The sequence below is a fragment of the Cantharellus anzutake genome, assembly GCF_015039405.1.
Source record: "Cantharellus anzutake strain C23 chromosome Unknown EI90scaffold_61, whole genome shotgun sequence".
Lineage (NCBI taxonomy): Eukaryota > Fungi > Basidiomycota > Agaricomycetes > Cantharellales > Hydnaceae > Cantharellus > Cantharellus anzutake.
In genome coordinates this window covers 350258-477925 of record NW_024067011.1, presented here as the reverse complement: position 1 = coordinate 477925, position 127668 = coordinate 350258, and the positions used below count along the sequence as shown (strand labels likewise).

The 127668-nt window shown below is 49.1% G+C and overlaps 36 protein-coding genes across 36 annotated transcripts in view; 17 read left to right on the top strand and 19 right to left on the bottom strand.

Annotated features, from left to right (window-relative positions):
• Positions 1–395, top strand: part of EI90DRAFT_3157384 (OSCP, subunit 5 of the stator stalk of mitochondrial F1F0 ATP synthase) — a gene marked incomplete at its 3' end in the record, with an annotated part of 892 nt that extends 497 nt beyond the window's left edge. Inside the window, exons 1-3 of the mRNA XM_039066113.1 lie at positions 1–145; positions 200–319; positions 387–395. The exon at positions 1–145 is cut by the window's left edge and continues 497 nt beyond it. Coding sequence (XP_038911595.1) covers positions 1–145; positions 200–319; positions 387–395 — 274 coding nt within the window. The remainder of the gene's footprint in view (positions 146–199; positions 320–386) is intronic.
• A 732-nt stretch (positions 396–1127) lies between these two features.
• Positions 1128–3960, top strand: EI90DRAFT_2934549 (peptidase M24, structural domain-containing protein; the record flags this gene model as incomplete). Its single annotated transcript, XM_039055111.1, has 14 exons — positions 1128–1234; positions 1294–1368; positions 1431–1642; positions 1720–1867; positions 1933–2068; positions 2147–2551; positions 2607–2827; positions 2879–2990; positions 3043–3132; positions 3263–3377; positions 3433–3491; positions 3544–3597; positions 3667–3732; positions 3826–3960. 14 exons carry the CDS (start codon positions 1128–1130, stop codon positions 3958–3960), a joined length of 1935 nt encoding a protein of 644 aa, XP_038911594.1.
• A 555-nt stretch (positions 3961–4515) lies between these two features.
• EI90DRAFT_3157382 (uncharacterized protein) lies at positions 4516–7194 on the bottom strand. Its single transcript, XM_039066112.1, has 9 exons — positions 7038–7194; positions 6852–6974; positions 6606–6793; positions 6161–6557; positions 5663–6110; positions 5435–5604; positions 4956–5381; positions 4771–4869; positions 4516–4693 (listed from the first exon to the last, which is right to left on the bottom strand). The coding sequence occupies exons 1-9, from the start codon at positions 7131–7133 to the stop codon at positions 4640–4642; spliced, it is 2001 nt and encodes a 666-aa protein (XP_038911593.1). The 5' UTR covers positions 7134–7194; the 3' UTR covers positions 4516–4639.
• A 121-nt stretch (positions 7195–7315) lies between these two features.
• Positions 7316–8817, top strand: EI90DRAFT_3129938 (arginine methyl transferase; the record flags this gene model as incomplete). Its single annotated transcript, XM_039064256.1, has 8 exons — positions 7316–7541; positions 7601–7654; positions 7686–7952; positions 8012–8085; positions 8135–8146; positions 8202–8427; positions 8487–8573; positions 8627–8817. 8 exons carry the CDS (start codon positions 7316–7318, stop codon positions 8815–8817), a joined length of 1137 nt encoding a protein of 378 aa, XP_038911592.1.
• Positions 8818–11827: 3010 nt separating this feature from the next.
• On the top strand, positions 11828–14052 carry EI90DRAFT_2337341 (uncharacterized protein). The gene is made up of 11 exons (XM_039052901.1): positions 11828–12126; positions 12310–12388; positions 12525–12538; positions 12687–12707; positions 12766–12843; positions 12994–13037; positions 13088–13119; positions 13201–13237; positions 13291–13306; positions 13426–13620; positions 13925–14052. The coding sequence occupies exons 1-11, from the start codon at positions 11993–11995 to the stop codon at positions 13983–13985; spliced, it is 711 nt and encodes a 236-aa protein (XP_038911591.1). The 5' UTR covers positions 11828–11992; the 3' UTR covers positions 13986–14052.
• A 1236-nt stretch (positions 14053–15288) lies between these two features.
• On the bottom strand, positions 15289–22505 carry EI90DRAFT_3075493 (transcription factor/nuclear export subunit protein 2-domain-containing protein). The gene is made up of 20 exons (XM_039061577.1): positions 22153–22505; positions 21971–22098; positions 21430–21913; positions 21281–21379; positions 20542–21228; positions 19970–20486; positions 19703–19915; positions 19489–19649; positions 19276–19437; positions 18913–19224; positions 18778–18860; positions 18477–18730; positions 18263–18429; positions 18155–18218; positions 17891–18099; positions 17656–17834; positions 17553–17601; positions 16292–17494; positions 15996–16229; positions 15289–15929 (listed from the first exon to the last, which is right to left on the bottom strand). The coding sequence occupies exons 2-20, from the start codon at positions 22036–22038 to the stop codon at positions 15435–15437; spliced, it is 5640 nt and encodes a 1879-aa protein (XP_038911590.1). The 5' UTR covers positions 22039–22098; positions 22153–22505; the 3' UTR covers positions 15289–15434.
• Positions 22506–27224: 4719 nt separating this feature from the next.
• Positions 27225–28279, top strand: EI90DRAFT_3129935 (uncharacterized protein; the record flags this gene model as incomplete). The annotated part of the gene is made up of 4 exons (XM_039064255.1): positions 27225–27411; positions 27478–27630; positions 27684–27949; positions 28007–28279. 4 exons carry the CDS (start codon positions 27225–27227, stop codon positions 28277–28279), a joined length of 879 nt encoding a protein of 292 aa, XP_038911589.1.
• A 90-nt stretch (positions 28280–28369) lies between these two features.
• Positions 28370–29785, bottom strand: EI90DRAFT_3292150 (uncharacterized protein; the record flags this gene model as incomplete). The annotated part of the gene is made up of 4 exons (XM_039067317.1): positions 29336–29785; positions 28766–29287; positions 28624–28711; positions 28370–28559 (listed from the first exon to the last, which is right to left on the bottom strand). The coding sequence occupies exons 1-4, from the start codon at positions 29742–29744 to the stop codon at positions 28370–28372; spliced, it is 1209 nt and encodes a 402-aa protein (XP_038911588.1). The 5' UTR covers positions 29745–29785.
• Positions 29786–29845: 60 nt separating this feature from the next.
• On the top strand, positions 29846–34115 carry EI90DRAFT_3157376 (uncharacterized protein; the record flags this gene model as incomplete). The annotated part of the gene is made up of 8 exons (XM_039066111.1): positions 29846–29924; positions 30006–30127; positions 30185–30548; positions 30605–30736; positions 30785–30922; positions 30980–32785; positions 33016–33284; positions 33337–34115. The coding sequence occupies 8 exons, from the start codon at positions 29846–29848 to the stop codon at positions 33859–33861; spliced, it is 3435 nt and encodes a 1144-aa protein (XP_038911587.1). The 3' UTR covers positions 33862–34115.
• Positions 34116–36289: 2174 nt separating this feature from the next.
• On the bottom strand, positions 36290–38336 carry EI90DRAFT_3129932 (uncharacterized protein; the record flags this gene model as incomplete). The annotated part of the gene is made up of 10 exons (XM_039064254.1): positions 36290–36626; positions 36676–36822; positions 36888–36984; positions 37037–37102; positions 37160–37525; positions 37573–37596; positions 37642–37666; positions 37723–37821; positions 37892–37978; positions 38031–38336. The coding sequence occupies 10 exons, from the start codon at positions 38334–38336 to the stop codon at positions 36290–36292; spliced, it is 1554 nt and encodes a 517-aa protein (XP_038911586.1).
• A 65-nt stretch (positions 38337–38401) lies between these two features.
• EI90DRAFT_3075474 (uncharacterized protein) lies at positions 38402–40700 on the top strand. Its single transcript, XM_039061576.1, has 3 exons — positions 38402–39170; positions 39206–39685; positions 39736–40700. Exons 1-3 carry the CDS (start codon positions 38718–38720, stop codon positions 40321–40323), a joined length of 1521 nt encoding a protein of 506 aa, XP_038911585.1. The 5' UTR covers positions 38402–38717; the 3' UTR covers positions 40324–40700.
• On the bottom strand, positions 40611–43825 carry EI90DRAFT_3282019 (Not1 N-terminal domain, CCR4-Not complex component-domain-containing protein). The gene is made up of 13 exons (XM_039066870.1): positions 43754–43825; positions 43460–43692; positions 43014–43400; positions 42848–42959; positions 42704–42792; positions 42611–42650; positions 42067–42558; positions 41962–42014; positions 41409–41910; positions 41315–41352; positions 41266–41282; positions 41058–41210; positions 40611–41002 (listed from the first exon to the last, which is right to left on the bottom strand). The coding sequence occupies exons 1-13, from the start codon at positions 43773–43775 to the stop codon at positions 40798–40800; spliced, it is 2343 nt and encodes a 780-aa protein (XP_038911584.1). The 5' UTR covers positions 43776–43825; the 3' UTR covers positions 40611–40797.
• A 54-nt stretch (positions 43826–43879) lies between these two features.
• Positions 43880–46382, top strand: EI90DRAFT_3244019 (endoplasmic reticulum protein; the record flags this gene model as incomplete). The annotated part of the gene is made up of 9 exons (XM_039066545.1): positions 43880–44090; positions 44143–44478; positions 44535–44594; positions 44650–45063; positions 45112–45216; positions 45289–45469; positions 45526–45597; positions 45649–45766; positions 45818–46382. The coding sequence occupies 9 exons, from the start codon at positions 43880–43882 to the stop codon at positions 45962–45964; spliced, it is 1644 nt and encodes a 547-aa protein (XP_038911583.1). The 3' UTR covers positions 45965–46382.
• EI90DRAFT_3129928 (uncharacterized protein) lies at positions 46280–48357 on the bottom strand (the record flags this gene model as incomplete). The annotated part of the gene is made up of 4 exons (XM_039064253.1): positions 46280–46681; positions 46734–47925; positions 47986–48081; positions 48137–48357. The coding sequence occupies 4 exons, from the start codon at positions 48355–48357 to the stop codon at positions 46280–46282; spliced, it is 1911 nt and encodes a 636-aa protein (XP_038911582.1).
• Positions 48358–48604: 247 nt separating this feature from the next.
• Positions 48605–50470, bottom strand: EI90DRAFT_3075466 (cyclin-domain-containing protein). Its single transcript, XM_039061575.1, has 3 exons — positions 50331–50470; positions 49408–50269; positions 48605–49343 (listed from the first exon to the last, which is right to left on the bottom strand). The coding sequence occupies exons 2-3, from the start codon at positions 50230–50232 to the stop codon at positions 48675–48677; spliced, it is 1494 nt and encodes a 497-aa protein (XP_038911581.1). The 5' UTR covers positions 50233–50269; positions 50331–50470; the 3' UTR covers positions 48605–48674.
• Positions 50471–50599: 129 nt separating this feature from the next.
• EI90DRAFT_3129926 (uncharacterized protein) lies at positions 50600–58083 on the top strand (the record flags this gene model as incomplete). Its single annotated transcript, XM_039064252.1, has 46 exons — positions 50600–51293; positions 51350–51506; positions 51560–51674; positions 51734–52831; positions 52890–53002; positions 53053–53132; positions 53188–53390; positions 53445–53495; positions 53552–53757; positions 53808–53932; positions 53991–54001; positions 54068–54082; positions 54140–54153; positions 54211–54302; positions 54352–54458; positions 54508–54672; positions 54734–54759; positions 54812–54838; positions 54905–54915; positions 54968–55014; positions 55067–55162; positions 55230–55268; positions 55318–55363; positions 55422–55754; positions 55814–55859; positions 55915–55921; positions 55977–56000; positions 56051–56133; positions 56180–56255; positions 56322–56337; positions 56389–56420; positions 56472–56624; positions 56675–56700; positions 56752–56797; positions 56850–56862; positions 56922–56937; positions 56984–57024; positions 57080–57109; positions 57165–57291; positions 57346–57370; positions 57424–57443; positions 57496–57626; positions 57680–57698; positions 57747–57832; positions 57882–57940; positions 57997–58083. 46 exons carry the CDS (start codon positions 50600–50602, stop codon positions 58081–58083), a joined length of 5034 nt encoding a protein of 1677 aa, XP_038911580.1.
• Positions 58027–59053, bottom strand: EI90DRAFT_2977101 (40S ribosomal protein S7). The gene is made up of 3 exons (XM_039055904.1): positions 58767–59053; positions 58485–58697; positions 58027–58423 (listed from the first exon to the last, which is right to left on the bottom strand). The coding sequence occupies exons 1-3, from the start codon at positions 59030–59032 to the stop codon at positions 58300–58302; spliced, it is 603 nt and encodes a 200-aa protein (XP_038911579.1). The 5' UTR covers positions 59033–59053; the 3' UTR covers positions 58027–58299.
• A 294-nt stretch (positions 59054–59347) lies between these two features.
• Positions 59348–59869, top strand: EI90DRAFT_3075455 (uncharacterized protein; the record flags this gene model as incomplete). Its single annotated transcript, XM_039061574.1, has 1 exon — positions 59348–59869. A coding segment is annotated over exon 1 (245 nt), but the record flags the coding sequence as incomplete, so codon positions are not given.
• Positions 59870–60271: 402 nt separating this feature from the next.
• EI90DRAFT_3146863 (uncharacterized protein) lies at positions 60272–61758 on the top strand (the record flags this gene model as incomplete). The annotated part of the gene is made up of 9 exons (XM_039065465.1): positions 60272–60393; positions 60485–60572; positions 60636–60852; positions 60917–60961; positions 61017–61130; positions 61195–61262; positions 61331–61442; positions 61495–61672; positions 61725–61758. The coding sequence occupies 9 exons, from the start codon at positions 60272–60274 to the stop codon at positions 61756–61758; spliced, it is 978 nt and encodes a 325-aa protein (XP_038911577.1).
• A 3317-nt stretch (positions 61759–65075) lies between these two features.
• Positions 65076–67834, bottom strand: EI90DRAFT_3075440 (MFS general substrate transporter). The gene is made up of 13 exons (XM_039061573.1): positions 67699–67834; positions 67590–67610; positions 67429–67524; positions 67249–67359; positions 67068–67173; positions 66888–66930; positions 66748–66832; positions 66607–66684; positions 66166–66516; positions 65995–66096; positions 65766–65920; positions 65554–65670; positions 65076–65462 (listed from the first exon to the last, which is right to left on the bottom strand). The coding sequence occupies exons 1-13, from the start codon at positions 67783–67785 to the stop codon at positions 65270–65272; spliced, it is 1545 nt and encodes a 514-aa protein (XP_038911576.1). The 5' UTR covers positions 67786–67834; the 3' UTR covers positions 65076–65269.
• Positions 67835–68494: 660 nt separating this feature from the next.
• EI90DRAFT_2977099 (major facilitator superfamily domain-containing protein) lies at positions 68495–70611 on the bottom strand (the record flags this gene model as incomplete). The annotated part of the gene is made up of 11 exons (XM_039055903.1): positions 68495–68651; positions 68707–68823; positions 68897–69051; positions 69118–69219; positions 69280–69654; positions 69710–69787; positions 69840–69924; positions 70005–70047; positions 70188–70293; positions 70350–70460; positions 70513–70611. The coding sequence occupies 11 exons, from the start codon at positions 70609–70611 to the stop codon at positions 68495–68497; spliced, it is 1428 nt and encodes a 475-aa protein (XP_038911575.1).
• A 480-nt stretch (positions 70612–71091) lies between these two features.
• EI90DRAFT_3157365 (immunoglobulin E-set) lies at positions 71092–72532 on the bottom strand. The gene is made up of 8 exons (XM_039066110.1): positions 72494–72532; positions 72370–72438; positions 72148–72258; positions 71952–72088; positions 71811–71893; positions 71734–71750; positions 71515–71662; positions 71092–71460 (listed from the first exon to the last, which is right to left on the bottom strand). The coding sequence occupies exons 1-8, from the start codon at positions 72497–72499 to the stop codon at positions 71420–71422; spliced, it is 612 nt and encodes a 203-aa protein (XP_038911574.1). The 5' UTR covers positions 72500–72532; the 3' UTR covers positions 71092–71419.
• A 577-nt stretch (positions 72533–73109) lies between these two features.
• EI90DRAFT_3157364 (uncharacterized protein) lies at positions 73110–75349 on the top strand. The gene is made up of 3 exons (XM_039066109.1): positions 73110–73569; positions 73629–73772; positions 73845–75349. Exons 1-3 carry the CDS (start codon positions 73285–73287, stop codon positions 75129–75131), a joined length of 1716 nt encoding a protein of 571 aa, XP_038911573.1. The 5' UTR covers positions 73110–73284; the 3' UTR covers positions 75132–75349.
• A 1697-nt stretch (positions 75350–77046) lies between these two features.
• Positions 77047–77331, top strand: EI90DRAFT_2934658 (ribosomal protein S25; the record flags this gene model as incomplete). The annotated part of the gene is made up of 1 exon (XM_039055116.1): positions 77047–77331. A coding segment is annotated over one exon (285 nt), but the record flags the coding sequence as incomplete, so codon positions are not given.
• Positions 77332–77536: 205 nt separating this feature from the next.
• On the bottom strand, positions 77537–81978 carry EI90DRAFT_2977087 (uncharacterized protein). Its single transcript, XM_039055902.1, has 11 exons — positions 81110–81978; positions 79776–81051; positions 79248–79721; positions 79021–79191; positions 78777–78964; positions 78616–78724; positions 78417–78566; positions 78298–78366; positions 78182–78238; positions 77825–78126; positions 77537–77770 (listed from the first exon to the last, which is right to left on the bottom strand). Exons 1-11 carry the CDS (start codon positions 81814–81816, stop codon positions 77728–77730), a joined length of 3546 nt encoding a protein of 1181 aa, XP_038911571.1. The 5' UTR covers positions 81817–81978; the 3' UTR covers positions 77537–77727.
• EI90DRAFT_3157362 (uncharacterized protein) lies at positions 81974–83350 on the bottom strand (the record flags this gene model as incomplete). The annotated part of the gene is made up of 7 exons (XM_039066108.1): positions 81974–82245; positions 82299–82442; positions 82495–82746; positions 82802–82907; positions 82960–82976; positions 83035–83227; positions 83331–83350. 7 exons carry the CDS (start codon positions 83348–83350, stop codon positions 82213–82215), a joined length of 765 nt encoding a protein of 254 aa, XP_038911570.1. The 3' UTR covers positions 81974–82212.
• Positions 83351–83560: 210 nt separating this feature from the next.
• EI90DRAFT_3157361 (CCAAT-binding transcription factor (CBF-B/NF-YA) subunit B-domain-containing protein) lies at positions 83561–84535 on the top strand. The gene is made up of 3 exons (XM_039066107.1): positions 83561–83866; positions 83938–84293; positions 84364–84535. Exons 1-2 carry the CDS (start codon positions 83714–83716, stop codon positions 84253–84255), a joined length of 471 nt encoding a protein of 156 aa, XP_038911569.1. The 5' UTR covers positions 83561–83713; the 3' UTR covers positions 84256–84293; positions 84364–84535.
• Positions 84326–85303, bottom strand: EI90DRAFT_3075427 (uncharacterized protein). The gene is made up of 2 exons (XM_039061572.1): positions 84911–85303; positions 84326–84843 (listed from the first exon to the last, which is right to left on the bottom strand). Exons 1-2 carry the CDS (start codon positions 85242–85244, stop codon positions 84530–84532), a joined length of 648 nt encoding a protein of 215 aa, XP_038911568.1. The 5' UTR covers positions 85245–85303; the 3' UTR covers positions 84326–84529.
• Positions 85304–85698: 395 nt separating this feature from the next.
• On the top strand, positions 85699–87816 carry EI90DRAFT_3075426 (pyridoxal phosphate-dependent transferase). The gene is made up of 5 exons (XM_039061571.1): positions 85699–85722; positions 85798–86088; positions 86154–86754; positions 86810–86880; positions 86934–87816. The coding sequence occupies exons 2-5, from the start codon at positions 85799–85801 to the stop codon at positions 87694–87696; spliced, it is 1725 nt and encodes a 574-aa protein (XP_038911567.1). The 5' UTR covers positions 85699–85722; position 85798; the 3' UTR covers positions 87697–87816.
• Positions 87817–87845: 29 nt separating this feature from the next.
• Positions 87846–88952, bottom strand: EI90DRAFT_2335968 (uncharacterized protein). The gene is made up of 4 exons (XM_039052900.1): positions 88374–88952; positions 88332–88337; positions 88236–88277; positions 87846–88129 (listed from the first exon to the last, which is right to left on the bottom strand). Exons 1-4 carry the CDS (start codon positions 88599–88601, stop codon positions 87911–87913), a joined length of 495 nt encoding a protein of 164 aa, XP_038911566.1. The 5' UTR covers positions 88602–88952; the 3' UTR covers positions 87846–87910.
• A 995-nt stretch (positions 88953–89947) lies between these two features.
• EI90DRAFT_2977081 (uncharacterized protein) lies at positions 89948–91014 on the bottom strand. The gene is made up of 4 exons (XM_039055901.1): positions 90871–91014; positions 90681–90806; positions 90557–90619; positions 89948–90457 (listed from the first exon to the last, which is right to left on the bottom strand). The coding sequence occupies exons 1-4, from the start codon at positions 90981–90983 to the stop codon at positions 90058–90060; spliced, it is 702 nt and encodes a 233-aa protein (XP_038911565.1). The 5' UTR covers positions 90984–91014; the 3' UTR covers positions 89948–90057.
• Positions 91015–91212: 198 nt separating this feature from the next.
• Positions 91213–93642, bottom strand: EI90DRAFT_2934654 (uncharacterized protein; the record flags this gene model as incomplete). The annotated part of the gene is made up of 12 exons (XM_039055115.1): positions 91213–91523; positions 91575–91961; positions 92018–92083; positions 92143–92184; positions 92241–92287; positions 92395–92494; positions 92550–92654; positions 92714–92938; positions 92986–93021; positions 93080–93427; positions 93482–93499; positions 93567–93642. 12 exons carry the CDS (start codon positions 93640–93642, stop codon positions 91213–91215), a joined length of 1761 nt encoding a protein of 586 aa, XP_038911564.1.
• A 1506-nt stretch (positions 93643–95148) lies between these two features.
• EI90DRAFT_3019579 (uncharacterized protein) lies at positions 95149–96221 on the bottom strand (the record flags this gene model as incomplete). The annotated part of the gene is made up of 4 exons (XM_039057383.1): positions 95149–95459; positions 95621–95945; positions 96023–96092; positions 96169–96221. 4 exons carry the CDS (start codon positions 96219–96221, stop codon positions 95149–95151), a joined length of 759 nt encoding a protein of 252 aa, XP_038911563.1.
• An 835-nt stretch (positions 96222–97056) lies between these two features.
• EI90DRAFT_2934751 (ribosomal protein L7/L12 C-terminal domain-containing protein) lies at positions 97057–97680 on the bottom strand (the record flags this gene model as incomplete). The annotated part of the gene is made up of 4 exons (XM_039055119.1): positions 97057–97173; positions 97231–97347; positions 97403–97492; positions 97546–97680. Coding segments are annotated over 4 exons (459 nt in total), but the record flags the coding sequence as incomplete, so codon positions are not given.
• A 218-nt stretch (positions 97681–97898) lies between these two features.
• Positions 97899–99972, top strand: EI90DRAFT_3157355 (uncharacterized protein; the record flags this gene model as incomplete). Its single annotated transcript, XM_039066106.1, has 3 exons — positions 97899–98099; positions 98160–99824; positions 99921–99972. The coding sequence occupies exons 1-3, from the start codon at positions 98008–98010 to the stop codon at positions 99970–99972; spliced, it is 1809 nt and encodes a 602-aa protein (XP_038911561.1). The 5' UTR covers positions 97899–98007.
• A 26564-nt stretch (positions 99973–126536) lies between these two features.
• The window catches only part of EI90DRAFT_3075387 (uncharacterized protein), a gene marked incomplete at its 5' end in the record, with an annotated part of 2856 nt that continues 1724 nt past the window's right edge, over positions 126537–127668 (top strand). Inside the window, one exon of the mRNA XM_039061570.1 lies at positions 126537–127668. This exon is cut by the window's right edge and continues 612 nt beyond it. Within this exon, the coding sequence (XP_038911560.1) occupies positions 126537–127668 (1132 nt within the window).

The following is a 127668-nucleotide window of genomic DNA, read 5'->3' as shown; positions in this document are numbered from 1 at the left end:
GTTGGTGGGGAAGTACAAGGGTGAACTTGAAGTTGTGGTCACATCCGCCGCTCCGCTGCCCAGAGATGTTCTTACGCGCTTAGAGACTGCGTTGAAGTCTTCTGTCACGGCCCAGCAGGCCAAATCGGTCAAGATCACGAACAAGGTATGTGGTGCTAGCTGGAAATGTTCCGATTTACACATCTCATGTCTGCTCCAGGTCAAGCCGTCACTCATTGGTGGATTAGTTGTTGATTTTGGCGACAAGTCTGTTGACCTTAGCGTTTCCTCCCGAGTCAATAAAATAAACAACTTGCTTCAAGGCAAGTTCCTCCTTAGAGTTCTTGCGATTAACCGGAAGCTGATGACCCTCCAGAGTCGGTTTAGAAACTATGTTTGCTTTTTAGGTCGGTTAGCCCCAATTAGAAATGCATTACTGTTTCTTAAACCAGGCATGAACTATTATATCCGAGTAACCCTACACGTTGTGTGAATGCTGCGCGGCGTGGCATCTGAGGACGGAAGCCGCGTGGTGTGTGTATGCATACAGCTAGATATGCCGGATTAAGCTGCCTCTCAATTTCTAGCGTGATCGGCCTTCAATGCTCCGTTGTGATCACTCTCTCAGCCAGAGTAGATAATGAGCGAAGACCTGGGGACTAGGTGTCTTTTTCCCCTCAAAGAATCTTGAAGATTTCAATTGGCCGGCTAGATCCGCCAGACATTCAGTAGTCCGTGACTTTTCTTCATCCCCATCCGCAAGCCCGACCGTCGCTACCATGTCTCCCCCTCCCCCTCCCCCTCCTCCTCCCCCGCCCTTCTCCATCCCCAGACCGGCGTTCGTTAGAAAGAATTCATTCTCATCTAAGAAGGGACGCCCGGATTTCCCTGCGCACAACAAGTCTGGAAGTTCACTAAGCGTCGAGAAGATCACTCCTTATGGGTCGGCAGACACATTGGGATCGCCCACGTCCGGGGATGAGAAAAGGAAGAATTCCATCGACACCGTTGCTGACAGTCCTACCAAGTCTGCCGTTACACTCACTCCTGGCTCCGGACTGGGCTGGGGCAAGATCATTAGAGAGGGGAAGCTTTTTTCTATCTCGACGTTTGGCACGTCGAAGCCTACGACGCCTGTGACTCCCATCATGAGCCCGCTCACTGCCGGCAGTAAAAGGCGCTTGGACTCTACGGCCCGTTTGTTGGACCTTCGGGAACTGATGAAGGCGGAGCCCGACGGTGGATTAGACTACTAGTATGTGGCCGTTATGCGTGTTTGGGGGTTTCTACAGAACTTATTTGGGCTTTCTGTAGCATTGTTCCTAGTGAAGATGCTCATCAATCTGAGTATACCGCACCATCTGATCGTCGGAGGGAGTGGATCTCAGGGTATGCGGTGGCCCGAAGTTTTCCGCATTCCGCTTACGCGTCTTCCTTTTTTCCTATTCTAGGTTCACCGGGTCTGCTGGTACCTGTATCGTCTCTCGCAGCGAAGCTCATGCCTTCACGGACTCTCGTTATTTCATCCAAGCATCTCAAGAGCTCGACAAGAACTGGACTCTTCACAAAGTTGGACTCCCTGGTGTTAAGCCGTGGCAAGAATGGATCAAAGACCGTCCTCGAGGCAGTCGCATCGGCATCGATTCGCGGCTTATCTCTCACGGTCAGTAGATCCCGTTGGTTCTATAGTCCTTGAATGCGAGAAACTAAACATCCATCTTCTGTCCCTGTTCCGATTAGAGGCGGCCACCGCTTTGGCCAGCGCGTTGAATGCCCGGTATTCTAAGCTAGTTTTTCCTCGCGTCAACTTAGTGGACAAGTTATGGAAGACGAGACCACCCAAGCCACAAGGTCAGGTGTTCACCCTTGACCGAAAATTCGCAGGCAAGTCATAGCTGCACACTGCCAAATTTTACGTAAAGGCGATATTAATGCGATGCGCTACCTAGGTAGAACCGCTAGCGAAAAGATTGATGAAGTGCGGACATGGATCAAATCGCAGCGGCCACCGCAGCCGCCAGTTATCGCCAAAAGCGCTGCGCCAACAACACCTAATGCGAAATCACCTCCGAAGCAACCGATGAACCCTGTAAGTTCCGCTCTTTGTTTTTTCCATTTTGCCGATTGGGGCTTCATTTATTGAAATTCATTCGGCAATACTGATCAGGTGGCTGCGTTCCTGTCCAATCTCTCGTGCATTGCATGGCTGCTGAACATCCGCGGCCACGATATCGAGTTCAATCCTGTCGTGATGTCCTATCTTTTCATCACTACCAAGCAGTCCTTCCTCTTTGTTGACAAGGCAAAGCTTTCCTCCGAAGTTCAGGCCTATCTCAAAGAGCAGGGTGTATCCGTTCGTGAATACGCCGACGTTTGGTCCTTCTTACGTCGCGCGGAATGGGGTGATGGGAAAGTTCTTATCGATCCTAAGACGCCATATGCCGTATCGTTGATGCTTACGTCGGCGCGGTACAAGATCACTCCTTCATTCGTGGAGGAACGGAAAGCTATCAAGAACAAAACCGAGCTTCAAGGTATGAGAAATGCCTATATCCGTGACGGCGCCGCGATGGTAAACTCAGGGCTCGTACATTCATTGTACCCTCTTGCTAACCGTTTTGTCTCAGGTTCGCTGGTTCGCATGGCTTGATGAACAGATCAAAGGCGGTGCAAAGCTCACCGAGTGGGAGGCTGCCGAGGAACTTACCAAGTTCCGCCAAGAAAGTGCCAACTACTGGGGTCTTGCATATGAGAATATCTCTGCTTCTGGACCCAACGCAGCACTGCCTCATTACCGCACCACTGAGGAGGACGCTGCGTTCATTGACCCTACCCTGCCCTACCTCAAGTGCGTCACATCTTGCTGGGAGCTGTCAAGAATACTAACTTTACCTCCTAGTGATTCTGGTGGCCAGTATTTCGACGGAACGTGCGACACTACACGAACTGTTCACTTCGGGTTCCCTACGAGTGAGCAGATGGAAGCGTACACGCGAGTTCTTCAGGGCCATGTAAGCTGATTCCTGTTACCTCACTCGGACGACGTTTGACTTCTTCATTCAGATTGCAATCAATCAGGCAATCTTTCCTGAAGGGACCACTGGTGCACAGTTGGATGTCCTTGCTCGAAAGGCGTTGTGGAAGGATGGGTTAGTGCCATCTTTTACACTGTTACGAATCCGTCTCTGAGATGCCAACTTTGCATTTGACAGGCTCAACTATCTTGTACGTTTGAAAGTTACTCTGCTCACCTATAACACACTTACGCGCATGTTCTTTTCAGCACGGTACCGGACATGGCATTGGTTCGTTTTTGAATGTCCACGAGGGTCCCATTGGGTTCAGCAGCCAGATACCGCTCGTCCCTGGACATGTGATTTCCAATGAGCCCGGCTTCTGTGAGTGCATCCCTGTCCTCTGTTGCTCTATCTATTCTTACTCTTGTTGATCTAGACAAAGAAGGCGAGTTTGGTATCAGAATTGAGTCGGCCTTAACGGTTACCAAAGTCACGGTGCGTGCCGAATTAATTATCGTTGATATCCGAATGTTCAATTGCTCTGCAGACCAAGGGGCAATTCGGCGGAGACGTCTGGCTCGGGTTTGAGAGGCTGACTCATGTAAGCTTTCCTCTAGTTCCTATGGCAACCGGCAATGCATCCAGCTGACCTCCTGACTTTGCATCACAGGTCCCAATACAGACTAAAATGGTAAAAATGGACCTTTTGACGAAAGAGGAAAAAGCGTGGTTGAAGGTATGCAATCGTCATTCTGACCCTGTCTCATCCTTTGCCTCGCGGACAACTCGTTGCTAACACTCGCTATCTCCACTCATTCAATGTCCACAGGATCACAACGCACAGTGCAGGGCGAGATTAGCCCCTCTGCTCGGAGATGATAAGCGTGCACTGCGGTGGATCCGGCGGGAGTGCACCAAGTCCGGTCCATCATCGGCAGGAGGCATGACGCTCGATTGGGATTAAAGTACCCCCTCATGTCCACCCTCAAAACATAGCAACCTCCTCTCTATTCTATCGCCATCAATGATGGGCCTCGCCGTTGCTATTTCTTCTTTCCTGCGCCACCCCCATGCCATACCTCAAGCCCACGTTAACCCACTAAGGGTCCCATCCCCCACGCCGTGTTACGATCATAGACATGCTTCCCCCCTTTACAGCTCTTCTCCTATTCGCAACGCTGGACGTATATCGTTATTGAACGCGCGATCCTCACTTGCGTTTACTTCTCCCTTTTGCCACCACTGGCGTCTGGACACGTTTACTCCGTAGCCCCTCTCCCATAATAGGGGTCTATGTCTTAGAAAACTTAGTACTGGTTCTCCTTTTGCGCCACCCCACTTCCCATCTCCTAACCGACACCTGTTATTTGCCATTTTTTGTTTGGAGTCGCAGTATGCGTCTATGTGTACATGTATGTACTCTACAGTTTGTCTTGTTCAGTGTATGCGAGACACGAACCGTTGTGTATATGCTTGGCAAGGATGGAATCGCAACGGTCTCCCAGGCCTTTTCTTATTTCAGGCAACAAGCATAACAGGCATAGGATAAAACTGCAGCATTAAATTGTCATAAGTACATGGGACACGATGGCAGGCGGAGCAATGATAATAGACAGAAAACGCATGCAAGGGGGCTGAAGAGCTCAACGACGGTTTGCTTTGCCAATCCCCCGCTTGCCAGAAAACAAGTGCCTTGGCTGAAAAAAGTCACAACACATTCATCAGCATCATCGAGTGAATGGGGCATTATGAGGAAGGTGGCTGATACACTAACCATCTTGGTTCCGATGTGGCGATCTCCCTCCCCCTTCTTCCCCTGTCTGTTTCTTTCTGTTAGTGAGACTTGCTGCAACTTCATGGCCCGCTGGAATTGCTGTACGATCCAACACAAACAAACGTGAGCAGAGGACCTAAGAAGCAACTACGAGAGACATGACGGAGTTGATATGATGCACGAACCTCGGCATTCTTGAGGCCAGATAGTTGACGATTCGTCTTGGGAAGCCGGCTGGTTTTGGCAACGATGCTGCCACTATTTGTCTTTGTACGTTTCCGCGAAACTTCCTCTCCATCGACATCCATGAATGCGATCTGTTGCACATCCTGCTCGTCAGCCCCATCCACATCCATGGCATCATCCTCATCCGATCGTTTTCGTTTTTGCGCCCCTTTGCTTCGAGCCTTCGCTATAAGAGCATGGGCTTCCAGCCGGGATGTGTCATAGCCTGCTTTCGTGAGTTTCGAAGTCATGTCGCTCAGATTTCGGCTCCATGTTGTACGCGGCATAACGAAACCGTGCTTCAAACCCTTGTTTCCTCGTGATTCATATATCGCTTGCTTCTTTTCTGCCTCTCCAATGGCGATCTCCTCATCTTCCGAATCGTACTGTATCGTGTTGTGTCAAAACTGTAATAAGGGAGCCGGAGATCTGTACGCACGATGTCATCGAAATCGTAGAAACCCTCAGCTATGAGTTTTTCCTCCTCCCTTTCCAAGGCTGCGAGTTTCTCCTCGATGTCCGGATCAATGAAATCAGCAATGTTCTTGCCGTCCATGATCTCGGAGATGATGTCATCTTTCCATGAAGGATCGGCGAGCATCCAGTTCTCTGAGACACAAGTCATGAGACGACCGAAAACTGGAGCAGGAAGAGAAACGCCACATACTTTGCAGGTTAATGTTGTAAACTCCCGCTCCGCCATTCTCCGCCTCAATCTCCCTCTCCAACCTAGGTCTCATCGGATCAGTCGGGTCGAACTTTCGTCGCTCTTTGACGGCGTCCGGGATGTATGGCGCTCTGACGACATCATCACGAGGTTTGGGTTGTGCCACATGGATGCGATTGATGACAGAATTTATCTTAGTACCCCTGAGCTTTGTCTCCACGCGGTGTGCAAGAAGCGCGTCACATGCGGTAGTCTTCACCTCTGTTACACCTTCATCGGCATAACAAGATACTTGGACCATTGTGACGCCCTCCTGAGTCACGATCTCGTTGATGAGAGTCTTGTTTTCAGGGGTAGTATCCTCGAGCCGCACAACATCAATTTTGTTAATGACTAGAATCACCGGTTTATTCGCGAACAATGGCTTTATGGAATGGAAGAGCTTGCACTGCAACGGAGAATAAGCAAAACTGGGTTGCACAGGAGATGAATACACACTTGAGCCTCTACCGAGTACCCGCACTGCTCGCTAAGGTCCATGAAATAAAGGATTGCACACCGTAAATGAGCCATTGCAGTGATACTTTGCATTTCGATTGTATTCATCTCCTCCAACGGATGATCAAGGATACCCGGAGTATCAATGACTTGCCATCGCAAGTATTTATAATCAAGGTGGCCGACGAAGAGAGATTTGGTCGTGAATGCATATGGCTGGACATCGACATCTGCGCGGGTGACTTTGTTAATGAAAGAGGACTTCCCAACATTGGGGTATCCACAAATGAGAAGTGTCCGGGTATTGGGGTCGATGGTAGGGAGACGGGAAATGTGCTGGCGAACCTCCTCTAGATAAGCAAGAGGATCCTTTTGACGACGCAAGATTGTGGCCATGCTAGAAAATAGTAGCATCATGACGAACCCCAAATAATTATTCACTAACCGACCAAGAGCAGCATGTTTTAGCTGCTTGCATCTGTACAGACTGTCACCGAATTTCAATAATCTGGAATAATCTTTGCCGACTTGGTCGATAAGATGGCGCGCAGTGTTAAGTTGGCCCAATGCAAGCTTGTAATGATTTTTATCATAAAGGACGTTAAGTAGCGATGACAAGAAAGGATGCAGATTCTATCGGAATAACAGGATAAACGAGCCTAACGAGACTGTGCAAACGTCCATGACTCACATCAAGGATAGGGAATTCACTGAGAATTGCGCCAAGCTTCTCATCAAACGAATCCTGAGTAAATTTAACTTTGCGCATATAGAAGGCCCTTATGCGGCCAATTTTAAAGTTTCTGTGAATGACCTGGGATCGCCGGATGAGTTACACTTGGGGGCCACAACGAGTTAACGAGTAAATAGTACATACGGTCGGTGTCTTCCTCTGCGTCTTGGACAATATTATGTCCAAGAAGTCGGAAGCAGAGGGCACCGGGGCAATACCCTTCAGACCTTTCGTGGCCATGATTGCTTCAACTTGCAAGATTGAATGCAAAAAGTTGACGAGGAAGTGAATGCGGCAGTGCCCGCCTCTGCAATCACGTGTCTCATCGTCAACCTTAGACTGCTCAGACGATTACACACAAATAATAATATTGCTAGTGGTACTATCGGTATCCACCTACAGTCTAATCCGCCATAAAACTTATGGATGATAGAGAGATTTCCCAAATTATTGAGATGGGTTCTCACCTCTTCGCCGCTGTAGAGCGGCAAGATCAGGAGGCTGTCAGGTACTTGCTCACTGTCGAGAACGCACCTACATGGTATCAAGAACCAGAATCCGGATGGACGGCTCTTCATCTCGCTGCATCGCTAGAGAACTCGGAATTGATTTCCATTTTACTTGATAATTCTGCCTTGTGGAATGCAGGTGAATATATCAAATCCGCAATCGTTCACCCTCACCTTCATTGCCCGTATCGGTGCTAGTGGATGCTTGCGGATATAACGCTGGAGATGTCGCATTGTCCCTTAACAATGAAAGTACGTACACTATCCCCCATCTCTTTCGCAGAGTTCCCGAATGCACCAAGCGATATACAGGCAGATCCGAGATGCAGGCATTCGGACAGAATTCCTCCTGCGACGCTTGGATCGAAAAGCAGAGGGCCTTCAGAGTCACAATTAATCCTCAAATCTTCCGAGGATAGTTCTGCAGGATCCCCCTCCAAGTTCTTGGCATCGAGGCTTCGGTTCACAAAAGATAATAACGGGCAGGAAATTTGCCTTGCATCGCTCAACGGTTCGGAGGAGGTTGGCGTTATGATGGGCTGGGAGTCTGGTATAAGTAAATAGCCACCATATGATCCCGGAGCCGAGCGCTGCTTGACTGCCCCTCAGTGCTGGAAACAGTCAAAGAACTTTACCGAGGTCTTGAAACTGATGGTAGCATCCACGTATTGAATATTGGTTTCGTGAGTCCAACTAATTGGCATTTTTGGGTGACGCTTAACACGAATCCAGGGATTGGGTATTGTTGGTTGCAACTCTGCTTAACGCTGTCTGCTGCTGATCCAGACGAATTTCCAAGATTGACACTATTTTTCAAACTTATAATTCCTCGCCGCCAACCAAACATTTCATTATTGAGCCCCATCCTGATGTACTCGCGCACATGCGGGAAAATGGGTGGTACGAGAAGCCTGGTGTGAAGATACTTGAAGGGAAGTGGCAGGACTTCACCGAAAGTGAGGAATTGTACGCTGTCGGTGGCTTCGATATTATCTATACCGACACCTTCTCGGAAGACTACAGTGGTGGGTTCCTCTCGATCCTAAAGCTCATCAATGCAAGACTAACTACGTTCCTTCCGAAGACCTGTTGGAGTTTTTCGAACACGCCACAGGTCTCTTACGGGATCAAAATTCGCGCTTCTCTTTCTTTAACGGCCTGGGGGCGACAAGTAAGTCCGCTTCCCACCTAATTCCACATCAATGCCGAATTAAAACCCTCCAGACGCTACGTTTTATGACGTTTATACAAATCTGGCAGAGATGCATCTTTCTGAAATTGGGTTATTAACACGGTGGACAGACGTTGATCTGACTGACTCCAATGAAAACGGAGAAACAGACGTTTGGGGAAAAACACGCGTATACTTTAATTTGCCTATCTATCGGATGCCGATTTGCCAGATGATGCAGTAACGAATCTCAGAACTCTACATTACTTACGATATATTGTTGCGAAGTCATAGAGGCTGGAGTCCTGCCTACACAGTTCCTTACTGCACGCCACAAGCTAAAGTGAAATGCTTCATCACGCTTTTTTTGTTCCCTGTTCCTGCTTTCACGCTAGTTTCAGATACGCCTTGTTGGGCCACGCGCCTTACAATTGGTGATCGACAAACTACCATCACTCGCGATCCGATGTTCTTGCTCCTGTAACGAGTAAAAGCAGGGTTTGCGTCGAGGCTCCCAATCCGAGGCCCGAGCTGAAGCTTCTATGAAGGGATTGAACACAACATCTGTATTACCTTAAGCAGTCGTGTTGTGTTGATGCGATGTACATTCAGATCAAAATAGCCCTTTACCACTCCACGACTCAGGTCGCCCGCTGTGACATTCAGTCCTGAATGCCACCGACATCAACATGTGAAAGATTAGCAACTCCTGTTCATGGGGTGGTCTGCTACGCCAGTAGAACGATTGCTAATCCACGCACCGCTCAACCGGCAAATTCCTTGGACTGTGTTCCTTGAACTGATAAGCATCAATCACCTCAGATCCTTGGGAGTTAGTCTGCTCTAATGGTACTGCTTAGATAATTGCGGATTCATCGGAGCAAAGGTTGGTCTTGGGGATCACTTGATAGAACTGAATCGCGTCGTTCAAGACCGGCATCATTAGAGCTCAGGGTGCTTACAAATGCGTTGGATACACTGCCACAACCACTGATGGCGACGAAATTAGAGCGCTGGCTCGGGTGATCGCAGCAAAATCCCGTTGCCAGGCGATCGGGATTGTAATTACGGATCGGGAGAAAGTGGAACTGCATTGATTGAGAAACCTGACCGATATTGAATACAGTAATCAGCGCTTCGGAACTGAGGATGACATTCCAGTAGCGCTGCGCCCGCGTTGATCGGCCATCAGGCTAGGCACAAATGGCACAGAAGAGGACCGAGCATCACAATCGTATACAGTACCGTGTGGGTATGTGGAACGTCAAGGACATCCTCCATGATGTCAGAGCCATCAAATGACGGTAAAATGGCCATTTCAAGCCTTACAACGACAGGAGAAGATGCAGCTCGCGAAAACCGGTCAACTTCAAGCCAGCTATCACTGACGGCTCATAGCACGCGCAATATATACACCATGCAGGCACGAGATACGCGTAGCAGCTGTGTGTAAGAGGACGATCAAGCAAGACGTGAATCCATTGATCCTTGGAGCCGGCGAAAGACGCTCAACAGTTAGGATTTGATCGAAGGTGATGTTTGAAGTTGTGGGGCCCTTGATATGTTAAGAGTTGAATGATGAGATGCTCTCACAAAATGAGTGGAAGAAGATAGAAGGCTGGAAAGAACAGAAGGAGCAAGGAATAAGGGTTGAGCGAAATATTGATCTCAACGTTCTCAGGCATCCCGGCGCGGCGTCAGTCAAGTATTTGAGTCACCCGGCCGACTGCGGTGGAATATCAATCTTGAATGCAAGTAGTCGAGTGCAAACGAGAGACACGGCTTACAAATCATTCTGAGCGCAGCCTCAAGCGCTATACGAATGTGCGCGCGGCGCGCAGCTGCTTGGCATCAAGGATCCGCCGCACAAGAACACTGGGCCATGGCGCATCGGTAGAATGGCCCTAAGACATGTGCGAAGGCCCGGCGGTGATGATTGCATGAACCATGCATTCAATGCAGATTGACACCTTGTCGAGGGCGACATGCAGATTAACCATCTGATTTATCGTGAACCAGAGTGCGTTATAGAACCGTGCAGTCCGCAATGGTGGAATTTTGCCTGCTTTTGCGACCATCGATGAGAAGTGGTCAAAGGATGAGAATAAAGCATGAATCAAGCTAGGAGCCTTGATCACTAACTCTCCTGAATCCGGCGCATCTCACATGAGCGAGGGTCGGGGAAAGGCCCCAGCGGCCCTTTTGGTGTCATTCAGCGGGGGCATTATGTAAGCCATCCTCTCACAAACGCTGGTCCTTAGTAATAGACGAAGTTGAGGATCGCAAGACCACCTCGTGTGATCACCGACTGGAGACTGTAAACGCATAAATCTTGTCGTTCGACCATTCGGTCGGATTTAACTGCTCACCGTCCTTGATCCGCAGAATGTGCAGGATAATCTTGTTGGCGTTCAGTGCTGTTCGGTAATGTGCATAGATTTATATGGAAAGGTGTTGATGGGGAAGCAGTTTCATTACTATGAATTGAATTGGGACTTGTGTCGATTTCGTTTTGCTCTCCTCTGATGGGTTCCTGCTACCTCCAGTGAATGCTCACTACCTTCCGTGTATGCCAACTGTACCCCATCTAGGGGTGCTTGTTGTCTCGCGGTCCGGGAGTCCTCTTCTTTTCCTCCCACGTCTGCAGTCATGGGTATTTCTGTTCCGCCCGGACCCTCTTCCCCTCTGGAACTCTCATGTGTGATCTCCGGGACAGTTATTCCTCTTCTTTCTCCTGTAGACTCACTTCATCTTTTCTCCTCCGTCAGCTCTGTTTTTCCCATTGTCACTTCCCTACGTGCTCGAACCCCACTGACTAGTACTAGCTACTGGTCTAACCCGAAATCTGGGGTCTCGGGCATCTCGTGTAGGACGCTCTCAGTCCCGTTTGCATTCTACCAGAGTTGCTTGTTTGTTCCGTGTAAGAGGGATAGTGGCGAGGAATGTGGGTGGGAAATCCGTTTGGGCTTTGGGTATCTAGCTGAGGCCATTGGAGCACAGAACCAGTCTTATTGTGCACACCCCACTACGGTGAGCACGCCAGACTTCAAGGTAGAGTCGATTTTACACTTACAAATTCATTCCGCTAAACTCCACCTGTCATATGGGCCGTTGTTTGCGCGCGGACGTGACTGCAGCGCATCATCAATTGCTAATCAATACGCACCACTTAGCCGCTGGCCCGCCAGATCTGATCACTCCCAGCGGGATCGCCCACTTCGCCTACTCATAGCACTTCAAATACGCTCATCCAGGATAGTTTTTCTGTCTTATCGACGGAGCGTCTGGGGAAAGATCGAGGACCGGTCTTGTCAATATAGAACCACGGAAATCCACAAGTCCCACTATATTCGTGCCAGTTTGGCTACCTGATATCGTGTTGGGATTTCACGTAGTCGATCGCCACATCCGCCATTATCATGACGTCTGCTTATATGCATGCAGTCTTCTTTACCCCAACTTTACATCCCAGGGATGACCAACACTCCAATCTCTATCTTCCAATGCTGGAGGTGATGTCATGGGTTGTCTTAGGATTAGTAATTGCGTCCATGTGAGTTGTGAATTTTTTAGCCCCGTCCCTCCCAGTTTTTCTTTTCAATATTTCATCCCTTGCCCATTGTGTTCAGTCCACATCAAGCCTGGCTGTGGATATCTGACCTTCTTTCAAAATATATTCGGGCCCGCACGCGAGGATTTTACATTGATGGTTCCTCCATTAATTGCTTTGCCTTAGAATCTTGGGTGTGACATCCGTGCAAATGGTACGGTATTATAGGAAATTTCCGAACGATGCGCCACTGTATCGGTCAAGCGTAAGTCCTTCCAAGTCCTTCTCCCTTCCTGCTTTCGCTGTCCCGATCTCGAGGTGGAGGATGAGTTCACTAACCTCTCGTGTTCCTTACACTCTGACTATGTTCGTTTCCCAATGGCTCGCTTCCCACTTCCTAGGTTGCTGTTTTATGGTGCGTAAATAATCGCCTTTCCCATGGGGAGGAATTAATTTTTGTTTTTTTTTTTGCCATCTTTGGTTGCCAACGAATGGATGCATGACCTATAAATAACACTCGTGCTGTCAATGCATACGTCGTTAAAACCCGCCACCCAACGTAGCACACTTCAAGTTGGGCATATGTGCGACCTTTGTCTATTCTTTGCGGTTCCTAGTACTAATCCATCTTCCCTGCATCAGAATCATCGCGGCAATGCAAGTGCATCATTCTCTTGTCGACGAGTATGGGGATTCGAGTATGATGAGTACGCCTGAATGGTGGGTCTCTGGCTTCTCTTAATGGGATCCTGAGCGCATACTTGCGACTTGGACCTAGGATGTCGAACGTTCCACCAATAATAACCGTGGGTAATTTTCCCGCCATGCTTTGTAAAGCTGAACTTTGATATATTTCCTCGTAGCTGATAGTGACTGGCTTGGTCAAGTGAACTTCGCGAGATGTATCACCCAACGTGAGCTGTCACCTTCATGTTTTTACAATGCTGATTGTCGAAATTGATAGTGAGCGCAACATTCGTGGTTCCGTGTCTCGTGGTGGGTGTTTGATGTCTCTGACTTTAGTTCGGTCGGCGCTAACAGTATATGCATGTACTCTCGCTCCTCTCCGTTCATTAGATATTGTTGGTAGCAGTGCAATCCGCGTTTGGCATTGGTCCGTAAAAGTTCAATTCCCCCGTTTCCGTATCTGATGGCGATGAACAACAGCTGCCATACAGGTCAAGTGCGTATACAAACTCGACCCTTTCGTATTGCGCATTGTCTAAATGTTTCTCGTCCCAACTAATTTATCACTCAATCCTCGTGTCACATTTTCCTATCACTTTGCAATCCGATACAAAGCTTCCGAAACCTTGACGATCTCCAACTTCATTCGTGGATCTTTATCTCATGGTCTACTGCAACAACTCTAACCGAGGTTGTATCGGCTTTTGCTTTGCTTCTGTTGCTCTCCAAGCGATGGACTGGTGTGAAGAGTACGGATAAGGCTTTGAATAAGTTGATTTGTCTGGCGGCTGGGAATGGTGCTATTACTGCGTACGTGATTAATTGTTTGGCGCCACTTCATTCTTTTTCACTCGGTTCAACTCATGCCTCGTCCACCGCTATACCTTTGCCTCAGCCTTATATCAGTACTGATAACGGTCGTGAGTCACCAGTGCCCCAAGTCGTGTCCAGGTTGGGGCTGACTATCATATCGTCATCAGTTTATATTTATCAAAAATCTCAACCTAATCGTATTTTCTATTATATTTTTCCCCAGCTGTGGGTCTCTCAGTTTCACTCATGGTCCCTTCTGCTTACCGCCTCACCTCACCCAACTTTGTTACTAATTCACAAGTGTGCACATGTGGTTTGCTGGCGAACCTGCACGGCAGGTCCTGCTTGAGCAGGACACATGATGAATCTCCTATTTTAATACCCACCCAGGATTCCAAACGTATACGATCAGATCACCAGCAGCGCACTCACAACAGTGAAAAACATTCACACACTTGTGAACACCCCAGCCACAGTGAAGGTATTACCCACTTTTCATCCTATTTCGGAGATGGGGTGCCGTATTCCCCTTCTTTCCCCGCAGAAATGCACAAGCGAGTATCGTCGCCTGCAGATACCCACGCTTGCTATACTCGATCCTCGCAGACAAGGACGTTTGATGAGAAGAGACAGATGCAAACACAAAAAGGTCATTCTCGTCGTCGTTGTCGGTCGTGTAGTTCCGTGATGGAGGCGAGCGGTTCGGGTGGGGGTGGAAGAAAGAAAGCCCAAACGAAGTATGGGGATATGAATGTTAGCATTGTGAAAGAGATAAGGATGGAGAGCGCGGAAGAGGGTCCACTGGAAGTCGCACTCTGGAACAGAATGCATGTCAGTTTTTAACATCCGGTTCCTTTCCCCATCGTTGCTGTTGTTGACTGATTGACGTGCCACAGTCGCGGTTTCCCGAACCCCGGATAGAAAGTCGAATCTATTTAGACAATCCAGCTTTTGAGGCGGGTGGTGCTCCACCAGTCACGAAGAAGGATTTGGAGATGCAAGGGCAGGATTACCCAGATTCGAACGAGCCAAGCCACTGATTCTCAACTCGATTGGTAATTAACGAAATTTTAATCGTTTGGGTTTGGGTGAATTGCTGGACTTCGTTACTCGGGGAATATTGCAAGTGTATGCTCACACCACTCGCGTCTGAGTTGGATTCTCTTGGCGCTTTTGTTTCTGGTGGTGGCTTTATAGCTTGTTCGCTATTTCCTCCGATGCCCTTCCTGACTCGTGCTATAAATCAGGCTCGAATCGTGTATTTACGGTTGCAGAGTATACAATCAGGCAATCTGCCCCCCAAACGTCCTTGATCGCATATCAATAATGAAATGACCCGATTATGAACCCACATCAAGTCGTGGCATCTACCTAGGCAGGACTCCTGGTATATATTGATGAGTTGAATCGCAAATGACGGCCCGGTCAACGGGGGAACTCTAAGGACCACGTCGAGCCTGTGCGTGGTGGCATTGTGGCTCCAGAGTTCGGAGAAACAGCTTTTGCTCAGTGTCGGGATTCAAAACTTTCACGCGAGAAATCGATTCATTTGCCTTGTTAGATGAAGGTCTGCTGAAGCGGCACCAAGAACATGAGACATAATGTGGAAGATAACAACAGTCCTGGGGATGTCAAAATCCGCGCCACGAAGTCATTCGTGCACAAGGCCTTCATTCTTTCCCAGGACTCATACTTGTAGCGCTGGGTCGCGCCCAAACGAGAACGGGAGCATGAATTGTCCAGGGAGTTGCACCCAGCGTCATCTACACAATACACTAGAACAAAGATACAACGTCATTAACTATTTGATCCTAATCCATCTTCGGACCACTTCTTCGAGTCCTGTCAATCTTTACTCTTTTCGTAGCCCCCCCACCATTGCTTCCACTGCCAGAACCTGCGGCAGCATTGGCAGCCGCAAACAATTTCGCCCCCGCCGTTGCTTCGTGCGCTGCAGAAATGTGAGACGACGTGCGTTTCTTATTGTTTGAAGGGCCTGCAGAATCTCCGCGGGGTACAGGGGATCGGGAAGAGGGCGTGTAATCAGGAGGCTGCGCAACATCTTTCGCAGCTTCGGCACCGTTTGCCGCAGAATTACCTTCAGCTGGAGATTTTCCCTTTCCATCATCCTTAGGTGCCGAGGAATCGTTTGGGGCAACTGACAACCGATCGGCCAGGCGAGAGGAGGTCGCAAGCTGACGCGTTCCAGACGAGCTTGGGGCTCGAGTGGTATCACCGATATCGCGTGGAGAATCTCGTGTGCGATTCGCGCGGGGGGCAGTTGGCGGAGGACCAGAGGTCATATTCTACGGCGTGAAACATTAGGTACACTGTAGCGACATCATTCCGGATAAGTGCGGGATATCACCTACATCTTCGGAGATTTTCTTTGGAGGTGTGGAACCGCCTTCCTCACGATCCTTCCGCGAGCGGCGAGTACTGTCACGCCTGTTATCGTCCCGCGTGTCACGAGTATCGCGGTCGCGTCGGCTGCGGTCATCGCGGTAACGATCCCGCCCATTCTCGCGATCGCGATCGCGATCTTTTTCTGAGGCGGCATAGCGAGAGCCATCGCTTCCACGAATGCGCTTCGCAGACTGGGAGTCCTAGGGCGGGAGGCAACATCCATGAGTTAGTTTCAGTTGTGAAATATAAAATCTCGTCTTACGTCTTCGTCCCCGCGGCGGCGTTTGTGGGACGAATCATCACCTCTTCGCTCTCTGTCAGTGAGGTCTTCATTTTTGGAGTCACGTCTTGAAGATCTTGATAGAATAGCTCCACCGGCGCCATTAGCGTCCATCATTCTCCGGGGGCCGGGTTCGGGAGCGCCATCCCTTCTGGAAGAGCGATCCTTGTCTCGAGGGCGGTCCCATTCTCTGTCCGAATCCTTATTGTCCCGGTCGCGTTCTCTGTCACGGTCTCTTTTTCCATCCTCTTTCTCCCTTCCGCGCCTATCTCGATCCCTTGCATCTCTGATATCTTTCTCCCTGGTTCCACGGTCACGACCAGAGTCACGGTCTCTGTGAGCATCTCTATCTCTGTCTCGGTCGCGCCCACTTCGATCTCGTGACCTATCATCATCTTCGAGGCGACCAACCCTAGGCCGGTCCTTGATCTCGTCTTTGGAGCCTCCGCGATCTCTATCACTCCGTTCCCGGTCACGATCACGATCAGCCTTGGGGCGATCATCTCGTGCACTCGAGTGACTTTCAACACTCGGAGCGCGCGAGCGGGAATTGCTTGAAGGACTCTGCCTTCGGTCCTTGCTGGGCTCAGTTGGCGTACGTGGCCGGGGAGTGGAAAGCTCCTTGTCCTTCACCAAGTCGGATGTCAGTGGACGTGGAGGTGCAGTATCAAGGATGGGGTCAGCGGGGTGGCCAGTATTGACGCGGATGTTTTGCGCAGCAGATGTTGAGCTGGGGGCCACGGGTGGTGGCATATCTTGCTTTCTTGCGTTTACATCTTCTTGGGATTGAGGACGAGGTGGGAGGCCTGGTATTGGATTTGCCGAATCGGGTCTGCGACGAGCAGGGGGGGATACCACGACCTGTGGTGTTTTTGGGAGCGAAGCAGATGGAGCAGGTTTTAGTCCCTCCTGAAGCATTGCAGAAGGCTTAGCGGGGAGACTCTCGGGGGTGCCGGCCCGCGAAATTTCCGAAGACGCCGCCTCACCTCGTACCCGCCTAACGACTGCTGGACGAGGAATGCTTGCGATGGGATCCTTGGGGTCAGTAGCTTGAGCGACTAGAGCATTTGACAGCGATGGGGGCTCCAACATGATCACATCTGCAGGTCGCGAAGGAAGGTTTGCGGTGACAGGAGAGGCTGAACGCGGTGGTGGAGGCTCTGCATTGCTATTGCCGTTCCCGGCCTGAGAAAGGGTTCGCTGAGTCAGATGCGTTTGACTCCGTACGGACTTGTCAACTTACAACGTCCGAGATCCAACTTGATTTCCGCGTTTGAAGCAGAGTATTATACCTGTTGTATGGTTTAGCATCAGCAGCGAACAGACACCCAGTTGTGATAGCATACGATTTGAGCAAAACTTGCAAATCTGGTCGTTTTTCGCTGCCAACTAGAGGCTCAATAACTGCTTTGATAGCGTTACCCTGGCTTGTCGTTTTAGGAAAGACAGACGAAATCCCATTAAGGAAGATGACAGCATTTCGTACTCCAACGTAGGTGTCAGAGGAGAGGAGCTGAATGATGGACTGGAGAGGTTCGAGGTCAAATTACACCTCCCGAACGAAAACGCGAAAAATCTAACCTTCCTGAGTCTCATGATAAATTTTCCGACGAGTCCGGTGAATTCTGCAATTGTTATCAATTCAGCGTAGGTCACCTCCTCCGCGGGGGAAAACTTCTTTGCAAAACCGGGTAGTGCGCGAGCTTGGAGATTCTTCCCCCCTCCTTTGAAGGATTTTTCATCCGTGCTAAACGCATCAAGGTCTTCGAGCACAATTCTGTAGAAACGGCCTAACGTTTGCTGAATACGCAAAAAATCGATGGGTCAGAGGAACGGCAAACATACTGAAGTTATAGATCTCATGTTCTGAGAGGCAAAATATCTGATTGGCGAGATGCTGGCCGAATAGCTGCAGAGACCATCAGAACATTTCACATGGCAAGTGAGAGACACATCACTCGCATTATTATAAGCACTCAGTGATGAGAATCGCGGTGTCCCAATCAAATGGAGCTGTTTTAGAAATCTTGCTGAAAACTCTGCGTCCGTAGGTGAAAGCAGACTTCGCGGATGTAAACAATGCTGAGTGAAATGCCTGACAGCTTCCTGGGCAGTTGCATCTAATCGGAGTCAGAGCCAACTTACACCACATTCAAGTCACACGTGCCTGGGTTGAACCAATGATTCTTCTCCCTATTAAGTCGCTCCTGTGTAGCTTGTCTGTTGTCGATCTGCTCTGTGAACTCCTCAAGTAAAGCCTTCCGGGTAGCTTGCATGTGTTCCTCGGTGCGTCTATCCCGATCTCTTGACGGCATACTCTTAAGATAACTGTTGATTTTGCTAACTTCTCTTTCCGTCGGTTTTTGGAGAGGCACCAAGTCGTACATGCTCATCTGCCAGAACGTGACATATAGGCCGGGACTAGGTAAGGAGTTAGGCAATGTTCGAGATCAGCAAGGCAGATATACCTGAATACTCGAAGTGCACTAGCAGGCAGCACCCTTTCCGCCGACTCCATGATAGGAACAAGCTGAGGCAGCCAAGTGGGGACCTTGAAGGGCAATAAGAAACAATCCCACAAGAGGCTAGGAACAAGAACCCACTTCGTCCACGTTGCCATTGTTGCTTAGCCCAAGAGTTGCATTCGATTCTTGTTTCGTAGTTGGAGAATCAACTTCCATGGACGTGACACTCTCGAAAGGAGGCATATTCTCCTGCTTCGAATCTTTGGAAATGATTTCCATGCCCTCTCCTGGAAGTGGCGAGGCAGAAGGGCTGGGAGAGGCGGTGGCCTGTGATTGAGCGCGTTTAGCGGCGAGCTCCTGCTTTAATCGTCTCTCAGCTGCTTCGGAATCTTCTTTAGCTTTCTGTATCCTCTTCTCCTCAAACGCACGGATGAATGTGATATTATGCGTCTGTCTGGCGTGGTCACACCGACGACATATGCGAAAACCAAGTACACTCACCAAAATGGGATCATGAAGGGCAGGTCGCCAGATGTGAAACGCAATGTCAGGCTGGAGCTTATACGTCGTACATAGTTCATGCAGAGATGGAAGCAAGCTGGCATAATCAGTTCCATAGGCTGAAATTAAGAACTCCACATATTGGAATAGGATCGCTTGACACTGCGTAGGGGTCATTAGATTAAGCTCCACAAGGCTGCAGAGCGTACCCACCTCATCATAGAGATTGCTGATGTGTTTCAGATGTTCTTCAGATTTGTCTACGGTCTCGATACAAAACTCCCGCTGTTGAGCGATGAGGACTAATAATGCAACAGTAAGGTCCGTTCTCTGGAGCGCTCCTGATAGACGTCGGATGCCGTTCTTGTTTGGGTCTGGTAAGCTATTGACATTGAGCCTCTGGTGTCCGGGGCTAGTGCCTCGATACGCAGAGTTGAACCACCACCCATGCAAGCAACTTGATCGTCTGTCAGATTTGCTTGAGGTTGTATCTGGGTAGTTTTAGCAATGAGCTCCTTGAGAATGATGAGATCTGCAGATCTGAAGTTTTTCAGACGGTGAGCGAGCAACTGGAGGATAGGGCCTGAATCCATGGACCCCCCGAATTTCTTGTAGAGGGTGGCAGTGTACGTAGACAAACCTAAGAGTGTCCGGTAATAAGCATGCATCCGCATGTATTCACCAATGGACTTACTCTGGAGCCACATAGCAACTGATGTTCCGTCTTCCTTCATGCGAGGCTTGGCAGAATTCGTAAATGCAGTTAATACGGAATACACGAGGACATCATATCCCAGATATGTCAGCGAACGTGCTGACTCCGCGATCGCCTCGATAAGATTGTCATAAGCCATTGACTGTCTGACCGACTCAGCAAAGACGAGACAAGGATTGCTGTGGGCCAGCTTAGCGAGAGGGAGAGAAAGTTTATTTGTCGAGTTTGCTGTCACTCGTCGGAGGATACTACGGACTTCTCTTGTTACCTCCACATGTCGAACCTTCACCTCTGGATACAACGCATGTGACTGGGCCCATTCGCCGTACATTCCCCACCTCTCAGTCTGATCGTAGAACTTCAACACGTTCCAAACCTCGACGTTGAATGCTGCATTGGCGCGCGTCATCGATAAGGCAGGGAGGATATACAGACGAAGCATCCCACGCCACTCGCTCAAGCGGCTTCTGAAGGCATCGTCCCCGAACGATTTACCCTGTGAGCATCCATCAACCACGCTGATCACAGCCGTGCAAAGCATGGCCACATACCTCGATGAGGTCGGCCTTCCCAATGCGGCAAATATGGGTAAGTAGACCAATGTCACGGCAAGCATTGACTTTGACATATCGGAGGAGAGGCTCTGCAACAGTGAAGAGTTCCCGGACATTCGAGCACACTGGAATATGATTTTGCGACGCAGGATAAAAGAAGACGAACTCGGTGTACTGGTTAGACTGAGGGACAGGATAAGTGGAGGTCAGGGCCTTCTTCTTGGGGATAATTTTAGGAGGAGAGCCATTTTCAACAATAATGCGATCCGTTATAGGGTGGTTCTTGGCAGTGATACGCTCCGCGGCTTTTGAGAATGGCTGATGAAGAGGTGCAATTGACCAACGGACCATATATAGGATAATATCAGAAAGTTCGGTGTGCGCACACGGCAACCAGGGAAATTGAGCTAATAAGTAGATCGCTGGTCGCAGTGCCCCTAAGCAGAGTAAAAATCTCAGCAGTCGGTATTTCTGGTTGGGGGGTTCCTTTGGAATGTTCGGGCTGCCAGACTTCGCACCATCCAAACTAGCCGAAGTTCGAGATCTACTGGATGCGGCAGAACTCTTGAGGGGTGAGTCCCCCATACTCGGCCCACCAGATGACTGTGCGGCAATAGCTTTCTGTTTCATATTTTGTTGGTACTGCTCCTCAGCCTTCCCCATCTCTTCGTCTAACGGAGAGAGCTGGAATAGCGAAGGTCAACACAAGATCAAAGTATTTGTCAAACGAACTAACATGGGGATACAACTCCTCCAGGTGTATGAAGCCTTCTCGGATGAGAAGAGCCGCTACGGCATGAAGTTTGAGTGTATCCAGTCGGGAAGCATCCATCGTCTAATGAATTTGAGGTAAGACTAGTGGGGAGGATGGTAGACGCCACGTACCACATTCTGAACGTACTTAAATCCCAGGATTTGGGCAAGTACCGAAGAAGATGTTGGTCTGGGTGGGTCTGGGACATTAGGCCCCAGCTCCGCAATCATGAGCACATCTTCAAACTTCATTCCCTCGTACGATCCTGCCGACACTACAGTTGCTGATTTATCATACTGAGATTCGATAGACGAAGGAGCCCAAGAAGACAGCCTTAACAGCTCCAAGAAGAATGAATAGTGATTGAGTACATGGTTTGCGAAGATGTCAAGGATAACGTCCAGAACCCGGTTGGGATTCAGATCAAAGACCCCCATAAGCCCGACAACTTTGTTCCATGCAACTTGAGCACGAGCTCGCAGCTCAGCCATAGATTCCGCAGGTAGACCAGTTGATGGATCGTGGGCAAGCCCCACGGCCGCCACTAGTTCTGTCATTAGTTTCGAGTAGCCCTCAGACTGCTCCCGAAGTAGGTTGAACGTAGTCTGCTTATAGCTAGGGTCGCACGTCCCCATCAGTAACTCCGCGTCACAAAGAATAAATGTGGCTTACTATGTTGTCGTTCGAACTCTAGTGAGTTTTCGCTCGAATTGGGTGAGATCATTAACAAGCCCGGCCATGGAAAGTAGCTGGGTTTCGAATGATTCCCTACACAGAGAAGGAGATAATATTCCCGTGGCCTGTCCAAGAAGTAAGCTACCCACGAACCCAAACCTTTGACGAAAATTACCAACCAGCAGACCTATCACTAAGTTCGCAAGCCTCCGTCTGTCTCCCTCGACTTTCGCTTTATCCACCTCAGTACTAAAAAGCAGTTTTGACGCCACGCGTGAATCCTCGAGCCCAGCATCCACCGTCCAAATCACATCAATTATAATATTGATAATGTCGGAACGTAACGTTTGGCCAGAGGATGACGGGGCTGATTGGACAAGTTCCTGAATCCTAGGAACGAGCAAGCTGACCTGCAATGGATTCGGAGTATAGTCGAGAGTAGACTGAACGAGAGCCGTCAGAATCGTCGTGAAAGCATGAATTGCGTCAGCATGGGGGAAATTAGCGATGTGCGATTTGGCCTCAATCAAGCTGGATGAACGAGAACCTCAGTGAAAATGAAATCAGGTTAATTTCGTGATGCCAACCAGTCCATGTCGCCACCAGCGGCCCATCTTTCTACGCATTTGAGAGTTGATTCGATGCTCATGAACGTCCGTCGAAAGGGACTCTTAGGGAGAGCGGTACTCGCTCGAAGTGGGCACAATGAGACGGCTGACTCCGAAATTTGAATCCGGCCCTCAAATTTAAGCGCCTCTTCATGCCAGGGCTGCTACTGTCCAACGTGTCCGTGGAAGAGGGATTGTGTCCCATGCCCCCTGTATTAGAGACCGAGATCCAATGGTCCCCACATGGATAAAAACGCGCTTTTTCTCTGCCCAAATTGCCTCGGCGACAATCACGCTGCACCTCCAAGAAATCTGCGTTGTCCCCACTGAAGTTGAGGGAAACACCGTAAAACTGGATCCCTAGCACAGTACGAAATGGCTTGAAGGTCGTAAACTTCATCAGACCACGAAAAATCCCAACGCATCTGGCAAAATAAACTATGCAGCCCTTGAAGAGGCGTCCCGCCGCTCTTCGTCTACTCACTTGACCAGGCTATAGTATAATCTAGGATTGGCCTCTTCTGTTAATCACCTGATGAACTGAGGATTATAACAAAGGGCATCAAACATCTCGATCTTCTTGTGGCTGCCTTTGACGGTCTCAGAAGGGCGGGTCGACATCGGGTCGACCCAAATGCAAGTCGGGCTCCCACGAGGACCTCGAACATGGCAGGTCAAGACCAACACATTAGCTTACTAGAGGCTACAAGCTACAAGCCCTCTGCCAGGTTTATTTGAAGTGCGGACGAGACGAATGAATCCATACGTCCAGTAAACCTTTGCTCTTACTTCAGACCCGGAGCAAGGTAGCGGACAACGTCAAACAGCAGCGCCCAGAATGCCGACTGATTTTCACGGCCTTCAAAGGCATCGCTTCCACTAACGGCGCCGCTCGTGTCCAGACAAAGCGACCAATTATTGTATCCTTGCAACCCCCGATATCATTAAACCTCACTCGACAAACAAGCAATAAAGGCTCAAGATGAAATAGAAACCCTTTTACGTGTTGGGCGATTAGCCACCCACAAGAACCCTGTTCAACACCTCCCGGCTCTGGTCGCGATCCCGATTCAGACATCGGTGTTCTGGACTGCTTGTATCCGGCTCCATATCACGTACGGGAGATTCATTATTCCTGCAGAAGCTGGAATGACGAGGGCTCGATTATCTTCTCAACCCCAGCTATTAATACGGGGGTTCTGCCAGGCGGAGAACCAAGTGTGGAAAACTGTGGCAGAATGGGCAGCGAGATGCTGAAAGCGACTAATACATGACAACGATCCACGTGTTCAGGCTAGATTTGTGTTACGTGTATGCTGATCATCCTGTACCAAAGTGAAAATTGATTGCTGACCCTCACAATTGTAATTTGTCGGAAAATGAATAACGACTTTCTGTGGCTATCATGATACCAATCCTACATTTCATTCAGTTATGTCCCACAAAAACGCGAGTTCACTGTCAGACGAGACTATGTTGAGAGCGTGTGCAGCAAATAGATGTATGTCTTACTTGGGTTTGGTTCGGTTGAAGAAAATGGCTGCTGGGGGATGGCAGCTCGCCGAATGCGCAGAACTCGGGGCCATCAGCATCGTGTTGAATTTGAAATGCTTCCCTTTCGTGGAGACACTCTCCAACAACATTTTGGCCTTCTAACAGACCCATCCGATTGGGTGGCAACACCACATGATAAGGAGGATGACTCTGGTGTTGGGGTGAGCGTGACCGAAGGTCAGCGTGGGCCGACCACGCTCGTCGACCGTGTGCATAGCGGTATGAACATAGGGCCCTGCAAGATGAGTGGAAGAGCCGACGGGGCCTGGGCCCAAATTGGACTGAATTTCGGTGTAATTTGGATATGATGACAGCGAGGATGAAGACGACCCTGAGGGAGGGAAAAACGCACCCCAACTCGCTTGGGTGGGTAATTCTGGGATATTCTCAACCTGAGTCCCCCTCACCGTGTTGGAATGTTGGGCGTAAGCATGCAGGGTACCCGTTAGAGAGTTTGGTGGGGTTTGGGGATTACCCCCACGATTCCAATCGGCAAAATTAGTGGACGTTAGCGCGGCTGGCTGATGCGCCAACATTGAAGGCATGCGGTGTGATGTGGATGCCTGCGCCTCTGGAGTCAACACATCTTCCAGCGAGAAACCTTCTCCGAGAGACGCGGAGTCCGAGGAGCTGTCTTGGCCTGACGAGGAGGGACTTCTTGAATGTCTTAATGTTCTCAGATGACGATTAACGTTACTCGGCGTTGTGAACCGCATCCCACATTGGGGGCATTCATACGCTGCCATAAAACGTCAGGTAAGCGCGGACAGACAATGGCGCATCATGCAACAAACGTTTCTCGCCAGTGTGAGTCAGGTAATGCTGGGTTGTTTTTGATAAGCAAAGACTACTGACGATGAAAACGATGATGCCTACTAACAGTTTCTCTCGATGAGGGTCGATCAAACTTCCTGCCGCATCTCTCGCAAGCATACTTCTTGAGGCGTAGGGGTCTCCGCACAGGTTGAGAACGAGAGGGGAAAGGAGGACGGCTCGGGGGCGGTGCGTCCATCTGGAGTCTTCACGACGTTGATAGCAGATAAAAGTGACAGACTGATCACAGTATTTCACCTCCCACAAGACATGAAAATAGGCAGAGGGAGACCTGATGAATCATGTCAGAAATTGGCAACTCATTGATATACATGCATCGAGAAATCGTGAGCCATTGTGTATGCGGATCGGTCTAGTTCCGAACAGATAATCCAAGTCCCTCATCCCCAAAACGCATATCCTTCTCAACAGTTTGTTCATTCCCACGAGCCCGTACGAAGATCGAGGGCCTCCCTGAGTTAATAGGGGGAAGCCCAGAGAACCATTGCCTTTTCGACGTCGTGCACTCCCCCCCCCCCCTTTATAAACGTATATGCCGCTGCTCAAGCTGCGAACAGACCCGGAGATGGCAAAGCACTGGCGTTGCTTGTGGAACGCCGATGCTTTGACATCGCCGAAGTCCAGCACAGATCCAGCGACTCTCGCGGCGATGGTGACATGAACTATCTACATACGAACATAGGATGAACTTGACGGTAGCTCCCCTCTATGAGCCTGAGACTCGAGCAAAAAAAGGTTCCTAGCCAATAGTATTGACTAGATTGAATATTGATCCACATTGGTCGAATCAGGCATGGGCAGGGTAGTCATTCATGGACAATATGCCACTTAGGCCCTAAGATGACTATCCTGTAAATCCTAGCGAATTGCACTGTTGTGAAGCCCTAGCAAACCGCTACGCGTGGTTCTCATATGTAGTACATCTGCAGCATGCGATCAGCCAGTAGTAGCTTCGAGCTTTGGCACAACCTTGGGTCTTCCCGGTGTTCGCTTGTTGGGCTTTATGAGTTGCCCTGGATATTGGTGGTGCTTCAGGTTAGGTAGCGCGCATACTGTTAGTGGAGATATCATCTAGCGGATCCTTGTCTGAGGATATTGCGCACGCACTGGATTAAAGGGAACATATTGCAAATGTGGCCCGTGTTTCTGCCAGAGTGAGCACGCGCGCACTTTCAGCTGCCATGGGTGATCTCCCCCCAATCCCACCGCCGGTGATGCCACCTTATCTCGCCCCTTACAGTGAATCTCTTTCGAAAGATAAGGGACGTGCCCGTGTTCCGCTTCAACATTTACGGTGTCGCCTAATGGCGACTAAAGAACATTCTTTTCAGCTGAACTACAGGCTTCGCTCAATCATCGACGTGAATTAGTCGGCCAGCCCGGAATGCTTGGACTACTGCCTTCTGAGCGCCGCTCGCGCGGCTTTTCAACATTGATTCGGCGACCCTTGAGCCATCATCTGGTGCCTGTTGCCCCAGCCGTTCATTGAATGCATCAGCTCCGTTTCAGCCCCTTCCTGGTTCTAGGGTGCCATCCACTCACCCATTCACTCGTCCTGGCCGGTTCATCTCCCATGTGGACTTGTCCATTGAACCAGACGTGGGATTTCGAGGATTTCGATCGACTTGATCCTTGGTCGTTTGTTGCTTGGCTAGCGACGCCCCAGTAAACAAGGGATGAAGCAGCTTAGCAAAGGTAGTCAAACGTTCGAATAATATTAGGCCGTGTCTTTCACTCAATTCAATGCAATGGTTGATAGTATGATGTAAGCTGGTGAGCGGTGACCTCCACATGCGACACCTTCATACTATGGACAGAGTACTTAACGAGACAGCAGGTAAGTAGACATGATATCTTGACTGATTCTGGAGAGATTGGCTCGGTCTCCGAGCAAGGTGATTCAACTGAATGAAAACGTGTGCGCTCCAGCCTAGCCCAAAGTTTCCTATTGCAAACACAATGCCACTGTGAGTATACGATTCCATCTATCCACAGGTTCACGCATATCAAGCGCCAGTCCCTTTCGCTCGGGGATGAAACTGTCATCAATTAATTGATGCTTTAGGTCCTTGTTTTGTACTAATGATATCTGTGTTATGTGTCCTCCCATGAAGAGCATCCCTTGGTCTGCATTCATTTCTGCTGTATGTCCACGGGCTATACGAGTATACAGTCATGCATTTGGCACTTCGGGATGGCAAGGCGTTTGTTGTTTGTTGATGCATATTTTTATCGACATAAGGTTCCCTTCCTCCATGACTAGCGGGGCAAACAAGGAAAAAGATACGCCGAAGACGTCTAGAGCCCCAAGTCCCCCTCCCGTTACTGCTCAAGTAGCTCATGTAGGACTACGTCACGCTGTGATTGCTCAACTGCATGCTGCTGGCTTCTCTTCTGCACCTGTGCCCGTTCTTGAAGAACTTGAGCGTACAGCTTTGCAATGTGAGATCGTCTTTGCCTAGGGGTTTCGCAACTGGGACTAATTCCCATACATTGGTGGCTGGGTAGATATCATGGAGATGTACACTCTCGCCCTTGAATATGCTCGGGTCTCAAATCGACTCAACGCCAATGCTTTCGATTTACTTGCAGCATGTTTGGAGGCGGGAGTTGAAATTTCTCACCTTCGTCAAATCGCCCATAAAAAGAAAAAGCAGGCTTGTGAGTTGAGCTTCACCCTAAGAATTGCCTAAGACCTCAGCTCTCGGAAACAGTCAAGTCGAAAGTACCAACGCTGGGCCAAACACCAAGCGCTCCTTCGGCCCCGTCCTTCCTCCCTTCGGACTCATCTGAGGAAGGGGAGGGAGAAGAAGTAACCATAAAGTCAGGGAAATGGGCTACGTCTACCAAAGCTAAAGCGGACAAGAACAATAAGAAGAGCGGCGGCAAGAAGACAGATGCCAAAATATCAAAGCATTTCCGCGAACTTCCGAAGCAGTTCCCTGAGCTTCCTCCGAAGCATACCTTCCTCCAAAGCGCTGTTCGTTGTCCGTTTTGTGGGTTGTCTGACTGTCCCGACTCACATTTGCTTCTGCAGGCACCTCCTCAACCAACACGGACTCTAGCTTCACTCGAGGCCAGGTATGCGGATGCTGCTTCATTGCAAGAATCACTCCGTGTATTGGTGCACGGCACAGAAGATCCTCTGCCGGAACCTACTAGTTTTCCAGATGGCAGATCGGCAAATCCTAATTCAGACAGCAGAACTCCTCCAACTTTGGAAGAGTCCGGGGTCGGAGGTATAGTTAACTTTGAGCAAGCGGAACGGACTTTTCATGGCACTTTGAAGAGGAAGCGATGGAAACTATGATAAGTGCGAAAGGTATGACAATGACAGCCTCTAGTTCCTGTGCCCAGATAAATATTGTATTCGACGGCGGCTACGATGTCTGAAAGGAACTCATATCTTCCGGTCCTCCTGAGTAACTATCCAACCCTCCAATGGACCACCAGAAGCCATTAGTTGAGCCCGAGCTGCCTGATAGGCGCTTGATGACTGCTTTGTGGCGTTGTAGCGCATTCCTTCCCTTGTGATAACCCAATTGTATTCCCCAAGTAGAGAACGAATGGCCGCGCGACTTAGAGTTGGTCTGTAATTAATGCTAATGTGTCAGCGGCCTTCCATGGCTAATGGCCCAAGTTGCGCAGACATACAGTTTACGACGTTTGCTTGCACCTAAGCTCCCTTGGGTCCGTCCGTTAACGAGGATTTCTAGTTGTCCATGCGCGTTCCATGCAATGCCTGGTACCGAGATTTGTGCATTGATAACGATGTTTACACGTTGTTGCCACTCACTCTCGTTGCAGAAACGATCCCCACGAGATGCAGGGAATTCGACGTCAGTAAAACCAATTTCAACTCGATGGTAGGCAAAGGGCTCAAACTTCCAGGCTGAATCGAATGCTGAGGAAGAATCAGACACCCGTAGTACGGTGCTTGGTGCAAACATACGACGCTGTAGGCGGCGATAAGGTGAAAATGCCCTTTCGCATTCGCCAACCGCCGTGTTTCTGTTGCCAACCGGAACGCCGCTGATGATAATGGACGACAGATACATAGGCTGGAACCTTAAAGAGGCAACGGCCCCTTGAATGCCTAGGAGCGCCCACTTGAGAATTTTATCACTGCATGACATGGATATGGAAGGCATGGAGTCGGCTCTTCCAGGTTTCGTCCTCAAAGCACCGAATGCGAAGTAATTGTCCCTCCCTCTGACAGCTGTTCCTTCCTGGACATCTGAACGACTCCCTGAATCCTTCAGAGCGGCCACAGTGGGATCTTGATCCAACGCGAGTGCTAGCATAGATGCGTCTCCACCTATCCATGTCGTAAGCATCCGTCACAGCAACTCTCCCCTTGACTCACATGGAATGGACGAGACGTATAAGTGCATAGACACGGAGTCTTTTAGTGCCACGAGGCCGGAAGGTGCCCGTATTAGCCATTTTGTCAGAGACCCAGAAGGTGATTGGTCGCTCAACCGAGACCACTCCTCAATTAGCCACCGAACTGCTCCCCTACGGGCCAAAACTTCGGCATGACTATCGTGTAGCGCATCTCCCTCTTCAGTCAGTCGAGACTGCGGCAAGCACTTCGTCCCACTCCCGATGGAGATGCAGTGAAACTTTGGGGGGGTTTCTGAATCATCACGGAGAACGATCCCAGCAAAAACCGTACGTGAGCTTTTTTCTAGGAAGCGCAGAGATCCTTTTCCTTCAAATTTATGCCAAACGTTCACACATGTGTTTGCAATAACCGCATTAAAGTCGCTCATGGATATATGTCTCGATCAAGAGACAGGCCGAGGTGGCTGTGCGCAGGGATTGCCATTCATCTATTCCGCGACATCCAAACACAGGCGCCACCGGGAATCTGATGAGTCGACCGCCGTATCCAACATACCCCGGTCCTCGACAACAGCCTCCGTGGGTGCAACAGGGACAAAGGCCTATTCGTGAGTTTCCGTGTACTCTCTTGTTTTTTTTTTCGCTTGATGATGATTGAACTCGAAATGTGGTACTCGACGCGTCCGCAGAACCTGGGGCTGCTTCTCTTCCCCTGCATCCACCGCCTCCGGCAGGATCTTCACCTGCCCCTCCGACCACTATTAAGCCTGAACATGCGGCGTTGTATGCTAATTATGGCTATGGGGCTCGTGTATGTTGGCATCTCCAAAAAATCTCTCATCTACTCACAAGTGTCTGTCAAACATAGTGGCAACCACCGCCGCCACAGCAACCCATGGCACCTCCACTACCGCCTCCCCAGCAGTATCCATCTCCCATGACCGGCCACCTACCGACAGCCTACGCCCAGTCGCCTTACGCAGTTCACGCGTATCAAGCTCAACCCATTATGTATATTCAGCCGCCACAACCTCTTGTACAGAGTTCACATCCCCCGCACGTAATGCATGCTCATCAGCAATACGCAAACCATCCCACAGTGCCGCAGATAGTACCACGTCAACATGTTCACCATCCCTCTCTCCACCAGCCGGTGGCCAACAATCCGAACAATACCAATGTCCAACGTTTTCCTCCCGCCAAGAGGCCTCGTTTTGATAATGCGAGACCTAGTGGTCCCATAGGCGGGCCATCGTCTTCGCTCAGTGCTTCCACTTCTGTCCCTCAGCCTCCCAGCTCTACTCCACCTCTCAGCCCCCTAACCCCTCGCTCCCGCTTCCGCTACCGCCACTCCCTCTGAGTGGACCAACTCACAACCAGTCTGGACGGATGTCCTCCCAGCAGCCTCCCTTCAAAACCGGTTCGCTAACCATTGGATTCGCTTCTTTTTTACTGACTAGTTTCGTAGGACGAGGAGGCTCAGTACAATCTTCCAGGGGGCGTGCCAGTGGGCACCACAGTCGCGGTGGTGGGAACATACCGCGAGGTGGTTTGGTCAATGGCACAAATAACCGCGCGGCCAATGCAAGCAGGGGGGGCGCGACTCGTAAGTTAGATCGAAGTCTCGTTCATACCATGAATGACCTGATGCCCGTGTTTGTAGATGGTGGGAGTCGCGGAGCATTTCGCAATGCTTCCAACTCCTTGAAGCCTTCCAACTCGTCGTCTAGTTTTACGTCCGGTATTTCCTCTTCTTCTTTCAACCCCCAGTTACCGAATGGTCAATCTTTGGCAAATCTTAATCGCCCCAGACACGGCCACGGACTTTCTGGATCTAGACGGGAAGAAAGTTCCAAGAAGACTTTGACGGACTTCAGGGTTATTGGCGTAGATTGTCCGCTCCTTGGATGGGCGTGGGGCACGGTGATCGCGCAAGGGGATATGGATAACTCGGAGGCGAAATCGACTCGTGGTTCGAGAGCCGCCAGCCCGAATTCTGCAGCGCCAGAAGTAGGAACCGAATCCCATGCCCCGTCCATCCACGTAGTGCAATCCATCGCCAAGCCTTCCCAGATCAAAACTTCAACTGAGAGTTCTCGAATACGTATATACTTTAACAGTCCAGTTGAACTAGAAGACAAGCCCTCGCAGGTATATGCCCCTGACAGGAGCCGCGGTGGGAAACGGAAGAAGGAGGCTGATGACGGCGAGCCACAGGAGAGCGGGAAACGGAAGAAGGAGGATCCTGACTGTGGCGAGAACTTCCCTATCCCGACAAAGATTCAACAACAAGATTCCCTTTTCCTCAACCCTGCGTCTCTTCATAATCCACTTGCCCTACCGGGCCAGGAGTCTTTCCCACGTTCAACTTTCCATGAATCTCCTAGCGGCATTGGTGCTAAGCGCAAAGCTACCGATGACGAAAATACCAGTGTGGCGGAGCAAATAAACACCGCTGAGCCCGTGTCTGGGGAGCAGGAGGCTGAAACCGAGTACGCCGGATCACCTCGGCGTGGCGACCAGCACTACTACGAAGGTGCACCCCCATCTATTCATTCCCTAGAGATGGATGAGAACGATGACCCCATACCGGAGTCTCAAGTGGTCACTGAACCAGCATATGATGACGAGCAGAACCCAGTTATCGGGCCAGTCTCCCCCATGACGGAGAGTTCGGAACAAAAGCAGGATGAACTAGAGGCTGCCGCTCTTCTTTCGGAATCTGCTGCTTCAAGGACCGGAACTGATGGGCAAGGGGTCGAGGAAGAGCATGCTCCTGGTGCCCGAACTCCTGAACATGGCAATTTTCCAACCGAGAAAATAGATCCGCACTCCGACGTGGGGCTCACTGCTGAAGACGAGGAAGACGAGACTTTGCAGGAAGAGACTCAGCCCATTGAATCCACTGATGCAAGCTTTGCACTTTCGGTACAATCAGCAGGAATGTTTCCTACGGCAGCGATGGCCCCAACCGACGGGGTTACCACTCCAGCTCCTTCCGTCATTTGCCCCGTCAAACCACCCTCACCGAATCGTATATCTATCTCTTACGCGGGGAGTTCAAGACGTTTAGTCCTGGATGCGGAAATCATCCAGCATGTGAAGATTTATCGTGCCGAGGGAAAGATTGAGGTAAGCTTCGTTTTGGAGCGCTATGAAGACCCTGCCGCGACTCCCGCGAATATCATGAGCGTGTCCGAGCTGTCCCAACCTGCCGCAGAAAGCGCAGAAGACAATGCGGACACCCCCACCGGAGAGGGAGGGCTCAAAGGCTATAAAATGGACGATAATGGATCTTCTGAAAGAAGTTCAGATACTGTTGCTGTCGAGAATACAACCCTTCACGAGGCTTGTGGCCAAGCGCCCGCAGCTTCTAGCACAGATGACACCCCAGAGGCCGAAAGTGGCCATTGTGATGAGAAATTTATTTCGAGTAGTGATGCTACTCAAGTCCCCTCGCGCTGTCGAGGTATTCTGGCGAGTACCCATCTCTTAGCTTTGCAAAGCACCGCCCTGACGGGGTGTTGTTACCCGGGGAACTGACCTATATGATTATCTATCCATTTGAATTTTTTTCAATCATACTTCATCGTACTCAACCGCGCAACCCATACACATGCTCTCCCGTCGTACATATGTTCTGCGACTTGGCTACCTTTCATCCCTTCTGCTTACTAATCCAGGTTGAAGTCTTTTCAGAGACATCGAAGGAATACGTACCAATTGCCTACCCTGCCAAGTCCGCAGATCCCACACTTCCAGATTTTTCTACGTTACTTCAAGTGGCCCCCACTGTCGTTAATCTCACCGCTTATCTTGACCGGCTGAAACCGTTGTCAGAACCCAAATGGGTCAGAACTGGTGATATTGAGGAATGGCTTTCGGCCGTTTTTGATTCACGCACGAAGAAAGGATCAGATGCACGCGAGGTGTGGAGCGGGAAGATTAAGGTCACAGACCCCGACCCCGTGAGTGTGCAGTAATTATTGCCAATATGTTGTAATTGACTACCTGAGTTAGGTCATACATACTATCCTTGGTGATTGGGCTGCAAGTTCGGGGGTTGGTGTTGGAAAGAATCGACGTCGGTTCATCAAGGAGCACTTGACAGTCTCCGCAGAAAATCTTTTCGACATCCTGCTTCGTGTTGTGCGGGGTTCTATGCAGCCTCCTGTCTCGTCCACATCATCCTTGACAAATATGTCTTCACTATCGGGGAGCCCAGCAATCGATCCCGCCTCTTCGGGTTCATCGATGGCCCTCATGCAATCTGGCCACCATACCCCTCTCAGTGCTGCGATACTTGGCTTGTACCAGATTTTGGCGGAGTACGCAAAAAAGGCAGGAGATGACTCAACGAAACTTTTTGATCACCTGGGTGTTCTCATCAGTACACTTCCTCAGCATCAACTTCAGCGAAGTATAGACTGGATGTTCAAGGATTGGGCTGCATTGCACGGCATCAATCTCGGTGCTTCAGCGTCGTCCTCTGGTGGTGGTGGCAGTGGTGGAGGCGGGGGGAGTAATTCGGGCCGGAAAAAATAAGCATGACGTGTATACTTCATGCTCATGCTTGCTCTGCATGGTTGAAAATGTATACGTAGAGCACCTTTTATTATTAATTCAGTTGGTGGCATATTCATGGGTGGAACACGGTGCCCACATTCTGGACGTCATTACCTGGCCCAGCGCTCGGGGAGCGGGAATTGGGCATGCCTACGATCAGAACACCAAATTGCTATAGGTAAAGCTTGGCGTGCGGCCATTTCCTTCGAGCCTCCACGCTTTGATTGAGACGTAGAGCCCTTCAACATACGTATCTGGGGATTCGACCAATGGGTGGCAAGTTGGGTGCCTCTAACGGTACCTTAAACGCAAGAGAGCATCTAGGCAAGTCCCAACACACATCCGATAAGCAGATATTCTACGATTTAGCTGACTACGCCTTCGGGTCGTATGTCAGGATTGTGAGGAAACCTTTCCGCCATCCTGTCCTGTGTTCTGGGTCCTACCCGATAGGCTATCCCGTTGGTACCCTCCGCCAATCTGAAATTGACTCCCCCACGGCCACAAAGTTGACAATTTGGATCATCAGCCGCACCGAGGGCATTCGCGCAGTAGGCAGGTTACCAGCCTCTATTCGCGCAGGCCGTCCATCATACTCCCAATGCTGCGATATTTCGTCGTACCAACGATAGCCCAGTAGGGATTGGCTTGGTCTACAAACCTGTTGAACTTGTGGACCTGGATTTGGGATAACAATGAGCCTAAACCGGCAGATCTGTAATATTGGTGCAACTTGTTCAGTTACTTCAACTTACCCCAATCTGAACAGTTCCAACCCAGATCCGATCTGGATCCTATCAGGAGGCCTACAGCCGGGCGCAGTGATCCAACGAAACCTTCCGATTTTCTCATTGAGACGCCCCGTGGTATCAACTTCGGCGGGGTGTGCCAGAGGGTCACAAAAAGATTGGGTTGTACCGCATCCCAATCCGAGATGCTTGGGGCTCCATACTTATATCGCATTGATGGGAGAGAATTAACGATGATGTGGCAAGAGGAACCTCAGGGACTCTATGGACGGCCAGAAACATGGGCTCAGAATTCATCAACGCCAGTTTTCCTTGAAACAGATGCGTTATAAGACTATGGAGACTAGCGATGTTCCCGCTCAGTCCCGTAGTACGTGAACTGAGGAAAAGTCGTAAGGTCCAAAAATTCGTGTTTTTATAGTCAGGCGCTATCAATGGCGGCAGCGACTGCTCCGAGAAAGGAAACAAGAGTAGATCATGAGTGCCGCTAGACTCAACATCAACAAACGTGAGTTGGCCTCAGCGTACGCTACGATCCCAAGAATTCTAATATGCGTTGCGGCAGAACCGTCGTGCAAAGTCGAGGCGGATTCCGCATGTTCAGTGCCGGCGCTTGACGCGTCGCAGGGCGACAATTAATGAGTCTGTTTGGAAAAAGACCCAAATTCTTGCCATAGGTTCCACCATCGTGGCGTGCTACTCCCGGAACAAACCAGCCACTCCCAGCTACCTCATGTACGCCACAGTGGGATAGCCGCACTGCCACGTCACAACGAGGCTGCGGGGTAATAAGATAGATCCATCACCACTCCCGGAGTATTGTATGCGGAAAAAAATGTACTGTACAGCAGGAGTGGTGTTGATAGAGTACGAATTGCGATACGGGGAGAGACGTATGTCTTGTGTCGTTTACTGATCACAAATCGCAGGGCCCGCCACTAGGCAGGATCCCAGCCCCTACTAAAGTAGGACCCGCTCCCGCCACTTGGGTATGTCTTGCACTACAAACCCCCAAGACTTAACTTCATGGGCTAACTGTGTCTCCTTGTTATTCTTCGGCCAGCCAGTGACCTTATAGCACACGATGAATGTCAGACGTGTGGCATTGGAAGTGCTACCGAACTATGGGGCGCGTATTTAATGGGGTTTTCCAGCTGCTGGTTACTTAATCATTTGATTCATCGCCGACCCGCTTCTGGACTTGGTTGTATATGAGGGCTTTGTCTGTCTGTGCCTCGACCATGACTGTGTCAATGCTCCCGCACAAAACGGGTGTTTCTAGATCATGGTGCAACATCTTCCTGTCATGATACTTGGAGGCTGAGACGCAAGCCCATGTCCCAGGTGACGCTGAATGAACGAAGTGGTCTTTCCGGCTCCTTAAAGTTTATCTCCGACTCGTTTGAGAGGCCTGGTCGGGTTGGGCCCCGTGAGTTCTTCCAAAATACAATATCACCATAAGTTTCGCGGCATAACCGAATGATACAATAGTGTCTTTCGCGACTTCCCTTCATAAATACGCACTGGCATTAGTAACTATATACGTGTCTAGAGAATCCATCAGACTTAAGGAATCAAAATTATTATTATCAAGGGTATAAGGGGTAACAGTTCAGCAGGGAAAGGGCATACTCTTTCCGATGAGGGGAAGCCCAGGCCTACTTGTCCTTTCTGCTTTCTTCATTCATCGAAGAGTCCTGTAAATTCAAGTCACGAAGGGCCGGGGCTGTGGAATCACTCGCAACAACAAAAACCCGTGGCTTCACCAGAGAGGTGTTGACATTATTGGTGATGACTGTGTGAACGTTTGCTTGAACAAAGTCCAACGAACCATCCTCTTCGTCGCGGAAGTCTTCATGGTTTTCAGAAACTACCACTTGGGGCGAACCTGGCAGCGAAGACGCGGGGGTAGAAGGCGACGGCATAGAGAGATTTGGTTGTATCTGAGAGCTTTGGGCAATCTCCTTGCGGAGTGCTTCCAACTCGCGTTCGAACCTACTCGGAGCTTGATATTCGGGCTGATGGGGTTGTGAAGACCACTTACTTGCGGCCAAAAACCTCGATATAGAAACCCCCGCCATTCCACACACTCACGGCGAATATGAACATGAGGAAAACACCGCTCCAAGTGGCACTGTCATAAAGAATAAAGATTGCTGGCAATTCGGTGATGATAGAGTAGACAAATTGCCTGAGAGTTTGTGGAGTGAATCAAAGAACGTACAAGACGATGGCTGGTCTCACCCAAGCATGAACGCTCCTTCCCGGAACTCTGGTCGAACGCCACGCAACATCCTACCAATTGGGCCATGCTTGTCATTTAGCAGCCAAGTCAACGAGGTAGTTCGTTGTCCTTTGGGTACTGTGGGTGAGTTGATCAAATTATCAAGAGCTGGGTTATCTACCAGATGCAATCTTCTCCTTTCGATCAACCAGTAGGAACTTCCAGTAAAGACCTTGCCAAAGTATGTCTTTGTGCACGGATCGATTAGTGTGACTTGCGCACGAACGGAATATCAGGGACGCACAGAATACACTACTAAAAACGAGAGCCCGCACAGGCTGCATGCGATTCAGCTTATGGACTGCGGGAAACCGCGAGTCCGGTATCCGACCACGCTCGAAGTGCCGTATGGTGGAAAACACGAGAGGAGGGTAGATATGGATGAACATGGACACCATCTTATCGTAATCGTGGAACACGAGAGAATTACGCCATGTTATAACGGCAGTGGCCAGTGAACCTGAAAAGGGCAAGTGAGTGATTTGGTGGTGAGACCTGAGGAGGTCCGAAAACAACCATGGGTGAGACAATAGGAGGCCATGAAGAGTTCCACGCTGCTGGGAAAGACCCAAAGGTACAGCAGGCAGAGAAGATTCGCAAAGTAGCAGAGCTACGCCAAAAAAGTTAGATATTTCTGCGAAAGGGAAGTGAGCTCACATCTGCCAAGAAGTATCCCCAGCCCTGGAATTGTATTTAGTATATATATGATTATGAAGGTACGCCGACCTGCCTTTTTACGGTACTGGTAAAACTGGAAGGCAGTATCAGTGTTGACGGAATAAGGCTGAGAATGTGCGTCTGCCTCACTCTGAATGGGATACAGATTACTGCTTGAATAGTGTACACCACGTGTAGCCATTCTGGTGCAAGACCAAAGAGAAGGGAAGTGCCCATAACATTCATCACCTTGAGAGCATGACAAGCGAAATATGAAGGCTCGCAGGCTCAGTAAAATGATAAAGTAGCATATACGCACTCCGAAGAAAAATGACAATTTGTCTCTGGTTCTGACCACTTTTGTCGAGTGCCATGCTTCCGACAAATCCGCAAGCCGCTTCGATACCTAAGACACATTCAACGCCAAATAGAGCGTGAATAATCCACACGGGGCGCACTTTGGTCTTAAACTTTTGGAGTTCCTTATCCAACTCCTCAGTATTTGGCCGTATCTTCTGCTTAGCTAAAGCTTTGGCTCTTAGCTGAAAACGATCCTTCTGCTTCTTCAGATTCCTCTCAAACAGATCTATTCGAGCGTCAAAGAAGGTTTCGACTGTATCTAGCAGGGTAAGTCCTGGCCAATCATCGGTGTCCTTGTCGAATGCCTTGTTGAAATATGATGTCAAATTCACAAGGGAGCTTGAAGAGGGCGTCCTAGGGAAAGAGCTCCCATTTTCATCATCTCCATTGGTTAAGGGAGGCATGAGGAATGAGGAGACACCCGTTGTCGCAGATTGGCAATGCAGTGCATTTGCATCCGTTACATAGCTCTTGAAATATGGACACTCTTGACCTTGAGACGCAAAAAGCCCTGAGGAATGGCATGTACACATTTCCAGTTTCTGCGAGTAAGATGACACCATTTGACGGGGAAAGTTGACAGCGGGTATACATGACACTTTGAGTCTTTTCGCAATGCCACAGAAAGAGTTGTCTATAAAGTTGGGAATAACGGATGTACGGCCCATTATTCAAGCGGTCGGCAGGGCAATCGCACCAGCCCCTGTTCGAGGAGATGAGCCTCTGCACTGTGATATGCCCGAGGTACTCTCAACAGGGGATGGCTTTATAGATAGATTCCTAGGATGCGGGGGTTTGCGTACAGGAGAGATATGGGAGATTGTTGGAGAGAGGTATGTTGGGCGAGCCCTTCGACATGTCTCACGTCTTTCCGACCTTCTGCCAGTTCCTCGGGGAAGACTCAGTTTGCTTTGCAGCTGTGCCTAATGGCTTTGTTGAACCCGAGCTCTCACAAAATAGAGAGGTCCGCATGTTATATATCTTCAAGTTTGGAGATGCGGACAGAACGCTTGATGGAAATTTTCCATCATCATCCGGTCTTTGCATCTCTTATTGAACCCAACCCCTCACCTCCCACCTTTCCTACTTTCTGGATCCAGTCAGACGATGATGTTCTCTCAAGAGTGTGGCATAGACAAGTTGAATCGGACGATGAACTCATTCGGGTGTTGTCGCGGGACTTGCCTGCGCTGGCGACTGGGCAATCGTTGCCCAGTGGTTCGCCATTGAAACTAGTGGTCATCGACTCATTACCCCCCTCATACAACTAGAGGAAAACACAGTAGCTGGACGGAGACGGCGGGCAAAAGTCCTCATTGAGATCGCGCAACTTCTGCGGCGATTGGCTATCGAGCACAGTCTATGTGTTTTGGTCATCAACAACGTTACAGACGTATTTTCTGGGGATGACAGCCCATGGGATGCCTTCAAATACCCAAGATTCCCTCATTTTTCGGGAACAGCACCCGGTAGCCAAGCTATTCATGGTGTCTGGGAAAACTTATTCTGCCCACCCTATCCTAATTGGTTTGCCCGGACACCGTTGCATCTAGTACGAGATGGGACTTGCGAACGGCAAAAGGAGGCATTATTAGGGTTTTCATGGGCAAGTCAGCTTAACGGGCGTATTATGCTTTCTAGAACAACAAAGCATGCACATGTGGTCTGGAAGGATCTACAGAACATATCAGTCGAGAACGTCGATGATCTAGAACCTGCGATAAAGCCTCGAAGCCTCGCACCGCCTGGAACAGTAAGGATAGCATTCCTACGCAAGAGTTTTCCACTAATGAGTGCCTCCAGGGACGTTCATCACCACTTGGTCCTTCTGGACTGGAAAAATCGCAGGCCGAATTTTCATCTTTCGGGCAGTTTTCTCGCACCCACCAACTCCGAAAACTCACACTCATGTTCAGGGACTCCAGAACTGGGTTACAGTCGATGGATTTTGCAGTTCTAGAGTCCGGCCTGCACTCAATACCAGGACAACAACCCCCTTCGAAGCCTCAGAGCCTTCATGCGGAGCCGCGGGCGTCCGTATCATCTGGGTCATCGGAAGCCCGGACAGTCACCAGCATTCAGCTTGAACCCAATGTTATACCAACGTCAACAGAAACGGACGAACGCGTCCCTCATGGCGCCACATTGGAGTTGGGTGATTCTGAGTGGGAGAAATACTACCCAGAACTCTTCGGGGGAGGTGAAGTGGATTTGTTCTTTGACAGAAATGAGGCTCTAGTGGACCAAGATCTCTGTAAGGAAGCGGGTAGGCAGATGCCACCTTTCAAACAAACGGGATTGGCGAGATTGCCTTCGGCCGAGCTAGTCAATGCGAGGACGTTGTTGCAGAGCAACAGTACAATATCCACTCCGATTCGAAAGGAAGAATGAACCATTTACTGTAAACAATGCCACGGACGAGTGTGTTTCATGCATGCCTTTCCGTCTCATTGGGATAGGCATTGTAGGCCATGCATCGGTGGGATCTCAGAAGGGGATACAGTGCATTAACAGAATCGAGATGATAGGCATATTGGATTCAGTCGGAAGGGCTGATTTCCGCCCAGCGGATGAACTAAATGGTAGAATCAGTCACGTCAACCGCAAAATTCAGCTGGTTCTGTTTGCGCCTGGGCACGTTAGGCACATAGATCGATAGTTCCGTCCGGAACCATGCAAGAATACCCTGAATTCCGGCTGGGAATTTGGGATTCAGAAAGTACGAATTTGTGCTCTGAAAACTTAATATACAGAACGTGAATATACTAGGAAATAGGCAACGGCTGCCTTAGAAGTTATAGGATCGAAAGCCTGCATGCTGAGGAAACGAAAAAACAAATATATGCGGTGGAGAGGGAAACGTCTTCAATCCTCAGATAAATAACGATACTCAAACCGGAAGTCGCTCTTCTTCCTCTGGCACCAACTGCTCTCCCAATCGAAGTAAACGTAAACGCCTTGCTCAAATTCTTCCGTGATATTTGAGGGCTCGGAATGGCGCTGGAACCATGTTAAATACTTGACATGGAAACGCCAAGATTGACGTTTCAACTCTTGCGCGGCAAGGTGTCTAAGCGTGATGGTCAGCTCCAGAAGCGACCACAACAAAGTTCAGGTCCTCTCACTGTTGGTATGTCCCTGCGTGATAGTAGAAGATGTAAAAGAGTGTTTCAGGCTCTAATCGGGAATATAAGGCTGGGTTGTCCATTGAACTCAATGGTTGCTGAGGATAATAAGGAGCAGTGGTGTAGGGATTCCTCGGAACATAGTATTTTGGTCTGCGTTGCTGCTGTGAGCGACACGGCTTCAGTTCCAATTATTATAAATGCCTACTTCTCTGTGTCGCGCGGCTGCGGCATGCTGCCGAACCGGACTCAAGAACCTTCTGAACTTGATGTAAGTTTGCCATTCGTGTCGGTGCTGTATATAACGTGAGAAGGACGCAGGTGCGGGTCTAAGAACTCGGGTTATCAAACCTTTCTGTTTCGCACTTTCGAAGCTAGCGACAAGGTCCGCCAGCGAACTCGGTAGTGCTGCCGGCCTCTGCTGTGGTGGCTGCACTCTCGCGATAGGCTGAGGCCCACCCGGTTGCGATGGTAGTAGCTGCTGGATTTGCTCTTGAGATGGCTGGGATTGCTGCTGTGGATGTTGCTGCTGCGTCCCGGCGACATCTTGAAGCTGCTGAGGAATAGGAAGCACCCCCGGAGGATACTGTGGTTGCAACTGGGGCTGCTGCTGAGGCTGCTCCTGGCGAACCGGAGGAACGGGCGATGACTTTCGTGAAGCCGACGGCTCAACTGGGTGCGTGGCTAAATTCTGTTGCTGCCGTGAATCTTGCTGAACTTGTTGGGGTAACGGAGAGGGCTCCGAGGGTAAACCTGGTGGCTGACTTGCTGGTTCACTAGCTGGGGCAGTTCGCATGGTCGACAGAGCGGATGGCTGGGGCGCTGTAGATTTACTGGACTGCGAAGCGGCATCCTATCTCGTTGCAAATAAGAGTGGGAGTATGATAAATCCCATATCACGCACATTTGGTAAAGGCGAAGCAGCCGAAGTAGACGTTCTCGGCGATGTGGCAGAGGCTAAACCCGGGTGAGTGCCATGAAGCCATTCATGTCAACCGTCCGCACTTACCGATGTCTGGTGCACGTGTGCTCAGTGCTGGGCTTTGTTGTCTGCTATCAAAATATCCAGACGAACCTGGTGGTGGCGTTAAGCGACTCATTAAGCTTGGTGGCGCTGCCGAAGAAGCTATGGGGGAGGACGTTATCGACGGAGAGGCTAGCGCATTATTTTCTTGAGCCGACACTGATGCTGCTGAGGAAAGTGCTGGCGTCGAGAGCGCAGGGAATGACGATGCCGGTGGGGCAGTTGCATTCATGGTGCCATTCAAATGTCCATTCGGTGGCTTTAATACACTTGGAGATGACGCCGCAGCCGGCCCATTTGGGTGTGAGTTCGCGACGGCGGCAGCATAACGTATCGGGGGAAGTGCTGGTTTCGACCCAGCGGTGCCGGGTGCACCTGACGGAGGCAAATTAGCTTTGAGGGCTTCTGACATCGGGGTTGCAGCAAAGTTCGCAGTGGGAGGTATTGACGGAGGCTTTGACGATTCCGTTGTCGCTTCTAACCAATGTAATCCTGAGTGTTGCACCCCAACTAAGGTTATGGCGCTCACTTCGCATAGGGACAGCCGCCTTCCTCAGCACAGGACTATGCTGTTAACGCGATAAGTGTGGCAGGAAATTTCAAAAGAAAGATGGCAACAAACATCATCTTTTCGTGTTGTATGCGGAGCGTCCTCTCGCGATGACTTAGGCTTTGAGGAATCTTTTTGTGGTGAACGCGACGGCACTGAGCCTAAATAAATTCATCCATAAACCTCCTCATGGCCATCCGTCACCCCAATGCATACCTTCCGACTCGTCGTCATCTGACTGTTCTTCCCCGCCAACTCGGAAATTCGCCTCCTCGGCTTCCAAATTGAGCTCATCGTATATGCCACTGTCTTCCTCAAAATCTTCCTCCTGAAGAATGGATTGCTAAGATATTATGTGCACAAGCAAAAAAAAAACACTGACCGTATTGCTCTCGACGAAATACGATATGTCTTCTTTCAATTCGAGGACTTTCTCTGTCGTTAATGCACCATTTTCCAGCAAACGCAAGACTATTTCCAAGCGCGATATGTGCCATTTCCTTCGTTCGTTCAGAGTCTCCAGTTCTTCCAATCGCGATAGAGACGGTCCGCCCTTTCCGCGCTTCTTGACACCGCCTTGCAACGACTCAACCTCCGCTTCCGCTGTTTCAATCTGACGCGAGAGCTCTTCTACTTGAGCAGCGAGCCACGCGCTTGTTTCGGCCTTTTCTTTCTCCTTGGGATCCTGCTTAAGTGCCGCTATTAAACCACCTTTCGAGAAAGCCTTAGTTTTCATTTCCTTCTCGCATGCCTTGAATTTCTCCATTTGCTAGTTGAGGAGTCGAGAATTAGTAAGCCACACAAAACAGAGACAGCCAAAGACCATACCGTTTCGATGAGTTTTCGATTCTCAATAAGCTGCGTTTTATCCTTGATGTCATTATTGGTGACCCAAGACTTTATCTGGTCTCGTAGTCGCTGAAGCTTCTTGATTTGAGTCTTGAGGTCCGATTCAAGTTTCTCTTTTTGTGTTTGGTTTGTCGATGCTTGCATCTTGTCATATATTGCATCGAATATTTCTACACCCTCGGCAACCTTCTTTAGAGTCCGGTCCACCTCAGCTGCAAACAGAAGATGTCAAGGAGCATTTCTAACCAAGCAAGGCGTGAATATATGACAGACATTGTAGCTTTCTGGCCGCCATTGGTTACGACCGGCTTCGTCAGGGAGGTCACCAGGGATCGGGAAATGCCGGTTTTGTGTGCTAATACAGACGCCTGGAGCTGTTTGGCGCTTGTGCATAGAATCATGCTGCTACTTTATTCACTTGCTTTCATCTCACTGTCTGAATGTTTTTGCAGTGCACTGAATGGTGTTAGTTCATCGAAAGTCGCGTTATATCAACCAATTCCAGAGTCCAAACCGCCACGTTGGAAGTGCTTGAACTCAACCCAAGAGATTCTGCATTCTGCGGTCAATGACAATTATTGTGACTGTGAAGATGGGACAGATGAGCCAGGTATTGAAGTATTTTAACTCGCTCTCTCTCTAAATGCTAATCCGTCCCCAAGGGACTGATGCTTGTCCCAACGGATGGTTTCACTGCGCGAACCGAGGACACATTGGTGCAGATATTCGCAGTTCACGTGTCAACGATGGCTTATGTGAGCCAGAGTGTTGCGATGGCTCTGATGAACCTCTTGGCGTGTGTCCTGATATCTGTGACCAAGTCGGCGAGGAGTACCGACGCGCCGCCGACGTTGAGCGGAAACTACGAAAGACCGGATCCAAGATTCGTTCGACTTACATAGCACATGCCCAAAAGGAAAAACGACGTCTGGAGCAGTCTGTCGAAAAGCTCAGGGCCGATGTTGAACGGAATGAAGCAGAGGAGGCTCGTTTATTGGGTCTGCCTTAAGTTGATTCGAATTGCTTTGTCCGTTTCACCCATGCAGTCTTGCAGGTATTTTGAAGCATTCCGAATCGCTTGGTGCCGCTATGATAGAGACGAGGAAAACGTCATGTCAGTGAGGCTGCCTTGCCGCCGGTGACATTGATGCGCTAATCTCTTGAAACAGCAACCTACGGACTCCTCAAAGATTACGTCTCTGCCTTGAGCGCCCTTTCGGCGAGAGAGGACAAACTCAGAGAACGGCTGAATACGCTGGAAACCATACTTGTCAATCTAAAAAACGGGTACAATCCCAACTATCAGGATATGGCCGTTCTTGAGGCGGTTCGTGGGTGGGATGCACTGAAGCCTTCGCAAGAGGCCGGCGAGGTTACTGAAAGCAGTGAAACTACTGAAGCCCCCGAAGTCAGTGAGGCGAACAGGGGTTCGGAAGAGGGAGTTCCGTCTCTTGAAGACCAAGGAACAGAAGATCTTTGGAATGACGACCGCATTCGCATTTTGAGGGACACCGATGCCTTGGAGGCTTTGCTCGATCATGAAAGGCATATTGGATCTACCAGGGAAGAGATTCCTCAAGTTCGTGAGTAGGTAGTGTATTTTGTTTGCGCCTCTTGCTAACGTGTCCCAGTGTTCTCTATCGAAAATTATATCCCTGACTCCCTCATGCCGTTGTACGAGTCAGCAAAACGAACTCTTCTTAATACTCTTCACTCCCTTAGTATCATCAACGCGGGTGCCCTTCAAACAGCCGGAGGCAAGTGCCTCTCACGGATATAACACTACCGCAGCACTGATTGATTTCCAGCAATTGATGTCGATAAGCATAGAGCTACCCATCAGTCCGCATTGAACGTTCTTAGACAATCACAAGACCAACTGAAGCAGAATGAAGATGACCTTGACAAACTTTTTGACCCCGCGCATTTCGGAAAACAGGGAGAATGGAAGAAGTTGGATGGAGAGTGCATCGAAAAGGATATTGGGGAGTAGGTGCTTTCTCGGTGCCACCCGATCTGGGTTCGCTGATTTACTGTGGCACAAGTTATACATACTCCCTGTGCTTCTTTGATTCAGCTCATCAAAAGTCTCGTAACGGAGGAAGCAATAATTTAGGGTGAGCTCGTGGACACTCACTCTACACGATGTTTTTAAGCTTGTTCCATAGCTCGTTCTCGTCGTGGAATGAGTCGCCTTCCGCTGCTTTTGGCACCCAGATTTACTATTCACAACAGAACTACAAGGGCGGCGCTAGGTGCTGGAACGGACCTGAGCGAAGCGTTCATGTGAGTATGAGTTTGTGTACGGTGTTGACTGTCAACCGAACGAACCATCAGGTAGAGTTGTCATGCGGCACCGAAAATGCACTTCTCAGCGTGTCCGAGCCTGAGAAGTGCGAGTATCATTATGTTGCTACAACGCCAGCGCTTTGCTGGCCTGATTCCGAGCTTCAGCAATCTAATTTGCCCAGGGAAGACTTGTAGGTACTCTTGTAGTTGTCAACACAGCCAAACCCCTACCATCACCATCGCTGCGTTAGTGAGAGCTTGTGAACCAGACAATAACAATAATGATGAACAGTACTAAATGGCAGACACGCTAACACTAATTTGAACAAGGGGAAACCGCGACGACCCGGAAGTGGACAATGACAAGGTCCTCAAACGAAACAACTTCAGTTAGTACAACAGATGTAGTCGGTAGGGGAATTCAAGGACGACACAAGCAACGTGAATACATAAATATACCAAGTTGAGAAAGACCGAAAGAAACGAAGTCCCGCATCTTGGCCCTCAAGTTCAAGATGCGTACAGCACGAGTTTTGAGTTTCTTGCTACCCATTCCTTGAGTTCATTGTCTCCGTGAATAGAGGTCAGACCCTTTTCACCACGGGTTGCAGAACGCTCATTACGGTATTTCAGCTCGGTAACATCTGCACCCAGCCTATCTCTGACCTTGGAGAGGAGTTGCTGATATGTAACGCGTGGAGAAACGCGTATAGCGATTAGATCATCCGTCGAAGAGTGGAAAATCTTAACTTTGAGGAAGGCAGGGAATGTCTGTCCACCTGGGCCGTCGAGTGCGATCGACGAAGCGGTAGGTGATCGTCCGTGAGAAGGAATAGCGGAGCGGGGATGGGAGATGTGAGACGGTGCATAAGACGAAGAAGAATTCCGATGTTGCGTGACCACATTGGAGTTCTGGAATGAGCCCACGTTAATGATTGCAAGCTATCTGGCAAAAGATACTTACAGGGTACATTTCGGTAGCCTCCCCATTACCCCTATCATCAGAATAATGAGAGCCTCTGTCTGGACTTGGATTTTCTGCATAACCCTCGTCTTCCAACTTCAGGTTCTCCACTCCCCGGTATATGTCTCCTGATGACTGCACAGTTTTCGCCGAATTTCCTGAGTGTTTGGGAGAGGGAAAGATGATATCGCCTGGTTTCTGAGCGAGGAACCGTCTCAACAGTTCGCTGCGTAAGATGTGTTCTGCTCCATTGTGTGGCAGAGCTAGCTGAACTAGCTCGCGGACGTAAATGTCCAAGTCATGTTGTCGACCAGCCGTGACAGCATCATCCACATGGCCAACTGGTCCAGGCATATACGGAAGAATTCGATCATCCTCAGTCAGTTGGGGGCCATATGGATCCCGCTTCTTCCGCCCAGCTTCCACAGGGTAGGTATCCAACAACTCCAGTTGGAATGCATAGAAATCATCGTAGTTTCGATAAAGAACCATCGACAAAGGCAGAGGGTAAAGAGAAGACTCCATTACTGGATCAGGCTGGAATTCAACATTGAGTCGGAACCAGTACTCTCCTGATTCCCGATGGAATGAGGGAATGCTGGCGGAGGTAAGTATTCCGGGTGGAAGAATTTCTTCCTCTTGCGCCTGGGCCTCTGCATGTGGTTGTGAGTGTGCACTTACAGGGGGAGATAAGGAGGCTTTGCTATGGGTCGATTGAGCTTGGGCGAATGAACCATTGGGGGCATAGGGACTGTAGGGTACTGGCTGCGTAGTTTCGATGACGCCCAGAGGTATACTACTGGCTTTGTACTCCATGGTCGCTTTTTTCCATTCGTCAACCCTAGGCAGTAGCCCTCGGTCCATTACACTTGCTACCTCTTCCTCCGACATTTGTTGGCCTGTGGCAGGGTCCCGTAACTCAACAAACGCGGCTGGTATGAGCCCCGGACCACCCAATCTGCCAATAGGTTTCGCCACGAACCACTCGCGGTTTGATTGTGCAACAACAGAGATAGGTTCACCAGCTTTTGCATCAAGTTCATCTTGTCGCTCAGCGACAAAGTCAAACTGGACAATAGCATAGAAGGTCTGGTGTTTTCTCTTGATGGGCGGTGCTCCAATGGGCGGGACAGAATGAAGGGGCTGGGGGAAGGGGGCTGAAGTGGACAATGTCGTCTGGCTTGGAGGATTGCTTGCGAGGAGCGTGTAAGTTCGAGACCAAGAATTCCCTGAGTAATGGCGGGATGCCTACCTTGCTCCATGGTGCTTGGAAAGTTCCTCGAATGCGGCTGCGGGGACGAGACCCCTCGATCCGGTGACAGGGTTGTGGGCTTCATACCACTCGCCACTGGGAACGCGTGAGCGGTGGCAGAACTGATGTGCTGCCGTATGCTATCACCTACTTGACCAGCTGTATCTCACTTACGACATAAAAAAAATCCCCGGCACTGAAGGAGAGTTCTTGTGGATTTGTTGTTCTGCGAGAATCGATCGCGCGAATAACTTTCTTCGGAGTGAATGTTTTTGCCGATGGCGGACGTGATAAAAGAGGATTTGCCGACACTGGGGGCGAGATCGCCGATGCTTTGGCATCGCGGGAGCGCCGTAACGCCTTGAAAGACATGATGCTGGGGAAGTGGAACTTATCTATCCCAGTCGACGGAACCGGAAACAAAGGTGAGGCATCAAATTTGACTAGTGTACACGATCAGGACAATCACCACAAAAAAAGAAATAACAGAGAACTTCGAAATACGCCGTCTAAAGAATTGGCATGCTACTAGAAGAGTTTTACACGATGGGTATGAAGGTGTAGAAGGAAGCACGAAACAAGATAAAAAAATTTCAATGTACGCATGAAAAGCCACCTACATACTGAGACAAAAGCACCATCCCAGATTAACTCCGCACACACAAACTCTATTCAACGCATGTCCCTGCTTACGGACTGGACATCTGGGAGTCCTCAGGTTGACGGGGGATATTGCGATGTAACTGTCGGATCCGGGCTGAAGGACTGGTGGTGCAGTAAACGTGCTCATCGTCTGTATCTTCACCTTCACCATCTGTGTCTGCATCGTCGTCATCCCCACCTATCTGAGCCAGGTCGTCCTGGGCGGAAGAGCTGATCCCAGAGCCTCGCGAGGCTACACTAATTCTTGACGCACGTCTAGCTGGAGACATGGCGGGAGTCGTAGCTTGCGACGTAGCCGTAGATGACACGGTACGGATGGATGAGCCAGAAGAATCATCTGGACGTATCGTGGGCTCGTCGTCTGTTGTTCCATAGCCACCTTCAGAACTTTCATCATACAACTCCTGTTGTGAAGGAGTGGTGCTAACTAGCTCCCGTCCTGGGGCACCATTTGTACTAGGAGACGGATTAGGAGTAGGCAAACTGCGTTCGGGTGCGGATATCCGTGATTCGGGGACGGCGATGGGAGGGGGGAGTGACAGTGACGGTGGTTGCGGATGAAGAGTAGTGGAGTAGAGCAAGAGCTGGTTCGCATATCGTTGCATCTCTTCTGGAGTGATGAGAAGCCTAAATTCATTTAGGAGAAGAAACTGCAACTCCAGGCGATTCAACTCCGATTGTGGGAGTCCACCAACCTGGGCGTGTAGGAACCTGGACGTCAGAACATGCCAAACACGAGGACGTCTGCGGAAGCCTTACCCTGGCATATCGAGAGTTGAGATAGAAGATATCGGAGAAAAACTTGCTTGCCACTGTGACACCGGCAATGATGAGGCGATGCACGTTGTAGCTGTCGATGGCGAAGCTAGGGGCACCACTTGTACTCGATGAAGAGCGTGACATTCGATCGAAGTACACAAGCAAGCTCAGGAAAACTTCGTTAGTCGTTGGACAATACTTCAGTATGCGCAATAAATACGATTCGATTGATATGGTAGGAATGTTCCGGGCATGAAATGCGGATGGTTCGGGAGGCATTGGGACAACAACGTGACCGGAAGGGCTAGACGGCGACCCATGAGGCCTACCCTCCAAGACTATGGATAGCGAGTTGTGAGGCGGATCGTTATTAGTATTGCGAAGCGTATCATTCGCTGACGCAATCTGCTGTAGCAAAGCAGCTAGGAGTTTCAAAAGTTCAGTGGATGGGTATGTCGCGATGTCAAGATGAGGAGGAGAAGCTGGAGGAGTGTTTGTCTGTGTTGTAACGGGAGGATTAGGGATTGACGGACGAGGAGGCAATGAATGATGATTAGAAGGAGCACCAGCTGGCGTACGCGGTGCACTAGCCGTCACTGGGGACTCGTGAATACTAGGCTGAGAATGAGATGGGGTGTGGCGGATTTTACGGAAGCTGGATGAACTTTTCGGTGGTGGCGTATGCGACGCCGAGGCAGTCTTTACAAACAGATTTGGGCGTGAGGTACTGAGACCGCTTCTCATCTCCTTGTCCTTCCGTGGCTGCCAGCTCTGAGACAACTGGCGACTATAGAAAGGCTGGGATGCAGTAGCAAGTGCCAGCATAGTACTTTGCGAAGGGAAAGGACAGCCTGGTGACAATCTCACCAGATTGATGCAGTCAAAATTGTGTCGGAAGAGCCACCGATGACAAGGCTACTCACCTCACAAATGATTGCCGCTGAGCCCTCCCTCCACTTTGTACCGGTTCTGAAACTTGTTTGTGGTGTGTCCGAGCCGTTGACGCTGGACGAAATGCCTCTGTGGTCAGGTATTTTGAAGTGGAGCCGAATCACCCAATAAGGATTCAACATCGGCAATTCCCGATTGCGGGTCTGGAATTTGGGTATATAACCTAATTACACTTCCCCGCTTTCGAAGTTATCCTCCAGCCTTCCTTTGGTGTGAGCCTCCTAGCGAGGCAAGGGCGCCGATGTCCGATCAAAACCTTCGAGATTTCATCCTGAAGTACCCATATCCTGCGTTCGTTCTCGATGCGAAGCCTGCAGTAGGGCACCTCGGCCCTTCCTTGAAGCCTTCGCTCTCAAACAAGCATTTCAGAAGACTATTGAGGGTGAAAAATAAAGCACATGCTCTGACAAGCTGGCTTGAGCTTTTCGGATCTGTCGATGACGTGAAACACTTCACGCTCTGGGTCTTCGGATCGGGAGGCACATATGAGGAGAGTCAGCCTACGTTCACCGTCAATCTCGTGCTGTCATGGGCGCGGCCAGAATACTCTCATGTAAAATTGCAACTGATTAAAACTGCCGTCCCGCACGAGGTATGGGTTATTACGTCTCTTCCTCTTTCCCCTTTACCTCCAAGCAGCACACCCGAATCCACAGCTGCACCGGTCGCTAGGCAGTCTATTCAACTGCCTGTTCCCGTGAATTTGCGAATACCACATCCCCGCTCCATTTCCGCCACCCCAGATCTCAAGTCTTCCGGAAATAGACCCTTGGTAATCGATCACCAAGACCACACATTTCATCCTTTGCACACAGCTGACAGCGGAGTGTCCCCGGAGATGATCCAAGAACACAAGCAGCTTTTCAAAAATTTCCCGTGGCATGAAACTGCCCTCGGCGCACCAGAGACGTGGCCAGTTGCTCTCCACTGCTACAGTGCGTGTTGCACACTTGAGTCTAATGGGGCGTTGGTTTCAACTATTCACGTTTAGCCTCGTACATGCTCGATAACCCCTACCCTAAAGCTCTTTGGTGGGGTCAAGAGTATGTGTTTATCTACAATGCTGCCTACGCGGCTATGTGTGGCAAGAAACATCCAGGGATGTTCGGTCAGACTGGACCGGTTGCCTGGCAGGAGATATGGGAAATGTAAGCGAGTATTTCAAATTCCAAAGATGAGATGACGAAATCCTTACGTATAGGATCGGCCCCCTTGCTGATAGCGTACTGAACAAAGGGAACGTGATAGCAAAGCAAGATGATCTTTTATTCTTTGACAAACTAACGGCTGCCATGCTTCCCGAGGAGACTTACCACGTGCGTCAAAGTATCACTTCTCAATTCGCGGAGTAGGGTGGTTAATCACGATCATCTAGTCTTGGTCCTACGTCCCTGTAATCAGCGACGACGGAAAAATCGCGGGATTCTTGAATTCATCGTTTGAGACAACGGGCCGTGTCATGGCAGAACGCCGTCTTCAATGCTTACGACACTTAGGCGAGCGCTCAGCTCTTGCCTCGACGACCGAGGCGTACTGTCAAGCAATACTGGATGTTTTCAGTGCTACTCAGGTAGATGCTCCATTTGCTGCACTATACTACATCAGGGAAGAGGCCGTCAAGGATCATGACGAAATGGTAGCTGGACGAAGTAAAAAGCCGTTGATCTCTGCGCTTTTGCAGCTCGCCGGTACTGTCGGCATCCCAGCCAAGTCATCTGGCAACCCCCTCGCTCATTCAAAATTTCGTATGGAATTCGGGCGTGCGACGAATTCTGACACAATCCCGAAATCACAGCGGGAAGCCAGTATATCTCTTTCTACTTTAGTCAGTAATATATGCTGGAGGCAGCAGTCCAATGCATCCGATGACAGTGGATCTACCGTTACCTCATCACGAGGTGACGGGTCATCTGATTCAGACTCCGTAACCAGATATACAGTGGACAGCCTTGATGCCTATGATTGGAGGCCATGGATCGCCGAGGCGTCAAGGCAGAAGCAAGCCATCCTCGTCCCCAGTTTACCGTTATCGGCGACCGAAGGTGTCGGGAAAAATCGTGGGTGGAACGATACAGTCCGAGATGCGATCGTGATCCCCATCTCGGCTGAAGGACGCGAACTTGATCAGGCAGTTCTTATCCTTGGCGTCAACACTCGTGCACCGTACAATAGGGAATATGCGAGTTGGATTGATGTTGTCCGGATGACTCTTAGTTCGGCGCTCACGGCGGTGCTCAGCCGAGAGGCAGAAACTCAGCGCGCAAATCAACTTGCTCAGTTGGACGCAGCGAAGACTGCATTCTTCTCGAATGCATCGCATGAGCTGCGGACTCCGCTCACACTGATTACCGCCCCACTTCAGGATGCTATCAGATCGGTGGATAATCGGAAAGTGAAAGATCATCTGCAACTTGCGGCTCGCAACGCTGCCCGGTTAAGCCGTTTGGTGGACTCGCTCATGGACTTCTCCAAGGTACCGGGAAAGACTTTGTCCTTTGTCCTTCGGTCTATTCCTTACTCTGGTGCTTTAGATTGAAGGCGGGAAATTACTAGGCCGTTATTCGCCCGTCATGCTCGCGTCATTTACCTCAGATTTGGCTGCATTATTTCGGAGTACGATAGAGAAGAGTAATATCGAATATAGGTATGTTATAAGGTGGCCGTTACGTGTGGAGCTGATCGTTCAATCCCTAGGGTGGAATGTGATCCTGCTGACAATCGTATTGCTTATGTGGATCCCGAGTTATGGGAGAAAGTCGTTTTCAATCTAATAGGTCAGTGCCCAGTGGACCTGTCAGTTCGAATGATTCCTCATCCTCCTGGACGAAGGGAATGCGTTTAAGTACACACTTGAAGGGAGTATCATCGTGAAAGTGGAATTTGATTCTGGTTGCGCTATGTTCTCAGTTCGGGATACTGGTGTTGGGATACCATCACAAGATCTTGACAAAGGTGATCCCATTTCGAAGTCTGCGTCCGTGTTCCTCATTCCGATTCCCTGTCTAGTTTTCGATCGGTTCCACCGTGTTGAAGTATGTTGTATTATTGCTGCTTCACGCTCATTCATCTCTTTTAATTCGCCTTAGGCTACATCAAGAAGCCAGGAAGGGACCGGCATTGGCTTATCGCTGACTAGGGTAATTTGCGCGTGCATGCCGATGAAAGACTTGACTCATTTGCCCACGACGTATAGGAACTTGTGCGGCTCCACGGAGGTACAGTCGAAGTACAATCCAGGACGGCAGCTGAGTCGAACGATGGGTCGCATGGCACCACCTTCACAGTCTTGATTCCCACTGGTAATGAACATATCCCATTAACACATTTAGAGGAAAATTCCCCGACAGTTGTGACGCCTCAGAGAGTTTACGCTCGAGGTATCATCGACGAAGCCGCCCAGTGTGTCCATCCCCAGCTCTCTAAGGGCTCTTCTGATCAATCCCATTAAGGTGGGGCAAAGTCAATGATATAAATTCTTCAAACGAGACTTCCAACGATTCAGAAGGAGGAATGAGTACAGGAAGTGTGGACTCGGGGACGCTTTTCTTTATGCAAAGTGATATCATCTTAATTGGTGGGTGTGGGCCATGCTGTTGCCGATCTTGCATCTTGACTTGATCGACGTAACGTAGTCGATGATAACGTACGTTCCTGAACTTCTACGAGGAAGCAAATGGCAACTGTTTTCCCTTCGCCTGTCCATGACTAGGCCGATATGAGAAAGGTGCGGTGCTTTTGAGTCAATTTTATTGCGATGTTTGTTAACTGGCCGTATTTCCAGTACATGAAATCACTGTGATCCCAAATTCTCCGAGGACACAAATTTTGAAGCTGATAGGTGTCATTTTTCAGTTTTGTTAAGTATTGCACGGTATTAGAAGCATCAAATGGGCAAGAAGCCTTGGATATGATGCATTCTGCCCACACAAAGCCCCACATTGTTGGTACGTGTTGATTGCTCCCCCAGATCTCGTGTTGTGTGACGTGTCGCAGTTGCGGACCAAATGATGCCCGTCCTAGACGGAATAAGCTTGTTGGCGGCAATGAAAGCGTGCCAGGATTTGCGGTTGATTCCAGTGGTCATGGTGACTGCGGCATCTGTGAGTCAGCCATAAAGGTCGTATGTGACGTAGTCTCATCTTTAGATAGACTGACGACCAGAAATTGGAAGGGCTTCTCTCTGGGGCTGACGATTATATCGCCAAACCCTTCGCCGCTAAACATTTGGTTGCCCGAACCCATCTCCAGTTACAAATAGGTAAACGGAGAGTGGAACTTGACGCGAAATTCAAACGTCGCACCTCTGAACTTCGAGTGCGTAGCCATTTCCTCGTTGCAATGTTGCGGGTTCGAGTAATAGATGTTCTTTTTCCAGGCACTCTCTGAGCTGGCACCAGTGGGGTAAGAAGTGACATGGCATGCGTTCAACTTTCTTAGCTGACTCCCGCTCCAGCATTTTCCGCGCAGACATGGACGGCACGTAAGTGATTCGAGTACTCGAGAGTCAGAACTCACTCATGCTCCGCCGCTATATTGATGCGTGTAGTATTGTCTATGGTAAGTGAGAGCCCTTGACTTGATCATTCAGCCCCCTTAGACTCGTCCGCAGCAAATCCAAAATGGCATGAACTCACAGGTCATCCCAGTGATCGACCGGTGTGTGCCTAACCTCGTCTACCGAACGCGACAATTTACCACTTATGGTTAGCTGAGTGACTGGACAGAGTGCGTCGTTGACGAACACCGAAATGCCGTGATCGAAGCGTGGGATCGGCTGTTCGAAGATCACTTGCCTGTCAACATTGTAAATTCACCATAGAAGCTCTCTTGGATCTGGATATTCCACTCATGCGTAACTATTTAAATCCCAGGAATTTACTTTTAAGTCGGGTCGGACCGTTCAAGCTCAGGTAAACAAAATTGTTGTTTAGTTGACTGGCTGATCTAACACATGGCTAGATCGGGATGCTTGATCACCTCACAACAAAGGGGATGGGTGCAATGGGTCAGAGCATTTCTACCTGCAACTCGGGTACCGAATTCATAAGTCAGTGTCAATCTAGGCACACTCACTGATATTAGCGAGCGTCGAATGCTTCAAGAGGCTCAACTGGCCCACGCAGAGGAGCGAGAGGCTGCAGCAAGACAAAGCGCAGCAGAGTCGGAACTTCGGCGACAGGAAGCTGAGGACCGCAGGCGCGCCCAAGAACTTCTTATTGATGTCACTTCTCACGAACTGCGGCAACCTGTTTCTGCCATTCTGAACTGCGCCTCATTGATACGGTCTAATTTCACCAAATTACGCAAAGAACTAGAAAAGTCGCTTTCGCAAAAGTCTGAATTTAGGCCTGACATGGCTTTGCTGAACACCATGGATGAAGATTTGGAAGCATTAGGTATGTGCTTGATGTCGTCAAGACCCGGCACTGCTGAAGTCTTTGGGCCCATGGAATAGACGCGATCTATCAATGTGGGTTGTCGCAGGAGCGAATAGCGAACGAGTTTGTCCATTCAGTACTCCATGCTGTCTCCCATCGTACTCATAATCCATCACAGCGTTCTTGTAAGTGCAGACGCATTTTTTGTGCACGTTTCGATGAACCCGAACCCCTCCGTAGTCTTTGTCAAGGATCCAGCTTGAGGTATGTGCCACTTTCCGCATCTTCAATGTCATAGCTAATACATCCGTTAGGTGTTATCGATCCTGCCTGTTGATTTCGTCCTCGCGGACGAAGTCCGGCGGGTATGTTCCCTCTTCAACAATGAACTTTCTATGTATGTCTCCGTTGAGTTCCGTGCACAGATCCTCACTCCATCACAGGAAAAATATCACTTTCATGCTGACATTTGGAGAATCGATCGGGCGGCTCGGTATTACTCATGTACGCCTAGATAAGGTAGGTCCATTCAATCTTGTATATTCATGTGGTACACACGCTGATGAATACTTGTACCTGCTCCAGGCACGATTTGCGCAAAGTATGATTAGTTTTTTCTTGTCCTTCCAAACCAGCTTCATAGTTTTCTCAGTCATGACTAATCTATTGAGCAATGCAATAAAGGTGCGTTTTTCGGTATATATCGATTCCGTCGCTTAAACTTGCTTCGAATAGTTCACTGATATAAGTCATCATCCGAAGAGGGTCATTCATGTTAATGTGGATGTGGCATGCCAAGCACCAGCAGATTCAACATGTCTTCCTCCATCTCATCCAGAGGATGAGCGAGTATCAACTAATCGTCAACGAATATTTTTGTATCTGTCGGTACGGACTCGTCGTTCACGTTATTGTCTGAACCCTACTGATAGGCGTAGGTTCGTGATTCTGGCCCTGGACTGAAGTAAGCGCCATCACAGCACGATACTGTGATCTGACTGTACCGGGTCCGCAGACCTGAGGATCTTGCTCTTTTATTTCAAAGATTTGCTCAAGGAAGCGTAAGTTATCCTTCCTTTGCACAACTCCTGACCTATCCTGACATGATGACAGAATTCACATGAAGGTATGCTATTCAACGATCAGCATTTCCAATTGTCTTTTTGACGCAGCTCGGAACTTCAGTCTTTGGAGGATCAGGGTGTGTGTTATACTGAGGATCCAGCCGCTCTCTGACGCACTGGTAGGCTCGGCTTGTTTGTTTCCCGCAAGTTGTGCGAGCTCATGGGTTAGCACCAAGAAAACGAGGAATTAACATATGTAACTCACCATTCTTTCTCTAGGGGGTCGGATTGAGGTGTCCAGCGAATACGGTATGTCCATGGGGCAGGAAAATTGTTACCTGTACCTCATCCTGAATTCACTCAGGACGTGGAGCCACATTTCGCTTCTTCGTTCAAGGCGAATCATTTATCCCCCCTATACCGCCCGCCCCTGCTGCACCTGGACAAGAAAGCAAGATAGAGGTTAAGGATCCTGCTCCTGTTCCTTTGCGGTACGTACGCTAGTAGTCTGCATTTTCCTAAAACTAGATTTCCCATGTGTAAAGGGTGCTTATTACTGAAGACAATCAAGTGCGTAGTTTTTCAGCTCCAAGTTGGTCAACCTGTGACTTGATTCTGGATAGATCAATCAGACCGTTTTGAAGTGAGTCTGTCTCCCTCAGTTTTCCAAAAAACCAATGACATCCATATTCCAGTCGCCAGTTGCGAAGAGCAGGATGCTTAACAACGCTGGCTAGCGATGGTGTAGAAGCGATCAGAGCCATCAAGGAGCTCTACACTGCAAATGAAGAGGGTGTTGGGCAACAATTTGACGTTATCCTGATGGGTACGTACGACACTGATTTGAACTGCTTTGCTCCTGACTTCATCCGACCAAAGATTGCGAGATGCCAGTCATGTAAGTCTGGTCTACACAGCGCATCAAATTCTGCAATTTTTCTACTAGGAACGGGTACGACGCAACGAGAGAGATACGGAAAATGGAGTCGGAAGGCTTGCTCGGACATCGGAACTACATTGTTGCTCTCACTGGTATGTCTTTGGGACGATGTATATTATCATCGTTGCTGACCAGACGAAGGTAACGCTCGGGAGGCACAGGTCAGGAGCGCCCTGGACGCTGGAATGGACAGCGTCACGGTAAATGGCTTCCCTTGCTCTTATCTCTAGGCATTGACGTCTAGGCCCCGGTTCAGATGAAACCTTACAAGCTCGAGGAACTTCTTAAGACCATGAGAATCAACACTGCACATCACCAGCAACAAAGCACCGATATATCTTGAGACCCAGTCCCCACTTCACCCAATGATCTGCCCCATTTCCTTGCTTGATTTCCACCACTTTTGGACTACTGTTACAGCACGGGTTTTAGCGCGCGATATTTCTCAAGCACCCATGTTATTGTCTTGCATAAATCATAGCCTATAATCATCATGACATATGATGCTGGTGTAGCAGCGCGTGAGGATGGCCAGAAGATCAGTGAAGGATGCAAATTATCACTCGGATGAGGAAGTAACCGGGAACTCGAATACAACAGCCTTGTTCGTTAACCGCTTGTAAATGCCAGACAATGAATCCAGCTTGTATTCCAATGATGTCGCATCCTTGGGGTCAAGGAACCTGATTCATGACAAAGATCCACATCAGTTGAAGACTAAACGGGGATAGCTAGTCCACGCACACTCTGATGAGTCTCGTACCATCAACTGCGTATCGAGTACGCTTTTGAACAATATCTGTGGGATAGACCAAGTCCTCCAAAATTCTTGTCTGAACTGAGGTTACAGTGCGACTGTACAAATGGTTCTTGCCCCCCGTCTTAGGAATGACCTGGCGTTGACCAACGAATACTACGTGGTGATCTGAAAACTTCTTCTCAAGTTCACGAGTAAGTCTAGAAACATTATTCCCAAGAGGAAGTATGAGATATGCTGGTGAGAAATGGGAGAAGCGATTCAGTTACCTCTGCTGGACCTTCTGGAATGATCTAAGCTGACGCATGGGGACAAAGATGACAAAGGCCTTCCTCCCATCATCGAGTTCTAGCTCCTTCGCAGCAGCGATCCTAAGACCACGAAGTTCAGGCCTAATATCGGGGACATTGTTTTCCAGCTCAATGATTGCTTGTATGACCGTGGTTTCAGTACTACCAGGCTTTTCAAGGCGGGTAGCTTGCGTGCGGTAGAACTTGCGAAGGACTGGTAAAGACGGTAAAGATGGTAAAGACATGGCTTAAAGGAAATTAGGCTGATAGTGAATGAGGTTATAGACGGGTGCGTATAAGTCAGCAATTGCATCCACATCAGGGAAATTGAATCCAGCGCTCCAGACGTCCCTCTGGCACATTTCAAACGCGAAAACACACCAGGGGACTCGCAGGATGTTGGCCAGACATTCAAAAAGATCATACCTGGCGAAGGGCACCCGAAACACTGGCTTGAACTTTGGTTGACGTCCGATTCGGCTCGATGGAGCTGGCACGTGAAACGATTCGCACGGCATTCATTTTAGCGGAATTGGCCGAATTCTTCTGGCATTGCCAACTATCTATTGTGGGCATGCATCAAGCGACATGCGTAGACGAGATTACTTATTCGCCCAATGCATCTTCTACATTTCTCCGGTAGCCACCATATAATGGACACACCCCTCTCCCATCCATCAGCGTCAGTCATTACTTTCTGAAAGTATGGCTACAGCAACATATAACCTGGATGCACGCGCATCTCTCCAGAGCACTAATCGATAATGGTAGCACTTCTCTGGGACGATTCATAGGGCGTTTCTACCAATGTGGGCAGCTGAGGGAGGCTTGGGAAGCGATGATGGCATGCACAACAGAATCATTCGCTGAAGTCATCAATCCCAAATGGCTTCCTAGACATTCCAGCGTGCAGATCCCGTCGCACGCGCGCTTGCTCGCCATTAATAAATTATCCGCGAACCTTTCTGTAAGTAGCTGAACTTTTCAGCTTGGCGAAAGGACGTCAGACGTCTGGAAGATGGCCTGAAGTGATTTCATCGCTTCCCTGTTATCCGGAGTCCGGCTGGTTGCCCGGGTGCATGTTAGATTCGTATGCTGTTCAAGGTCCCAGTGCGATCGGTCGAAAGTACCAGGCCAGGGCAGACTCGCGGCAGGAGGTACCTATTCTCCATGCTCGTTTGACCGCCTATCTAGGCATGGAATGACTGAAATTGACCAGCAGGATCAGTGGCTTTGGAAGCGTCAATTCATCAGCCGATGTGGAGTTGATAGCTCTGCCAATAAACCATAACGCGGCACTTATAACTGACAATTGAACTGCCGAAGGTCGGAATGAAAGTCTTCTGGATCCACAGCTGGATAGATCGATCGGTTCTGCTTCCGTCAATGGATGCTGCAACTCATTTGATGCGAGCTTGTGGCCTGGGACTTGATGAAAATGTGTCCCGGAATAAGGAAATCTCGATTTGGCCTTTTTCTCTTACATGTCCTGGGTTGGGCCCCTTCATCTCACCCTCTTCGCTGCAACAAGCCTGTACCTGACGCTCGCAATTTGTAAAGATGCTCTCCAAGTTTCGGAATCCCGGTCGTTGGGTAACCCCTCGTTGTACTATTGGACTTACTTCTATCCCTGTGTCATCGTCTGTCTGTGGCTTGCCGAAACAAAATTTCACGCCTTCAGCTCAATATCTTCATAGTGTTGAGGAAATCTTGCCGGCTGAAGGCAGCTCCCGCACGCCCAAGCCATCGATATTCAATGAGTTTGCACTGAGAGACCGAGTAGGGGTAAGCTCACGATCAATTGAGAATTTCTTGCCCATATTGCATATAATCCATGATATAATCCAGGTTGTATCAGGTGCGAATCGAGGTCTTGGTCTCGAGATGGCTCTCGCTCTGTGCGAACTTGGAGCCAAGATCTACGCGATCGATCTTCCCTCGACTCCATCACTTGAATTCAAGATGGTTGCGAACCATGTGAAGGTGATGGGTGGGGGAAGAAAACTCGAGTACATCAGTGGAGATGTAACTGATCAGATGACGGCCAGAGCGGAGGTTGAGAAGAGTGGGTTTGACGTGTTGAAATAGATATTTCTGTCTATTAACAGTTCCTATGCAACCTCATGTAGTTAGTAAGAAGGAAGGGAGATTTGACGTATGCATTGCCGCGGCCGGCACGTTACACACCATCTTGCTTTCTTCCCTTAACCGACATGATTTAGCATTCAGGTATCCTTGGCCAATCGACCCATGTCTTGGAGATTGATGCGAAAGAATTTGAAAATTTTCTTGCCGTAAACACTCACGGCGCGTTCTATACTGCCCAAGCAGCCGGTCGGCAAAGTGAGCTCTGAGACATTACTCCTGAGCAGGATGCTAACCTGATATCCTTTACCCCTAATCGCAGTGATTAAATTTGGGAATGGCGGGTCTATCATCATGATTGCTTCCATAAGTGGTCATGTCACGCTCCGGGCAAGCTCATCTAATCTATGATTTCGCGCCTGGCCTTTACCCACTAATCTCCGAACGAAACTTAAAAGGACCACAAATGGGTTGCATACAGTGCTTCCAAATCTGCTGTACTTCAAATGGTTCGGAGCATGGCTTGTGAGCTTGGACCCGAGCGAATTCGAGTCAACTCACTCTCACCGGGTCAGCTTGCCCGCCATTACCGGCTTTTCTCCTCTGACGATTTTGCAAATAGGTTATATCTGCACCAAAACGACAGCTGCCTTGCTTGATTCCCATCCCGCACTGCGTGAAAAGTGGGCATCTTCTAATCCCTTAGGCCGACTTGGAGCGCCAGAGGAGCTTCGAGGTGTTGTTGCGTGGCTGGCAAGCGATGCGAGCACCTTCTGCACGGGAAGCAAGCTGAGTACCCCGTTTATCCAACTATCGAGTGACTCTAATTCCAAGTTTCCACATTTGTACTAGTATTATCGTCAGTGGTGGCCACACCATCTGGTAATTCTCTCCCCTGATCCTTCGATCGTACCGATATCACCGTGAACGATCAGCGACTCAAGTCCTACATACGATAGATCCCCTTAGAAATCCTTCATATCCGCCACGCAAGAGAAGGATATGTTTGTTGGCAGGCTGGTACCTGTCCAAGATTCAATACAATGCGTGTGCGAATAATGGAAACAGATAAGACATGAGATCAAATGCGTAAACAATAAAACCGTGAAAGCTGGAAGCGAAGGGCTGTAAAGACCGGGCCGCTTTGTCGGTACAGATGAGTCATTGCTTCCCTGCGGATGATCAGATCGTTGTGACGAGGGGTGAGATACTTTCACGAGGGGTGGGTGAGATACTTTCAAGTCATAATCCGACAGATTAGAAGCATGATACGGAAGATTTTTCGAGACTACCGTCCCAGGCAGTGAGACATTCGTGGTCTGACTCTTCCAGACCAGTAAGGTGGCGTCCCCGAGGGACAGGGACCGCCTTTAAATGTCATTTGCTGGGCCCCCTTGGTATCACTGTCGGGTTCTTCAGGATGGCCATTAAGTCCTGCCTTGAGTAGAGCCCACGTCATGATGCAGGCCTACATTAATGAATTAAGGGCATAGCACGCGCGTCGGCTAAACGTACCGCTTCGAGTTCACTCTGCGGCTAAAGGTGGCGATATTTATTTTCCCTCGAACATCTGGACATTGACTTCACTGTCCAACGTTCGTGAAACGCGCCAGAATGGTGGAAGGAAGAAATTACTCCCATCAATCAATGTCGTGATTACTGTACCCACGTCTCCCTGATCGCCCTGCGCTCCAGGGACTTCCAACAGGAACGAAACGACAATAGAAGGGCGAGAAACAATTTGCGAGCGAACAACCGGTGAAACTGTACCCCAACTCATCGTCATATGGCGCTGGGACTCCAATGTCCCTGACGCAGGACCAGAACATCATTATTCTCTTACTTCCCTAGCTCCGGAAAGCAAAAGCAGGTATGGTGCCGAGAACTCAGCGCAAATGAACCAGAAGACTAAACGCTTCGTCTAGCTGTCCCCTCTCATTAACAGATGAAAAGAACAGCAAGAGTGACACTGATACTTATCACCAGTTTTATTTAGAATCATCAACGCTATCGCAGACGTCCCCGCGATAACCAGTGAAAGGAGGTCCCTAACTGCCACCCGCCCCTGGCAAAGCGAAAGAGGCCCTTTGATCTCGCCCCGGCCAACATACTCCTCCAAGCGAAACAACAGAAGCCAAGGTGGTTCCCCGGTACCCCAACCTGTGTTCCAGCGTGCGCCGAAATGGCGCGCCGTCCCGCCGTTGACACGCCCTGCACACAAGGCATCCACGAGCGACCAGTCGCCTGAGATTTGCACATCATGAAACGTCCCAGAGAATGATATCGTTGGGAGGATACAATGCTGGAGACGCGGCGGCCCAGTGGTCCGTGGCCAAGTTTCAAGAAGTGGTCATAGGGCACGTTTTCCCAACCTCGTTAGATATCCAACCTATTCGTCAAGACACGTCGATTGCGTCCCGAATTCTCGGGACCAATCAACTCTAAAAAAAACTCACTGGCCGACGCTATCTTCGGCCAGGCTGATCCTGCTAATGTTTCCTGGGCAGGATACTAGCTTCTATAATCACTGAAGAGGCGGCCCTGCCTTCATTCTTGCATTCCTGGCCGAATTTTTTCGCCCCAACTGAATTAATGTTTTTTGGAAGGGATTACTACCCTGCCACGGACGAGCAGGCGAGGCAGTGTGCCAGATAGCTTGGATATTAAACAGATTGACTGCAAATGGTCGCCGCGGTGCTGGGTGCGGGCGTGGATAAGATAGCACCGGCCATACTTAATGAGGGCCACCGCCTTACCATATAGACTAGAACCTTCGTACCCAACGATCTGAAGCGACAACCAACCACCGCAAGGGATATTGAGGGGCATGAGCCACAAATCATGAATTGTTTCTTCTGACAAACGACGGAGGACCCTGGGTTATATGAGAATTGGCAACAATACAGGACCTTGTCAGCAGGTAAATTTATTTATTTTGGGTCCGAAAAATTTGCAGGCGACCCGCTCCGGGAATTGGCCAGCAACGGCATACATAATATTAACGCAGCAAGTGGCCTGCTACTCTTCCGTCCTTTGCTCTGTTGCCAGACGGAATGCGTCGTTCGGGGAGTCCGGTTCCGGGTATTGCCGGGTGTTGCTTTGGGCAAACATGTGATTTTGGTGGTTAGAGGCGGGGGCGCATAAGTACTCAGGGGTTTGGATATTGCGTCAAAATTGAATAAAGCTGCCGATCACCTTGGCAGCTGACGCTGATAGTATTCGCACCCCTGCCCTCCTTTTTCATGCCATGGCTATGTTGACTTGAATCTATTTTACTTCACTTCGCTATTCGAGTCGACCCCCACTTCGACTCCAATCGTTTAAAATCTCCTAATCGCTTGTTCTCTCTTTGCCCTCTTTTCTTGGCTTATCGAGAGACTACTTTGGCCGGCATCTCACACCTGTCAATGGGTATTTTGGAGGACACAACAATATAACACGGACGACTCCGCTGCAGGCCCAGTTAGACTAGACCTCGTTGACCGATAAGACCAAACCCGAACTTAAGCAACGACCAAACCAAATATCGAGCAAAGAAAATAGAAAGACGCTCACACACCAAGGACACCAAAGAAGGACCAATTGTTCAAACACGCTGACCAAACTTCCGAATCACGAAAAATGAGAAGAAGATATATGGCCTCTGAATATGATGACCCGCCCAGATCCGACCAAGGGTGAATTAATAGGTGGTTTTGGGCCACACTCCTCATCTTAAGCGTTTGGCATGCACATAGCGTTCATTCATTTTGACAGGTCGAATTTCGGGTCATCTTCAGAGGTTGTCAGGTTTCTCGCGATTCCCTGTCTGGCCCAACTTGAGCCTTTTGGGTGTCTTTTGGCCTTTATGTTTGTGTATTTTCCTTTGACTGTTCCTCTCTTTCCTCTCTTCCTTAACCGTCAACGAGGCCTAGTTGTTTAGTTATGTCCTTAGCTGCTTAATTTGCCAAAATGAAAGTAGTCGAACGTGCAAGGTGAGATTGGGTTAATTCTGCCGCGTCAGGCGGGGTCCAACCAGTTATTTTTTGGATCGACCTTTACAGTTGCCGGTTTCTCGCATTGCGTATAGGTACATGAAAGCCCTTGCTTGAGGCACAACTGGCGGAGTTATTTTAGATATAAATTTGGACCGGGCATGGTGTTACCTCAATCCACATGCGCTAGGATCCAGAGACACAACTCGATCGATATTGATGCAATGTACCACAATGCTACGTCTTGTTCAGAACGGGATATATATATAAAAAAAAAAAAAAAACTCGATGGGAATATCTATGAAGAATCAATGATCGTGCAACAGACGGAAGGGGTGCAGCGGAAAAAAATGCGAGCACCATTAAGTGCGTAAAGAAATCTTGACAATTTAACCCTTCCCCTTGTGAGCGTAGATATATATCCTACGCTTCAACTTCCCCGTCCAAGCCATTACTAACATTTCCGTGACTGTCTCCAGCTTTTGGAGTGGCAGGCTCGACATCCCTAACGCGACTCGAAATAAACACCCCATATATCGAGATCAGGACCATGATCAGCCACTCAACGTTTCCATTCAAAATTTCGCGATGGTCGATTGAAATGGCATACAATGAGCTATAACAGCACATTAATGGAAAATCCCACCCCCCCCCCCCGGGTAGTATTATTTATGTGAATATTCGAATATTTGAATTAAAGGACGAACCTGACGAATGCAGGGCTAACAGCACGGGCAAAGGAGTTTGTAGTTTGTTGTAGCCCAAATGTAGTGCCTAATAGCTCTTTCGATGGTGCAGAAGCCTTGACGATTATCATACTGAGACTTTAAAAAAGCGTCATGCCAAATTTGGAACGAATATGCCCGTCAGCCCAATGCGGTTTTCAGGGACACAAAAAAAAATAATTCGAACGTCTTACGGGAGACACAGTAGACCTATTCTGGCAGGGACAAGAATCAAGACAACTCCAAGCCACGACACTGTCGCGTTATTGTGGGAGAGACGGACAATGATACTTGCGATCGGAGCAAATAGATATGCCAATATCCACATGGCCATCAAAAAGGAGAACATCTACGCCAAATTTCCGGTCCCATGCCACATTATCAGCAAAAAAGGTTAGCTCGAATGAAAGTGGGAATGTCTACCTTGCGATTGTTAAACGTCCGCTGCAACCAGGGGAAAACGAGTACAGAGCCGAACGCTCCAAGGAGCCCACTTGCTGATAAGGCGAGCCCAATTTGTTGGGGCTACGATATTCCCGAACCATCATATAAACCACTTTGGGGTATATCCGGTAATTTTTCAAACGAACTCACCGATCTACCCAACCCTCCTAGGTCGATCCCGGTGTATGAGAAGAGTACGAACATGACATCGAATCCTACCGCCAGGAAACTCAACATGGAGGTTGAAATCAACATCGAAGGTACTTTTGGATAATAAAGCACCTCCCACAAGGACATGGATACCTCCTCGTTTCCCGAATTGGAGGATTCTTGGACACCGGTAGAAGAATCAGGGTTAATAACTACGCTGTGATCGATGTTGGAAGATCGAGGCACGGCGGGAGTGGTGTTCCCAATTATGGAACCATATCCAGGGTTCGATGCATTGGGCGGAGTACTGTTTCTCTGAGCTTCGCGAGCTTCGACGATTTTGGGAAGGGTCTGGAAACCCCCCCCCAAAAAAATAATAATAATAATAATCGAGATTTAGGGATCGCATGAAACTATTCAAGAAACGATGATGCGACTTGCCTCATTCACGAACAAAAAGCAAAGTATGATTGATCCGAGTGTGATGCAAGAAGACAATGCACAAGGGAGGAAATAAGGCTGGAAATAATCAGTGACCCCTCGCCCCCCCCCCTTTTCCAACATCGGGGTTCAACAACTTACATAATCTCGCAAAAACTGATACTTTCCAAAGGTGTCAGGGTATCTTTCTGCAGGGTCACTCAGATCTCCGCCTATCATCGGCCCTCTGAAACGCCGACAAGGTGAACAATGAGAAGTTCATAAAACGACTTTACGCTCACATTACGGTTCCCATAGCCCAGACGGCACCGAATAAAGGGAACACTACACACACACAAAAACAAAGATGGCGGTAAAATTAGCAAAAGTCTGTGAAAGTGACTGATTACAGTCCTCGGCAATATTGGTAGCATCAATGCCAGCCCCTCGGGCCGGCCCGAAGACAAGGTACAAGTGCTCACCTGTCCCTTGATTGGTGCTGTCCGTTATTTCGGACAACATAGACCAGAGTACGGCGATATTTCCACAGAGCATCCCAGAAAGAGACCGCGAGACGAGTGCTCCCATCTGTGGCAGCTTATCAATCACACACACACACACTCTCTCTCTTTCTCAGAGTGTGAAAAGGAAAATGAGACGAACGAAAGATGTGCTTAGACCGAAGCAAAAGGAACTCAGTGCTACGCCTGCTAGACCCATGATGATTACTGGTTTACGGCCTATGCGGTCCGATAATTTACTCCACTGGTATATCTAAGGGGTAAGGATTCGGAGAAGGGAATATCAATGGAGCGAAGAAATGTTGAAGGACGCGAAACGCACGGTTAAAAGTTGGGCTAGTGAAAAGGAAGACTCGACAAGACCACTATAGTACCCAATGTTCGCAGGATCATCCGTAACATGTAGCCGTTCCATCATCTATGAACCCAGTATTCACGATCGATTCGTTAGTACCCTCACGGATGAATGGTCACCCTACGCACCTCATTGACATAAGGAAAGATCTTATTGTATACGAAACCCAATATGAATATGCAGTTAGAGCCAAGAACCCATCATGGCGACAACATCGATTTATATCAACTCTCTTACTTGAGAATAACCGATGGGTTCAGCAAGACGGACAACCGCGAGGATGAGCAACTGAGCCCAAGGAAGTGATGTAGCCTTGAAGGCCATCACCTGCCTCTTCTGAGTAGTTGATACTGAGAGAAGCGCTGAATGTTCATCAACAGACTGATCAGAGGCGTTGGAGTCATCGAGGCGAGTACTCCAATTCTGAACACGAGTCATGATTCTTGTCTAGATTGTACAAGAAAGCGAGGAGGTGAAAAAAGAAAAAAAACAGAGGGAGGAGGGGGAGGAAGAGATGGTAGGATGAGTGATGGCCAAAGCTAGGGCCCATGCATTATCCTATCATTGTGCAGGGACATCGATCATTTATGGCCAATCTCGGCCGGATACCCGATAGCCCTGGTCTATTGGGGAGTAATCGTTTCAGGAAGCATCTGCATAGACGCTGCCTACGAGCAAGCACTATGGCCACTGTGTGCGCTGCAAGGTTGGGCGAAAGACAACAAGGATCAACGTCGTGGGGAGGCACCCATGTTCGCATGATCTCATGAGGTGACAGGGATCAAATTAAGCGGATATCGCCTTCTTGAGGCCATTTCACTTTACGCAATCACCAGCGACACCCGCAACTTGAGTAGCGTTGGCGTGGCAATGTCATTCAATTAGAGTATCATCCATATACATATATGCATGCAACTATTTTGTGACCGTGGTCAGCCCAAGAAAAGCAAGCGTCCGTCCATACTAAGTTGTATGTAGGTAAACAAATATCAAAGGAGGCGGTTTGCCTAAAAAGAGTTTTTTTATCCATTGTTCAGGCTTCAACGCCGTCGAGCGTCTCTCGATCAGTGTCGATATCCCTCACACGGCTCGAAACGTAAGCCCCATAAATCGTAAGTGAAACCATGACGAACCAGACGAGATGACCGTGTAAGATCTCCATATGATCCGTGGAGAAGGCATACAAAGAGCTGTTATTTTGCATAAGTCCCGAGACAAGGAAGAGCCCCTGCGAAGAATACGAACCTGATGAATGCAGGACCAATGGCTCGCGCGAACGCCCCCAGTGTCTGTTGCAATCCAAATATAGTCCCGAGCACCCCTATCGAGGGCGCCGAACTCCTCACGAGGATCATGTTAAGCCTTATGGTGTTGGACCAGCGTCAGAATAGTAGAGCGTTTTTTTAAGAAAAAAAAAGGTGCAGTCGTAACTTACGGAAAGTTGAGCACCGCTATTCTGACAGGGGCAAGAATGAATGCAATTCCAAGCCAGGCAACCGTAGGATCATCATGAGAAAGACGAATGAACATACTTCCTATCGGCGCGAACAGGAAGGCTACAATCCACATCGACATCAAGAAAGTATATAGCTGCCGCACAAGAACCCAAGAGTGAGTCGAGGGTTCCAATTTTGATGAATGTGAGTGATTGATTACCTTGCGGTTGTTAAAGGTCCGCTGGAAGAAAGGGAAAACAAACAGCGAACCAATCGCGCCTGCAACTCCACTCGCCGACATCGCAAATCCAATTTGCTGAGGCTAAATCCAAAATTCGTCAGATCCAGGTCCAAATCATCCCATCCTCGCATGCTGACTCACCGTTCTACCCAATCCCCCTAGGTCAATGCTGGTGTACGAGAATAGCACAAAGACAACATCAAACGCCATGCTCACGAAAGAAAGCATAAAACTCGAAACCATGATCGAGCGTACAGTTGGGTAACTGAGAATTTCGCTCAACGACATCGTTTCCTTTTTGTTGTCACCGATCTGACTCGGAAAAGATTCCGAGACGGGAGTGGGGGGTTCGGAGATATCCTCGACGAGAGTCTCGGAGTTGGACGGCGTGGGCGAATGAGAGCGAGAACCAAAAGTGGGTGTGTTAGATGTGGACCCGTAAGTGGACATAGATGGGGAAGGTGAAAGCAGGCTATCTTTCTTCGCTTTACGCGCTTCGAGGATCCTAGGAAGTGTCTAATCGGAAACCGTAAGATGAATTGATGATCGAGGGGTCTGGTGATGGACTCGCCTCATCGACGAAGAATAGACAAAGAAGTAGCGAAAGGACCGTGATGCCAGAAGAAATGATACATGGAAGAAAATAAGGCTAGAAATCATCCGTTCAGGTAAGTAAACGATGGAAATCAGCGTAAACGCACGTAATCTTTCAAGAGCTGAAATCGTCCAAAAAGTTCAGGATAACGCTCGGCGGGATTGCTCAAGTTACCGCCTATTATGGGTCCGCTGGTGTGGGAAAGGAAGCATGAGATGACGTTAGCATGGCCGGGCTTCGGATCCTCCAAACATTCAATACTGTAACTCACATGACGCATCCGAGAGCCCAGGTCGCACCGAATAGAGGGAAGGCTGCATAAAGAAACCGAGAATGGGTGAGTAAAAGTTTGATATGACTGGATTGGTCCGAGGGGGGTACAGTTCATTCATCTGTCAGTGATGAGACAGTTGTTGCACAAAATGGTATTGGAGATAATAAAAACCTCTTTTACCTTTCCCTTGATTGGTGCTGTCCGTCATTTCGGAAATCATGGAGGAAACAACGACCGCATTGCCAGAGAGCACGCCACCAATGGATCTCGAGATAAGTGCAGTAGTCTGGAATAAGATGGTTGAGAAATCATGCACAGAGTTGAAGCAAGGCGCCGGCATACGAGAGATGTGCTCAACCCGAAAAAGTATGAGCTAATGGCCACACCTATCAGACCCACAGCTATGATTGGTTTTCGCCCAAGACGGTCCGACCATTTGCCCCATTGATAGATCTAAAGTCACAAAATGAGAAAAAAAAACAAAAACAAAAACAAATAAGAAAACGACCGTCAAGAGTTGAGCGATGGCGAAACAAGAATCAACAAGACCGCTATAATATCCAATGTCTGCGGGATCATCCGTTACTTGTAGTCGTTCCATCATCTTAAGAGGCGAGTAACTTTATCGAGGATCTATACTGGGCGTCGCGCGACCTGGGCTGCTCACCTCGTTAACATAAGGAAATATCTACAGGCAAGGGGACGTTGTTGGCACCCTGTACATTTTAAGCCCACGAAACACTCACTTGTGTATAACTAATAGGTTCCGCAAGTCGTACAGCTCCCAAGATGAGCAGTTGAGTGAGGGGAAGGGGCGTCGGTCCGATAGGCTCATTCCTTTTCTGTGCATCTGGGGCCAGAAGAGTAGAATGTTCATTAAAGGATCGTTCAGAGTCGTTCAAGTCGTCACGGGTGTCGTAAGAGCGAGCCATAGATGATAGCCTTGAAGCACACAGAACGCTCTATAGGTCTATAGTGAGAGAAAAGAGGGAAGAAAAAGTGGGAAGACATGTAATGAGTGATGACTCATTTATATGTCACCGCAATGACATTTCCTTTTTGAGCAAACTAGATCAGGACCCGTCCCGGATATCGCTTCGCAGCTGTCATTCCGGTCGATTTCAGGGAATGCATCACACGACGTGGTGGCACTTGCTCAAATAGTTTGACATCGCTAAAAGGTCCTCAAGCAACGGCATTCGTTCATCTTCACACACTATACCGGGTACTAGATTCCTGACAATTTTTCTCTCTGCTGTAACTCGCACGGTCGGTCAGCTAACTTCTGAATTTGAAATTGCAGCTGGCATATTGCACAAGAAATGGTTGTCATGGAGTTGCGAGAGACGAGTTCCAGAAGAAAAGAGGAGAAAGAGAACAGTGGAAATGGAGGCACAAAATGACAATGCTTTTTATGCCCAATCTTTGGCGAGCTTAAACGCCCATTCGAAATCTGAGCTAAGAGTCTCAACAAACGTCTGTCTCTTTGGTCAGGATTTAAACATACCGGCATGCACTTGATTGTCGTCGTCCGTGAACCTGGATTTCACATGGTATGTGCCTTGACGAACGATTAACCCGCTCGGTGATTCCTCGGTATAGAACGTAGTCTTATAGTTTTCGCCTCCGGGATGAGGACCATAAGACCCGATCATCTGAGTATTCAAACGAGGATCGTTAGGTGCAACCAAAGTACGAAAAAGTAAACCATCACCACTTCACTTACCTGATCCAGCTTCTCCACTAATATTCATTCCAGAAGCTCTTAAGCACGAGTGGACAAATGGACCAATGTTCGTTTACCTTTAATTCCTGCCTTTTTCACCACTTGTATGTACCGTAACCCGGAGATCACATCGTAGTTAATGCGGAAGGTGGCACCGACGCTTGTTAAGTCATCTGGGTCAAAAGGTCCCCTCATAAAGCACTTGCGCTTCAACTAACCTATACTCAACGCCCTCCTTAATTAAGACCGGGCTCTTCTTCAGAGTGTCAATCGTCGCTTTGTCTTGAAGATCGAACGAGATCTTCTTGCCCTGTGGCAACGTGGGGGATGTCAACTCCAAAGTGAGGATCGTTACCTACGAGGCAATCGTGAGGAGAACCGCAATAATGACGATCGGGACCCTTATCAGCCTACCTTGGGCCCCGTGGAGCGGCTACTAGTAGCTCCTGGCACGATACCCAAGGATTCTTTCCATCGCTTCAAAGACTCATCGTTGGAGTCAAGTTTGGCATACTCGTCTATACTCTACATTACATCACGGATGACCGTTACGGTTTGGGCTCAGTCAGTCGGATGGGATCGGACAACGATATCACGAGGCAAGTGGCACATCTTCGAGCTGCGACGTAACGTTACCTTCTTCTCGCCGGGCTTATACCCTTGCTCAAAGGTCGCCTTCAGATCTTCATCATCTTCGCGTGGGGTCTTCAAACGTCCCTTTAGTGGGCGGCAGGTAGGAGGAAGGTAATATGACACATACCGACATGGGTTTGAATCTCGGTCAGATTGGTCGTCTAGTGTTGATTGGATCGCGGATGTGGCACTGCAGCACAGCCCTAACTATAATTAATTGCTTCTTCAATCACGTGCCCCGATGCATGAGAGAGTCTCGTGCAACAACGGGTTTCGCCAAATTTGAACAGAGTGGCCTAGCCTCCGTTATGGATGTTCTGGTCGATGAGACATACTTACGCAACTAGTAAAGGAAATTGAGGTGACTTCCGCCCCTTTTGGTAATTAGTTGTATGAATAAATTCCTGGACCGACAAATGGGACCCTCGCTCCGTTTATTTCGATTGTTTATTTATTTATTTATTTGAGGAGAATTGCTCAGTGGGTCAATCAGAAGAATGGTCTTCTCCATGTCTTTCATCCGCCTTCCGTGGTGGGGCTGTGGGCTGTCATGGTGGCGAAACGATGGCAGCTCTAAGGTACCATAACCGGCTGAGGGAGGCATGGTGGACCCAAAATTTCACGAGACTCTTGCATGATATTGCGCGCCTGTTTCACAGCGGAACGTAAGCATTATATTCTGTTGTTGTTGTTGTTTTTGTTTTATTTTCGTTTTTTTTTTTTTCATTCAAAATAATATCATTGTTGATTTGCATCCTTAATGCACTGTTGTTCCCCCCCCCGCCTTCCTATTAAACCAGTGGTGAGGAGGCTCACATCTCCCTACGACAACATCTACCAGCCCTTTCCGCTTGCGAACCCTCCTACTGCTTCTTCAAACGATCCCCCACTGTCCCCATTACCTTCCTCGAAACTGTTATGGCTCATCATTCCCCTTCTCCTGCACCCACCAATCCTCCGCGTCTTTTTATCCGCTCGTCACTGGATGCATTCATCATCGTACAATCCGCTTTAGATGGTGTGTTCCCATTGTGCACTAGGTCCTTGACCGATGAGGAAAGGGAGAAGCTACAGTACCACGGCTCCGTCGTCGTTTGGGATGAGACAGCCGTCGCGAACGACCCAGGGAACAAATGCAAGGGGAAGCAGCGGTGGAAGTACACGACTCCTTGGACCCCTTCTCGTATGCAAGGTGTATTCCTGGTGAGTGGCGGGGTTGCCTCCCTCAAGCGGCCGCAGCCGCTTACTGTTGTGCTTTGAAGCTTTACAGGCAGGTGTTGCCCAGGAAAGGGTCCAAAGCTGACCACGCGCCTCCCCCGCCACACGAGCCGAAGCAAGAAGTTGACGAGGTTTTTGGTGCACACAAAGGATACAAGGAGCACCCTGTTGGTGGTCTCATGCGAAAGGTACATCAGTCGAGCTTTCCCCTTATTTCTGATATTAAATATTTCATTCCGGCGTCCCTCAAAACTCCTCAGACCCTCTCCTTAGTCGTCGACAATCGCGAGCTACACTTGATTAATTACTATGACCCATATAAGCAGCTTGAAGAGTCTACCCGACTTCCCTCGCCTTCATCTTCTCACCCTTACTGCCGTTATAAATACAACTTACATCCGGACATCATTCAACACCCCCACCGGGTTCTATCCTCCACGTTCACCGTCAACGTTCTCGGCGCTGACAAGCCGAAACTTATTTATGCTGGAGACGACAGGACGTCTCAGAGGGATCTTAAGACACGGCGAGAGGAGCTTGAGGCTTTTCTCAAACTGACACTTGAGCTCGCCCCAGAGAATTTTTCCATCGATTTCACGCCAGCCCCAAAGCGCGAACACGTTACAGCCTCGATGAAGCGTCCGCGAGACGAGAGTGACGACGACGACTTCGGCGGCACATCCGGCCGGCCGGGGCGAAAGAAGGCTCGCCATCCCTTGGGGGCCCCGGAAGAGAAGATGAAGGTGAAAAGGGTGAAAGAAAACGAATACACCGATTCCCCTTCGTCTTCGGCGGGGGATGACGGGTCCGATTTTCGTCCTAGTACTGGTGTCCCTAGCAGGAACGCCTCTCAGCCGCCTACGTTGGCCCATCGTCCCAGTTTGTCCACCCCCGTTTCGCCAACGCCGCTCAGGATCGGGCCATCTGTGTTGAACCCAACCCCTCTCCCTCGTCATTCCCCAGGAATCAGGCAACATGGAATTACTGGTGGTCTGGTCTCTGATGCGGGACTCGCTCAGATATCTCAACGACCCGCGTTGGCTTATCCCCCCCCTCCCTATGCTAGTCTCCCGGCGTCCAGCATGCCGTACGGCGTACCCGTCGTCGGCCCTGCCCACATTTCTCCCCCATCCTCCAGACATTATGCTCCATCGGCTCACTCACCTTACCCGTTGGTTTCCTACCCGACGGCTCACATTGTGCAACCGCATCTCTGGGCGCATCCCTCATTTATCAATGGCTTTAAGGCCTCGGCCGATCATCAATCATTTGGCACTCTAAACGGTCACCTTGATGCCGAAGCGCCTCCTTCCCCCATCGAGAATGCGTTTCCACCTATGCCGAAGCCTCTAGAGATAGCAATAACAACGGCTCCCCTCAGCCTTCCGGACGAGTACAGTCCAAGTGGATCTAGTGGTGGTTATACAAGCAATGCTTCCGGGTATCCAACCCCCCACCCGCATCATTATCCCACGACTTTGGGTACAGTCCATATTCTGCGGGCACCGTTGGTGGCGAATATGGGTCCGAGTCTGAAGGATGGATGAACCCGTCTATGTTGCTAGCTGCTCTCAACGGGGCATCAACATCTTTTTCTTCCATTCCCGATTCCTCCACAGGCATGGCCAACGAGTCATGGATGCTTCATGCGTAGCCTTCTCATTTCATATGATTTTTGGGACTACACATTCTCTCTTCTCCGCTGTATCATTACTTTTCTGTATCCCGCAAAAGTCATCAGATGACGCTGTGTATTCACTCTCCTGTTAACCCAATGCTGTATTTCCTCGTAGATGGGAAGAAAATTCAATGATGTATTTGACCTGGGTTTGCGTTCTCTGCTCCCCGAGTTCCTTAAGAGGGACAGGCGTGGAGCAATGGCGCGCGATCAAAAAAAGAAAAGGACAAGGAGCAAAAAAGCCTGCAACAGAGAAATTTGGTATCACCTCCTTTCCTGTATGAATTGTCGGACTCATCACCATAATTCGATCGTTCTCGTGACCTGCGTATCATACAAAGGTCGCTGGAGAAATCCTGGAGAGAGCCGCTCGCCAAGCACGAAGGTAGATTTGAAAAACTGCACCCCCAAACGAAAAGCACGGCGGCCGAATACAGATAGCATCAATAACATAGCCAAGAGAGACACAATCCATTCCCTTGGACCAAAGGGAGAAGAAAGATCAGGGGAAAAGGAGACGGTAGTCAATATAAGCTGCCGAAGGGGAGAACAATGCGATAGATGAAATATTATTGTTCCTGTTTCCGAGCCGACTAAGGCAAGCTCGCATCATCTAGCGGGCCGAGGAATAACGATGAGTGAAGGGTAGTTTGATGGTGGAACAAAAAGGCGGAATAAACAACCCCTGGAGGTCCTGGAGCTAGTAATATCGAGCCCTTGATCTGTGAACAAGCAGCATGCATGCATGGCTAAGAGGGGCGCTAGACGCTGTTGATCGCCAGTTTTTCTGTAAAGCCCCTGTGTTGTCCATTGAACGGGTACAGAAAATGTTTAGGCCAAAGCGTCGGGAATCGGTAATTCCCTTTCGGGTTTGAATTTGATTGCCACATGATAAATGCAAGAAGGGCGGATGTTTTATCAGGCCGCAAATAGTCGTTGGGCAAGTGCCAGTTGTGCCCCTTGTTGCCTGGATAGAAATAGACGATTAACGCAAGCGTCTTTTGATTTCGCCAGTCGGGGCGTGAAAACTTGAGGCGTATTCCTTATCAGGGACGCCCGAACACATGAAATTGTGATAAAATATTTCACACCACAACACGTGTTGCGAAATTGGAGCAATTGAATGTTATCACATGAGCACCCTAAAGAATCGCCCTCAGGAGGACGGAGATTCCAATTTCACGTCACATAATCAAACGGTACTGCGAGAATGAGCCAGCCATGTTGCAGTAGGTTTGGGTTTGGCACAGAATGATCCCCAAGGATCCAAACTTGGCGAGTGCATCCAAATGGATGTGAAAGTCAAACCAATGGTGACAAATTGCCCAGAAATTGTCGGCAACAGCGGACAGAAGTGTCATACCCATCATCAATGCGCTATTTACGAGCTGACAAATAGGCCCCTTTGGTTGTTTTCATGGCTCATCGATCACCTAGGAAGAGAAGCAGAGGGCAAAATATGGTCCCAATGAACGAGTGGCCGCCGCGGGGTGTGCCACCAAGGCGGTGGCAGTGTCAGAAACTCAGGTCAGGTGATTCAAGACCAGCCGCGCTGTTCGTCATCCTCAAGACTCACTGTTTGGCTCGATATGGTGGGTGTCATAGGCTTGATCTTTACTCTGAAAGAACACTGGGATGCTAGATTTGCGTTTTCGGCATTTCCTGTGCTGTCTAAACCAATAATATCTCTATGGATTCCTTTTCGCTCGTTTGGATGCACTTCCAGGACACTATTCGCTGATATATATTTTTCTCTCTCTCCTCCCTTTCGTTCACGTAACTAGGCCAAAGCTAAAGCTGCAGCTTCATCAGGAGGCAAGAGTGCCAAGAAAAAGAAGTGGTCAAAGGGGAAAGTCAAAGACAAGGCTCAGCACCTCGTCACTCTTGACAAGCCCACATACGATCGCATTCTCAAAGAAGTCCCCACCTTTAAGTTCATCTCTCAGTCCATCCTTATTGAGCGGTTAAAGATCAACGGTTCCCTTGCTCGACGTGCCATTCGCCACCTTGCAAAGGAGAAACAGATCAAGAGAATTGTACACCACAGCGGCCAGCTAATTTACAGTTAGTTTTATCACTCAGCCTGTCCTCAAACCCTTCTTATTTTATTTTGTCTTATTTTTCAGCACGATCGATTGGTGGCGGTGGCGATTAAGTCAAACAACCGTTCTCGGCGTATGCTTTCGCTTTCACCTATTTTCATCCGCATGTACTTGCACGGGACCCCATGAGTTTAATCCATGATCCATGCGATCTTCGGTCACCAGACGCGCCGGTCGTAGGCAAAGGATGGTTAATAATCAGGGTATCAACATTAAGATCCATAAGGCCGAAAGAGACAAGCAATGAATGGGGTAGTCAGATATTGTGACATGAAGAGCTGAAAACGATGAACAAATGGAACAAGTGGCGAACGAGGGGAAGATGAGGGCAAGTGTAATTTTAAATGAGAAAGCAAAGTTCCATTAGAAAACGTCTTGTGAATATGGGCACGTCTCAGTGTTGTGTCTGAATATCTATCAGCAATTACGAAGTAATAATAGTCAGTGATGACATGCTCACCCCTTACTCTCGCAATCTTGGCACCACGACTCGTCTGGCTGCGGTGTCGATGAAGGTGCAGCTGACTTCCGAGGACTGTCAAACACCAAATGACAGGTCAAGAGATCGTGTCCCCTCTCGCCACAAACCTCGCAGGTCAGATCATCATTGACGTTTTCGTGCAGCGTCTTTTGCGTGCTGCCATTTGGGTTGGATGCTCCAACAGTTTCGCGAGGTTTGCTGAGCACCGATTCACTACTAGCTTTAGCTGTGCGCCGAGAGAGCTTTTCCTTCAGGCGCTCGATCTCTCGTTCGAGGTCATCCTGCCCGGAGTGAGTTACTTGGAGGCCCACAAAAAAGTTAGAAGTGGACCCTTACTTCCCGGTATATCTTGGCTTCAACTAAGTTCTCGAGCTCTGCAATCTCCTTGTTAAGCTATAATGCCGTATCCATCAGCAATGTTTGCAGTCGAATGCTGGGAGAGGCGATCTCACGTCATGTACGGTCCGGGCATGCTTCTTCTCCATATCGGCGACCCGCCTGCGCATCTGTTCCATTTCGCGCTGGGCAGAGTCAGATCAAGCAAGGCTCCTGGGGTGAAATCTTCTCGTACCTCGTGACGAGCCTGAGCATCTTTGATAGCTTGCCGTAGGGTAGCAACGTCTTGGAGAAGGGGAGATGAAGGGTCAACCCCAGCTCCGTCAAGTACGCTCTGCTCCCGCAGTATGGTTTGTTCGAATTTTTCTTCAAGCTCTTTCAGCGACTAGGCCACAATCAGCTTGCAACGCTCTAGCTCATACTGTGTCACTTACCTCCCGGAGCTCACCCGTCTCAGTCGTGAGCATTTTATTGTCTGACTCTAGGACTTTGCTGCTAGCAATCAACGCAGCATTCTCTTTAGTGAGCTGCTGTACGACATGTCTGTGAAAATCCTGTTCAATAAGATGACAATGACCGAAAGTTTGTTTCGTACTTGAGACCGGTGATTTGCTCTCGAGAATCGTCCCGACCATTCACATATTTGTTCTCACGGGCTGGTGAGTGAACTCCTCTCATAGGTTCAAGGTCAGTTGTCCGCTGCTCAAGGACTCGGGACATTTCGGCCAAACGCTCCTGGTATTCTCTGGACACGGACAACGATTCTCTGTACCGCTTGTCAAGCTGGAATTATTGTTTGTAGTGAGAACCATCGGTGATCTTTCCAGGTCGCATCTCACCTCCCCTGATTCTGTCTGCAAAGAAGCGACCTGTGCTTTAAGGGCTTCATTCGCGGAGGCTTTCTCTTGGGTAGCGATTCTCGCTGCTTGCAACTCAACCCTAAGTTTGCTGATGGGGTCATCGGCCCCGTCCGCGGCAGCGCCAACAGCACTCGCTGCGGCTTCGAGCGACTAATAAAAAAGAGCAGTGGGGGAGCAGTGAAACGCAGGGCTTGGCGGATGCTTACGGCAATGTCGCCTCGGAGTGTTTCAATCTCCGCCCGAGCATCTTCTAGAGCAAGATCGCTCTCTCGAAGTGCCTCCGTCACCTCTTCGACCCTTGCCCTGGCAGAAGCCTCCGTCCTTGCAATCTCGTCATTCTCTTGCTTGATAAGAGCGATTTCTTTCTTGAGCTGTACCTCGGCTTCACGGAACCGGGTAACGCGGGTCATAATAGCCTGCTCATCTCGCTCCTGAGCAGCCCGGGCTTCGTCAAGCTGCTCTTCTAAGTTGCTGATTCGCTTCTGGAAATGTTTCACTTGTTCCTGTAGGGTCTCGTTATCGATCTGTGCGGCAGTGTTGGCTCGGGCCTGCAGCTCCGCAGCCGAGATGGGTTCTGCCTGCTTCTTCAGTTGCTCCTCAAGTGACTTGATGACATCTTCCAAATCGTACCGACGCGCCTCACTATTGCTAAGACGTTCCTCGTATAGGGCAATTGTTTCCTGGGGCGAGAAATCAATGGTGCTAGTTCAATTCAGATTTATAACTCAACTTACCTGGCCCGCCAAGCGTAACTCATCCACTTGCATTGTGAGTTCCGCCTTCTCACCCTCGAACTCCTCAGTAGACTTCATAAACTTCTCCTGCAGTGACTTCAGAGCGTCGTTCGACTGACTCAGAGCGGAATTGACTACATCCAAGCTGTCGTTCTTGGAACTAACTTCCGACTTCAACTTTGCTACAGTAACATCCAAGTCAGCATTCTGGGCGACCCAGCGATCTAGCTCTTGCTTTGATCTCTCCATCGCAGCATTGGCGTCGAGAAGCTGACTCCTCAGAGTCTCCCGTTCTGTCTTCGCTGAATCTTGAATCAATCGAATCTGCTTCTCAAGATCGGCAACATGGCTTGCATGTACAGCTTTCTCCGCTTCTAGAGCAGATGCCACGGCATCTTCGCGATTCGATGCGTCAACCGGGTGTGCGGGCGCAGGTGCCTCAGACGCGATGGATCGTACCCGCGCTAATTCGCTTTCAAGTTGCTCTATCTTGGCGATGAATTGTCGAACTTCGTCGTCGGCGGGAGCGACATCAGTGCTCGCCGAAGTGAAGGGAGGTGCTGGAGAGGACGCAGTGGTTGGCGAGGTCTTGGGAGATACAGGTACCCCTGAAACAAGCTTCGCTATTCTTTCTTGAAGAGCTTGGGCATTTGCTTGAAGGGCACTGGTTGTGTCCGAAGCGGCAGATTTGAATACCGGAGAATCGAGTGGCTGTTCAGGGGCGGGAGTACCCCTAGATGAAGGGAAACCATTTGAGCCTATAGGCTTCATTCGTGAAGGCGATGCTCTTATAAACGACAAATCTGGGAGGTCTGGCACTGGCGATTCAGTCTTCCCATTTCGGTTCACCGCAGCAGCACGCGGCGTGATAGTTGTGGACGTAGCAAGTGATCGTCTTGGTCCGGGACCAGGGAGGCCAATAGCAGATGGTTTCCCAGGTTTCGGGGTGGCGAACGATGTGACAGACCGTGCAGGCGATCGTGTGGGGCTGATAGATCCCACCCGTGGAGTATTGGTGTTTTCTTTTGATGATGCCAATTGACGAGCGGTCAAACCTACGTACTTGCTAGCACGAGATCCTGCGGATATTTTGGGGGGATCGGGCGTTTTGAATGGTAACATACTGCTACGACTCGCTGGGGTGATGCGGCCAGACATTGATGAGGGCGGCCGGCTGTGAGAGGAGGCTACGGACGATGGTCGTACGGGTATTCGAGTGAGTTTGGTAGCCAACACGAAAACTCCACAGTTTGGCGGACAAGAGAAATATTTTACTCTAAGAAGCTCGTCACATTCCATCTAAGCGCCGAAAGCTAGGGACGTGGGGTACACACCCTGCAACTGTTCCATTATTCTTCCCTTTCCCTATATCAGAGGCACAAAGCTCCACTCCTGCCCATACACCAGCCTTGAACTCCGTCCCACCCAAAAACCGGATGGTTCCTTCAACATCGAGACTGTCAATGCGCACATAATCTCCGACCTCTGCTGGTCTATCTAATCCGGAGAGAGAAGGCGCATGCCTTGTGCTCGACCGACTTGGTGTTCTCCCAAATACATCTGAGGTGCGGCTTCCAGGACGGGTGCTTATGGTTGTTGTGGAAGAGCGAGGGGTTTGGGTGGACCTGAACATGGATGATGTCGCGGACGCAGGCGTTTTCGGACGTATTGTTGACGTAGATCTGTCAAATGCGTGGCTATTGACTGATGAGGCTACGGAGGAGGCTAAAGAGGAGGTACTCGCGCGCGGCGCGCTGATGTTGTTTGATGACGCCCTAGACACAGAAGACTGTCTATCCAGCGCGTCTTTCCCCATTCTAAAACCCGATGCATCTAAATTCGATCTGTGTTGCGCAGGATCATTGGCACGAATGGCATCGGACAAAGCACGCATAGCGGCCGCGTCACTCTCCAGTGGGACATCCTTGTAGGCACCAGCGGAGGAGCGGGCCCGGGTTGGCGTTGGTAATCCACTAACCGAACGGTGACTTGGTGTTGGTAAACCGCTGACTCGCGACCGAGTTTGTGGTGTCCCTGACATCACAAACTGCTATCCCTACAGGTTTCAAGTATAATTCTGAGCAAGCAGATGTACTCCAGCTCGGAAAATGGACAACAGTTATGTCTCAAAAGACCGATTCAACAGCACACGAAGCTGAGGGAGTCCAGGACGGCAGAATACTCTGATGAGATTGTTTCCGACTTGGCTTGCCTCGAACAAAACAACCATCAATAAATCCAACTCCATCGGCCATTCACACGCAGGCAAACCTTGCAATCACAGAGGGACTACGTATGTGATCCACCATAGTAATAGGGCTCTGGTCCCCGACCGGTCAACCAACCAAACTGTAAGTAGACGCACGTGCCAAGTATGAATACAACATGCATATGTCTATAAGTTACATTGTCTAATGCAAACAACCAGCCCAAGTGGTTAAGACGTCGTCTTGGCTTTCTTTTCCACAGGCTGGAACAGACTGTCAATAACGTGCAGTGTGTGGATATTATGCTACAACTGACCGCTTCAGTTAGCTGCGTCCCAAAACGTTCAGCGCGTTTCCTCTTTTTATCCTCCTCTGCAGGGTCCAACGTACGGGTCGGTTTGGCAGTGGCGGCATTTGCACTGCCAAAGCGAGCTGCTCGAGCCACCTTCTTCACCTCATCCTAAATTTGGCAGTTGAGGCATGATCTAGGCAAAAAAATGAAATATCTTCACCGCTTGCGTCACAGGCTGAGTGGGTTTAGCTGCCTTAGGCGGCACGTAAGGGACCCCGAACCTCTCAGCACGAGCCTTCTTTTTTGCTTCCTCAGGGTCAAGAGGAACTGGTTCAACCGGCTTGGATGGCTCTGCCCCGGGTTTGTTCATCCCAGCAGCGGGAACGGAGGCCGGCGTAGACGAAGGAGGAACAGGGGCGGGGGTAGAAATAGGTGTCGCTTTTGATGCTGAGGTCGGCTTCCTAGGTGACAGCTGTTTATATATGACTCGGGAGGACCACAGTGACATCTATATGACACAATCATACCGGCTTCCCCGTTAAGGGTGTTGGTCCCCCGGCTGGGGCATACGAGGCCACACTCGTCCCAGTTCCCTCCGTTTCTGCGGACGTCGCCACTAAATTCCAGTCGAACCTAGAAGGACGTTAAAGATGAGCGAGCAACGCGTCAAAGATATACAACATACTCCTCGGGAGGCTTAAACTATTGAATCATGGGGAAACGTCAGACATATTTGTGTTTAAACGACCGTGACACTCACGAGATCATCATCGCCGCCCGATGGCGCCGTCTCGACGGGGGCCGGCGCGGGATTGTTAGGAGCAGGAGGTCCGAAGGCGGCAGGAGACGCGATTATACGGGAAATAAGTTCCTCTTTTTTCCCGGTTGTTGGCAAATTAGCCTGCAAATAATCAGGAAGGTGAACAAGGCCCAGAGCGCCAAATACTTGCCTTCTGCAGCAAAGCCTTGAGTTCTGGGACCCGTAGCGCTTTTCTAGGATGGTATGCAAAATCATTTCAGATATGTTGACGCAAATTATGACGGTAATGAACGTACAATTTTGCCTCCTTGCTCATGGTCGTGTTCTGTGCGTGAAGTTTGGCGTTACGGCAAGTTGCGAGAGGTCATGCTTCTCCTAACACAGCCTCGTGTGGTGACAGGCAGCCAATGGGAACGCAGGATCCCACTAACTATGGAGACCCTTTATCTGCAGGTCCGCATTCACTGGGCACGGGTTCAGGTGCTAGTCTAGGCTGACTCATTGCTAATCGTATACAGCGTATCAGACGGCAATAAACGGTGAGGGCAGTTATCAGAGCACGCCATTTAACTCCAATGAGAAACCGAAACTACGGGGAGACACTGCCACCGCTGGCGATGACGAAGGACACGGGCAGCAACGGCGGACGACCCCATCGACTGGATCCGCAGGAACTGACATGATGGATGATCCTGCAGCTTCTGCTGCCAATAATAACCTCGTTGATGATGAGCCATTATTCGTCAATGCTAAACAATATCATCGGATTCTCAAGCGACGCGCTGCACGAGCTAGATTAGAAGAATTGCATAGATTATCCAAGGAACGGAAGGCATGTTCTCTTGCTTCTTGATGAATACACAAAGGGCGCACTAAGACCAAGCCCGTATGTATGCTTTTCAGCCTTATCTGCATGAATCTCGTCACCGCCATGCTCTCAGACGACCACGGGGTCCAGGAGGTCGGTTTTTGACCGTTGCTGAACAGCAGGAACTCCGGGAAAGGGGGCAAACGCAAAATGGTACTCCACGACAACTACACTACCCGGATGAACCTAGTTCCGAGAAACAGCAGCCTCAACTCTCAGGACTCACAGCATCCATGCACGAATTCGGACAGGACCCTTACGAGTTGATGTCTGCGACTTATAAAGAGCCCGCTGCTGGGTCGAGTGACGGGTCCGTTTTATACGGAGGTTGGAACAATGGGGAACGAGTATAGTGCGTCACGGTAGATTGCACTTATTAAGGCTTCGTTCGGTATGGAGAAACAGGTTTCTTTGGTCTGTTTCTTCCTGTTTCTTAATACAAAAATTGCGTGTTTCTTTAGGTAGAAGAAATGAGAGAGAATATTGAATTGAAAAACTGGAAGAAACAGGCCTGTTTCTTCATACCGAACGAAGCCTAAACGATCCGCACGCTTGCGGGTCTCACTACTGAGTAATCTTGTAGCATTATCAAGATCTGGTTTAGGCGTTGTAAATATTAAAGGTGTATCAGCTGTCAACTTCCATCATGTCAACGTCTTCAACAAGAGCATTTTCGTCAATCTTTGTCTCATCTGCCGTGATGGATGTAGGAAGGGGCGTTCGTGGTGTCTCGAATTGCTGAAAAACAGGCCTGAACAGAACCAGAGCCTTCGATAAGTCCTCGTCTTTGCTCGGGACTGTATCTGTGGTAAAGCTGTTGAGGTGCGACACCACGGACGGTAGCACATAATATGATGTGTTGTTAGCTTCTTGCACATTGCCGCCGGTCGTGATGTCGTCTTCGGACTCGTCGTCAGAATCCAAGCTCAGGACAACAACTCCTACAAGCGCGGAATCGGGCATTGAAAGGAAGATGAACAGGGAGGTTACAGGAGCTCAATCACTTACTATCTTTTTCAGGTTCATACCATGATGCGGATTTCATTCGAACCTCTTGCACAGGACGGGATGTCTCAGCAACAGCGGGGGAATGAAGGAACAGGACGGACTGCGAGTGGGATGCGGCTGCTAGCGGGGGCAATTGGGATGCGGTGCCTTGTATGATTGGACTGGAGTCTAGAGTGAGCGACGCCATACCGCGTTCGATGACATTCTGTCGCCGTTTCTTTGTGGCCGCTTCTATTGAGTCGCACGCATTCGATGAACCCACAACACTACGCTTTCGTTTGAGTCCGGATGTGAACCAAGGGTGGTTTACATGCGACATGCACCGCACGTCCATTGTGCACTAAGAGCAGCAAGGTTCGACCACAAATAAGAAAGCGTCACAGACGTTGAATGAGTGCCGTCACGGTCACATGCATACAGCTTCTGGAATCACTGAACCCAGGAGTCACCAACGGATGTAACGCTAAGAAATATTGTCACTACTCATTGCTTGGACTCTAGCTGCCATGAATCATTAGCAGTCGACCTTGAGGACAGCCCCAAAGGAATTAGTCCGGGTTCCTAAAGCCGCGGCACCTTGATGCTGCCCTGACCCATACTCCGGGCCGACCCCTGTCGCCAGATTATCGCGCCGCGATACTAACTCAATGACTGGCCGACCCCGAAAGTTTTTTCCAGTTTCATCAATGTTACTTTCGGATGAGTGCATCACGCACCCAACTCGTGGTTCGCATATGGGGTAACTACGCCGTCCCCTCCACAGTGGTGTGCACAGGTTTGAAAAGCATCAGCAATGATAGATAGTCTCCTTGGTCGGTTTCTGGTATAAATAGTTAGCATCACGTATGGCTGACACCCTTAACACTGCGGCCTCTGCATTGTCCCAGGATGAAGAGCACTCTGCGCGAAGGGTGCGAAAGGCCTGTTCTCCGTCCGTTCAATTTATCTTCCAACAAGTCGTATAAATCCGCCAAGAGGCTCTTCGTCATGGCGCATCCCGAGTGGCGGGCCTCGAAACCTGTTGATCTCCTTCGCAAACGTGAATACGCTCGACTTAATGATGCAGGTACCTACCTTGATTATACTGGTGCCAGTCTATACCCAAAGTCACTCGTGGAGAATCACGCACGTCTTATGAAGCGAGCTGTTTTCGGAAACCCTCACAGCGCATCTCCAAGGTACGAAGCACGATGCCAAGTTTTCGAGTGTGTGAGATGAAGAGCTGAGTTGGGCCTCTAACTAGTTCCGAGATGTCCTCCCGTCTCGCAAGCGAAGCGCGGTTGGCTGTCCTTTCTTTCTTCGACGCCGACCCCAATGAGTACACAGTTATATTCACTTCTAACGCATCCAATGCTCTCCGAATCGTTGGGGAATCATACCCATACTTCCCCGACCACTCACATCTCATACTTCCTCTGGACGCTCATAACTCCGTTAATGGTTTGCGCGAATATGCGTTCGCCGGAGGAGCACATGTTTCCTATACACCGTTGTTCGGTGACATTGCGCAGACCTTGGCGGCCCTCCCTCGTCTAACATCACCAAATCCTGGGCTTTTTGCATTGACTGGCCAGTCAAATGTCTCTGGATATAAATACGACCTAGAGATCCTCAATCTTGTCAAAAAGCTGTATGGCTTCGACACGTTGCTTGATGCTGCAGCCCTAGCGCCCACTACCCGTATTTCGCTGCGCAGTCTTGGTAATTCAGTGGATGCAATGGCTATTAGCCTATACAAGATGATCGGCTATCCGACCGGCGTGGGAGCACTTGTGGCGCGCAGCACGTTCCTGACCAAGCTAAAGAAGCGATGGTTCAGTGGCGGATCTGTCCGAATCGTCCAAGTATGTGGCTGACGCGGGGATGGATGGCACAGCCCGTACTAATTATCGGTCACAGGTGCCCGGAATCGGTCGGCTCCTTCATGATCATCACGAAAGATGGGAGGATGGAACTATCAATTTCTTATCGTGAGCTAAGTTTCGTTGCATCCAAAATTGCGCTTTTCTGATCTGGTCCTCAGACTATCCGCAGTAAAACCTGCTCTTGACCTCCTCAATAGCTACTCGGTGTATCTTCCTTCTCGCTTAGCCCTTTTGATGCACTTTACGTTATCCTACCTCGACTCCTTGCGTCACACCAATGGAAAGCCCATCGTTCGCATCCACTCTCCGACCCCTGCCATTAAGGCTAAATCTATATCCGGCTCTCCCAACTCGTATTCTCCGCAAACTCACGGAGCCATGGTTTCGTTTTCTCTGCTGAACTCAACTGGCGATCGCGTTCCCCCTCATCGGGTTGAGCGTGAAGCAGGAAAGGCTGGGATACACATCAGATCTGGCTGTATGTGCAATCCAGGAGCATCGGCCGAGTTACTTGGGGTTACAAATGAAGTTGCCAACTTCAAACTCGAAGAATCACAATCGACTCTTAACAACGAACGGGATTCACCTCACACCACGATCCGAGCATATTCTGACCCAATAAATGAAAATCTTGAGCGCTTTATCGAGGAAGAGGGGATCTTGCGGATTAGTTTTGGACTTGCAAGCACACTCAAGGACGCATGGATGTTCATACAATTCGTAAAGAAGTACACAAAGGAACGGGAATCGGGTGCGTACCATGAGGACGCTACGGTCCTGGCAAGTGGCTCGACTGCTTGTTGCGACCTCACGCAGGATAAATACTGGAACCGAGGGGATCCCTGTTGTAATGCGAGTCACATGTATGGGAGGAGCTGGAATGTTTCGGAATATCCTACGGGTGAGTTAGCGCCTGTGTAAGCGCTTGCGCATGGAAAATCCTTCAATATCGTTGCGAAGTATAAATATGGGCGCCGTATGTATATCAGTTACAGTTTTCAGTTCCATGAGTGAACCGGCAAATACACTCTGTTTTGGGCCGCTTGGGAAAAATGTGCTTTCAGCCTTCGGTAACCATGCACCGCCCCTCGGAGGCACGTAAATATTTCTGAGGTTGAGATATATTGATATACCATCAAGATTGTCTCGGCAAGTAATAGGCGTGGCCAAACAGATGTCCCAAGTGATGACCCAAGGAGCAGCGCATTGTAGAAATGAGGACAGTACCCTGTTTCATTTTTGTTGGCGGACTCGGAGCTTGCGTAGCCTCTGATTGCACAAGAGGGTACGTAAAGATTTCGATTTGCGGGATCCCCAAAGTCGTCACCGAGAACATTGGGACGGCATATCTAGGCTGGGGGTCATTCGCCGAAGCCGGAGGGCGAGGTGAGGCTGGTGAGGGCAGCACCCCAAAAGCTGTCCGCACCGGTAATTCGCGGATTGCATGATGCGGATAGTACCTTTGATATCACTCCTCCCAATACAGTGCTCGCTTCGTTATCCTGGAGATTGATTGATTGCGGGTTTCTCTGGAGAATGTGACGTAATTAATGTACCTGTTCCTTGGTGCTGATCTGTGACTTTTATTTTTTACGTACGATTAGTAGACAAATCTTGATCTCACACGTTGTCTTGTATTCGCCCCCATCTAGTAAATCGTAAACAAGGGATAAGGAAAACAAAGCGTGAAAACAACGTTGTGAAAGAACATAAAGGTTAGCAAAGCGTGAATTGTGGCCCGAGTGCAGCATTCGTGCCAGGCAACTGCCGACTCCTCTGACCGCCAGTGGCGTTGGGTTGCAACTTCTAACACTTGCACTCTCCATAATGTCACATACGCGTTAAAAGGTGTAAGGGTTCCACTCAGTGGTGCTTCAATGTCTGCCCTATGGTTTTCCCTTGTGCACGGTAATCTGTAAAAGCGTGTGCAACATCCGTCGTCATCAATCAGTCTTCTTTGGATAACATCCTTGTCTCCATTTTGCATGGCGACTCCCATCGTTCGTTGGGTTATCGTCAATTCACCCAGTTCTTCTATTTGAGGTCCACGATACCTCTCCAACTCGATGACAATGCAACTTGGAGGGAACTTCATGTCTTGGACACCACTGGATGTTTCTCAGCGATCCGCCCATATCTACTATTTCACCCCGAACTCCGTTTGCGATGTGTCCTTATAATCACCTTGCATTTAATGGTCAATTCAACCACCTCGACAGAGTAGCATTCGTGTCCGTTATCCCGGAGACCTCATGATGACTCGCCTCTGCAAGCACTATCCTCCGCTCTGGTCTGATACATGATTGACTGATCTTCATGCACTCAAAGAACTTTTTTACGCCGTCCTCTCTGTGTACAATGTAACACTCTACCGATCTCCATGTTCCATCCAAGAACGCGCACCTTCATTGTGAATAGTGTGGATTGATTCGTGTAACAAATGCTTGGATCGAATGCTGTTTAGGTGACAGCGACGCGCACTTCGTTGTTTTCTTACATTGTGCAGTGCGAGTACACGAAGCGGAGACGGCTGGGTTTCCACTACCTTTTTTACCGACAGCCTTTCCACTTCATGCTTTCATTTAACTTGCATGAGCTGGGGGCCATCATCATTCAACGCCCTCCGCTGCCACTTTATTCGTCGAACCGCCAACCGTGACACAATCCTTCGACAACACCCTTCGCCTCAACTCGAACCGCACACACAAACCTCAACACCTCTTGGGCTTACCACAGCACACAGCGCGACCTCTGCACTGGGGATCGCGTTATTTTTTCCCACACCATCTGACAGTTCATGCCAGTGCAGGGGATGCATGCCCCTCTTATGTGTTATTTATTCATTCTACTTTCCTCACACTCACCCATTGACAAGTAATCCGTCTATTATTTTCTTCCAACATCTTTCACCCGGTCATTATAGTACGGCATATGTCGATAGGTATGGACACGTATGTACTTTCATCCATCCATATGCCAGTAGAAAGGCCTGCTGCGCAGCCTTGGTGCGGAGAACGCAGAGCAGACTTGTCCTGCGAGTACCTCATATCCTAGATACTTCATTCGTCACCTTCTCGAACCAGCTGGACACATTATATTGCACGGGTTTTTTGAACCCAAACAGGGCGCTGCCACGCTATAGGACAGACTCTACCTCCACGTACGAACATTTCAAGATGTGAGTTTGACAAATCATTCAGAATAATATTTACTACACAGAACATTACACTCTAAAACTCATGGAAAGTTTACACCTTAAAATCGTAGCTCAGGCTCGAGTCCTTATTCGGACTGGTTTGGAGTGTCTGTCCCACTAGTAGTGCTAGTTATTTGACTCTCCTTCCATGCCTGGTATTCTCCCCAAGACACCGTAATCTTCCGGCTCCGATACCGACGCAGCCGGACGCTTTGTCTTAGCTGTTCGTCAATGTCACCATCCCACCCCGCTTTACGCATTGCACCTTCGATAGCTTCCACTTTATCCCATCCTTGTTCAGGTATAACCTCTGGTAGGTATGTCGCAGTCATTGTGTTCCTTGAATATGTCCTTCTCCGGGAGAAAACGTTCCGAAACGATGAGTCTCTAATATATGGGTTCTCAAAAGAGATGTATATCCCATGAACGCCAATCGTCCAGTCTAGATAATTAGAGGCATCTTCAAAATCAGTTAAGAGGGAGACACTAGGGGAGAAAGATAACCATTGGCATCAGTACGCGCTTTGTTAACGTTGATCCGCGAAGCTAGGCATAAGCTTGTAAGAAAATCCAGCCCCAACTTACGAGCATTCGAGCTTCGGAAGCTCCTTCTCCTGGATTGGATTGAATCTATGATCCTCTAGGGCACTTCACGCCAGGGCGCATTCAGGGCGGCTGGACGCACGCCAAGCGAGACCGTGCATCATACCTAATGAGAGCGTATTCCGCCAAACCCTTCCCAAGATCCTGATCTCCAAAGTTCCCAATGCACCCCCTCAGCTTTGAGTGACCGCCTGGTTTGCTGGAACGCACATTCCACGTTACGAAGAGTGGGCTAAGGATATCATGATTCTCCCCATCACACACTGTGCGTACGATCGGATAGTTTCAATACGCACTACTTCGCATCGGGAAAGGGGGGTGAGGGTAGAGGTGAGTTGGTGAGATGAGCTTGCAACACATCGAAACAGTAATAAGCATGCTCTGGGAGACAAATCTCGCCTTCAGCCATGTGTGGAAGATGTGGGAAAATTTGGGGAATGCCGGTTCAACTAACAATCTCGACTTCGAGGGGCAAGGGCAATTCATCGATGGGCACGACAAATGCAATCCCCTATCTCGATTAGGCAAGTTGCCTATGCTCATTGAAATCCTCATCGTCAAACTTGCAAAAGGGAAAAGTTTTTGGAAGAAGAAATACAGGTCCGTAACTGAATATTGTAATGTTGGTGCCCTTTAGATCAACCACGGAGAAGCAATCCAATACTTGCTCCCAATGCGGCCAAAAGAATACAAAGCACCGACACGCTCGCACCCAGGGGATCGCCATTACCCTGTCCTTTGCTCGTGTCCAATAACTGCGGAGGCTGACCCTTGCCACCCCTCCCATTACTTGTCGCCAAAACGGCTTGAGCAATAGTTGGTTCATTCGGATACTTATACACGGATGTTGTGAATGTTTCGGTGAGTGTCCCCGGTCCAGACTCAGTTACCGATTGATCCGAGAGGAATACGAGAGCTGCGCCTGGCGCAGGAACCTTGACAGGACAACCTGATAGGGGTTGGGCAACTTGGAAGGTGCAGTGAAGGAAATGCCTCTTACCGTTGTTCGAATTGCACTGGACGGTCAGCGTGCTAACGTTACCCTGCGGTCTCCCATCACTGCTGAATAATGCCCCCCATGACTGGCCAGCCCATGTAATATTCCGCTTCTCCGTCACACTGGGCGCACTCAAGTATCTCACTGTGGCTGACGTTGGATTGGCTGCTGGCTGTCCCGACGTGCCACCACCAATCGCAACAGTTGCGGTGAAGTCGCTGGCACCGGTTGGATCATTCATAAAGTTGATTAAAACGACGCGCATAGGATTACCATTCTCGTAGATGGCATAGCCTACGGTGTATGGGTTGTTGTTGTTGAGAGTTAGGTCAACAATTTGGGATTGGTTCGACGATCCAAGGGCCTCTGTGACCATGAGGGCAGAATAGTCTAGATGTTAACGATGCGTTAGATAAGAAGCATTGAATGTAAAGGAACCCCCTTACAAACAGGACCAGTGCTCCACATATTATTTAGAGCCTGACTCCAGTTGGATGGAGGTGGGGTGAACGCTAGGGGGAATAGCTGCGTCAGCTTCTACGGAGGCCCTTAATGCGGCACCGTGACTAACGGTTGTATGAAGAATTTTGACCACCAAAGTGGAAAAGGACATCTGAATCAAAAGAAATCAGCGTTTTCCCCCTTGGACGATGGAGTACAAACGCGCACTTGTAAAATTCACATAAGCTAGCTGTAATGTATAATCTTCGCTCCACCTGTTAGTTTGGCACATTCGGGGGACGAGAGTTCCACACTCACCGACTGCCCATCTGTCATAGCCAGCTGTGAGCGTGGGCTGGGGTTGAGAAATATAAGGACTTACAATGCAGCGCCAAAACTATCCGACAATCCGGGGAAACCAGCACAAGAAGCCGTGTTTGTCTCAAACATGATAAAAGGCTTCCCAGCCTTCTGTGCAACAACTGCAAAGGTCTGTAGGTTTTCGTCTCATTCAGAATAAAACCCTAGTCTACGCACCTGAGGCATTTAGATACTGGCGAACCGAATTCGTTGCCATAGTATGCATCAGGTAATTAGGGAAAATGCTTTGCGCAGTAGGGGGGTTGTAACCCGCGCAATTATCTTTTGTCGATCGTCCTCAGATCTCAAGAGTGCGAAAGTCGCTGCACCGGGAGACTCACCGTTAGGATAATACTGCACCGCGAGTTGCTTGAGCTGTTTATTGAACGTGCTGATATAGCCGGCGTTAATGACTTGATCGATGCTCCATTGCCCATCGATGTCACAGCAGATGGAAGGCCCGATAAGGATCGATTCATTCGTAATGGCGCTGTCCTGTTGCATAACCTGAATGGATTGGTTCCATTCCGACATAAAATTTTGGATTGAGTATCCAGTAGGACGTGCTCGGGCCCCGATACCGAACCTAGTGTCATGTTAGGCAGCACCAAACTTCCGGTGGGCGAGACGTACAAATCCGGTTCGTTGCCTTCGGTCGCGTGGATCATTGATAACGATTTTCACGAGTGGTAAGGATCGCAACTCACCTAGTTGGAGAGCGATTAGGTTATCCCCAAGCACTTGCTCCGCATAAGCCGTCATCGTGGCAATGCCCGAAAGGTTCAAAGGAGCGGCGAACGGTAGGCCAGCATACCACTGAACATCGACAAATGTACTAATGTTGGACATTGCATAGAATAGATCCAACGCAATGTTAACTTCGGGAGTTATGGTGCCAGGAATGACGGTTTTGTTCAGAAATTCATGATGAGGCTGGAAAGTCTCCAAGAAAATTTCGGTACTCTCTTGCGAGTTACCACCGACCCGAACGACAGGCCCTGCGCCAGCACGAGAGCGAATGCCTTGAAGGTAATTAAGGAAAGGTACATTGATTACTGTTAGTACACAATCAGCGAGTTGTTTCTTGGTAGAAGGGATGACTGGATTACATGAAGAGTTACGTCCCACTGTCAAATGAATGAATGGAATTTTGCATGAGCACTCTGTTGATTGAAAACCACGGCCACCACTTACAAAGCTGGTTTGCGATGGAAAGTTCGATGGAAAAGCCCGTGAGAGTGCCACTTTGTTTCTGGCTGAGACTATTCATCCCGCCTGATCCCAACCCTTCAGTCGGACAGAAAATGGGTTTCTGCATATAACTCACCGCTGTAAAGCTGGACGGGGAAATTCAAGGGGGCATCGAACTTGGCAATGGGGGCGCCTGAAGGGTTACTGAAGCATAGGCTACATGATGCATCGGGGTGAGAATAAAAGGAGGCGAAAGCAGGGGTTGACCACACCATTGAGACCGGTTATTTGGGCCTCTATAGATTGGAGGACAGAGGTAGGATTAATAGGACTGCCATCGGGCAGCACAGTGGGTGTAGTGTAGATAGTGACTTGAGCATGTCCTTGCACAATGTAAGCAAGCAAGATAGACAGGACGAAGGTGATAGTCATAGCGCGTCAAGCGGAGAGCATGAATGAGGATATTTCTCCATGCGCAGCAGTAGCTCATAGGGCTGAATTTATGCCACGCCACTATGTGTAAATAAATCCTAAGTGAATATGGAACAGTCCATAAATAAAGACGTAGGTCACGTGTTGTGGAATGAGAATATCAATATTATATTATCAATTAAAACCAAAACACAGCACGTGTGATGATCTCGTAATTTAAAACTTGCCCATTACATAAAGTCGGCCTGCCACATTGCCCGCAACATCGTATCTCAAGTCCGCATAGATCCGCGGATCTTTGTGCTTTCCGCATATCACCCGATATCCAGTCATAGTCTTATTTTGTACTGAAGGCGCAGTGCGCGTTCTGACTGTGCAAGTGTGGAGGCATGCCCTGCTCCCCAATCGAATTCTCAATAAATACCACTACATGCAGTGCCAACGTCGAATACTTCATGTTCGTACATATCAGTAACCGATTTATGACGCGAAGCTTTCAGCTTCGATTCTCCTGGCGCTTCCAGGATTTTCACAGACGAATACGCTTAGAACCGTCAGAACGGCTTTATTGAGTCTCCAGCTGCCGCCGATCATCAACTGCGACCATGAACAACTTTACCAGCGAGAGGTCTGTAGGGGCAATTGTTAATGAAATTTGGCCAAGATCAATCCGGTCCCAGGGTCCCCACGCGTTTCACAAATATCCTATATCGCGTCGCAAGCTCTGAGGAAGGAGTAGACATTAGAGATACTTTTTAGCATCTCGCGGTGCCTCAGCATCAGCATTTGCATGTAGTTGGGGGGAATCTCCGGCATTTCCATGCATTGATCTGCCCGAGATGAAAGGTGGTTCTTTCCAACGCTAGGCTAGCAGCATCCTCAGACGGTTGCTCCCCACCATCCGAATAGAGGGGAGGTCGACCCGATTTGCACAAGGCGGTTTCTCACAATCTACTGGATTGACATCCCCGGAGATTGCGGAGCCCGCTTGAGTCCAGCCGTTGGCATCCAAGTGCTTCATGTACCACTCAACGAATGACTACACGTCCCCCTCATGGGTCATTTCTGCTAATGATGCGGGAAAGAAAACCAGTTCTTGGATTGACTCCGAGGCGCCAATAGGTGCGGATCGTGACCAGAGATGGAGGCACTATTATCTTTTGTCGTGGTACTGCAAAACCAGATGGACGTCCAATTGCTTTTGACCACTACCCAGCGTTATGAATAACTGGTATGCGTCGGAGAGCATGCGTTCAATTTGGGCACAATAGTGCCAGAAGAAGAGGGCCCCAGCCTGAATGGAATCGATGGGGGACCTCGTCGCCACCGAGCGTGCGTGTGAAGGGGTGCCTTTCCGCACCTCGAGGGGGCTCTTCTCCTTTTTCATGGCCAAGATACTTTGTACTACGCCAGCAGACTCCGCGGCAACCGCGCATTTGGATCGTCGGAAGTGCTGGCGGCAAGCTGCTAAGATTCTGAGTGTCTGTGGACTTTCAGAAACAGAAAGTAGGGATATGATCGGGCAAGGTTTTTAGTGCCGTGGCCTTCGAATTCCCCGCGCCGATTCTTCTCTCCAGAACTTCAAGCCAGATCATTTCCTCATTTCCCATCTATCTTGTAGAGACCTTGAGCAGTGGCGCGGAGAATGCTATCCTGAACAGGGCCTAGGTTTGGATACCTCAGAGTGATATCGATTGCGACTTTGAGGTGCTCTACAGCACGTTCACCTTGATTGAGCCAGCACAGGCAAATACGTTTGCAGGCGTCCACGTATAATGTCGACTTGTTCGCTAACTTTGTGCCATCGCTTCGAGCGAAAAGACTGATAGCGAGACGGATCGAAATAAAAATATGGGTAATGACGCCTTTACTGTCAACTGGTTGAGACCCGCCAAATGGCTCGTTCTGAAGGGCATCGCTGATATTGGGACGGGGTCCTTCCAAGAAATGCTATATTCATATGCCGCACCTGTTGTAATCCTGTAACATTTAGATAGGCAGGATCCTAGCCTCTACTAAAATAGAACATTTAGAAACAACTCCGCGAGAAATAACGACAGTTTTCCGTTCATTCTGCTCAGCTGTTCTAGCCGACACCTAAGGAATCCGTCATTGATCTGTAGGTCACCAGATCCGAGGGTGACAAGCCTTCCATTGGGACGTCTGACCTAACCTTGGCTGCGGGCGGAAGCGTTGGGGCTTTGTCCAAATCCAGAGAAGCTGCATCGAGGAGTGCTGTGGTGAACGTACTTCATCCGGCTAGCGACAATGGTATGTGGAGTCTTTGTAGTTTAGCTGCATTTATTTGACGAGATTGGGTGGCTTGATTAGAGGTCGTCACTTTGATAGATACCAGTGCCTCTTCGCTCAGAGAGGACATCGTGGGGAATTGGGGAAAGATAAGCCTGCTTGCTCATCGTGAAGCGGAAGAAGATGCGGGCGAGGGTTGTCAAGTGCTAGGACCAGGCAGCTACAGGGAAACGGGCCGCCGAAGAACGCAAGTCACGGAGCATTGCTCCTTTAAATAGGTAGCACTGCAATTACACGTCTGGCACTTGCGTAGAGGCAGCTGAATGATTTTGCTGTTGCATGGAATGGGACTGATGTTTTGAGAGACAGCGCATCCCTCATTCCGGCAACTGCTAGGCGGTTAACAACATCTGGTGGCCCGACGTCGTGTATATCCTGGGGGCAGGTTGTTGATGGGTTGCTTATTTACGCATTCTGGCTATAGCTTCAACTGTTCTTTTGCATTCGATTCGATTCGACGCGAGTATCTCCCCTTTCAGCGAGCTGATAGTGCTTGTCATGGACAACGCTCCAGCCGGCTGAGCGGTTGCTGTGGACTTCATCACTCGGCTCCTTCTGTCATACTTAATCTCCTGTGGTTCGGTCTGGTGGCAGGCATCTCGTGAGACTGGGCTACAGGCGCCCGTATTTTTCTGCTACTGGGTTGTGCCATGTTGACCGGCCGCCGACGTAACCCCATATGATCGAGTAGCGATTGAGGGGGGTAAAAGGTACTGTGATGCTGATTTGTATTAGTTGAATGCTCTACGATTCACGATAAAGTGACAGTCGCTCCAAGATCAGTGAACGTTTTCTTCAACTTCTCAGCGTCCTCTTTAGGAAGATTCTCCTTGACAACCCTCGGCACGGATTCGACAAATTTCTTCGCCTGCAATGAATGTATGTATGTAAATAATCAATACCAGGGCATTAGAACAAGACGTACCTCAACAAGGTTGATGTTGGGAATAATGGACTTGATTTCTTTGATGATCTTGGCTTTGGCCACGGAATCGAATTTCTCTAACGTTACGTTGAATATCGTCTTTTCCTTTGGTTTTTCCTAATCATCCTAGTGGAAGAATCGGAGATTATAAGTCACGACTAATCTGGCGAACCTCTGGGGGTGTAATGTCCTCAGTAGAGACATTCGCAACGGGAGCAGTAGTTGGGGCGGGCATGGCTATTTCTTGAATGTTCAAGCGAGACTAGGTGTAGGCCAATGCAATAATCTACGTGGAATAAGCGCACTAGAACACACCTTCAGGAGTGTCACCAGGTCAGCTGCTTGCAGTAATGTAAGACCGGAGATGTCGTCAACAATTTTGTTTAATTTTGAATCCACATTAGCTGGTGAAGAGGTAGGAGAGGCCGGTGATGCCTCAGCTGCCGTGGCCAGTGACCTCCGGGCTGGACTACGCCCAAGGTTAGCGCTTACGAAGGCGCACTTTGTTGGGGAAGAAACGCACGGTCTGCACGCTATAGGGGCTGTTCTTATCGGTAACAAAGAAGCACGTAACTACATGCAGACAAAAGTGAGAAACAAAGCTTCCAGTATGTTTTTGAGCAGTCCATACCATGCGCATGTTCATCACCAAAAATTCACACGCAATACCCTCGGATCGGCAAAGCCCGTACAGTCTTGGGGCGTCATCAACGACAGGAAAATTCCACTTGAAGGTACCTTGGCCGGGATGGTCGGGACTGCTAGTGCAGTCTCTTTATGACAATTTTTCGCATGCTATGCAGAACAACGCCCTCGAGAGTCCATATCCCAACTCCCCCACGCGCACTTTCCCAATTTGCGACTAGTTCGTGCGTTATGTGAATGCAGCCTGGTGCCCATTCGACGTTCTGATATCTCCTTATGTCTAGTCGTATCTCTGAAAATGAGCTGAGAACTAATGTTGTCGGAGACACGCTGTCGTATGCGCTTGTCAATGCAGCACGGCTTAGGCCAAAGGAGGGGCCAAGAGAGACTTCCCGAGAACGAGACTTACGAGAGCCACCACCCACACACAATGGCCCTGAACAACATAGTCAATCATATCAGCTAGGGTCGCGTCCTCGAACACCGCTCAAATATCCCCAATTGTCTCCCTTTGATGCAGACAAACTGCCGGGTCTTATCCGACACGACCCATCCGCTGTTTCACTTGTTTCTAACTTCCATCGCGCCGTACGGCGCTCTGATCGGGCGGAGGCATGGGACGCATATCAGGCTATAGCAATGACACATCCAATGGGGTCGAATCTCTTGCAACCCGATCTGCTCCACCGTCTTGCTCTGCTCCTTGCCAAGGCACGTCCGAAAACTCGAGAGAATTTTCTTCGACTCCTCGCCGTTATATCTGAGTTGAGAAATATGCAAGAAGAGGTTCATTTATGGGAATGGAATGCACTTATTCATCTTGCTGGAAGTGGATTCCGGAAAGCAGAGTTGGAGGACTTTGACGCGGCACTGAAAATCGTGGAAGACATGCAATCGTCTTTTTCAGGGGATGATCATCGTGACTCAGCACTTACTACGAGACCGGTGTTTCCGAAGGCGAATTTGGATGTATGGACACTTAATTCCCTCCTTAATGTAGCCGCTCGGACACGTTCAGCCGACCTCGTCAAGCGTGCCTTGACGTTATTTGATGAATACGGTATAGACAGGGACCGAATAACCCACCTCACTCTGATCAAGCATTACGGTAACACAGGTGCACTTGAACGCATACCCCCCACTATAGAAACCATGCTTCGTAACGATATCAATCCCGGTATTGATGGAATTAACTCTGTTATATGGGCATATGGGCGGACAGGAAGGTTGGAGAACGCCGTTTCCATATATCGTGCTTTACAGGGTTCTTTACTTCCAGACGAGATGGATTCTCATCCCATACTGTGCATTTCTGGCATCGAGAATTGTTTGAACCAGGGTCCGGACATCATCACTTTTCGATGCATCATTCAGTGCCTGGCGTATCATGGAGACTTCATTGGCGCCATAGAGGTATTCCGTGACATGTTGACTACGCCCTGCAGGAGACAACCTTGGCGTTCTGGACGGCTGTCCCGCGTCGACGGTGGAACGAAAACATATGACGCAACGGCGGACGTCTTTCGGGCATTGTTCATTGGTTTCACGCGCCATGGCGTTGCACCCGTTCAGAATGCCGTAGATCGAATTATCAGCTATGGGTTTGCTAATACAGGTGTTGCATGGTCGCCCAACATATCCAACACTTGGGCAGCCCGAAAGCAAAGGAAGAGATTTGGTCGAAGGCAACTCGAACTCGCTCGCTCCACCACCGCTACTACACACCCCGAAGCAGCAACATGGACTTCAGAAGATCTGAATTTAATATTCTCACATTTCCTCGAAATGCTTCCTTCCAATACTCCCCTTTCCCCAGACTCATCCTCGCCTCCCAACCCCCCCATCAACCCAGACATCATATATTTGTGTCTTGTTGCATTTGCGCGAACATCACATAATGACCGGGAGGTCATGCGGGCTGCTTGGCAGGATATCTCGCGCGCGTTCGGGTGCGTGATGCGTTTACCCATCATGCGTGACAATGATTGTTGTGAAGACGCGAGGGCGCGGTGGATAGTAAGGGGTAGGCTGAGGACCTTAGTCAGATGGATTGAAGGAGAACAACTCGATGGTACCGAAATGCACGATTTTGTGTAATGAGCCAAGGACGGTGATTGGGCGGTTATTCAATGCAGTAACGATTCTCTTGAGTTGATTATTGATTTCCTGACTCGCTTGCAATCCCTGGAGGATGATTGGGCTTAGACCGATAAGTTTGTGTTGATCTTTGAGGCTTGGACTGGTTGCGCGAGTTTTATTTAAAAAATTGGATGGCAACTGCTGTCTACATTTCTGGTGCTCCACCAGCCACTCGCATATTTTGCACCACCCATGATTTCCAGCCTACCACCGGTACCCTTTTCTTTGTTGAGTTGTGTATGCAAGGCTGCAAGATGAAATCATCATGAGAATGATGTTTCTAAGCCCAGTGGTGGTCATCCAACCAAGCTCTCAGAGACTGACATATGCCATGCCTACCACTGTGTACTTGTCAAGACATGGTTCTCTTCTTTCCTGTCAGGGCACACCCACTCCTCCCTCCTCTAACTCTCTTTCCCCTTTCCCTCTTCCTTTCTACCACATGGACAACCTTTCCCTTTATCTAGGTATTGCCAACATGCCCATAGAGCATGCACACCCCAGGTGCATTGTGCACCCTTCCTGTACCTATAACTCCTACACCACTGCCACTGCCACCACACTCACCTCACATCCACAGTGGGCACCCTTGGGATCTCCCATGGAGACACCCAGAGAGGCTCAGCCATATGTGTCTATAAGGAATCACAAGGTAGTTCATAGCAGTTTGTGGGAACTGCCTCTGGCAGTTTCTGTACATGATGCATGACTATCTACAAAGTGAATGGTTGTGGGAAATCCCACAAAATACAAATAACCTCGGCCAGCACCAAAACCCTGATGGGGTGTCAGGGCATGGGAAAAAGCGTTACCGTGACTCGCCATCGGCGACCGTTAAGGTCTGCTACTCTGGTGTAACAGCCCATTAAGGGCGGTGATGACAATTGCAGCGAAGCGGGGTTTCGGCTTCAACGACTCGTCCATGAGCGTTGTGCCTCATACTTGACATGGCTGTCAGGGCACATACCCTGACTTAGCCTGGACCCGGACCCGCGCCCGGACCCGCTCCACTTCCCGCGCACTTCCCCCGCTGCACGCTCCGTGCGCCACATGATCCGACCCCGGATCCCACCTCATGTGACTTCCGGGTATCCCTGGAAGTTTTTGCCATATTGGGGCCACTGTGGGAAAGTGAGAAGTTAACCTTCTTCTCACTTTCTTACCCACAGTAGGCAAGTGTATCTACTTGCCCCTTTGTTTATATCACTTTCTTACCCACAGTAGGATAGGCTGTTTACACACAGGGCTGTGGGCTATAGAGAGAGGGTCATGGGGACCCGGGGTCTGTCCCCTGACAATGGCCCCGATATTTCAGAGGGCAGAGGGTGCAACTGGATCAGACAGGGAGCACAGGGGGTAACCCTAGTTGATTTTTGAACTGCAGTATGAGGTAGTGTACAACCGGTATTTAAGTGTAATGGAATGAATAGGAATAAGTCGCCAGATCTCACGGAGATTGCAGGCAGCTTTAAGAAGGAACAAAACAAACAAAGAGCGTGGGAGAAGGATGGCCATGCATGGCCGTCAAGAAAACAAGAGGAACAAGGAATGACTCATAGGCCCGTGATGGGCCATGGAAAAGGTAGCAGTGACAGGGAGGGGTGATGGGCTTGTCCAGGCAGCGTTGGGCGGGTAGCGGAGTTAGCAGGGTCGAAGTGGAGGAGGGAGAAGGTGTGGGGAGTGGTCACCTGACCATGGGAATTGCTGGGTCGTGACATGGGGAAAGCTTTGCATGAGGGAGGGGGAAGGGATAGAATGGGAGAGGATATGTGTCAGGGACCGACCCGGGTCGAGAGCGTCCAGGTATATCGCCCAGGGCTGAGGGCCCGGTAGGGTGCGGTGCGGGTGTGCATAACAATGGGCCCGGAGCAGGCAAGGGTCTCTGGCCACTTAGACTAAAGTGGGAAGTGTGTTATTATTATTAGCAGGGGAATGTAAGCTACTTGCCTAAAGTGGGAAGTGTGAGAAGAAGGTTACTTCTCAGTTCCCACTTAGGCTGTGTTTATGTACATGCGGTTGGAGGTCACGTGGGGAGCGCCACGTCATCTATGCGCACAGCCGTGTCCGCCCGGGTATCTCCGTAAGAGGTCTCAGGAGCGTCCGGTGTGTAGGGCGTCACCCGGTGTGTCCGGGTCCGGGCGTGTTGTGCAGCCTGGTTAATGGTACATTGAGCAAGGAAGTCGTCCGTGTAGTAGAAAAGGAAAGAAGGAGAAAGAAAGGAAAGAAGAAAGAGGAGGAAAAGAAGGAGAGAAAGGAGGAGGGAGAATGGGGGCATCGGGTGAGGGTAGTGGGATCGGGTGGGGTTGGACTGGGTGGAGTGGGGTCAGGCGGGTGTTGTCATGACCGACAAATCCCAGGGCTCCGTCAGCGGCGAACCAATGCCGATAGGCGAATCCGCCGACCCGACACCCATCCTAACCAGCCCCCAACCCCATGCCTGGCCCCCTGCCTTACTGCGTGAGACTTGGCCAAGAATCAGAACCTAGACCCTGCCGGTATTCCAACCTTACCTCCAGTTCCTGAGCCCTTGGCGCTCCCGGCATTCAGTCACGCCTGCCTTGTCTCCATCTGAACCACACTCATCGCTTCCCGCTATGTGGTCACAGCCATGCCCCGCTTCCGTCCACTCCGCACCCTCTGCCCACTCCACACCCTCTGCCCATCTCTGCACCTTCTGGCCACTTCTGGTTGCCCTTGACACCTCTGGTCAGGTCAACACTCCCACTCCCCTCTGTACCTCTGTTGGCCTTCATGCTGTCCTTGTGTGACAGTGCTGGCAGATCAACTTCTGTTCGCGGACTTGTGTCGGCACCGCACCGACCCCGCTTATTTGCGGACTTGTATCGGCGCCGCGTGCTGACCTCCGCTTTTCCTCTGGCCATTTGTCACTTGGCAGCTTATCATTCATTCCTTGCCGAGTGCCATTTATTGTTTGCTTCCCTGCCAATATCGGCATTTGATCCCCTCTTTATTGGCACTAGGTTATTGATCTCATTCAGTTATTCATCAATAACCCTTGCCACTTATTGTTTAGTGATCTGTTCCTCCTTTCCAGTTCCCAGGCTCTTGTCCTTATTTAGTTTGACAATCCCCGCTTATCTCCGCGCCGGACCACGCCGGACTGACCGGCCTTTCTATATTCCCTCTTGCCTATTTATATACCTTGTAAATACTTTTGGGGACCTCAGTCTGAAATCAACTAGAGTACCCCCCTGTCTGGTCTGAGTCTCTCCTTCTGCAAAGGGGGCTTCCCCCCCCCTGAGTCCGTGCTCGCGGAGTCCGCACTCCTCCTACAGGTCCGCTCCGCCCGCAAGTCTTGTTTGAAGTCCGCTGTGAGTGTCAATCCGTAAATACGGGATCTCCCCCAAACGTCAAGCTCAGGGCACAGCGCTCCACCTGAGTCGCTGAGGCCGCGATCCCACTCTGCTAACCTTGAACAGCGCTTCCGGACGCGCCGCATATTTCCGCCCACATATCCGCATGCGCGCTCCAACAGACCTCTGCCACAATCTCCGACTCCGACAATATCCCAGCCTCTGACAAAATCCAGTCTCTGACAGGTGTGCCCTGACAATATGTAAGGTATTGAGAGAGAGAGAGAAGGGGAGATCTTTGACTGTGCAACGGATATGGTTGTTGGAGACTCTATATCCATAACAGTACAACACAAACTGGGTGTATATATAGAAAAAAGGATAAATCAGAACAAAAAAACAAGGAAAATAGCTGATGGATGGTGGCAATGGAAACAGGAAGAATGTTAAGAGCTTGGTGTCATATCCATCCCCAGCCATTGACTTCCACTCCCTCCGATCCCTCTGGTCTACCTCCACTCCTCCTTCACTAACCTCGGAGCTCCCGTATTCCGCAATCACCTTGGTACCCCTCGATGGTCACCACCCCCCTTTTCAATTTATTACCTATGCCTCCCTAAGTACAGAGCCCTGAAGGCCTCCAGACAGCTCCAACGTCCGCTAGCGCACTCCCACCTCCGCTGGGCAATACACTTGCTTGCCCTGCAAGCCCACCTTCGGGCCTATCCCTCCTTTCCGTTTCTGGGTTATCGCCTACCATTCCGTTGAAGGAGAGAACGAAGGAAGGTCAGTTGGGAGGTTCAAACGAGACCACCACCAAGCTGTTCCCTGGTTCTTTAGTTAGGATGGGGAAGTGTACTAGTGTTATTTATTGTAAATATAGTACCAATCCGAGTGTTTTGGCTAATTCTATTTTTATGGGTTAGTTTTAAAGTTCCTGGGAATTGACTTACAGATAAACCGAGCCCTGCGGAGCTGTTTCTTTATTGAAATTTCTTAATTTGTCTAGGTGTAATTCTGTGTAGCATTGTTTAATTTGGATTTAAACTTGAATTTAATCTTCTACTTGGTGAAGTTTCAAAGATTCTATTCAGTTAATGAATTTGGATTGTGTCTGGAGTGTCCCTTGGGTTTGTTTTATTTTTGTCTTATTTTATTGCTTGTTTTAACAGTAGCAAGATAACTGTTTTGTGTTTACACTTTGAAATCTGGAGTGTTAACCAGCTCTCCTGTTGAAATATCTACTTAATATTTCTCTCCTTAATTGCCGCCTTTTACTACAGTGGCAATCTTAACTGTATATCACTTTTTCGCACTGGAGTGACAACCAGAAATGCTTGAGAAAAATAATACTCTATTTTCTTACTTCTCTAAGGGGGGCGAAAAGTCACAGAAAGGGTCTCCCTTTTATACTCCTTGGGTCACCTTCCTTTTTCACGCTCTACCTTCTATTTACAGGATTTATTTACAGTGTATTTTTCTCAAACTGAATAAAAAATGAAATTTTCACGCTATAGTTCTACTGTGCTTTTGCTGCGCTGAACTGCGGTTCTACTGCAGTCAGACTGCGCCTAGAATCCTTATTGTCCTCCCTCGCCTAAGCTATTTTAATGGTTAATTAGAACTTGGCTGCGCTGCATTTGCCACAGTTACCTATTTCAAATTCCCTATATATACCATTAAATTTGCTATGACTCAATGATTCTGAATTCAAACTTTGCATTACTATGCGTACGGCTGTGCTGAGACCTTCAGCTGATTTATTCCATTTTTATTTAGTGACATTTAGTTAAAATGAGACTGAAATGGTAAATGAGTGAATTATTCAGGTTTAAAACTGAAAGAAAAAGTTGCTAGTAGTCAAGAATTACTCAAACGAATGTGTTATAGCTCTCCACCTCATTAGAATATTGTTCCCTAAAATTCCCGCCATGGTCTGTCGTAGTTTAGTGGTTTTTGTGAATTTCGTTCATATTCCCTGATTCCCCTTTGTATTATCACATCCTAATCCTCCATATGTATTGTTCGTTGTTATAGTAGGTCGTCCTTGAAGATATCATATTTTTATGTATTTTATTTAGGACTCTGGACCTCTTGAAGCTGTTTTCCCGCGCGTTTCCAGGTTTCTAACTTCATGTCCCTATATCTCATTCATTTCTGGATGTTTTCTCACGTTCTTGGTATCATAAATTTTCATTTATTCCCACCTTTCCAATGGTACTAAGGTTGTGTCCTATTTCCTGGTATTCGTTGAGTTAGCAAAAGTTCGCATGGACATTCGGTAATCACATGCGTCGTTCCCATAGTCGTTCGTATGCGGGCGCCGTTTCCGTTTAATTGTTCGGGATTTACGATATGCGCAGGTTTTTATTTCTTTCATATGGGCTTCTGTGATTTATTTCAGATTTTTCCCTCATGATCTAAGGTTGTTTTGCACTTTCCATGCTTTGTTTTGACCGGGCTCTTCCTTATTTGGACGGAAATTGGTCTTCGCGATCTGCCGAAGTGCGGATCTCGGTTCCGACGGCCGGTTCCCTGTGCATCGCCACCCTCACGTGTCATTACACATGATGCGGATTTCTATATTCCCGTCATGGGTATAACTTCACAACGGCTGGACCGTTTGGGCTGAAAATTTGCATAACTATAGTTCCCCATTTTTCATAATTTCCGTGTAAATTTCGTTGTATGTTTTAATTATGGATCCTACGCAAACATCGTCTTTTCCCTGAGCTCGGACTTTTGATGTTGCTATTCCCGTTATTGGATATCTCATTAATGCATGATCCTTTTATTATGAAAATTTGGGAGGATTAAGATTAGATCCCTTCCTTTCTAATGCCTCATCAAGCTTGTCTCGGTCATTACTGGTTAATTTTCGCGCTTGCCTTTTAGATATTGTCCTCATTTTGCAGGAGTTTTAGTCATATCTCCATCGTTTATGGGTAGTTTCCCCTGTAGTTACTCTCATTGGGTCCGTTTGGGGGACATCTACATTTCCTATTATAAACACGACTTTGAATTTTGCATTAGTTCCTGAGGAATCCTTGTTCCGTGGTACTTCCATCCTTGGCTATGTGTGTGGACGTGGGAAAGTAGTTTCCATGGAGGTTCTCTGATTGTTTTTATAGTCAAATCTTGGTCGATTGTCCTAATTCTTGTTTTAATATTTGCTATAAATTCCCCCGGGAATTCCGTCTCGTTGATGGTAAGCTTGAAGTATTTTTGCTATTTTTCTTTCTTTCGATTTATCGCGTATAGTCATAATAATTCGTAAAAATTCGTAAAAATTCGTGTCCTTCTGTTTTCTCATATCTACTTGTCGTATGAGGTTTTGTGATTTATCTGGCATATTTCCATAATGGGTTTCCATAGTGTGACCGTTATTTCTCCTACAGTGGACGTGGGAAAGTAGTTTCCATGGAGGTTCTCTGATTGTTTTTATAGTCAAATCTTGGTCAATTGTCCTAATTCTTTGTTTAATATTTGCTATAAATTCCCCCGAGAATTCCGTCTTGTTGATGCTAAGCTTGAAGTATTTTTGCTAATTTTCTTTCTTCCAATTTATCGCGTATAATCGTAATAATTCATAAAAAAATTCGTTAAAATTCATTAAAGTTCAGGTCCTTCTATTTTCTCATATCTACTTGTCATATGGGGTTTTGTGATTTATCTGGCATATTTCCATAATGGGTTTCCATAGTGTGTCCGTTATTTCTCCTACAACACTATACAGTGCCCCAAAAAACCGTTGCAATGTTTTGCACTTTTCACTTCATGAGCTTATTGCACCCTGGGAAGGGATCCTAAAATTGCATAGAAATATGAAAATAATGCGCTAGTAGCTCCTTAATAACTCCACCAGATCTCTAATAAATGTGTCCATTTTTGGTAAAGTTATTCACTTTACAAAGGACCCATGTTGTTACAAAAATGGGGCCGGAGGCGCCCATTTTCGTCTGTTCTGGCACAGGAATAGGGAAGGGGGTTGGACATAAGGGTTTACAGGTTGTTTCACAGATGGTTTAACATGTAGTTGAACAGGTAGTGTGGCAGCGGGTTTTTGTTGATTATTGATTGGTTAACTTCAATTACTATACAAATCATGTGATACAGAACCCATAAGAGTCTAAAATGGGAAATGTCCCATTTCCATAACATCGCCCCCCAGACTCTTATGGGATTCTGTGCAGAGTGACAACAGTTCCCAAATTGAAAGAAAGAAAAGAAAAGGAAAGGTTGAGAGAAGTCTCACAATAAAGAAAAAGTCCCTCAGCCAGCACCAAAACCCAGTGGGAAAGCTTGGCATGAGGTTTAAATTATGAAATAAAACATCAAAATTATAAGAAATAAAGTAAATGAGGCCTCAGCCCCCCAGACTCCTATGGTCCCACAGGGAGGTGGCTCACCAGGTGGTCGCATAGGCCCCAAAAGCCTTGGGGGAGGCAGAAGTGCCCCAGAGTGGACCTGGGGCTGAGGTGGACCCACACCACACATGAATGGGTGTGGTGGAGCCGGAGACGGAGTTGGAGTGCGGCAGAGAGGTGGCCACACTGAGGGAAGTGGGGGAGAATGGTGGGAGAGAGGTTGGGGAAGAGGGATTGTTGGAGTCGGCAGAAGAGGTGTTGGAGTGGGGAGAGTCGGAGTGGAAGTGGAAGGTGAAATGAAAAGAGAATGCGGCGCTTCTGGGGGCGGCACAGCGATTAGAGAGATTGGAGAGGGTATGGGGCGCGCGGAAATGGGCTGGGTGTGCCAGGGAATTGGTGGTGGAGTAGCCGGGTGCGAAAGGAGGGGAAGCGGGGGCGTTGGACTCGGCGTTCGCATCGAATTTGACGCGTCTGCCGCTTTTGACACGCGCTGGGGGACTGGAGGGGGCACTGGGGTGTCCAAATGCGAAGAAATCGCGTGTTTGCATGTCGATTTTGACCCAAATTCGGTTGGTTCATGAACCAGACACGTCTGCGCAAGCGGGCGCGCGATTGCATGAGCCTGACGCGAAATTGGGGTGTTGGATGGTGTTGGGATGGGGGTTTGGAGGAGGGAAGTGGCTGGGAGTGGCTGGGAGCGCGTCGGAATAGCGCTGGATGGCTGCATTTCCAGCGAATATGAGGCAATGGCCTCTTTGATGCGTTTGAAATGTAAATAAAAATCAGCCAGTCGCCTAACCAGAAAATTCCAGGCTATACGCGAGCTACTCAGCTGAGATCCACCCAGTATTAAGCTACAATCGCCCCGGGGGTCCACCTCAAAATCGCGCGGCATGAATCCCAGTGCTGCTGCTACCTGAGTGAAATTCCGCGCTTCTTGGACAATGAAGCGCATTTGGTGGCGGCGCGGGCGTACGAGGCGATATAGGAGTGTTCCAGTGGCCTGGTCATACTTGCATTCCATCCCAATCGTCTCCAGGGTTAACTGTCTCCATTCCAACAGCAAATCCAGCGGTGCGCGCGCGTCTGGAAGCGTTCCACTAGAGAACTCCTCCAGAACTTGCTGCAGAAGAGAAATCGCCCTCTGGCGATTGTCTGGGGGCCTCAGCGCGAGGGTCCGGGGTGTCTGGTCCTGCGCAGAGTGTCGCATTTCCGGATTCCTGGATGCGACCGGGGTTGGGGCACCAATGTTACAAAAATGGGGCCGGAGGCGCCCATTTTCGTCCGTTCTGGCACAGGAATAGGGAAGGGGGTTGGACATAAGGGTTTACAGGTTGTTTCACAGATGGTTTAACATGTAGTTGAACAGGTAGTGTGGCAGCGGGTTTTTGTTGATTATTGATTGGTTAACTTCAATTACTATACAAATCATGTGATACAGAACCCATAAGAGTCTAAAATGGGAAATGTCCCATTTCCATAACACATGTCATTGCAACAGTTTTTTGGTGTGCATTTTGGAGAAAGGAAAATCACATTAACTAGTATTTAGTATAACTACCTTTTGCCCTAAGTAGTGCCTCAATCCTCCTAGGCATACTCTCGATTAAATCCTGGCAGACACTTGGTCCTATCCTCTCCCACTCCTCCTGAAACTGATCCCACAGCTCATGAACACTACTTGGAGGTTCTTCATACTCCCCAAGCTTCCTCTTTACATGGTTCCATGAATGTTTGATTGGATTAAGGTCTGGGGACTGGGGAGCCACTCCATGACCCTGATACCATGGTTATTGAACCAGTTCTGGGCCCTTTTGCTGGTGTATTTTGGGTCATTGTCCTGTTGGAAGAGGATGTGGGCTGGGTGTTTGTCATAATATGAGGGGGTTTGCTGGAAGTCCTCTCCCAGGATTTGGCAGTGGAGCTCTGCATTCATCTTCCCATCAATCTTGCATGCCATTCCAACTCCATCTGATGTCATACATCCTCAAACCATGACAAAACCACCACCAAACTTTTTTGTGCCTTGCACCAGCCTGTCTGTAAGAGGTTCATCCCCCCATTTCCACACCCATTTCCACCCATCTGAGCCCAGGCAATTCACCTTAGTCTCACCAGACCACACCACTCTCTTCCAATCCTCTGGAGTTCACTCTTTGTGGCTGATTGCGAAGTCCATTCTCTCCATCTTATGATGTCTGCTGAGCATGGGCTGCTTCTTATTCACCACTGCTTTCCAACCAGCCTCCTTTAGTTGCAGACGAACAGCCTCAGTTGAGAGGCTGGTGCTGGTGACTTTTTGAAGAATTTGGGTGACTTGTGCAGCATTGTTGGCTTTACCAGAGTTGATAAGATGCATTGCATGATGGATATTGGTGTCTGACAGTTTAGATGGGCAACCACCACTGGGCTTAGGAGTGTCAGGACAATGTTTAAACCAAATATGGGTAACAGTGGAATGGTGGACGGCAGTAATTGATGAGATCTGGTGAGCACTGTGGCCAGAAACAATGAGAGAAAGCACTTGTTCAATTTTCAAAGCAGCCAATTGACACATTCTAGAATTGGGGATTACAGCTTAAAATCCATGTGTATTTATGCTCCAGCAATGTTTATTTGTTTACTAGTGTGTATTCTAAACAATATCACATGACCTATCAGATGATATTTCCAGTTTTAGTCCATTCTGGCAGCACACCAAAAAACCGTTGCAATGACATGGGTCCCTTGTGAATTGGATAGCTTTACCAAAAATGGACATATTGCTTATGTAATTGGTAGGGTTATGGACAGGATACTAACACATGTTTCACATATTTATTTAAAATTTTAGAACCCTTTCCCATTGCTTAATAAGCTCTTGAAGTCAAAGGTGCAAAACATTGCAACGGTTTTTTGGGGCACTGTAGTTCTACTGTGCTCTGCTGCACTGAACTGCAGCTCTACTGTGGTCAGACTGTGCCTAGAATCCTTATTGTCCTTCCTCGCCTAAGCTATTTTAATGGTTTAATTAGAACTTGACTGTGCTGCATTTGTCGCAGTTTTCTATTTCAAATCCCCCATATTTACCATTAAGTTCGCTTTGACTCGGTCATTCTGAATTCAAACTTTGCATTACTATGTGTATGGCTGCGCTGAGACCTTCAGCTGATTTATTCTATTTTTATCCAGTAACATTTAGTTGAAATGAGACTTGAAATGATAAATAAGTGAATTATTCAGGTTTAGAACTGAAAGAAAAAGTTGCTAGTAGTCAAGAATTGTTCAAACAAATGTATTATAGCTCTCCACTTCATTGGTATATCATTCCCTAAAATTCCCGCCATGGTCCGTCGTAGTTTAGTGGTTTTCATGGATTTCATCCATCTGCCCTGATTCCCCTTTGTATTATTACATCCTAGTCCTCCATATGTATTGTTCGTTGTTATAGTAGGTTGTCCTCGAAGATATCATATTTTTATGTATTTTATTTGGGGCTCTGGTCCTCTAGAAGCTGTCTCCCTGCACATTTTCAGGTTTCTAACTTCATGTCCTTGTATCTCATTCATTTCTGAATGGTTTTTCACGTTCTCAGTATCATAAATTTTCACTTATTCCCACCTCTCCAATGGTACTAAAGTTGTGTTCTATTTCTTGGTATTCGTCGAGTTAGCAAAAGTTCGCGCACACATTCAGTAATCACGTGCATCATTCCCATAGTTGTTCGTATGCGGGTGCCATTTCTGTTTAATTGTTCAGAATTTATGGTATGCGTGGGTGTTTGTATCCTCAATACAGGCTTCCGTGATTTATTTCAGATTTTTCCCTCATGATCTAAGGTTGTTTTGTACTTTCCATGCTTTGTTTTGACTGGGGTCTTCCTTATTTGGACAGAAATTGGTCTTCACAATCTGCCGAAGTGCAGATCTCGGTTCCGATGGCCGGTTCCCTTCGCATCGCCACCCTCACGTGTCTTTAAACATGTGTCAGGGACAGCTCCAAAAGTGGCAAGGTGTCAGGGCTCGGTCCTCGATCAGGGACAGCCCAACCTCAGGCCTAGGTGTGTGCAGTGTTCTGGGTGGTTGGGCGTTAGACCCTGTCCTCAGCTCCTCAAACTCACTGAAGGGACTAAGCGGGGATTGAGTTGTCATGTATTACAGAGGGTAACTACAACTTGCCTAAGCGGGGATTGAGTTGAGAAGAAGGGTAAGTTTCCCTATTCCCCACTTGGCTACTATAAAAGGGAAGTGTACTGTACAGTTCATAACGTGACTCCGGGTAGAAGCCGAGCATGTTCCTGTGACTCGGAAAAGGTGTCACATGGGTTAAGGCGAGTTGCTCGCCTTGACCCACGTGATTTTTCCCACAGGCTCACATGCGGGCTGAAGTTGTGAGAGATATGTAGGGATGGGGAGGTCAGGGAAGTGGGGGAAGTCTGGGAAGGTGGTTCTGGGGTGTGGTTGGGTGCCCTGACAGCGGGGTCAGGGGCCGATCCCTGACACAAGGTCCTGGCGTGAGGGACTCAATGGGACAGATGTTGGCTATGCATAGCGGCAGTCCCGTTGCAGGGTGAGCATCCCCAACCACTTAGTCTGAAGTGGGAAGTTGTGTTATCATTAAAGGGGAGAAGCTACAGTACTTACCTGAAGTGGGAAGTTGAGAAGAAGGCTGCTTCTTCTGTTCCCACCCCAGGCACTATTATATACATGCAGTTGGGGTCATGTGGGAGGAGCCACGTCATCTCTGCACACAGCTGCACTTCCCTGGGTATCTCTGCAGGAGATCCCGGAGGTGTGCCACTCTGTGAGCAGGAATGCGTGCGGCAGGCGTGGCGATTGGGGGAGCAGGGTTAGGTGTGTAGTGATACATAGAGAAGGGGAAGTCGACCATGGAACAGAAATAGAAAGAAAGAAAGAAAGGGAAAAGAAGAAACGGGGAGTGATAGTGGGGGAGCGGAGTAGGGCAGTGCAGCACGGGGTCAGGTGGGGTGTGCCCTCACAACATGATGCGGATTTCTATATTCCCATTGTTGGCATAACTTCACAACAGCTGGACCGGTTGGGCTGAAACTTTGCATAACTATAGTTTCCTATTTATCATAATTTCCGTGTAAATTTCGTTGTGTGTTTTAAATATGGATCCTACGTAAACATCGTCTTTTCCCTGAGCCCAGACTTTTGATGTCACTCTTTCCATTATTGGATATCTCATTGATGTGTGATCCTTTTATTATGAAAATTTGGGTGGATTAAGATTAGATCCCTTCCTTTCTAATGGGCTATCAAGCTCGTCTCGGTCGTTACTGCTTGTTCTTCGCGCTTGCATTTTAAACGTTGTCCTCATTTTCCGAGAGTTTTGGTCATATCTCCATTGTCTATGGGTAGTTTTCCCTGTAATTACTTTCATTGGGTTCGTTTGGGAGACATCTACATTTCCTATTATAAACACGACTTTGAATTTTGCATTAGTTCCTAAGGAATCCTTGTTCCGTGGTACTTCCATCCTTGGCTACATGTGTGGGCATGGGAAAGTAGTTTCTGTGGAGGTTCTCTGGTTGGTTTTATAGTCAAATCTTGCTCGATTGTCCTAGTTCCTTGTTTAATATTTGCTATAAATTCCCCCAAGAATTCCGTCTTGTTGGTGCTAAGCTTGAAGTATTTTTACTAATTTTCTTTCTTCCAATTTATCATATGTAGTCGTAATAATTCGTTAAAATTCAGGTTCTTCTATATTCTCATATCTACTTGTCGTATGGAGTTTTTGTGATTTATCTGGCATATTTCCATAATGAGTTTTCATAGGGTGACCATTATTTCTCCTACACTGCATGTATATAAACATAGCCTAAGTGGCCAGGGACACCCATCTGCATCAGGCCCATTGCTACGCATGCCTGCATCACACCCTACTGGGTGTTACAAAAATGGGGCCGGAGGCGCCCATTTTCGTCCGTTCGAGGTGCAGGAAGAGGGAAGGGGATAGAGGTTGAGCTCATGCGATTTTACAGATATTTTAACATATGGTTTAACAGATGTTTTCACAAGTGGCAGTTTAGGTGGTTAATAATTGGATAAACTCTAATTATTTACATATCATGTGATTTGGGTGTGTGCAGGGCCCATAAGAGTCTAAATTGGGAAATTTCCCATTTCCATAACACTGGGCCCTCAGCTCCAGACAATACACCTGGACACTCTCGACCCTGGGTCGGTCCCCGACAGGGTGCCGGCCTTGTGTCAGGGCCTGGCCTGGGACTCGGAGGCTCCCTGACCTCAACCCCCATCTGGCCTGTCCTCACACTATGCGGGGCATGAGATGTATAGTAAAAGGAAAGATAATATATACACTTGCCTATGCAGGGCATGAGATGAGAAGAAGGGTAAAGGTCCCATCTCCCCGCATGGTTGCTATATAAAGGAATGGGTCACATGCCCACAACTATACAGCTCTTAGAGTTGTGTAGTGTGACCCGGAGGGAACATCCAGGTGGCAGTGCCCAGTAAGCATGGGAACGTTCTGGGCAAGTTGCTCGCCCAGAACTGTGGCTGTGACCCGTGGGAACATTCTGGGCGAGCTGCTCGCTCAGAAAGTTCCCACGCTATCCCGTGCGCGCGGATACACAACACAGAATGGCAACAACAAGGCAACAATGAAGGAATGGAAGGAAGGGATTGGTTGGGGAGTCTGGGGCACCCTAGGGCAGGGTGCTGAACCCTGACACCTTGGTGACTCCTCAATCCTCAGGTTGTCAATAATCTAGACTGTATGGAGCTAGTATTTTGACAGGGGGGGGAGGAGAAGAGCAAGGCCCCTTTTCCCAACCCCGGATGCTATATAAGTACATACAAGTGTTTTACATTGTTTATTATGAAGAATATTAAAGCATAAAAGAATAAAGAAATGTGCACTTTGCATGCATCATCCATCCTCTATCCATTCCTTACAAGTGGTAACTGTCAGGGATGGTGCAGGAGAGGTGGGGGTAGCAGCATTGTAGGAGGGCACAGCAAGTACCACACAAATGAGGCCAGAATTGCATTTTTCAAGGCTCCAATGAGCACCCTCAAGCCTCCAACACATTCCCAATGCCCATGGCACATTTCCACATTTTTTTCAATTTTTTCCATGCTTTTTTTCTCAAGACTCATATTGCCACTTCCCCAAATTTCACTGTTATCCACCATTTCCCCCATATCTCCCCAATTTTCCACCAATTCACACAATTTTGAGCTCTAAGGACAGTGACAGATTAGGAGAAGAGGATGGAATGATGGGATGGGAGTTAGGATGATGGATACACAGTGGAGAAGCAAGATTAATGGTTGATATTGACCTTATGGGCCTCAATTATTGATTTTATTGTTACCTTGTGGACACCTTTTTGCCTTATTGTTTCTTAGCCAAGTGTCAGAGACCAGGTTGAGACGAAGGAGTGTCTCCGTGGCAGAGGGCTTCGGCCTCAGCGACTTATGCCAGGAGCGCTGTGCCAAGTAACACGTCCGTGCCCTAACTTACTAAACTGGCAACCAGAACTGAAGGGGGTAAACTCTAGTCAATTTTATTACTGGGGTGTAACCTATGTACAAGTTGAGTATATATATAGTCACAACAAGGGCGGGCCTGCAAATGGCGGAGCCGAGCGGAGCAGAGCTAACAGGGTTAGACATTAGCCGATTGAATATTACTGACGAGTCAGGTTACGGGGTTAACGGTGTAGGAGAAATAACGGTCACACTATGGAAACCCATTATGGAAATATGCCAGATAAATCACAAAACCTCATACGACAAGTAGATATGAGAAAAACAGAAGGACACAAATTTTTACAAATTTTTACAAATTATTATGACTATACGCGATAAATCGAAAGAAAGAAAAATAGCAAAAATACTTCAAGCTTACCATCAACGAGACGGAATTCCTGGGGGAATTTATAGCAAATATTAAAACAAGAATTAGGACAATCGACCAAGATTTGACTATAAAAACAATCAGAGAACCTCCACAGAAACTACTTTCCCACGTCCGCACACGTAGCCAAGGATGGAAGTACCACGGAACAAGGATTCCTCAGGAACTAATGCAAAATTCAAAGTCGTGTTTATAATAGGAAATGTAGATGTCCCCCAAACGGACCCAATGAGAGTAACTACAGGGGAAACTACCCATAAACGACGGAGATATGACTAAAACTCCTGCAAAATGAGGACAATATCTAAAAGGCAAGCGCGAAAATTAACCAGTAACGACCGAGACAAGCTTGATAGGGCATTAGAAAGGAAGGGATCTAATCTTAATCCTCCCAAATTTTCATAATAAAAGGATCATGCGTTAATGAGATATCCAATAACGGGAATAGCAACATCAAAAGTCCGAGCTCAGGGAAAAGACGATGTTTGCGTAGGATCCATAATTAAAACATACAACGAAATTTACACGGAAATTATGAAAAATGGGGAACTATAGTTATGCAAATTTTCAGCCCAAACGGTCCAGCCGTTGTGAAGTTATACCCATGACGGGAATATAGAAATCCACATCATGTGTAATGACACGTGAGGGTGGCGATGCACAGGGAACCGGCCGTCAGAACCGAGATCCGCACTTCGGCAGATCGCGAAGACCAATTTCCGTCCAAATAAGGAAGAGCCCGGTCAAAACAAAGCATGGAAAGTGCAAAACAACCTTAGATCATGAGGGAAAAATCTGAAATAAATCACAGAAGCCCATATGAAAGAAATAAAAACCTGCGCATATCGTAAATCCCGAACAATTAAATGGAAACGGCGCCTGCATACGAACGACTATGGGAACGACGCATGTGATTACCGAATGTCCGTGCGAACTTTTGCTAACTCAACGAATACCAGGAAATAGGACACAACCTTAGTACCATTGGAAAGGTGGGAATAAATGAAAATTTATGATACCAAGAACGTGAGAAAACATCCAGAAATGAATGAGATATAGGGACATGAAGTTAGAAACCTGGAAACGCGCGGGAAAACAGCTTCAAGAGGTCCAGAGTCCTAAATAAAATACATAAAAATATGATATCTTCAAGGACGACCTACTATAACAACGAACAATACATATGGAGGATTAGGATGTGATAATACAAAGGGGAATCAGGGAATATGAACGAAATTCACAAAAACCACTAAACTACGACAGACCATGGCGGGAATTTTAGGGAACAATATTCTAATGAGGTGGAGAGCTATAACACATTCATTTGAGTAATTCTTGACTACTAGCAACTTTTTCTTTCAGTTTTAAACCTGAATAATTCACTCATTTACCATTTCAGTCTCATTTTAACTAAATGTCACTAAATAAAAATGGAATAAATCAGCTGAAGGTCTCAGCACAGCCGTACGCATAGTAATGCAAAGTTTGAATTCAGAATCATTGAGTCATAGCAAATTTAATGGTATATATAGGGAATTTGAAATAGGTAACTGCAGCAAATGCAGCGCAGCCAAGTTCTAATTAACCATTAAAATAGCTTAGGCGAGGGAGGACAATAAGGATTCTAGGCGCAGTCTGACCGCAGTAGAACCACAGTTCAGCGCAGCAAAAGCGCAGTAGAACTATAGCGTGAAAATTTCATTTTTTATTCAGTTTGAGAAAAATACACTGTAAATAAATCCTGTAAATAGAAGGTAGAGCATGAAAAAGGAAGGTGACCCAAGGAGTATAAAAGGGAGACCCTTTCTGCGACTTTTCCCCCCCCCCCTTAGAGAAGTAAGAAAATAGAGTATTATTTTTCTCAAGCATTTCTGGTTGTCACTCCAGTGCGAAAAAGTGATATACAGTTAAGATTGCCACTGTAGTAAAAGGCAGCAATTAGGGAGAGAATATTAAGTAAATATTTCAACAGGAGAGCTGGTTAACACTCCAGATTTCAAAGTGTAAACACAAAACAGTTAATTTGCTACTGTTAGAACCAGGCGGAAACAGACGACTCCGGAGTGGAATTGGAGACTTAGTGTGGAGGGACCTTGGCCTCAGCGACTCAAGCGGAGCACTGTGCCATTGCTGTTTGTCCATTTGGTCCTTAATTTCACAGTAGGTGAGCAGGAAGTCTCTAGGGGGCATTTCAGGTCGATTTCGGACTGAACCAAGATGAGTATGTACAAGCGCCGATATATATAATGGAGGGGGCAAAAGCACAAGGAAAACAAAGGGTACTGAATCGGAACGAAGACGTCCGAACGGGAACAAAGGGTAGAAGAAGCGGAGCGGTACCGAAGGTCATAAGGCAGGACCTGTGATACGTCTGAAAGGAGGTAGGGAGGGCGAGGCCCAGAGGGGCAGGAGGATGAGGAGAAGTGGGGATGATGACTAACCGGCTAGAATGGGAAGAAGCAGTAGTCCAAATAGGGGTGGGGGGTAAAGGCGAGAGATACATTACAAGCGGCGAAAGTGCCAAAGGCGATCCGCGAAGCTCAGGGGTTGCGGAGCTTACGGAGGTTACGGAGGCGGGGTTGAAAGTCCAAGGGATATTGGCAATGGTGTTTACGTAGTATGAGGTCACCAATGCAATGGACTAAGACCGATGTTACGGATACGGAGTCTCCAACGACCATATCCGTCACATGGTCAAAGACTTCTCCTCATTATCGTTCCTCCCCTCTTTCTCCCTTCCGTCCTCTATCCCGATACCCCATCCTCCTTATCCGTTCTACCCCTTTCCCCCCCCTCGTGCAAAGCTTTCCCCAACTGGGGTTTTGGTGCTGGCCGAGGTTATTTGTGTTTCGCGGGATTTCCCGCGACCTTACCATTTGTAGATAGTCACGCGTCTTGTACGGAAACCGCCGAAGGCGGTTCCCGCTAACGAACAACTGCTCTACAACTGTCTCGTGTACCGTCTTCTGTAACAACCCTCCCTGTGACTCAACTGAACCTGTGTGACTGTACAACTCTCAATATGTCTTATAAGTCTGGTTATATTGAGTCCTCTAACGGCCCTCGCCGCGAGAACTCGAAGTCGAGAGTCGAAGACTCTCGACGTGTGTATCGTCCTATTGAACCTGTACCCTATGGGTCTTCATCACTCCGCTCTCCCCCCAGTACTCAACATACGACGTCCCATCACGATCATGGTGATCGTGAACACTATGAGGCCCACTTACCCGCGATGCTGGCACGTTCGCTACGCGAATGCCAAGTAGCCGCCCATCCACCGTCTGTTTCTTCCTTTGCCAGTCATCATATGTCCCTGCCAACGGTACGTTCCCTTTGGGAACGCCAAGTCACCGAAGGCCCTAATAGTCAGCCCTCATTGCACGCCTACGATATCAACCCGCTACCGGTACGTTCGCACTGCGAACGCCAAGTACCCGATGGCAACTACGCGAAGCTCTCACCCATCTCACCAGTCGCGACCTCGCACACGGTACGCTCCATTGAGGAGCGCCAAGTATCCGTGGCTGACCCATCTGTCCTGATATCTCCGACTATCAATCATCAATCCCTTAATAGCTCACTACATCACCCATCGCGATCGATGGGAATTCGATCGTCCACTCCCAGGTCAGACTGGGATCACTCATCGATTACACTTCCAGTTATGGTACAAACTAGACATGACTCTCGTCTTCCCACTATAAGAACGGATCGAGGAATGGGGAATTTCCCCCATCCCCGTAACAACCGAGGTGGAGTCAAAGTCTGAGGTAGGGACTATGATGGAGGCTCAGAGCAAAGGTACGAGAGGTGTCCGAGTACAAAGTACGGGACAGCGGTGGAAGGTCGTAACTTGGTGGGAGGGTGGCGGAGGAGTACCAGAGGGAGGAGAGAGGGGAAAGGTAAGGGAGGAGGAGTGGCGGAAAGGAGAGTTGTCAGGTCCGAAGGTGAGTATCGGAGTGGACGGGGGAAGCATAGGAGGGTGATGGGAGGGTAGAAGGAGGTGTGTTGCCAGGACCGGAGGTGAGTATCGGAATGGCAGCGGTAGGGTATGACTCCGGAGGTGAAGAGGGTGGAGGTCCGGAAGTCAGGTAGGGGTCGGGTATGCACGGATATGACAGTATCCCCTTCTTAGGCCTGAACCCTTGAAGGCCTTAGAATAGGTCTCTGGATATACCTGCTACAATACCGACGAAGGAGGTGATGGAACACGAGGGGTGTTCGATCAACGAGGGTGTTAGAACTTGCGGATTCGGACGACTCCGGAGTGGAATCGGAGACTTAGCGTGGAAGGACCTTGGCCTCAGCGACTCAGGCGGAGCGCTGTGCCATTGCTGGTTGTCCTGGGGGTCCCTAATTTCGGATCTAGCAGAGGGAAAGTCTCTTGGGGGAATTCAAGTCGATTTCGGACTGAGGTCACAAGTTACTAGGTACATTGTATATAAGGAGGGGTCCGGAATCAAAAGGAACAAGGGTAGGACAAAAGGAGACAAAGGGAGATGGAAAGAGGAACAACACCAAGGGTCAAGTGTTTGACTCAATGGTGTTTCCCAAAGGAGGAATGAAGGGCCAAGGCCCAAGAAGGAAGGAAGGAGGATGGGAGTCGGGAATGGCTAGCTGACTGAATAGAAGGAAGCAGCAGCCCAAATAGGAATGAGGGAGAATAGCGGAATTGAAATGGACAATGCAATAGTTGCAAGGTCCGGAGTAAGTCCGGAAAGTCCGAACTCGGAGGTTAAACTCCGGAATATTGGCAAACATAATTAAATGGAATGAGCTAACCAATACAATGGGTATAAGCGGAGGTGGGGTCAAAGTCCGAGGTCGGAGCTAAGACCGGAGGTTCCGGAGACGGAGATGCAAACAGGATTCCGGAGCAGAGGTCCAGAGTCGGGAGCATAGGTGTTGCATACTCGTCTGGAAGGTGTCGAGGTTGGGGTCGGACCCGGAATGTTCCGGAGTCGGACCGAAGGTGGTGTTGGAGTCGGAGGTGGGGTAACCTCTTGGGAGTCGGCAAGGAGAAGGTGACGGAAGGGAAGTAGGGCTCCGGAAGTCGGAGTTCGGAGTTCCGGGAGCCCGGAGCGGAGGTCAGGATTGTATGGATATGACAGAGGGGAGGAAGGGAGGAGTGAGGTCCGACAGGACTTCACGAGGAACTAGGCAGAGTGAAGAGACTCGGAAGGGCGGAGTCGGGTACGGAAATGGCAAGGACTCAATCGGGAATAGGGAAGAGGTACGATAGGAAGGGTTGGGTTGCACAGATACAGGTAGTCGTCTGGCGAGTAAGAGCTGGAAGGTGAGTGAAGAGGTCATGTAGACACGGTCTTCGAGGAGAGTTTCAGTCTTAACTTCCATGAAATTCCTAAGAGTCGGGGTCCGGGAGTCGTGGTGGAAAGTCCGGGGCAAGGTCTGTTCCAAGACCAGGCTTTGGTGGGTTAGGAGATCCTAAAAGAATGGAGAACTCCAAGGGTAACACGAAGAGGCCAGATGGGTGGCTTGCTAGGTGTGAGTGAGGGGCCGAAGGTCCATGTGAAGATACGACAGAGGGCCGAGGCTGGCTCCGTGGTATCTGAAGGAACGGAGTGAGAGGGTTCCCGATTGCGACAACAATCTCAAGGATGGGATGATGAGATGAGACGAGTCCGTGGAGTTCTGAGGAACTTGTAGGTCTGGAGCTCGCTCAGAAGAAGGAGGGGAGGTGAGAGAACAAACTCGGGATCCCTTTCGGAGTTGACATGGGGAGGAACTCAAGATTGACAGCACAAGGGGTGGAGTTCCACAGGCGTATGGGGATCGGAGTTGTTTGGGGAGCAAGCCGAAGGCTTGAGAAGGAGTACCTTGACATGGTATGGAAGGTCCGGAGGTCCGGAGCAGAAACTCGGGGTACCAGCCAGGTAAGGTTTGTCGAAGGTGGGAGAGAGTGTATCATGAGATACAGAATCGGGGGTAGTCGATGTCAGGGAGGAGAGGTTGGTTGCCCACCTGAATGGGTCTTATGCATCGATGGAATCTCGATTGTCGGAAATGATGGAGGTCCGAGGGTGTGTGAGGCACAGGGTGACAAAGGTGGAGGTTGGGTATGATGTTAGGGTGCAGTGTTTTCGGCATCGGAGGTAGAGCTAGCTCAGGGAACTTGAGCAGCTAGGGTTGTCTGTAGGGACGACGCGAAAATACTCCTGGTGGAGACTGATGTATAGCGCTGACGTAGATAGAAGCGGAGTCCATATCCCCTTCTTAGGATTAGACATCCCAGCATCTAATCGACACAACAGGCTAGAGTCGGATCATCCAGAAGCGGAAGCGGAACATCATAGGGAAGGTGGAAGAGAGGAGTGTGGAGTAACCGGAGGGTTCCGGAATACTTCCAAGGAGATGTGGGAGGGTGGAGATCGTGCTAACGATCGTCCAGAGAACTCTCGGAGGTGAGCCCGAAGGCAGAGAGAGTGGGTGGAGTAGAGATGTGTGCATACCATGTGCAAAGGTTAGATATTAACCGGTAGCAAGCTTTGGCGACGCATACAAGGTTACCAATGGGGTAGGAGTCTTCCTCAGGGTAAGAGGTAGACAGAGAAAGAATATCAACCATCGGAGCAAGGTCCGGAGGCGACAAGGAAAGGCGAGGGTGGTAGGAAAGGAAGTGTCCTCGTACCTAGACAACATTTACTCAGTTCCATTACTCAACGGAGTCTCAGGGTGAGCAGACATTAGCCAGATACTTGAGCACAAACTTATCCAATGGGGTGACGTGGAAACGTCAACAGATGGAATCCTAACTCAAAGAGAGAGGACAGAGGGAACGGGTCAACCAGTGGAACTAGGTCCGGAGGTGATGGAAAGAGTATGGGGAGGTTGCGGTGGGGTGTCCGGTGTTTCGGAAATACTGCTCATGATCTAGGCTCAACGGAGCACATAGGTGAGACAGTTATCCTAGCGGTGGAACACTGACCGAAGGCAACGAGGCGAGGTAGAGTCGGAGTTGGAGTGTGAGGTGGTCAAACTGGGGTGTCCGAAGTGTCCGGACGTAAGGTACTGTGGTACCAGTCACTCAACGGAGCAAGAGGTAGAGTACCAGTGTGTCCTAGATGGTAGGCAAGGTCCATTTGACAAAAGTGATGTAAGAACATCTTCGGAATTGATGAGGGAAGTGTGTGTCAACCAGCGGTGTGAAGTCCGAAGGTTAACGGAAGAGTAAGTGGAGGTGGATGAGTTGGGTTGTGGGTTCCGGAGGTCCGGACAAGGTAAGCTCAAGACTATCGCTCAACGGAGCGCATAGGAGAGGCAAATTATGCCATGAGACATCAGAACCACAAGCCAAGTCAGCCAGGGTGGCGTAGAACGTCATCGGAAGAGAGGAGGACGTAGTATCAACCAACGGGATGAGGTCCAAAGGAAGATGGGGGCCAGATGGGATGGAAGCGGAGCATGGCTCGCTATCCCGGAGTAGGGTGCTCAGCATTACTGATGGAATGCCAGGCGGTGGGGAGTGCAACGGGGAATCGGGTGGAAGCGTCTACCATAGGACAAGGAGTCCAAGTGGAGACTGGGGGGTGATCACGGAAAGGCAGACTGGGTTGTTCCAAAGCACAGACTAGGTAACTGCTCTTAAACCCCTCGATCAACGGATCGAAATTGGGCGAGTCAGTAGGTGTCCCAGAACTTAAGGGACAAGGACCATCTACAAATGATGAAGGTTTGTCCAGGTTGATTCAGACCGAAGCAAAGCGGATGGGGTAGGTCGATGGCCTGGGTACTGGTGTGCCAGCAGTGCCTAATCGACAGTTGGGTGATGACCAGCAAGGAGCCGGTGCATCGGAAGGTGGGGGAGGTCAAGGACGAGGTGTCCAAGACGGGGGTGTGGAGGTCCGGAAGGACCGAGAGGCAGGGGGGAAACGAGGGGTGAGGTGTGGGAGTGAAGGTGATAGAAGGCAGCTCCCAGGGACCTAAAAGTGGTGTTGGGGCACGTGTCAAATGCGTCCGACAGTGCCGAAGGGTATGGACCAGACTGGTCCGTACGATGGAAGGTGGTTCCCATGTGACGCTGTAGGCGGGATAATCGCCCACGCGCAGAGCCGGCTCGGATACCCGCTTCTACGACTATAAAACGACTTTCATTCACGCGACGACTTGGTACAAATTTGGTATCCAAAAATAGTGCTAATTCGTATGATTCTGACGATACCAAGAACGTCCCAATCGGTGGAGATTTGACGGAGTTCTATGTTGGGCATGTTAGGCATGGCAGGTCACGAGTATGTGCGGGCGTGGGAATCTCAAGCGGCAACCCAGAATTCCAGCCTCACTCGTTCCCACGGCGTCTAATAAATTGGTAAAAATGCTCATTGGTTGCGTGAGAGTTATCTCCGGCTACATTTCCAATTTAGGCTCTTAATTCCGTAAATCCATTGAGATATCGCTTATTTTCTCTTATTTTCATATTTCACCATCATTTCAGTTATTGATTGATATTCTTTTATTGTTACTGTTACCCTTTTATTATTTCGCCTAATAAGGTACCCAGGTGCCATATGGTACCAATATTCACCATCTATTATTTCTAAAAATAATTATTTCTTATAATCCTGTACATACCGGATTTTTGAAAAAAAGTTCTCCCCTCCCCCAATTTTCTCTAAGGTGCTAGGACGCGCTAGAGTTGGTGTGAGTGTGTGGAATTCCAACAGTAGGAATAAGGGCAGCTGTCTAGCTCACAACGAGTGAGTAGTGGACGCTGAGCCCGGACCTTGCGGAAATCCCGGAGAACCCACCACGGAGTTAAGGATCGAGTCAAGCGAAGTTTAGAGAGAAAGTAGAGAGTTTAGGAGAGTTTGGCCCCACGAGCTTAGTCGGCATAGAGAGCCGCTAGCCCTCTTGCATTTCTGGTGGTCCTTACAGGGGGTCACTCTCATTTTACGGACGTTTCATCAAGTTTTCACGCATCGTTGGAGTTTATCAAGTCTCAGTTGGATCTTACGGACGCTGGACTTGGAGTTTATCAGTTCACGAAAGGAGTTTACGGAAGTTCGAGAGGATTTTCATTGCGCGAGTTTAGAGAAAGGGTACATTGGGTATCTACATGGCACACGTCGTTGAGCCATTTGGTTTCCAAGCCGAGGAGCACGGTCCTCAGCACGAGTATGATGAGGTAGAAGGAGAGTACGAGAACGGAGAAGAGGGAGTCCTGGAGAATGATGGTGGCGAAGCACCGGAGTTGGATGGGATTCAGCAGGATGTGGCTGGAGTCGCGGCCGCAACTGTTCACACAACAGTTACGCGCATGCCAGGGCCACGGAGTAGAGAAGCGCCGAGGTTTAGAGGAAAGAAGGTGAAGAAGTTTCTGTACGAGTTCGAGTTGCAGGCACGGAGTGCGCGGCTATCGAATGTGCAGAAGTGTGAATACGTTGTTTCATACTGCACGGAGCGGGAGGCGAAGTTTATCAGGACACTCACCTCGTTTAAGACTAAGCATTGGAGTCAGCTCAAGTCGGAGTTACTGAACTTCTATCCTGCAGAGCACGAAGATCGAGTATATCGGACGCGAGACCTTAGGAAGTTCGTCAAGAAAGATCGCAAGATTAGACGCCGATCCCAGTTCGACGATTATCGGCGGAAGTTTCAGGTAATGGCCTCTTCACTTGAGGAGAGAGGAGTTCTTCACTCTGTGGAGCGCGACGATTGCTTCTTCAGAGGGATAAAGCCAAAGAGTTTCAGAAAGCTGATCAAGCGCGAGTTGAAGTCGCAGAGTAGATGGACGGACCTTACGAAGCCTCCATCGATGAGCCAAGTTGTTGCGACGGCAAAGCATCTGCTGAAGCATGACTTGTATCGCGACGACGATTCAGACGTTGATTCGGATTCAGATGATGACGGATCGGACAGTGATTCGGAGTCGAGTTCAGGTAGTAGTGACGAGAGTTCAGACTCGGAGTCGACGGATGACGAGAGTACGAGGCGCACGGTTCGGAAGCGCCAAGAGGTTAAGGTAGTGAAGAAGGTACCAGTGAAGAAGGTCCAGAAGAAGTTGCCAGCGACGGCAGAGACGTCGAAGTCTGCGGATAAGAGACCAGATGCGCCAGCAGTAGCTCCCAGAGTTGAGCCGGACGCGGGTTTCAAGTCTAACATGGACGATTTGGCGGATAGGATTAGCAAGCTGACGATTCAACTTGCTAGAGTGCACGAAAGACCTAGAGTCGGACCTCAGGTGTCCACGGGCGGAACGTTAAAGTGTTATATGTGTGAGGACGAGGGGCACGGAGTTAAGGATTGCCCCGAGACGAGAGCATTCCTAGCGGCGGGTGTGTTGAAGCTCGATGCCACCAATAGATTGGTTATGGCAGATGGCAGTAGACTACCGCATGCTTTTGGAGAAGAGAAGTTAGCGCGATTGATAAGACAGAAAGCCGCGATGCGCACCACAGCCAACTTAGAATGGATGCGCAAGTCTGAGACAGCGATTCACGAGTTTGGAGGGTTAGGAGATGCTGTGTACGAAGTGTTTCCAGCCGAGCGAACGGAGAAAGAGAAGGGGAGGTCGTCGAGATCGAAGCCATATGAACGGCCGATGAGTCCTCAGCCACCCCCACCCCAAGTTAGATCGATACCGCAAGACGAGTTGAGAAAGAACGCAGAGCCACCGAGCCGGGCATACGTTGAACTGCCGGCTAAGCCACCGGTTATTCTTAAGAGACCGTCTCCAGAGTCGAGTGGTCCATCGAGAATGAATGTAGATCGAGAAGAGCCAGCTTCGCGAGACAAGGGAAAGCAGAGAGCTGACCCTCAGGTTGCGTCGAACCCGAGAGCGGTTCCCAGCTCGAGTAAGACTAAGAAGTTGCCTGAGAACGTTGAAGTGCGGGACCCGAAGCGGGCGAGTTTTAGACAGAAGTCAGTTCCAGCGTATCGATTTGCGTCAGAGTTGCAAGAACGCGTCAAGAACGACGACTTGTTCGAGCGTTTGATGGACCAGAACGTCACCATTCCGTTGGGAATGATCTTTGGGACTTCTTACGAGCTCAACAAACGTTTGACTGCTGCAACGAAAATTCATAGAATTCCTACGAGACAGACAAATGTGGTAGAATACATGACGGACGAAGAAGACGAAGAAGTAGAAGTAGAAGGAGAAGTGGAAGTGAGAGCGATGGACACTGAGGTTTCATCGATTTCGAAAGAGATAGCCAACCTCGACGTGGAAGTTAGTGATGATGTCGATCAGGCCAAGTATACTTCGGCCCAGGGCGATCCAGTCAGTAAGACGGAACGGACGGACGGTTTCGCTATCTGTGTCAACGTAGATGCAGAGATCGCGTCAGCAGATCGAGTAACGCCGAAAGTTTTGGGATTAGGAAGTGATAAGAGACTTACGCGGACGTTTGAGCGCGGTAGTCGAGTGAGGCCCCGAGTGCGAGAGCCCCAGCTTAAAGAGCTCAGGCCTCCAGGCCTTCGTCGTAGTTCATGTGGGATGAGCACCAAGTTGACGATCGACTCAGAGATTAGAGAAGATGTCGCGATTCCAAGTGTGGATTCAGGTTGTGATGACGAACGGATGTCGATTGCCAACCTAGATAGACAGGAAAGTCAAGTTAGTGACGAGTCGTTTGAACGGATGAGCAGAGACGATAAGATTGATTGCGTACGAGAACGACGTGATACGGAGTCACTGGCCAGCGGACATGGAGTTAGATTAGGAGAGAGCGCGATCGTCCCTGCGCCAGAGTCCCCAGTCGATTCGATGACGGATCTAGACGAAGTTCACGGAAGTCAGATCAGAGCACACGAACCAAGTTACGAAATATCGTTTAAGTTTGACGACGACGAGTCGAGTACGATGAGCAGCGGCCACGATGGCACCTCAGAACGAGTTTCCTTTGACACGACGGAGTATGAGATCAGCGACGAGAGTTTGTCAGACGCGATGGCAGCAGATGTGCCCGGATCGCGCGAGTCTGCAATGCCAGAGAGTTTGAAAGTTGAGCGAGCGGTTCATGTTCAGACAGAGACGGTAGAACGAGAGACAGAGTCAAGAGAGCTTAGGCCTCCCAGCCTTCACTCTAGCATAGTCGAAAAGCATGTCGAGTGCGCAGATAGTT

Excerpts from the sequence above, each read along its gene's own strand:
- EI90DRAFT_3157382 (XM_039066112.1), bottom strand. The coding sequence starts at position 7,133 with ATGGCCACGAAAGGTCTGAAGGGTATTGCCCCGGTGCCCTCTGCTTCC. Across the intron at positions 5,382-5,434 it reads TCTACGATTTCGATGACATC|TACGATTCGGAAGATGAGGA; the intron begins GTGCGTACAGAT and ends AACACGATACAG. Across the intron at positions 4,870-4,955 it reads CTGGCCTCAAGAATGCCGAG|CAATTCCAGCGGGCCATGAA; the intron begins GTTCGTGCATCA and ends TGGATCGTACAG.
- EI90DRAFT_2337341 (XM_039052901.1), top strand. The coding sequence starts at position 11,993 with ATGACGTCTGCTTATATGCATGCAGTCTTCTTTACCCCAACTTTACAT. Across the intron at positions 12,708-12,765 it reads ACACTTCAAGTTGGGCATAT|AATCATCGCGGCAATGCAAG; the intron begins GTGCGACCTTTG and ends TCCCTGCATCAG. Across the intron at positions 12,844-12,993 it reads ATGATGAGTACGCCTGAATG|TGACTGGCTTGGTCAAGTGA; the intron begins GTGGGTCTCTGG and ends CGTAGCTGATAG.
- EI90DRAFT_3075493 (XM_039061577.1), bottom strand. The coding sequence starts at position 22,038 with ATGGCCGGGCTTGTTAATGATCTCACCCAATTCGAGCGAAAACTCACT. Across the intron at positions 21,914-21,970 it reads AGAGTTCGAACGACAACATA|CTATAAGCAGACTACGTTCA; the intron begins GTAAGCCACATT and ends GTGCGACCCTAG. Across the intron at positions 19,225-19,275 it reads CCCTTCATGATCCCATTTTG|ACGCATAATATCACATTCAT; the intron begins GTGAGTGTACTT and ends CACGCCAGACAG.
- EI90DRAFT_3075474 (XM_039061576.1), top strand. The coding sequence starts at position 38,718 with ATGCGGGGGTTTGCGTACAGGAGAGATATGGGAGATTGTTGGAGAGAG. Across the intron at positions 39,171-39,205 it reads GTTCGCCATTGAAACTAGTG|GAAAACACAGTAGCTGGACG; the intron begins GTCATCGACTCA and ends ATACAACTAGAG. Across the intron at positions 39,686-39,735 it reads GCCTCGCACCGCCTGGAACA|GGACGTTCATCACCACTTGG; the intron begins GTAAGGATAGCA and ends GAGTGCCTCCAG.
- EI90DRAFT_3282019 (XM_039066870.1), bottom strand. The coding sequence starts at position 43,775 with ATGGCGGCCAGAAAGCTACAAT. Across the intron at positions 43,693-43,753 it reads GGCGGCCAGAAAGCTACAAT|CTGAGGTGGACCGGACTCTA; the intron begins GTCTGTCATATA and ends TTCTGTTTGCAG. Across the intron at positions 42,960-43,013 it reads ATTTCGTCGAGAGCAATACG|GAGGAAGATTTTGAGGAAGA; the intron begins GTCAGTGTTTTT and ends TCCATTCTTCAG.
- EI90DRAFT_3075466 (XM_039061575.1), bottom strand. The coding sequence starts at position 50,232 with ATGCTGGCACTTGCTACTGCATCCCAGCCTTTCTATAGTCGCCAGTTG. Across the intron at positions 49,344-49,407 it reads TCAACTCTCGATATGCCAGG|GTTGGTGGACTCCCACAATC; the intron begins GTAAGGCTTCCG and ends CTACACGCCCAG.
- EI90DRAFT_2977101 (XM_039055904.1), bottom strand. The coding sequence starts at position 59,032 with ATGTCTTTACCATCTTTACCGTCTTTACCAGTCCTTCGCAAGTTCTAC. Across the intron at positions 58,698-58,766 it reads TTCCAGAAGGTCCAGCAGAG|ACTTACTCGTGAACTTGAGA; the intron begins GTAACTGAATCG and ends TAATGTTTCTAG. Across the intron at positions 58,424-58,484 it reads GGTACGAGACTCATCAGAGT|GTTCCTTGACCCCAAGGATG; the intron begins GTGCGTGGACTA and ends GTCATGAATCAG.
- EI90DRAFT_3075440 (XM_039061573.1), bottom strand. The coding sequence starts at position 67,785 with ATGGCCTTCAAGGCTACATCACTTCCTTGGGCTCAGTTGCTCATCCTC. Across the intron at positions 66,931-67,067 it reads CAGCACCAATCAAGGGACAG|TGTTCCCTTTATTCGGTGCC; the intron begins GTGAGCACTTGT and ends GTGTGTGTGTAG. Across the intron at positions 66,833-66,887 it reads TGGGCTATGGGAACCGTAAT|AGGGCCGATGATAGGCGGAG; the intron begins GTGAGCGTAAAG and ends TCGGCGTTTCAG.
- EI90DRAFT_3157365 (XM_039066110.1), bottom strand. Across the intron at positions 72,089-72,147 it reads GCCGCTCCACGGGGCCCAAG|GTAACGATCCTCACTTTGGA; the intron begins GTAGGCTGATAA and ends ATTGCCTCGTAG. Across the intron at positions 71,894-71,951 it reads AAGGAGGGCGTTGAGTATAG|CGTCGGTGCCACCTTCCGCA; the intron begins GTTAGTTGAAGC and ends TGACTTAACAAG.
- EI90DRAFT_3157364 (XM_039066109.1), top strand. The coding sequence starts at position 73,285 with ATGGCTCATCATTCCCCTTCTCCTGCACCCACCAATCCTCCGCGTCTT. Across the intron at positions 73,570-73,628 it reads GTATGCAAGGTGTATTCCTG|CTTTACAGGCAGGTGTTGCC; the intron begins GTGAGTGGCGGG and ends TGTGCTTTGAAG. Across the intron at positions 73,773-73,844 it reads TTGGTGGTCTCATGCGAAAG|ACCCTCTCCTTAGTCGTCGA; the intron begins GTACATCAGTCG and ends AAAACTCCTCAG.
- EI90DRAFT_2977087 (XM_039055902.1), bottom strand. The coding sequence starts at position 81,816 with ATGTCAGGGACACCACAAACTCGGTCGCGAGTCAGCGGTTTACCAACA. Across the intron at positions 78,725-78,776 it reads GAGCAAATCACCGGTCTCAA|ACATGTCGTACAGCAGCTCA; the intron begins GTACGAAACAAA and ends GGATTTTCACAG. Across the intron at positions 78,567-78,615 it reads AGACGGGTGAGCTCCGGGAG|TCGCTGAAAGAGCTTGAAGA; the intron begins GTAAGTGACACA and ends ATTGTGGCCTAG.
- EI90DRAFT_3157361 (XM_039066107.1), top strand. The coding sequence starts at position 83,714 with ATGATGGATGATCCTGCAGCTTCTGCTGCCAATAATAACCTCGTTGAT. Across the intron at positions 83,867-83,937 it reads GATTATCCAAGGAACGGAAG|CCTTATCTGCATGAATCTCG; the intron begins GCATGTTCTCTT and ends TATGCTTTTCAG.
- EI90DRAFT_3075427 (XM_039061572.1), bottom strand. The coding sequence starts at position 85,244 with ATGGACGTGCGGTGCATGTCGCATGTAAACCACCCTTGGTTCACATCC. Across the intron at positions 84,844-84,910 it reads GTATGAACCTGAAAAAGATA|GAGTTGTTGTCCTGAGCTTG; the intron begins GTAAGTGATTGA and ends CCGCGCTTGTAG.
- EI90DRAFT_3075426 (XM_039061571.1), top strand. The coding sequence starts at position 85,799 with ATGAAGAGCACTCTGCGCGAAGGGTGCGAAAGGCCTGTTCTCCGTCCG. Across the intron at positions 86,089-86,153 it reads CCTCACAGCGCATCTCCAAG|TTCCGAGATGTCCTCCCGTC; the intron begins GTACGAAGCACG and ends GCCTCTAACTAG. Across the intron at positions 86,881-86,933 it reads GGAACTATCAATTTCTTATC|ACTATCCGCAGTAAAACCTG; the intron begins GTGAGCTAAGTT and ends TCTGGTCCTCAG.
- EI90DRAFT_2335968 (XM_039052900.1), bottom strand. The coding sequence starts at position 88,601 with ATGGAGAGTGCAAGTGTTAGAAGTTGCAACCCAACGCCACTGGCGGTC. Across the intron at positions 88,130-88,235 it reads TGGGAGGAGTGATATCAAAG|CCTAGATATGCCGTCCCAAT; the intron begins GTACTATCCGCA and ends AATGACCCCCAG.
- EI90DRAFT_2977081 (XM_039055901.1), bottom strand. The coding sequence starts at position 90,983 with ATGGCTGAAGGCGAGATTTGTCTCCCAGAGCATGCTTATTACTGTTTC. Across the intron at positions 90,807-90,870 it reads CCCTTTCCCGATGCGAAGTA|CCCACTCTTCGTAACGTGGA; the intron begins GTGCGTATTGAA and ends TGATATCCTTAG. Across the intron at positions 90,458-90,556 it reads CTTCCGAAGCTCGAATGCTC|TGTCTCCCTCTTAACTGATT; the intron begins GTAAGTTGGGGC and ends TTTCTCCCCTAG.